This window comes from Glycine max, chromosome 14 (genome assembly GCF_000004515.6).
Source record: "Glycine max cultivar Williams 82 chromosome 14, Glycine_max_v4.0, whole genome shotgun sequence".
Lineage (NCBI taxonomy): Eukaryota > Viridiplantae > Streptophyta > Magnoliopsida > Fabales > Fabaceae > Glycine > Glycine max.
Window position 1 is genome coordinate 17,697,184 of NC_038250.2, and position 144,179 is coordinate 17,841,362.

The 144,179-nt window shown below is 37.8% G+C and overlaps 1 protein-coding gene across 4 annotated transcripts; it reads right to left on the reverse strand.

Annotated features, from left to right (window-relative positions):
- Positions 1 to 12,181: 12,181 nt before the first annotated feature.
- LOC100779257 (protein TIC236, chloroplastic-like) lies at positions 12,182 to 112,451 on the reverse strand. Of its 4 annotated transcripts, XM_006596060.4 has the most exons (23): positions 110,233 to 112,447; positions 108,927 to 109,125; positions 108,769 to 108,828; positions 101,025 to 101,129; positions 99,206 to 99,346; positions 88,612 to 88,674; positions 86,515 to 86,745; positions 86,333 to 86,416; positions 78,088 to 78,245; positions 69,180 to 69,702; positions 68,146 to 68,316; positions 67,940 to 67,999; positions 60,392 to 60,514; positions 33,731 to 34,003; positions 32,323 to 32,388; positions 32,048 to 32,179; positions 31,141 to 31,962; positions 30,781 to 31,061; positions 30,341 to 30,600; positions 14,775 to 15,022; positions 14,444 to 14,635; positions 13,335 to 13,607; positions 12,182 to 12,641 (listed from the first exon to the last, which is right to left on the reverse strand). In XM_006596060.4, exons 1-23 carry the CDS (start codon positions 112,182 to 112,184, stop codon positions 12,495 to 12,497), a joined length of 6,564 nt encoding a protein of 2,187 aa, XP_006596123.1. In that variant the 5' UTR covers positions 112,185 to 112,447; the 3' UTR covers positions 12,182 to 12,494. The 4 variants fall into 4 exon arrangements, with proteins under 4 accessions (XP_006596123.1, XP_040865035.1, XP_040865037.1 ...); XM_041009101.1 differs by lacking the exon at positions 67,940 to 67,999; XM_041009103.1 differs by lacking the exons at positions 69,180 to 69,702; positions 78,088 to 78,245.
- Between the last annotated feature and the right edge of the window lie 31,728 nt (positions 112,452 to 144,179).

Consider the following 144,179-nt stretch of genomic DNA (forward strand, 5'->3'; position numbering starts at 1 on the left):
GAATTGAAAATCGGTGTTTGACAGCGTGTTGGTGAAGAGCTTGCTAAAAATGTTGGAAGGGTTGAAACAATGTCAGTTTCGGAGAATTGTTGCAAGTCATTTTGTTTCTTCTTACCCATTTTGTTAATTGGATTGGGGTGAAGGAATTGGAAATCAATGTTTGATTTTAATCATGTTCGAACCTAGCCACAATTTCTATGATACTCACGCACCCGACAAAAGATTCCTTCCCTAAAATCAACTTGGAATCGTAAATGCTTCCACTGTTAGCACTTTCATTGACGCCCAAACAAACCCTAGTTGCAAATTTAGAAAGGAACTCCTCAATGGTGCTAACCATTTCCCTTGCGTGTTGCCACGTGGCATCAAAGGTGATGAGAACGAGGCTGGAGGAGGGGCCTAGGGAGGAGATGTGGAGAGCGGAGGCGGAGGTGGATGAAGAGAAGAGGAAGAAGGCCTATAGAAAGCAATTGAGGAGGGGGGATAGGCCGTTGCGGAGGTGGTTGGCGGTGAGAGAGGAGGTGCAAAGGAGGGACTTGTGAAGAGCCTTGTGGGGGTGTTGGATGATGAGGATTTGGGTGGTGGTTTGGATTGGAGGAAGTGGAAGTGTGTGGCAGAGACAAATGCGATTGGGACGGTCGCAGTTGGAGCAGATGAAGCAACGCTGGTGAAAAGGCTCCTCCAATGAAAGGAAGTCTTCTTCTGCTACTTCCGCCTCCATCCAATGCTATGCAGGCAGTACAATACTACTACATACACAGTTGCTCATGGCGATCCAAGTTGATTCTTGGTTGAGGTGATGGATTTGAAAGCGGGATATAGGAGAACTAAACAACCTTCCATTCTTCGACAACATGTTCGACCTTGCTTTCTCCTTCTCAATGTTTGATTTATCTATTGTTTACTTTAATTGATTCTAGTGGCTTTTAACTGGCAAAAAAATTAAATTTGATTTTGAAAAAAATGTTGGCGGTTTTTGAGCCGCTACAAATCGCATCATCAAATATTTAGGAAACACGTCATCACTTAACTAGCGACATAGATTTAAAACAAAAATTTTCAAATATCAAGGAGTAGATGCGAAGAAAAAATTTATTAGGGATCAAACACAAAATTGAGTATATATTAGGAATCAAAAACATATTTAAGCGTATAATAAATAAGATTTTTTTAATATAATCTCTCAATAATGTAGTTTCTTTGTTTCTTTTGTTTATTAATTGAAAATTGACATAGAATAATAATAGGATAAACCTTACATGGAGTTTTATAAGTATTTTTGGTGTTACTCTTGAATTATAATTAGAGTTTCACTTCAATAATACCTATTTACATTTAGTAAAAAACTTTATTTGATAGATTACCAAAGTAAAATTTCAATTTTGATTGAATAACAAGATCAAAAGCACTTATATGAAATTGTTTATAAATTTTGTCCATGATAATATTTATATGTGGAAGGCTATTGTTTAACTATTTTAATGCAAGTTAACTTTCAATATTTAAGGTCTTATATTAAACACAAGATGATATTTTGTTATCTATAAAATCAAACTCGAATATTAAGAGATTTATAATAATTCACACACATTATTTAAGTAACTGAGTTAGACCCTCTTAATACACATGACGATATTGAAAGATTGCGAACTAATTTATTAAAGACTAAAATATATTTTTGATCTCTAATAAATACTTGAGTTTTGTGCTTGCTTCCTGATAAAAATTTTCTTTGCATGAGTTCCTAATAAGAACAATAATTTTTATTTTTGACCCTTAAGACTTTCTTTAGTCCTTGATAAATTATCTAATTTTGTGTATGCTCCTTAATAATTTTTTTCATTTGTTATTAGTTTTTTTCCAAAGGGACTATGAACTAATAGTAGATGATTTTTGTTATCAGGAAACAAACACAAAATTCACTAATTTATTGTGATAAAAAATTGCCAAAGACCAAAAACAAAATTTATTTTACCAGGGAGCAAAAACAAATAATTTTTTTTATTAAGGAACAAAATAAAATTCAAGTATTTATAAGGAATCACAAGTCTATTTTAGCTTTTATTAAATTAGAAATGTTTGATAAACTTAGTTTTTAAAATGATTAATAAATGCAAATTGACATAGTATACTTTATATGATTTATTTATTTAGGTTCTACTTTTGTTTTGCAAATAAATAAAAACATAATTTTAGATAATGATATTTTCAAATATTTATATTTTTAATTTTATAATTTTCAAATTATTATTGGCTCTTTAAAAGTTAAATATTTGACTAAAAATTAAAAAATAAGAAAGTATTAAATTAGTTAGATATAAAATGTAAAAAAATTGATTATAGTGCGAATCATTGTGGTTCGAGAAGCTCAAGAAGTACGACACATGGAAGGCAAAGGCAGCGATGCGAGTGTTGATAAGAAGCTCAAAAATGACTATAGTGTGTTATTTGTTAATTTACTGGATTTATATCATTTATAGGTGAAAATAGTAATTAAGGCATAAAATTTAATTAAATTGAATTTATGCGATTTTTTTGTTGCAAGATCCAATTTGTAGAAACTTAGATTATCAAACAAACAATCAAATATTTTACTAAATTATATGAGAACGAAATCAAATCTATCATAGATATTGATATTGTTAAGTCATAAGACTAATTATGTCTCGCAAATATTTTGATTAATGCAAATAAATATTGGGTTTTAAAGATCGTGTCTTATAACAAAACAAATGGAAGTTTTGTTGTTTTTGTGTCCGATCTTATAAACGATAAACAAATAGATATTGAGTTTGTGCATTTCCGATCACGATTAATTTTTTGGAAAAAAATGCTCACGACTAATGCTCCTGATATTTTGATTGTCATTGTAGAGAATGTTCTTATTCTTTACAGGATATGTCAAGGAACAAAGAAAGAAGTCAATTGAAAAGCTAGCTACTCCATAAAAAGGCGTGTCAAAAGTAAGTTGTAGTGTACTTGATTACACAATAATGACTTGACCTATGATGTTTTGACAAGTGATATAAGTAGGGTATCAAGATGTTTTGACAAATTGGTGACATACATTAAATGTTAAAATTAATACATGAACGGATACTTGACCCCCAAATAAAGAAGTAGACCGAAGAGAATGACATTTATAGACAACGCTTACTTCTTGAAGAAGGCTATAAAATAATTTGGTTTTGAAGTGCTCAAGTTAGAGAACACAACACACAATATTTCATACAAGTATTAAAACTTTTTGTGAATCATTATAAGTAAGAATTTGATATCTTAAAACACTTTGTAAATCCTGAGTATTGATTGTAGGCTTAAATTATTGTATTTGTCTCTAAAACGACACCTAATCAGTGTGCACTTGAATCTTAAAAAAATTACTTTGATTTGTTGAAGCTAGAAGTACTTTGCTGCAAAGAATAGTTAGGGTGATTATTTTGAAGAAGTTAGTGTTAAACTACTAGGGTAGAGCTAGAAATGACTTGGGGACATAATACTTTTATCTTTATGTAAGTTAGTGAAACTTTATGAATTTGTTACAAACACGATGTAATCTCAATATTTGAGACAATCCAATATAAAAATGTGTTTTTATTTCTTTTTGTATTTGATCTTATTTAACACTGAATCCTAATTTTTTTACCTCTGACATTCTGCAACACATCGTATTGAGTCAAACTAGTAATAGGGTTGCACAAAAAAGAAATCAGAATGTCAAGGACTCTTATTAGGGTTATTCTTCATGCACCATTCAAATTTCTTCTACATCCAACAATTGAAGTGAAATTTCCAAATTGTCATTCAGTTAAAACTCAAATACACCATCCCTCATCACACACCATTCATTGTTGGACTCCTCCTTCCCTGCTGCATCACGACTGTCTCCCCTCCGATGATCTTCACCATTTTGTGGTTGCTCAATCACATTCAACAAATCATCTTCTTTTCCCTCCGTTCATCGCAACAAATCATCTTCTTTCCCATGTCGCCGTGAGTACCTTAACTCTGTGTGTTTTTTTTTACAGCATTATACCCATACGGATTGACGTATGGTACATGCAAAATGAGAATCCGTATGTTTGTTAATTTTAAATATTTTATTTATTTAATAAATAATATATTTAATAAAATTTTTTATTTAAAAATCAATGTATAATTTTTTTTACTTAATTATTTTATAAATAACTATTTTAATACTTTTGTATATTCAAAATAGTTATTTATAAAATAATTAAATAAAAAAATTCCAAACTTTTATAATGTATTTATTTTAAAATTTATTTAAACAAAAATAGGTAATATTGCATAAGAAAAATGTTTTTATTAATATATTTGTATCAATACTATTACATTTATACTATTAAATATTTATATAAATAGTGATTTGAAGTATAAAAAATATAAAATGAATTTCTTCATTCATTTATAAATATATAAAATTATTAAATAGTTATCAATAAAATATTTAAAATAAAATTGTTGTTTGATTTTGATGATATATTTTAGTTTGCTAGATTAATCATTTAAAGATAATTTAAATTTTATTTATTACATTTGTTAAAATATACTACATTTAATAATACAATAGGGTTTTAGAAGATTTATTAATTAGTTTCTTTAGTTAGTTTTTGAGTAATAGAATGAAAACATTTTTGTTATGAAATATGAAACTCAACTATTATTTGAACGATGACTTTAATTGCTATTACTGTTTAAATTTTTAGATTATGGTTAGAACCAAATGATTGTGTTAGGTTTAGGCAGTAGACAAGACGCAAAAGATGAGATTCAACAATGTAAAGGGGCATATGATCGCCTAGCTTGACCACGAGATATTTATCGTAGCAAATGAGACGCTAGACAATGGATTTTGGCAGGTTGGGCATATTTATTGCATCTTATAGGTTGCACACTATTTACTAACAAGAGTGTCACATATATCAGTGTGGTATTCTTGGACACATTTTGTGACCTTAATCAATATGGGGGATTTTCATAGGGAGCGATTGCACTAGTCCATATGTATGACAATTTGAATGTTGCATCCAAGCATACCCCAAAACATCTTGCAGGATATATCACTCTCTTGCACGTAATTATATTAATTTTTATCATTGTTATTTGTTTTAAACTTTATATGCACTATTGATTAGGATTGTTATTGGTATTTTTTAATATGTGTAGTCTTGGACCTAGGAGCATTTCCCTACAAATTGCAAATATTATCGCTGATGAGGATTACCATGAGAGGAAACGACGTGCTTGTCGTTGGAAGTGTGGGAAGGCAATACTAGTGACGACCTATCGTAAGTGCTTGGATAGGCTGACGCCAGATGCTTTTTTGTTGGATTTCAAAGAATTTGAGCTCATTTCACTATTTTCTGGACATATCAGATGAGGTTTGTCTTTTGTTAAACACCAACTAGAGAGGGTATTACGACAATTTGGTTATGTCCAACCGATTCCTTCATCCCCTACTACTCTATCTCTATCCACATAGGAGATTGACGATAAATGGCTTCAATTTTCTCAATACCTTGCACCGGTTAGTGTGCAACAGACTACATGGAGTGGTTTTATAAGATATCTCACCCACTTATGAGTCTGCCACAACTTGGGGAGCCTCCTAGACATCAACCCATGGTGCATGATGATACATATATTATAGTAGATCCACTTGTGTTGCCCGTTCACACAACAACTATGCCACAACCACCTGCACTTGCAGCTATTGATGCAAATATGCCTCAACATGCAATGGTATAATTCGACTAATATAATATTTTATTACATGCTTCCAATATTTATAATTGATGTTGTTGTCAATGTCGTAGGCTGCTTACCAAAAGATGGCAAAAAGCTTGGAACACATGATAAATATGAGGATAGTTACTATTGGAACTGATGCATACACTTTGACTGAGCACTATTTAGGATTAGCCATGTGTGTCACTTAGCAAGGAAATGTTTACGTTCGCTCAAGACGAAGGAGGGATACATAGGACAAAGATGGTGATGGACGATGATCGTGATAGTTGGGATTGATTGAGTACTGTTTAATATTTGTATACAATATGATTGAGCATTGTTTAATATTTGTATTATTTGATTGACTATGTATATGACTATGGTTAACATTTGCGTTTATTTTTGTATTTGACTATTATGTTCAATCGAAAGCAAACATTGTGTTCATTACGCAAATATGATTAGAAAGTGTTACATGCATTATCCATGACATTACTATTATGTAAGTTACAAATATTGTCCAAACAATAACAAAATGTTCGATCTTCTCCTAAATCAACATGTTGTGTGGTCAACCTCGTGTAATTAGTATACTGGTGCATTCGATTAATATAAAGAGTAGGCCACTATTTTGCTTGATAATGACAATGTGTTGACCATAACAAAGCTATTGGCGACATGAGACAACCATCTCTTAGAAATACTTATTACAATGACAAGTACACATTTAAATGTTCATAAGACATGTTATAATACAAAAATTGATGAACGTCGTTATCATTGCTGTACTTGAATAAAATGATTGTCATACATATGACCAATACGTATATGCGATGAACAAACTATCTCTCGGTGGTTGACTTCTAAGAGGGAAAAACGTCATGCTTTGTTGGAGAGAAAGAGAAACAAGGATGACATTTTACCTTGATGCAATCACATAACCCATATCGGTAATATTCATTCACTTATCCATGGTTACCTGCACGTAACAATTTTAATTAGTATTATTAAAAAAATATTTATCCATGAATACGTCACAAAAAAATTATATACCATGGAGAATCCATCAACAAGTAGGGATCACTTTAACTGCCCATATCTGGCTATGCCACCAAGCAAGTCTATATAATCATTAGACCATTGCCCAAGTTATTTCAGCAAATGATTACGAACCAAATACCATGAATCTTCACTTATACCTAATAAGGCAACAATTACACGATATCCATAATTATCATCAGCTTTGACATCGACAATGTTTTTAATGAAATCTTGAATGCATGAATGAAATTGATCCGACATTGGCATCTTCCTCTTTGATTTTGTTTGTTCAAATGATTATGCAAAACGTTTCAGTGTGGATGAATTATTTTTCACCGAATGTAATGCATCCACATACTCATAGTAAGACAGATCACGCTTCGTTGATCTTTCTTGTTTGATAATCTTTTTCTTTTGAGCACCTTTTGTTTTGACCTTTTCAGGAGGAGCACACATTGAATTTAGATCAAGGGTAGATAGTTTTCTAAAGTTTATTCTTTAGATTCACTTTGCCACATAAATCAAACTCTTCAAATCGCTTGGATATGACTTCCATCTCTTTGTTTATGTAGACTCTGGGCTCAGATAAACCTTGGTCTGAAAAACTTAGCCTCTGCCAAAATATATGGACTGTGTCAAGTGGTATGCTACCAACAATATATCTAGCTAGTTCACATGCACATGAGAGACCATAAGTAGTTCTCATAATACATCCACAAGAGAACTGTCAATGCCAACATAATTCACTGGCTCAAATTCAGCAGCAATCTGGTTTAACGCATGCCTTGATACCATGCCAATTAGTCTTTTGTACAATGTAACTTTAAAACATGTTCGACCACATGTGTGCTTGTCTCAAAAGATGTCTTAATTTCAGTGTGTTGTAGAGTGATCATGTTGTTCATGGCTTCCCAAACACTATATGGGTCTTCAAGGCTATTTTGCAGTAGTCTCTTTGTGACACCCTCTACCCCTCACATATATACTAATAAGGAATAAAAAATTCAAATATTAATTAAAAGTATTTTTAAAACATTTTTTTTTGTCTTTCAAAGGGGAAAAAGATTCACATTCATTTTCTTTTACATCATATTCAAACTTGTCCAAATAAATAATAAAGTATTCTCGACTCAACAAGGTCGTCTAAGCTTCATACAATTAATATAGAACTTATATCCTAATGTCACATCCTATCAGAGCATTGTGTTCCCGTGTCCTCTAGCATGAGATTCTTCATAGTCATCCACCTATTTTCTGCTCCCCCGAACACAAGTTCAAGATCATCACAGGATCCAAACACAACAACACACAGGGAGTGAGTTATCACATTCCTAGCTAATAGAGAAACAAGACAATTAAATATACATATTATATAAATGAGATACCACTTGCTTAAACATAGCTCACGTAACTTCACCACTTCGTCATTCAAAATTCACTTTTCAATCATCAATCACATTACACAAGAATCTCACACTCCGATCAAGATATAATAACGCATCAATTAGCAAGCATATGCAACAGTTATGCTAAGAATCAATCCTATATGCAATGTGGTACCATGTCAGTGAAAAACCACCATGGGGTGCTTAGGAGTACATAACAAGACACACCACACCATGGGTTTGTCAGGTCACTCTCACTAAGTAAGATCATAGGGAGACCAGTCAGGGTCACGATGTTTTGCGAGAATGCTCCAACCATATGAGATCAGCATATGCTTAAAGGAGTACTCAAACCCGGTGACCCCCAAGGCCTACACTCCGAAGAGTCCGTCAGGGCCTCTCCCTCCTGATTCAGGTCCAACCCCTAAAATAATTTTTGCATGCAGGCACTGCTCATGAATTATACAATACCCATGACCTTACACTCATGTTTTAAACACGTTCAACACAATTGCGCTACGATTTAACACTGGTTCCTAAATAGGAAACCTACATTTTCTCTTTAACACTGCGCATCAACGCTTTTCTCAATATAACACTGGTCGGGTTATTGTACAATTCATAGCTTACAACACAAGTAATTTCACATCAAGTGTTAACTACACACTTATTCACAACTAAAACTCATTCACAATTTCACATCTCATAGTGTCACAATCCACCATCACATGTTTTCACGTATCTCACAAATTAACACATGTTCAACTTTACACTTATACTCAATCTCAATAACAATATTATAATCTCAAAGCAACATGTTATTCCACAATTCATCACATACTCACAATTTGAATCATCATTTCATATCCTCAATATAACAATTTATACAAAAGACTATCACAACATGAGGACTAAAACCCCTCAAATAATACTGCACACTTATATCAAAATCATAGGTCGAAATATATAAATATCAAGAGCACAATTTATCAAACAATTTTCATTAGGACATCAATATTTTATTTATAATCATAAAGGAAAAATTGCAATTTAATAAACATCCCAAAATAAAACCCCAATTTAATCCTCTAAGGATCCATACACATGTTCTCACTAACCCCCAATTGTGAATAACTCATCCCTTACCTCTAAGCGGACTCACGTGTCTTCCGACAGCGATAGCAGCATCTCTAGCGGTTCCCTAAGATTCCTTCAGTTTCTCCTCCGACTGCTCCGATAGAGTTCCCAAACGTCAGAGAAACGTAGAAGGGATTGAAGCCTCCATTTGGACTATCTTCATGCGATTCCTTTTTCTCTCTCCACGAACATCATCTCGCAAATCCCAACGGTCAAAGCATGCGCAATTGAATTTCGAACAACATATCCAAATTTCACAACAATCCAACGATTAACGAAAACAGGATTGTAGTTTTACCAAGACAGCTCTGGGTTTCTGTGGGAAAGAAAAAGGCTACAATGCGAAGGGTATTTCTCTCAGTTCAGACATGATATCGAAATTCCCAACGGTGAGAATTCTCGGAATTGGGTTATGAACGTGGTGCTCAAATTTCATGACGATCCAACGGTGAATGAGTTCGAGATCGTCGATTTTCTGAGACAGGTTTGGTGGGCTGCGGGAAAAAAGAAAGGATTTTGAGAGGAGAAGGGAAAAAACGAAAATGAGGGAAAGAAGAGACAACGTCAGTGTGAAAACTGACCTAACACTATTTATAGCTAGGTTTACTCTATTTATTTATTTATTTATTATTTTATAAAAATAAACTCTATTTTATTCTCTATCAAACAAATAAATAAAATACCCTTTTTATTTTCTCCCAAATTATTATTTTAATTAATAATTATATCTCCTTATTTATTTATTTATTTATAAAATCTCATCATTTTTTTAAAACTCTATTTATTTATAAATAAAAATTATTTTTCAAAATTAACGTACGAAAAATGAGATGTTACACTCTTTAAGGCCCAATGTGAAGACTCTTGCATTTGAAAAACAAACAATTATTTTTTATCCATTAATGTGTTTTTATTAAAACCAATATACACTTACAATTTTCATATCTATTACTTGTGTTTCCTAGATGCATCACCTTATTTATTCATGCTTTAAGAAATCTTTGTTTGTGGGGAATAAACCATGTTTGTTTCACGTAGTCAACAAACATTGGCTAAGGTGAGCAGGTAATTTCAAACTTCATAAGGTAGTCATCATACTCTATCTCAGTAAGACAGTCCACAGACTCCCTCAAGCTTCCATCACATTGTCTCATGTATTTTTTTGACCCACAAGAGTTTAACATTTTGCTTTCACATTCTTATCAATGTGAAACAGACACAACAAGTTAGTTATCTCGGGAAACACAATTTTCACTGCATTCATCAATGTTAAATCTCTAGCAGTAACAATAACTCGAGAGATTGCATCATGTCTCATAAAAATACCTCTAAACTATTCAAGAGCCTAGATAACATTGTTTATATCTTCTCCTTTCAAATAGACAAATGCAGCTAAAAATGTCATCCTAGGTGTCACACTAACAATGTCAAACTAACGACAAATAATGAAATTTCATACATATAGCATATACAGATTGACGTATAATAATTCATACCTCTCTCTATATATAATAATAATAATTTATCTCTTAATAAAATATATGAATTCTTATCACTTTTACTTAATTATAATTATTTATAAATAAATCTATTTATTTTAAGAAAACTTCAATGTTAAAATTTATTTTAAAATCTTCTACACTAGACAAAAACATCTATGTAGATATATCAATAAATATATTTTTTAACATATACTATGATACAATTTTATTATTTTTTACTACATATACTAATATATTGCATTGAAACGGATAAGCGTGTATATAATAATTTATATCTAAATTTTCATATTTTATATACTTGAATATAACTAAAATTTTAAAAAATACATTAATTTTTTTTAATTTATACGAATTTTCAATCCGTATCATCTATAAAACTACAAGTGATAATACTTGCATAGATTGATACAATGCGTACATACTGTCAAACAAATAATTAGGTGCCTTGCTTACAGTTACTACACCCGAAAAAACTCGTGTGGACAAAACCCCAAGAGTCAATTACGATTTTGTTTCGTTTGGATTCTTAAGAAAATTTTAAAGTGGAAATTGAAGTTGGAACAAAATTCAGGTTGCTTTTTTTTTTTTTTTTGTAGCCATCACTTCTGGTTCCCCAATGACCCATTTTGGCAGGTAGTGATAGTTAGCCAAAATGTGAGATTGGGTGCACCATATTTTCTCGAATTGGATCTTTGTGAAACAACGTACAAGATCCTCGTCAAGGCTTGCCGGAGTTTGTAAGCAGTGAAAAGGGGATTAGGAGTGTTTGTCGGTGCCGGACGTTGTATTAGTCGCTGATTTTGACAGTGACGAACAAGGTGAAGACAACATTGGGACTCAAAGTGGCATGTGAAGTGAAGATATTAGAAGCGGAGTGCACGTGTACATAAAAAAAAACTTCGTACCCCATTGCCCAGAGGCTCTTCGCTATGCGAAGGTATGTGGGAGGGATATTGTACGCAGCCTTACCCTTGCATATGCAAAGAGGCTGTTTCCGGATTCGAACCCATGACCAACAAGTCACCAAGGCACCAAGTGCACGTGTACATAAGTGAAAGCAAAATTAATTTTATTTTAATTTTACACATGTCATCCTATCATTGGTAGTGTCTAAATATGCCTTGTTGGGTTCGTGTCTATAGAAGGACTTTCTCCTATACCCGTCTTTTCCCCAAGAATACAACAGATTATTGTGAAATTACAAGCAAATCAAAATTTAAAAGCAGTTATGACAAGAGTACCAAATCTAGCACCTATGAAGCAATCAAGACATTAAATTGGACAATTAAAGATGCACGTTACGATTTGATGGTTCTGATAGAGAAAAGCACTCCTCTTAACACATGCATGCAGCTTACCTTCATGTGCAATAAACAATCCTGCTATTATTTCTTTCATTAAAATTGAATTTATGTACAAAAGTATTGGCTGAGTTATTCATGAATTAAGCATCTATATATTAACAGGCTCAAAATGAGCAAAAAATAATATGCATCTACACTACTTTTTCACATTCAAAAAGCTTCCCAAAATTCCCGTTCCCTTTAAACATAATATGTAAGGGAAATTTGAAGTGGAATGTGTGCACTTGTTTTAGCAAGGCAAGCAAGAGTTGCAAGACCCATTTCCAGACTCCTATTAACTGAAAATGAAGTTGCACAAGTTAATTTGATGCAAGTCAATCCTGGGATGTGGCAGAATATTCAAAAAGAAGGCGTTTGGATGGAGCAGATTGTAGGAGCACTCGCAAACGACTTGTAAGCAGATAGCTCAATGTCCATTGCATTGCCATCTCGGACTCCTTCATTTGCCTAACGATTGTGGCCTGAAAGCCAAATAAGTTCTTTAGAATAAAGAAAGAAAATGATAGTAGAAACCTGCAGCTTTAACATTGGTCAGGTTCTCAGTGAAAAGTAGAGAAGTATTTAGAATTTCACTATACAAAAAAATAATACATGCTTGTATATGATGTAGCAACTAACAACTGCATGATCTATTTCTACTTTAGAATCTCTGCTTAATGGAAACAAAACATCTCATTAGTGAATGACAAAACAAAATCCACCGTCCAGAAAAAGAAAACTGATAAAGATCATATACCACAAGATTATATTTAGGGATTTTTACAAAAATTGTTACAAAAAAAGTATTTAAACTTAGGAATGAAGTGTGAATAAACCACTTGGTGTTAACAATCTTATTATTTGAGTAACCAACCACTTATTATTGAGTGGTTAATGAGTAACCAACTAATTATTCCTAAATTCCTAAACCAGACATTTTATTTTATTTTTTGTAATTTTCCATATCTAGCTATCATGATTAATAAAGAGTTGCCATCTGAAATCCATGCAATGGGTATCATCTGTTGCTCTAAATGTCATACCTATTCTTTTCCTTCTATTGATATCTGATACAGATTTTTAAATGATTGACACCAGAAGTCAACTGAAATTAATGGTAACATAGGTCATGCGAAGCAAAGGTTTGAAAGATTAATTAGTTTTATTATGATTACCTGAAGACGTTTCCCAAGCTGAACTTCAACTTCTGTACCAAAAGATATATTACTGGCAAGTGACTTGAGAGGATCTGCTGTAGGATCAACAGAAACTAAACTAGGAATCTGAGGTGCATACACTAGCCTCCACCTAGCCTGGCCAAACTCTCCCTTCCCTTCTATTCGTGGCATCAATTTTTCTAGAGTAGCAGTTGCAAGCTTTTCAAAAGCAAGCTGACCATTGTCTTTCAAAATGGACTCAGCCAATTGACTCTCAAATCTTTGGGCAGCCTGCATAGATAAAATCAATTAATAGAACCATTCTTCCTGAAAATCATATCACAAAGGCATTGATTTTCACAGATGAAACTATTCACACTAATAAATCTATTAAAATCCACATAACAGTCCTAGGCGCCAAGTGCTTAAGGACCTGATCCAATACTAATAGGATACAAACAGGGACATGAAATTTAAGATTTCAATTCTTCATGTTTTTGCCTGAGATGACTATAACTCAGATGAGAAATAGACTGTATATCCTCAAGTTAGTTCCTATATCACGAAATAACTTCAATAACTCCCACATTTACAAGATTACATTATGTTAGTAATTTCTATGAGATGAGTTAAATTGTTTTCTTGTCATTGAATGTATTTGCTTTATTGATTATTTACATTTTATATGTTAGAGAAATGTAAATTTGTAAATCCAAATAATAATAATAATAAAAAAGGCTACGATTTAATGTCAGAATTGAAGGCCAAGGATTCACCTACAACAGAAAGAGTAAGGATTCAATAGTGCAGGAGCTAGGAATCTGACACACTTCATAGGCATGATTAAAGCCATTTGAGGTGTAGGTCCTTCATGTTTTCAATCGAAGGTGAAAAGTTTGTGGTTCTCAATTTAAATGATTTCTTCATATTTTCCTCTATTATTTTTGTATAGATCAAAATTAAGCTAAATAACTTACACAAAATGTGTAATTGTTAAACATTACCATCCTATCTATAGGTACTTTATATGCGTCTGTTTCACAGTAACAGCATAGATTATGGGACTAAAAAAGTTGAATTTTGAGCTCCAAATTGGTCAAGCAAGATAACAAGAGCTTATGTTTTACCTCAGCAGGTGAAAGTGCATCCTGTTCCACAGAACGTGTTGAGGTCATCTCAAGTTTGCCCAGCCAATTGCTAGCTCTACCTTGAATTCTGAATTGCCACTCAGATCCAACCAAAGCTAAATCAAGCATTGGATCTAGTCCACACTCAGGCTCAAACTTTGCAATATTTAAATGTTCTCGTTTTAACCTCACCTGCATTTGAAATGGATTGTATCAACATCAACATGTGTCATGAAATACACAAGAAAAACCAAAAGAAAACCAACCTAGTAGAAACCGCACTACCACGGCACAATTTGCAAGAGTTGTAAAAATAAAATGTTACACATACCTGTGTTGCAACTAGATCAACTTCACCGTTCTCAAATGACAGTATGCCTCTAGGTTTTATCCATTTGGGATGGGCCTGACCATTTAACTCAAGCTCTCCACTTACACCAAAATTAAGAATCAAAGGATAAACTATCTTCAACTCTGGTCCAAGCACAAGCTTCAAATCATTGAGACGGATTTCAACATTTGGTTTAATCTGTATTTGCTCCATCTGCTTTTCAACCTGAGTTGACTTGTTAACTGGCACTGTTGGTTTTGTAGTAAAGAAAGATATCATAATATGTACTAACAACCTTTGTGAAAAATATAACAATGCATATAATTTAAAGATCAGTGAGTGTTTCTGTAAGTATGCAAATACATTGGATTGAACATTGTTCATATAACAATGTTTTACTGTAATGTTGTGTCTAAGTAGCCCGAACCTCATGCTATTTATAATATGGAAAAAGGAATCAATATTGATTACAAGATCAATCAATTACTGATTAATAGGTGTTATAGAGTAATATATGTTTTATGTGTTTTACATGTACCTTTGTGTTATTATTTTATATGTCTGTACTACTCTTTTCTCTTTTCACTTGCTGTAACTGTTTGATCAAGGGGTTGCAGTCTGCATCCTCTCATCTCATGTACTTGTTGACCTTTGGTCTTGTTATATATGTATGGGAAGTTTCAGCTGAGTGGAGGGACACTCAAGCTTTATTATCAAATCTGTTTCTGAACTTGGCATCAGAGCGGGTCGTTCCTGCTCAGCCTACTGTCCGCTGTCGCCCGTTGTCTCTGGCCACTGTCGCCGGTCACCACCATTTTTTCCGGTGATCGCTGGATTTGGTGCGTCTCACCAAGCATGGCCCAGCCCAGAAGGTTTTGAAGTCCAAAACCCTATAACACGCCCTCACCTGAATCGTTTCTCCGTGACTCAGCCAGGCGCATGCTTCTCATGCGCCGGTCTCCAGAATCGGAACTCAGGCACGACACCATGGTTAGGGTTGTTGGCCTCTTCCAGTCCAGTTTCAGTCTTCAGATCATCATTTCGTTGCTGTTTAAAAAGTGGGTCTGGTTTTCTGTGCTTGTATAGTAGTTGTTGGCTGTGAAGTTGGGTTTCAAGAACTCAGTTGTCTCTGTTTTCTTCAAATATGACTATTACAGGAACAAAATCTAAGCCAAGATTTTCTACTGAGGAATATCAAGAATATTTGAGGGTGAAATCCAGCAGCCAAGCTCAATTATGTTCAGTACCAAGTGTTTCAACAGCTTGTATTTCTCAATTATTGGACAGTCAAGGTCCATGGATAATCGATTCAGGTGCTTCAGATCATATTTCTGGCAATGCTTCTTTGTTTAGTTCTATGTCTTCCCCAAAGTTTCCTCGTCTCATAACCTTAGCCAATGGTGCTAAGGTAGCTTCTAAAGTTGTTGGTCAAATTTCATTGTCTCCTTCTCCAAACTTGGAATCTGTTGTCTTTGTTCCTAATTGTCCCTTTAATTTGATTCCTTTAAGTCAGTTAAGCAAGTCTTTAAATTGTTCTGTAACATTCTATGCCGATTTGTTTGTTACACAGGAACGTGGTACAGGTCAAACAATTGGAGTAGGACATGAATCAAGAGGACTCTACTACCTAGAAACCAATTCTTCTGTGTCCTGAAGAAACTCTTTGCTGAGGTTCCTGCTAGGTCTCAGTCTACAGGAACTACTTCTACACATGAGGTTTCATCTACTTCAGGGACTAATTCCACCAATGAAGTTTCATCTTCTGCAAGTAGTCCTGAACCAGCAGCAACTAGTCCTCTACCAGCATCTAATGATCATTAAACATCTCCACAACCAGAGGTATCTTCCAGTCCTGTGATATCTGCTCCAGCACTCCCTACTTCAGTGCAATCCATTGCAGAATCTCCTCCTTTGCTGGTCAGACCTGATAATACTCACTCAATGTGTACAAGAAAAAAAGCTGGTATTGTTAAACAAAGGCTGCAACCAACTTTGCTTCTCACTCATGTTGCACCTAAGTCCACCAAATCAGCTCTATCTAATCCTACATGGCATGCAGCTAAGAAGGCTGAATATGATGCTCTTCTTCTTAACAACACTTGGACACTAGTTGATCTCCTTTCCTCAAGGTCTACTATTGGTTGCAAGTAGGTCTTTAGGGTCAAGGAAAACCCTGATGGTACAGTCAGCAAATATAAAGCTAGGCTTGTTGCCAAAGGCTTTCATCAAAGGCTGGGTTATGATTACAATGAGACCTTCTCACCTGTAAGCAAACCAGTTACAGTCAGAATTCTTGACTCTTACTGTTACTAACAAATGGAAACTTCAGCAACTAGATGTCAACAATGCCTTTCTAAATGGCATTCTTGAAGAGGAAGTCTACATGACTCAACCTCCTGGATTTGAGGACTCTAACAAACATCTAGTTTGCAAACTAAACAAAGCCCCTAGGTTTGGTTTGAGAAACTCAGAAATACTCTTTTTACTTACAAGTTCAAATCCAGTTAGTGTGATCCTTGTTTGTTTGTATATTCAGACACTACTACTGTGGAGTATATGCTGGTCTATGTAGATGATATTATTATCAGAGGCAATAATCACACCTTTATCAAATCTCTGGTTTCTAAACTCAATTCTGAGTTTTCTCTCAAAGATTTGGGTGATCTTGACTATTTTCTGGGAATTGAAGTCAGCTCTCAACCTAATGGATCTCTTCTACTCACTCAGTCCAAGTACATTAGAGATTTATTGGCAAAGATTACTATGGATGAGGTTAATTCTATCTCTTCTCCTATGGTTGGTGGCTGCAAACTAACTCAAACAGAATATGAATCCTTTTCAGACCCCCCTCTTTATAGATCAGTTGTGGGTGCTCTGCAGTATGCTACAATAACAAGGCCAGAAATCAGTTTTTCTGTCAACAATGTCTGCCAGTTTGAGTAAACCCACTGAACAGCATTGGATACCTGTGAAGAGGATATTTCGGTATCTCAAAAGGGACTATCAATTTTGGACTAGCTATGCAGCCTAATTTTTCTGTCTCTCTCACTATTCTGTTCATGCCTATTGTGATGTTGACTGGGCATCAGATCCTGATGATAGAAGGTCCACATCAGGTGCACCAATCTTCGAAGGGCCCAATTTGGTCTCTTGGTGGTCCAAAAAGCAATCAGTAGTGGCTAGGTCCAAACACTGAAGCAGAATACTGAAATTTAGCCCAGACCACAGATGAAGTAACATGGATTCAATCTCTTTTGGCTGAGCTCAAAGTTCCTCATGCTCCTCCTGTTATTTTTTGTGACAACATGGGCACAATTGCCTTAGCTCACAATCCTATTATGCACTCAAGAACCAAACACATAGAACTGCACTCGTTTTTTGTTCGAGAGAAGGTTATTGGAAAACATATTCAAGTGGTTCATGTCCGTGCTGCTGATCAAAGAGCAGATATCCTCACTATAGCTCTCACACCCTCCAACTTCACTGCTTAAGATCCAAGCTCAGTGGTTGAAAGGATTTCTGCCAACCCCTCATGAGCTTGTGGGGGGTATTGGAGTATACTTACTCGACACTGTATTTTCTTTTTAGCTAAGTCAGTAAGTCTAACTATAGTTAGTAGGACTGCTGTTGGTTAGTTGTTAGTTAGGACAGCTGTCACTAACTAAGGTCAGTTGGCAGTTACATAACTGTAACTGTTATATAAACAGAATTGTAAACTGTCTTCAGTTGGGTTGAATTCCCCAATACAATTCTCTTTCTCCTTCTCTCTTCTCTCTAAATCTGTTAGTTTTATATGCACCTTTGTGTTATTATTTTATACGTCTGTACCACTCTTTTCTCTTTTCACTTGCTGTAACTGTTTGATCAGGGGGTTGCAGTCTGCACCCTCTCATCTCATGTACTTGTTGACCTTTGGTCTTATTATATATGTATGGGAAGTTTCAGCTGAGTGGTCAGACACTCAAGCTTTATTATCAAATCGGTTTCTGAACTATGAAAAATATTATTATATATGTATGGGAAGTTTCAGCTGAGTGGTCAGACACTCAAGCTTTATTATCAAATCGGTTTCTGAACTATAAAAAATAGAATATTCTAATAATAAATACAATATCAAGAATGATATCAAATCATATATTTCACAGTTCATAAGCCTGCAGCAAGGCTCACAATTACTAAGGTTTAACAAAGGAAGAATGTAGGGATCAGATCCTCGGGAATCATGATAACATAGGGGTGGGGAGTCCATTCTGATTACAGAGCATTCAGCACCAAATTATAAGCAAAAAATAGATCACAGGTTATTAGAGTATTCTTACTTATTAGAGTATGTACTTGTACGACTGTGAAAACAGTTTTGTAGAATGATTGTAAGGGCTGTTAGCAACCTCTCTAGTGTTAGATAGCAGATTATGTGTTTGTACGGGTTGTTAGCTTTGCTAACTGTACCTCACTAATATTAAGAAGTCAGAGTCTGTTAGTGTTAGTTTAGAAGAGTCAGAGATCTATATATATATCTCTATTGTAACAAACTCTAACTAACTTTTCAGATCACAATAATATCAGTTACATTTTTCTCTGGTTTTCTCTCTTTCTTTCTCTCAGTTTCTCGAATATTGTATCTAGAGCCATTTTTCGTAATCATCGTCCCTTCACAAGTTCCAGATCCATGCATCCATGGCTTCTACTCCTTCGAATTTCATTTCTCAGTTGTTCCCAAACTCTATCGCTGAGAAACTTGATGACTTAAACTATCTCCATTGGCGTCAACATGTAGAACCAGTTATCAAGTTGCACAAGTTGCAGCGTTTTGTCATCAATCCGATTGTTTTGCCTCGTTATCTCATGGAGGATGATCGAATTGCTGATCGCGTGAATCCTGAGTATGAAGCTTGGGAGGTTCAGGATCAAACGCTCCTTGTTTGGCTTCAATCTACTCTCTCGAAATCAGTTTTGTTGTGTGTTCTTGGCTCAAATCACTCCTATCAAGTTTGGGAGAAGTTCATGAGTACTTTAGTCTTCATACGAAGTCCCGTGCTCGACAGTTTCGCACTATGATGCGCGCGGTTACACTTGATGGAAAATCAATCAATGAGTATTTGCGTAAAATCAAAGGATATGTTGATGAACTCGCTGGCGTTGGAGTTCCTGTTCGTCACGAGGAGTATGTCGATGCACTTCTCGAAGGACTATAGTCAGATTAGCGCCGGTAATCTCTATAATTGAGAGTAAGAAGCGCACTCCATCCATGGCTGAGATCGAAACTCTATTCTATGGTCATGAAACTTGTCTTACTCGCTACAATAAAGATGCACAGGTGATAAGTTCTCTGTCCTTGAACTACACTAAAGGCTATTCGCACCAAAATTCTTATAAAATTGGTGATTCTAGTTGTTCCCAGAGTTCATATGGCCGTGGTGGTGGTCGCGATGGTTTTCTTAACCGAAATGCCGAACGTGGTGGTGGTTGATTTGTCAACTTTCAGTGTCAAATTTGTCTTAAAATGGACACACTACCAATGCTTGCCACTTTAGGTCCAATATGAGTTTTCAGTCCCATGAGTCACTCACCTTCTTTGCCACTTGTCTCCTTGTCAAGTTAGACTTAGTTGGCAGCCTATCTCTAAATAGTCTCCTTGCAAAAACTGCAACTTTGGATGGGATCTTTAGCTTCCATAATTCTTCAAATTCCTTCACTTGATTGCCTTTTGAAGCCTCCCCCCACATCTCATCATATGCACTTTTTGTCGAATATAGACCACTCAAGTCAGCTTTCCAAATCCACTCATCCCTTCTATTCCTGTGTATATGGCTGCCTTCCACATCGTTTAGGAAGCTAACAGCCATATCAAGCTCGCTGTCGAACAAATGCCTCCTTCATTTGAAGTTCCACTCCCAACCCATGTCCGTCTGCATTCCCATGTCCTTAATTCTGTGATTCTGCTGGCAAGAGTTAAGGTATAGCCTAGGGTATCTTGCTAACAAAGCTATCTCCCCATCAAGCCAGCTATCCTCCCAGAACTTGATTTTGTCACCACTTCCCACCTTCCATATTATTCCATCCCGAAGCACATTTTGGAGTGACGGATGATGAAGGGCTAATTTCAGGTCTCTCCACCATATTGAAGCATTATTGTCGCATGATGCTTCAGCAAGTCCCCTCCATCCCCCGTACTTTGAATCCAAAACCTTTGCCCATAACTCTCTAGGACGATGGAACAAATCCCACTTCCATTTGCAAAGCAGTGCCGAATTGAATTTGGTAATGTCCTTGATTCCCAAGCCACCCCTTTCTTTTGGAAGGCATACAGTCTCCCAATTGACCCAAGAAATCTTGTTGTGGTCAATTTCACCTCCCCAAAGGAACCTACGTTGTATGCACACCAGCTTATCCACCACCCTTCTAGGTACCCTGAAAAAAGAAAAGAAATAAATTGGAATAGAGGTTAGGACTGACTTTATAAGAGTGGCTCTTCCCCCAAACGATATGTGTCTCTGTTTCCACTTTGCTAGTTTCCTCTCACATTTATTGATGATTGGGTCCCACAGCTGACACTTCCTTGGATTTGCCCCAATGGGCATCCCCAAGTAAACAAAAGGGATGGACAGTAGGCTACAATGCAAGTAATTGGCTGCTGTTTGCTGCCACACCTCCGACACTCCAATTGCTCTGAATCTGCTTTTTGTAAAATTTATTTTGAGGCCTGACACCAATTCAAAAGTCCTCAAGATGGCTTTGATTACCCTGACATTCTCCATTGACGCTTCACCAAAAAATATGGTGTCATCTGCATACTGTAGGATGCTGATGTCCACTTTATCCCTCGCAACTGGAAAACCTTTATAAAGCCTCTTCTCAATGGCTACTCGCATCAGACCATTTATGCCTTCCGCAACAATATTAAATAAGAGGGATGCTAGTGGATCTCCTTGCCTGAGGCCCCGTTTAGGGGTGAACTCAGCTGAAGGACTCCCATTTACCAAAATCGAGACAGACGCAGATGATAAGCACCCCTCAATCCATCTGATCCATCTAGAACAAAATCTCATCCTTCTCATCATGTATGTTAAGAAATTCCAAGAGACTGAATCGTATACCTTCTCATAATCCACTTTGAAAACGATGCATGGTTTTTCCTTTCTCTTAGCTTCCTCCACCACCTCATTTGCTATTACGACACCATGTAAAAGATGCCGACCTCCAATGAAAGCAGATTGTCTTCCATCTATAATGTGTGCCATCACCTTCTTCAGCCTATTGGCCAAGAGCTTACTGACGATCTTGTATATACATCCTATTAAGGAAATGGGTTGGCAGTCTGATAGCCCTTGTGGATCATCCACCTTAGGGATTAATGCAATGAATGATGCATTAGATCCCTTCGGGAAAACTCCATTTATGAAGAACTCGTCAAGGAAGCGAAGAATATCTGGCTTGATGGTTTCCCAAAACCTCTCGATGAACTTAAAGTTAATGCCGTCTAGACCTGGGCTTTTTTCACTCCCACAGTCCCACACAACATTTTTTATCTCCACCTCCTGAAATCTTCCTATCAACATGTCATTCTGATGCTGATTGCTTGTCTGAAACTGAATTCCATCAAGTGATGGTCTATGAAGCTCACTTTCCTGGAATCTTTGTAGAAAGAACTCTCTAACTGCCTCATTCACCTTTTGAGGTTCATCAACCCAAATGCCATCAATCATGATTCCTTTCAGCAAAGAATTCCTACGCGACGCATTCATCACCAGGTGAAAATACCTTGAATTACAATCTCCCTCTCTAATCCATCTGGATTTGGACTTTTGCCTTAATAATGACTCATGTGATTGGACAGCCAGCCACAATGCTTCCTGTAACTGCTTCTTGGATGTCACCTCCTGTAGGGATAATTGTCTATCCGTTGTCTCCTCTTCTAATTTGTTAAGCTCTTCCTGAATCTGCTTGACCTTCTTACAAGTGTCCCTAAATTGCTCCTTGTTCCAAACCTTCAACCTGCTTTTGAGTCGTTTTATATTTTCTTTGAGTACGTAACCCCCCACCCACTTAGGTGCATGGAGGACCAATATTCGCACACAATTCTAGAGAAAGATCTGTCAAGCATCCAGCAATCGAGGATCTTGAATGGTTTGGGTCCCCAATCTATTGGATCTAAGCATGAATGGGCAGTGGTCCAAGAAATTCCTGTCTAAGGTAACCTGGGTGGTTGCAGGCCATTTGCTAACCCAATCATGTGATACTAAGAATTTATCAAGCTTACTTTTAGCTGATCCATTCGGTCTGTACCAAGTAAACTTTCTTCCCACCCATGTTGCATCTTCCACCTCCATTTCATCAATCCAATCATTGAATTCCTTTATACTATTATCCCACTCCCCTCGGTGACAATTACCAAGCCTCTCCGATGGGTTTCTCACATTATTGAAATCACCGAATATGCACCAATAACCCCCATTGTGTGAAGATTTCAGCTGTTTGATGTTGTCCCATAGAACTCTCTTGTTCTGGATATCACACGGTGAATAGACGATGACAATATGCACTTGTTGATCCTCCTTAAGCCATTGACCATTCAGCAAAATGAAACCTGAGCCTATGACTTTACTTTGTAGTTTGAAAGCTCTTTCACTCCGCAAACATAATATCCCTCCAGCCGTATTGGATGCGGGCTGCATTTCCCACCGTACATTATTGTCCCCCCACAAAGCTCGGCACGAGCTCTTGTCAATGATCTCCTTCTTTGTTTCCTGAATGCAAAGCATATCAATTTATTCTTTCTAGACCATTCTCCTAATTGCAGCCCATTTTACTCCCCTCCCTAATCCCCTTACATTGTAAGAAATGATATTCATGGAGTATGGCTTCTTGTACCCAATCTCTCTACCTCCTTCATATCCCTTTCCTCCATATCCTTGATTTTATTGATTACGGTCTCCTGTTCTAAATCACATACTGCCCCCAACTTTGTAGCCATGTTCCAGAGATCTACTGCCTCCTGCAGCTGAACATTCGCAGCTTCTTCACCCTCCAAATCATGTGGAACTTGTGCACCTTGCTGTTGAGTTATTGGCTCCCTGGATGTTGCCGGCCCGCTATAGGGGTAGGCATTTTTATCCTTGTCGGCACATTGTGCCTTTTGTGTAGCCCAGTGATTATGACTTGATGCTGACACCTGATGATCCTCACTAGACCCGCCCATAGGCATTTGCCTTTTGCACCTCCTCATACGGGAATATACCTTCCAATTGTTACTTGATACAACGAGTATCTTGTTTGGGCTGGTGTTACGAATGTGATTTGTTTTAGTAGGGGTGTGGATAGTAGAATCCAGCCCACTAAACCCCCCTTCAACTTCCAGCTGGCACTAACGTGCCACAGGATCAAAATAAGACTGTGCATCTACCACCTTCCCTTCCCATTTCAACATTTCCTTCTTTGTGCAACAAGACATCCTTCTCAGGTTGCTCATCATTTCCGCTGTGCTCCCTCTCCTTCATTTTGTTCATTTTCAAATTTTGCTTGCTGTTGTCAATCTCTGGTCCCGAGCACACCACGTGGCCATCATCCTTCTCTGTGCAAATGCCCGTTCTGCTGCTTGTCGGCATACTCGACATTACCCGCTGGTCAGAATGGTTACCCGACGGATCATCGTGCCCAACTAATCGATGGGTAATTCAGCGAGCCCAGCTTCGTTGTTCCCATTTCCGAACTCGAGTGACGGACGTCGTAGTTTCGATGTGTTGCGCGACGCTTGACTGCGTTGCTTGACATCGTCTCCGGATGATGCGACTGGCGAGGCTGACCGTAGAGTTGAGGTAGCTCTCGTCAAAGTCGATTTCCTTCGACGACCATATGGCCCTCCTTCACCAGCAAATGCAGCTTTCAAAACCTCGATTGATTTCCTCCACAACCTACACCTTGTATGTTTCTCCCCCTATGTCTACGCATACAGTGTGATGAATGGCTGGACTCCACGGGGTGCGAATGAGCACCCTTGCTCTATCCACCTTTCTAGACTCTTCTACATCATTGTCTACATCCACCACATCCCCCATTGCCGCCACGATCTGCTGGAAATATTTCTTCTCCCATGCTATAAGTGGAATGCCCCAGCATTGGACCCAGGTTAGCCTCTACCTCTTGCATCATTCTTTCAGCCCTGTCATCTGAGAGCCCAAGTAATAACACCATGTCGTCCCCCAGGTACTTCGGAGTTATGTCTGCTCCGAAGTCCCACAGAGGGTCTTCTTCGAGTTTGTCAAACCATATCAAGTTCTTCATGCGCCCTACCCAAGCTTCGCTAAACCATTTCTTGTCATTCAAAGGAATGTCAATGGTTAGCGACGAGTGTGATGCAGGACGATTGTGATTCTCATTAACTATTCCCTTCGCTTGGCCGCCGGTGTGCTTGTCTCGAGCCACCACTTCTGCATACGATATCAAACTGTTGAGTCCATTATGTTGTCCCCAATGTCGTGCGGTGTGCTGCCGTTTAACATCATGCCTAGTTGGTTCAGGTAATGCCATTTCCATCCTTGTCGTATCTCTCCCATATTTGGGGATGTTAACGTACAATTTTAGACCTCCAATAACAATCTGGTCCAACTGTCTAGCTAGCTTATGCACGTCACTCACAGCTCTAAATCTAGCAAACCCAAATCTTCTTCCGTTTCTGTTTTTTTGCTTGGAGATGAAAATCTCCCTCACATGACCCCATTTCTTAAATTGGTGCCAAAGGTCCAGTTCCGTTACATGTTCAGAAAATCTCGTGAAGTAAAAGGACGCTATACATTCTTGTCTCGCCAGTTTACTCGCTTGTAGCCATGTTGTTTACCCTCCTTGTTTTCGGCGTGTGTCAATCGCAGATCCTTGTGGAAACCCACTCTGTCTCTCAGTTTTTCTCACTCTATTCCTAACACTCTCCCACCCACTGTTTCTCTCTCTAGTTTACGACCTCCAGGCTTCATTGGACTACATATAAAAAACTTCGTACCCCATTGCCCAGAGGCTCTTCGCTATGCGAAGGTATGGGGGAGGGATGTTGTACGCAGCCTTACCCTTGCATATACAAAGAGGCTGTTTCCGGATTCGAACCCATGACCAACAAGTCACCAAGGCACAACTTTACCGCTGCACCAGGGCTCGCCCTCATTGGACTACATATGCTGGTTATAAATATTGTGTCTCTTTTATTGATGCTTTTTCCAGGTAAACCTGGATATTTCCTATAAAGTCTAAGGCTGAAACTATTTCTGTTTTTCAAGCCTGTCTATGGTTGAACTGCAACTTAACACTAAAATCAAGAGTATTGAATCTGATTTTTTTTTTGGGGGTGGGGGGGGGGGGGGTGGTGAATACAAACCTTTCTCTAAACCTCTTATGGCATCTTTCACAAATTAATATGTCCCCGCACTCATCACCAAAATGGCATGGTTGAAAGAAAATACAAACATATAGTTGACTTGGACCTTACATTGTTGCATCATGATTTTATACCTTTACAATTTTGGGATTATTCTTTTACAACAACTGTCTATCTGATTAACAGAATTCCCACTGCTTCCCTCAACTTTGTCATTCCTTTTGTTACACTTTTTAATAAGGATCCTGATTATCATTTTCTTAAAACCTTTGACTGTGCTTGTTTTTCCTTGCTGAGACCTTACCATACACACTAACTAAATTTTCGATCTTAGGAATGTTTATTTTTGGGGTGTTCCTCTTCCCACAAAGGTTACAAATGTCCTCATCAGGCAGAATCTACATTTCCAAAGATGTTTTGTTTAATGAATTAAGGTTTCCCTCTTCTTCTATAAGTATATGTCAATGTATAACTGCAAAAACAGTTTTGTATTTTGTCTGTAAGGGCTATTAGCCTTTGCTAACAGCACCCATTCTATACTGAATATCTACTGTAAGGGCTGTTAGCTTTTGCTAACAACACCCATTTCGTGTTAGTAATTCAAGGAGTACAAGGGCTTTTCTAACTGCACCTCAATAGGATCAGTTAGTTAGCTTTCTGTTAGAGTTAGTTATAGTTAGTTCTGTTGTATAAAGGTTTATAAATACCTGGCTTGTAACTATCTCTAACTTGGTTTTTCAGATAATAAAATCAGCTTTGTTCTTCTCCTTTTTCTTCTCTGTTTCCCTCTTAGTTTATCGAAAATCTTCTAACCCCATTAAGAATCTTGATTCCTAATTCAGCCTTAATCCCAACCTATCTCCACCTTCTGTTACTCCTACCCCTCAATCCTCTCAACTGTCTCCCTCTCATTCTCCTTCTGTACCTCTTGTTCCCTCTAGTTTTTTCCTTATTCCAACTCATTCCCCCACAACCTCTATTTCTGTGCTTCACCCATCCACTTCCTCTGAACCTATCTTTATGCAACCCCTCAAATTTCAGAGTCCACTACCTCTAATGCATCTAGTTCAGAGTCAGTTTCAGCACCTAATTCTATACCAGTTAATACACACCCTATGCAAACAAGGTCCAAATCTGGAATTCACAATCCTAGACTACATCCTTCTTTATTTCTTACCCATTCTGAGCCAAAACTGTGAAACAAGCTCTGGAAAATGTAGATTGGCTTGCTGCTATGCAGCAAGAGTATGATGCTTTGCTGAAAAACAAAACTTGGGACTTAGTTCCCTTACCTCCTAATAGACAGGCCATTGGGTGTAAGTGGGTTTTCAGGATAAAGGAAAATGTTGATGGTTCCATCAACAGGTTCAGAGCAAGGTTGGTAGCCAAGCGGTTTCATCAAATTCATGGATTTGATTTTCATGAGACATTTTCTCCTGTGGTCAAGTCTGTTACCATTTGAATTGTTCTCACCCTTGCTCTCACATGGGTGGAAATTGTTTCAGCTTGGTGTGAACAATGCTTTTCTAAATGGACTTCTTGAAGAATCAGTTTTTATGATACAACCCCTTGGTTTTGAAGTTGCAGATAGGTCTCTAGTTTGCAAGCTCAACAAAGCTCTCTATGGCTTGAAACAGGCTCCAAGACAATGGTTTGACAGGCTGAAATCTACTCTGTTGCAGTTTGGATTTGTTGGGAGCAAGTGTGATTCTTCCCTTTTCATCTAATGATAACAAATGCATATTGTCTACCTTTTAGTCTATGTGGATGATATCATCATCACAGGTAGCTTTGCTTCTCTAATTCAGCAGCTCACAAACAAACTACACACTGCATTCTCTCTCAAGCAACTTGGTCATTTGGATTATTTTTTGGGTTTGGAGATCAAGTATATATCCAATAACTCCATATTGATGACTCAGTAAATATATTTGTGATTTACTTCACAAAACTCACATGGCTGAAGCTCATTCTATTTCTTCTCCTATGGTCTCTAATTGCAAGTTATCTCGACATGGTGCTGATATCATTCATGATCCAACTCTATACAAGTCTGTAGTTGGTGCCTTACAATGTTACCCTTACTAGACCCGAATGCAGCTTTGTTGTCAATAAAGTTTGTTAATTTATGGCTGCATCTCTAGGGCACTTTGTTTCAAGGCCTACTCCTTCAGCCTACTTCTATAACAAAGCCCTTGGTTCTTTGTGTGTTCTGTGATGCTGACTGGGCATCCAATGTGGATGATAGGCGCTATGTTTCTTGGTCCAAATTTAATATCTTGGTGGTGTCGCAAACAAAATGTCACTGTCAGGTCCAGTACTGAAGCTGAGTATCACAGTTTAGCTCAAACTTCCACGGAGTTAACTTAGATTCATGCTCTTCTAACAGAGTTACAAGTTCCATTTACTATTCCTGTAATCTTTTGTGATAACCAGTGTGCTGTGTCTATTGCTCACAATTGTGTTTCATAGTTGTACAAAACACATGGAAATTGATGTCTTCTCCGTAAGAGAAAAGATTCTGGCCAAGCAGCTTTCCATTGTGCATATTCCAACTCTGGATCAGTGGGCAGATGTACTGACAAAGTTTCTTTCTGCAACAAGATTTGAAGTTCTCAGAGACAAACTCAATGTGAAGAGTGTTTCTTCTGAAAACTCTTCCCCTTGAGTTTGAGGGGGGTATTAGAGTATGTACTTGTACAACTGTGAAAAAAAATTTGTAGAATGATTGTAAGGGTCATTAGCTTTTGCTAACAACACCTCTCTAGTGTTAGATAGCAGATTATGTGCTTTGTACGGGCTGTTAGCTTTGCTAATTGTACCTCACTGGTATTAAGAAGTCAAAGTCTGTTAGTGTTAGTTTAGAAGAGTTAGAGATCTATATATATCTCTGTTATAACAAACTCTTACAAACTTTTCAGATCACAATAATATTAGTTACATTTTTCTTTGGTTTTCTCTCTTTCTTTCTCTCCGTTTCTTGAATATTACTCCACTAAGTGTATTGGCTTTTTACTTAGTGTAAGTTATCAACAAGTTGTCAATTAACTAACACTAAGTAATACCAAGTAAACTAATAGACTTTGTAAGAATTATTTATTATTGTGTGTTGTTGTATCAGACCACACGAAATACCTTAATTTTATAATGAAGGAGGTTTACAAAATAAGGAAACTAAATGAGTAATAAGGGAAATAATCTCATACTAAATGCTATAATTAAAACATATCAAATCATATTTTTCACACTCCCCCTCAAATTGGAGCATGTCATATGAACCAAACTTGTTACAAATGCAATAAACCCAACAAAAACGAAAATAAAGACGGTTCCAGTAGTGTGGTTGCACTGAAAAACCTCGATGGCAGCCAACGAAGGCCCGTAGTTGCGACGAAAGGAGGCAGTTCCAATGTGATGCTCACCGGAGATGCATCACGCGCCATGTGTGTGAACCTCTCTCGTTGGAAAAGGGCCCTGCGTGGGGCCATTGTGGCGATGTGTAGAGTTGGCTGCGACTGTGGACGGCACGGTGTTCTTGAAAGGTCATTGAAGCAAACCGACAAGAGGGCGGTGAACTGGCTTCCAAACAGGCCCAATAGTGGGCGTGGGTACTGTTCACCTGGAAAGAAAGTTGCACATAGGTGTGTGTGCGAGGGACATTGGTGAGTGCCATTGCGGTAGTGGATGCTGAAAGAGGGTTGGTAGAGGACATGAAACACAGTGAAACAAGCCCAAACAGAACCTAAACGTGAGCAAAACGAAAGCCAAACAGTATGAAAAACAGCCAAACAGGGGGCTAGTGAGGTTCGCTAGAGATGGAGGGGGCTGGGGTTGGTCTCGCAGACAAGTGAGTGTCACCGGAGAAGTGACGGTGGTCGACAGTGGCCGGAAAAGGAGAAAGGTTCATCAGAAAGCAGAAGCAAGTCGTCAGGATAAGTGCAATGACCATAAAGGTCCATTGAGAAAAGTAGGTCCTTGGTGGGGGACAATTTTTGTAATTCCCTCAACCTTGTTCTGATACCATGTAAGAATTATTTATTGTTGTGTTGTTGTATCAGACCACACAAAATACTTGTATTTATAACGAAGGAGGTTTACAAAATAAGGAAACTAAATAATAAGTAATAAGGGGAGTAATCCCATACTAAACTGCTATAATTAAAACATATCAAATCATATATTTCACAGGCATGTAAAGTAATACCAGAGCCAAAGGATTGAGACACTTTTTCCCTTAAAGATGCAAATTCTGAGTTGAGAAATCTTGAAACATATCTCGAAGCAAACATGCGACTAACACCAGCAGTAGGAAGCACAGCCTGATTTGATGGAAATCTATTAGAAGCAGGAGTACCACCTCTCTCATGTGGCAAATATGCTTCTCCCTGACTTATTTTGATATTCCCAGATATGTTTGGTTGTAATATCGAACCAGTTATTTGCAACTGAGAATCAACCTGACCACTGACAAAAGTAGAACATCTGCTTTAATAGAGACTATAACGAGGTGGGGGGGAGGGGGGGCTGTTGGAAGATGTAGTTCCAAAAATAATTAATATTTATGAATTAGTGGTCACATCGGCCACATTACATCCATTAATAAAATGTTTAACTTATGAAATCTGCAGAAGTTATAAAAGCAACCTTAATACTTTTTGTGCCCGTACTTCCAGAACTTCACACTTCAATTCAATCTTGTCATCTGGGGCTGCTTCACTAGTTCTGAGTGGCAGATTCCCTTTTACAAGAAGCTTTCCTTTTCTGCTTACCCTACTCTCCAGTGAGGTGATGCATAACCTGTTTGATTGCACGTGAACATTTCCACCAAAGTTGGTTAGTGGTTTTCGGAGCACTGGTGAAGAAATAGATGCCCTGTGGAAAGATGCGTGTCCATTAAGTACTGGTTGATCAACTGTACCTCTCACCTATTAAGTCAAGCCATATGACAAAATTCAGAGAAGTATATATCAAATATGTGAGACAAATTATATTCATTTCACACACCTCAAGCTTCAAATCTGCGTTGCCATGAAGCCAATTTGCATGAGGAGACAAAGCCGTAACCAATGTCATTCCCCCATCTTTTATATCAGCATCAATCCTGACTTCTCCAACATCTAAAATTTGCCAATTTAAACCTTTAAGGCTTTCTGCTAACTGAGTATTCCAACCTTCTTCATTTCTATCTCTAGAAACTTTTTTGTCGCTGGCATCATCGACGGTCCCTCTATTCTTCTCCTTGACCCAATCAGGAACCCAAGTAACTTGACTCTTATCTAATTCTACATCTTCCTGTAATGTGTTATTTTGCACAAACGCAACAGGAATGCTACCTTGAATGAGTACATGACCATTTTGGGTTATAGGTTCAAATTTTGCATTGAATAGAAAACGACTGGTTGAGGTTAGAGAAGCAACAACTTCGGCTCTTCCAAGATCAACACCACCAATGGAACCATCCAGGAGCCTTACTTGCACATCACATTCTGGTTTTGCTAAACTTCCTCTAAGATCTCCTTCCATATGCAATATACCCTTAATGGGTGCCAACAACTGTCGCAGAGAATGGACAACATCCATTGCTGTAGATTCAATGATCTGAACTACAGTTGGGACCAGACTAACAGGAAAATTTAATACCGCAAAATGGAGGTTGGTTTTAGGCCCTAGCAATGTTCCATCTGCATGGATGGTGGCATTATCCTTCTGGATAAAAATTCTCTCCAGGTGCATACCGTCATCATTACTATAAGCACCAACTGCCAACACATGCTGAGTTTTGTAGTCTCCCCACTCCCAGTCCTCCCCATGAAAGTCAAATTCTGCCTGAAATTAACAGAATAAGAAAATCAATATTCAAAATTAAATTATTCATGCAACTCCCAAGAATACAAAACACTGAACATTTTACCAGCGTGTCTCCATTTCCCCCACCACTAGCATCAAGAGATCCATGCCAGTGACCTTTGAGTTCAGATAAACCAGGCAGACTTAAATCGTCAAGAACAACATCATTTGATGGAGCATGAAGCCCCCTCACTGTCTACAAGTTGTGCATATCATTGACAATTGCCACAAAAAAAAACTTATCAATGCATTTTATTGGGCTAATTAATATTATCAATACAAAATAATTCCAAAGACACTAGGGGACAAACATATTAGGTATTGCTCCTTTGACAATACCTCAAGCAATTGTTGAAGGCTTTCAGTATATAATCCTACTGACTGCAAACTTTGCATGAAGAAATCCTGCACACAGATGGTGTAGCAACATGCATAAGTTTTCCTTAAGAAAATAAGTATAAAGATGAATACGGGTTTGGGTGAAAGATACAGTAAAAAAAGTAGATTACATTTTCTTATTAAAAAGAATTCTCTACACACAACTTGATGTCAGAACAATGTAGCTCCAAGGCTCAAGATTACTAAGTGTATGTAAGGAGAGGCAACAGGTGCGGTGAACTGGGTCAGTTTTAGGGTAGAGAGAGAGAGGTACCTTCCAACCTGACAGCAGAGCATTGGGGTGGGGCGATTTGTTGTATGGAGCCAAAGGAGGGTTGTAGAAGGTAGGCTGAAATTAGGTTCGGAGAGATACCACCATTGTCGTCCTTATAAGAATTGGGTAGTCCTTACCTTATATGCCGGTTTTGTAGGATCAAGTTAGAACCTAAGCCCAAATTCTAATAGTAGCCCAAGTTTAAGACTGTATAGGCTCTGATACTAATGAAATGGATCAGACCTAACTCCTAAAAGCTAATCTGAGAGGAGGATTGGCCAGGTCTTGTAAGGAGTATTCTTATTCTGGCCATATTCCTAGGCAACAGGAGATATCTTAACAGGGTCATTTGGTGCATTGTAACTTGGGAGAACCAGTACCAGGCATGGGTTAGATCACAAATCCAAAACAGAAGCCCTCAAGGTAATGCAATGACTTTGAGCAACTGCATTGAACAACTCAGGGCACAAATGGAGAAGGTGAGGCCATATTTAAAGAGGTGATGTCAAGGGACGCCAGCAGCAAGACCCACCACCATGTGCAATCATAACAATGATACATGGGATTGGGATGAGAGGCAAAAACTTTGGGATGTCAAGGACATGTATGTGGCCTTTGTGGCTTGGTCTTTGGTGAATGACCAAGTAAATGGAGGTGATTAACATTGGCCAGAGGCAGTTATCTACTGGAAACTGATGTAGCCAAGAGGTCAACATGCAGTTGACATTAAAAGTCACCAGCAGGCAGTGGTGCATGGTTTTGGTTTTCCTCTCCATGTTCTGGATAATATGTTGAGAGAAAATAAACAAGCATGTGGTAAACTGTATGTCCAATCGACATCATGAATTTGAATGTTACATAATGAACATAATAAATACAAAGATACAATTTCCTAAATTACTATATTTGCATGATAAAAATATAATAATAAAAATACATCATATACTCACACTGAACCTAGATATATGATATACATTTCTATCAGCTAGAAAAATTAAGGCATTACCAAAGCATACTAATCAATTATGCAAGTTAAGATGGTTAACTATTATTTTATGTAACCTCCCAAGACATAAATAATGATAGTGATACAACCTTAGATCTTGACCGAACAGCTGGATCCATACTTCGAGAAAGAAGCCGAGCAAGGGGAAGCATCTCAGCAACCTCTGCTCTACGAACTTCAAGTTTCATTCTCCACCTGCCCATTGAGGATATAGCATTACCAATATGACCAGACATAAGCCTTTTTATAAGGCCACCTTCTTTGTCAACAGGATTACGATCTCTGGTGCCAGGCAACACATATTCACCTTGAAGTTCATAACAACTGTAGTTTTGTTGCAAAACCGTTTTTTCAATAGTGATCTGAACAATAGTGCACCAACTGGGGATCAGTATTAGACAAAAAGAATCATTAACAGCTCCAAGAAAATTGGATTCAATAAGATGATGCTCTTTGCATTCCAAGGTAACAGAAAAAGAATCTTCAATAGCCTACTAGCAATCAACATAAGGTCCATTAAGAAATCAAACTTGGTAAAATTGACTCCTTTGGCAGCTTTTTACAGATGTTAAGTTTTATCAATTCAATTGTTGCATTGGAAGTTCTCATGAAGTAGATCACGTTTACAAATTACATATAATTTAAATATTAATTGATACTTCATCACATCACTTTATTTTAATGTATAATATTTTAATTAAAAGCTAAGTAAATTTCTACTATTAGATTACAAATCTACAAATGTCTGAATTATATGAATTTGGAATACATGAGCATCAGGATAATATAATATGGTTCAACGATTGGATTGGTTAAATTTAATATCTATAAAATGTTACCAGAGGTGTCATTCTATCAACTTTGACACCCATTTTGAATTGATCTTGTCACACCATGCACGCACAGGCGTGTTGTGTGCGTGAACTTCATGCCCTAGGGCCCTATACGGGGTTGCGTGTGGCAGGTTTTTGAGTTGGCTACGCACGTGGATGGCGTGACAATCTTCGGAAGGGTCGTCAGAAAAGCTTCACTGGAAAGAGACGAAGCACAATGGTGCGGTTGCTAGACTGTGGGTCAGCCAAATAGCAGCAAAACAAAATCAAACAAGTTTGCCGGAGAAGAGCAAGGCGGGGAGGTCGCCAGAGAGGGGGTCGCGTGGAAACAACGTCACGTGCGAGAGTGTCACACCGGCGAGATGGAAGCCCAATGGACAGTGTAAGCACTTCCGCAACGTGCATGTTAATGTTCACGCAAAAGGAACGTTGTGGTGAAAAGAGGAAAAATCGCCAGAAAGAGGGACAATTAGTAGAGAGGTCCACCGGAGACAGTAGATCCCCGATGTAGAATGAATTTCGTTATTCTTCTGTCAAGAATAACCCAAGCTCCAATACCATATAATAGTGTTGTACTGTTGTAAGTCATGTGTCAATGTAGATCACACCTCATGCTATTTATAATATGGAAAAGGAAATTAGTATTTATTACAAGATCAATCAATTAATGATTAATAGGAAATAGAATATTCTATAATAAATACAATATCAGGAATAATATCAGGAGTAGAGGGCAACTTTAAATGCTTGGCTAACCGAGCCTGGATAATACTGTTAGTGCTGCCATTATCCACCATAACAGAAAAAGGAACAACAGCAGTAGAGGGCAACTTTAAATGCTTGGCTAACCGAGCCTGGATAATACTGTTAGTGCTGCCATTATCAACCAGAACTTGTATAGGGAAACCCGCAATTGACCCTTGGAACTTGGGGGTGTTAGGTTGACTTGTCATGGCATGATGAGATAGTTGGAAATGTACAGGTTGTTCCTCAGTGTCAGGGGTTGGTTTAGCAACTAACATAAAAAGCTCATTTGCTATATCAGGTGTGAGCTCACAATCATCCTTAATGAATAACAAGAGACGTAGAGCTGCACACTTGTGGCCTGCAACGAACTTCTCATCACAGCAATAGCATAGGCCTTGCATATGCCTTGCCTGCAACTGGACCACGGTCACGTGTTTCATAGGAAGGTGGAGGTTGGCTGAGAACCAGTAAAGGCCAAAACAGACACTGAAGTCATAACCGAGTTGGATGGGGAATGAAAGATTTTAGGCCTGGAGTCCTTTTTTTTTTTATCAGCAAATATAATATATGTGTATATTGAAGTACCAGAGGTACAAAGAGTACATAATTGTGATAGTTCATACAATTGGTTCCGGATATCAGACTTAATACAGTCTCGATAGGAACCAAAAGCTGGCTACATACAAGAGTCTATATCTACTGTTATCCTATGGCTGCTATTCTCGGCTAATACACAAAACCAGCTCTAAGATTACTTGACCATTGGTTAAAATGGTTGTAAAATCTTTCTCCAAACTTCTAAGCCATGTCTAGAGTAAGAATGCTGCATCATCCAACAATTTATTGCCATTGAAGGTTTCATTGGAAAACAGTATTTTGTTCCTCTGCTGCCATATGAGTCATGTCAAAGCCAACCATCAGCATTGCCACCTATTGACCCTTATTCCACTAGCCAGACCAGTTACATGTTGAAAGAAATGTTCCTTGGAATTTGCGGGAAAGCACCTTGGATATTCACCCAAGACAAGGATTCCCACCATATAGGAAGGATTTTGCTGCAGTGGATAAATAAGTGGGCTGCATCCTCCTCCATGCTTCTGCAGAATGGACAGCACATATCATTGATCTCAACTTGTCGCCTTTGCAAGTTTGTTTTTGTTGGCAATCTATCTCTAAGTAATCTCCATGCGAAAACTAAAATTTTGCTTGGGATCTTTATTTTCCATAACTCCTCAAAACATCCATCATGATTCCCCTCTAATGTTTTCCCCTTAACATATTATAAACACTTTGTGCCGAGTATTGCCCACTTGGATCTGCCTTCCACACCCAATCATCTCTTCTATGTGGCTACATTATCTTGCTTTCAACATCTCTTAGGAAGCTATCAGCCATGACAATCTAACTGTCGGAAAGTGACCTCCTCCATATGAAATCCCACTCCCACCCTGTGTTCTTGTGAGCTCTCATCTGCCGGATGACCTGATTTTGCTGACAGGAAATGAGATATAATCTAGGATATTTTGCTAATAATGTTTCCTCCCCAGTAACCCAGCTATCCTCCCAAAACTTGATTCTATCACCACACCCAACCCTCCACAACGTTCCATTTTGAAGAGCCAAGCCCTATTGCGAATGATGAAAAGCCATTTTTAAGTCCCTCCACCATATTGATTCATTGGTGTCTCGAGATGTTATATCCAAGCTCCTCCAGCCATCATATTTTGACTCCAACACCCTATCCCATAATTCTCCTTGATGCTTAAATAGATTCCATTTCCATTTGTCAAGCAATGCAAGATTGAAAGTCTTAATGTCCTTGAGGCCCAATCCCCCTTTTTCTTTTGGGAGACATATTGTCTCCCGCTTGATCCCGACAATCTTGTTTTGCTCAGATCCGCCACCCCATAGGAATCTGCGTAGTAAACTCACCAGCTTGTCTGCCACTCTATTAGGGACCCTGAAAAAAGAAAAGAAATAAATGAGAATCGATGTTAACACTGACTGAATAAGGGTCACTCACCCCCCAAAAGAAATGTGTCTTTGCTTCCACTTTGCTAATTGTCTCTCACATTTGTCAATGATAGGATCCCACAATTGACATCGCCTCGGATTTTCCCTGATGGGTATGCCCAGGTAAATGAAAGAAAAGGCCAGCAAACTACAATTCAAGTAATTGGCTGCAACTTGCTTCCACCGGTCTGACACTCCAATTGCTCCAAAACAGCTTTTTGCAAAGTTAATTTTGAGGCCTAATACGAGTTTGAAGGTCCTTAGGATAACTTTGATTGCCTTGACATTCTCCATTGATGCCTCGCCAAAGAATATTGAGTCATCCGCATATTGTAGGATGCTTACTCTCACATTGTTTGAGCCCACTGGGAATCCTCTGAACAAATTTTTCTCCACAGCTTTTCTCATCAATCCTCTTTGTGGAATGAACTCAGCCGAGGGGCTTCCATTCACTAGTATCGAAGGAGACACAGATCTTAAACATCCCTCAATCCATTTGATCTATTTGGGGCTAAAATCTGTCCTTCTCAGCATGTATAACAAGAAATCCCATGAGACTGAATCATATGCCTTCTCATAGTCTACTTTAAACACAAGGCATGTTGAAGGTAAAGGTATTTGTGCTGTTCATACCCCTTATAACTTGCGGTCAACAGGAGAGGATCCCCTGGATAATATCCATGAGTCTCCTATTGGAGTCAAACAAGGGTCAAAGGTAGGGGATAATGCAACCCGTGCGGGAATTCACTTGAATCAGACTTTGGGCCTGGGAGACTTTAGCCCAAAGGCTATGGGAAGCAAATTACCCTCAACCATTAAGGTCTACGTTAGAAGAAAGGCTTTTACTCCAACAAATTACCTGGGCCAGGGCAATAATAACCCAAATGAGCAAAGGAATGAGGCTCAATTACGTAAGAAGGATACACTTGAATTTGGAAGTCACACTCTTTTTCCAGAATCAAAAGAAATGAGCCCAGAGAAGGCTTGCTTGGCTCATAGCCCTGTATCCAGCAGTAGCTTCAACAAGGGCATTTTCGACAATGAGAAGACACTGCATAGAGAGATTATTAGGGACCTGGGAGTGTCCTTTGCTGAGAACACCACTACTGAAGAAAATAACAATGCCTCTACAGATTTTAACAGTGTTATAATCTCTACATCAGCAGGAGTGATGGGTATGAAATCCATGGAGCCATGAATATTCTGTCATTCAACTCTAGAGGCTTGGGAAGTGGGGTCAAAAGGTCAGCTATTAGGAAGCTAACCTTGGCTCATAATGTTGATATTCTTTGTATCCAGGAAACCAAAAAGGCGGCTATTGATAAGAAATTATGCCAATATCTTTGGGGGGATGATAATGTTTCATGGGAGTTTGCTCCTTCTAATAATGCAGCAGGAGGACTTCTTTGTATCTGGAATGATGAAGCTTTTATGGTGGATAGAAGGGTAGTAGGCAGAGGATTCATTTTGCTGGAAGGTACATGGACTAAAGACAATAAGAAGGTGTATATCACCAATGTCTATGCCCCATGTGATCTTCAAGGAAGAAGAGACCAGTGGGAAGAGCTTAAACATCTTAAAGCTCTTTATCATGATGGCCCTTGGTGTTTATTGGGTGATTTTAATTCTATAAGACATCAGCAAGAGAGATTGAGCTCATCCCAATCTGTGGGGAGCTCCAATAATATCTGAGTTTAATTCGTGGATAGCTGACATGGATGTTGAGGAGGTGAGGTCTGTTGGGAGATGCTTTACTTGGTGTAGACCCAATGGAACAGTTATGAGCAAACTGGACAGGTTCCTTCTGTCAGATGAATGGCTGTCTCTTTGGCCAGATACTACACAGTTTGTGTTAGATAGAGACTTTTCTGACCATTGTCCCATCCTTTTGAGATCCAGAATCATGGATTGGGGGCCCAAACCTCTCAAGGTCATGGACTGGTTGTTGAAGGATAAAGGTTTTCAGAATATGGTGATTCACAGCTGGGGAAATTATCACCCTAGTGGATGGGGTGGCTATGTTCTTAAGCAGAAATTAAAGCTTCTCAAGCAAGATATAAGACAATGGAGTTTGCAGCATGGGTCAGTCACAGTTAGAAAGATAAATGATCTTAAAAAGCAGTTAAATGACATGGAGGCAGGTAGTAATGCTTCAACTATATCCCAAGATGAAGTTCAGCTTAGGAAATCCTTGCAGGAACAGCTGTGGAGTGCAGCTCTTGCCTATGAATCCATGCTTAGGCAAAAATCCAGAGTGAAGTGGATAAGAGAAGGGGACAGAAACTCATCCTATTTCCACAGAATCATCAATCGTAGAAGGAGGGTAAATGCTTTTCAAGGTCTATGCATTGATGGGGGGCGGATTCATGAGCCCAATAATGTCAAGTCTGCAGTTTTTCAGCACTTCAAAGAAAGATTTTCAGAACAAAATCAGTGCAGACCAACTCTGGATGGGATTCAGTTTAATTCTCTTGATCAAGGGCAGAGGGAAAGCCTTGTTGCTAGATTCTCGGAGGGGAAATCAAGTCTGCAGTTTGGGCTTGTGATGGTGATAAAAGCCCAGGCCCGGATGGGCTAAACTTCAACTTTATTAAAAAGTTTTGGGATATTTTAAAACCTGATTTTATCAGATTTATGGATGAGTTCTTCATAAATGGCTCTTTCCCCAAAGGAAGCAATGCATCCTTCATAGCCCTTATCCCCAAGGCCAATAACCCACAATCTCTCAATGATTATTGACCCATTTCTCTTATAGGGTGTGTTTATAAAATAGTATCTAAAGTCCTTGCTAATAGACTGGCCCTAGTTTTGCCACACATTATTGATGAAAGGCAAACTGCATTTCTCAAAGGAAGGCATATTCTCCATGGTGTGATGATTGCTAATGAAGTCTTAGCTGAAGCCAAATGTAACAATAACCCTTGCATGATTTTCAAAGTTGATTTTGAAAAAGCCTATGACTCGGTATCTTGGGGATTTTTAAACTACATGATGAAGAGGATGGGATTCTGTGATAGATGGAGAAAGTGGATCTATGGATGCTTGTCTAGTGCAACTATATCAATCTTGATAAATGGCAGCCCTACTAGAGAGTTTGTACCTAAGAGGGGGCTAAGGCAAGGCGACCCTCTTGCACCTTTCCTCTTTGACATAATAGCCGAGGGCCTTACTGGTTTGATGAGGACAGCTGTTTCTAAAAATATCTTCAGCAGTTATCAAGTAGGGAGGCAAAAGGAAGAGATCAACATACTGCAATATGCAGACGATACCTTGTTTTTTGGAGCCGCGACTACAGCAAATGTTCGAGCTATGAAGTCTATCCTCAGAATTTTTGAGCTGGCTTCAGGGCTCAAGATCAATTATGCTAAAAGCAAATTTGGGTGCTTGGGTAAATCTGTGAGTTGGTGTAGGGAAGCAGCTAATTACCTTAACTGTGGCCAGTTGGGTTTTCCTTTTTCCTATCTTGGAATTCCAGTGGGTTCGTCCTCTAAAAGCTGGAATGTTTGGCAACCTCTTATTAGCAAGTTTGAATCTAAATTGGCTAAGTGGAAGCAGAGATGTTTATCTATGGGGGGCAGGATATCCCTTATCAATTCTGTCCTATCAGCCATGCCTATTTATCTGTTGTCTTTCTTTAAAATTCCCAAAAAAAGTGGTCCAAAAAGTAGTATCTATCCAGAGGAATTTCCTATGGGGAGGGGTTGTTGCGGCAGCCAGGATTGCATGGGTAAATTGGGACACTGTGTGTCTTCCCAAGAGCAAAGGAGGGCTAGGGATTAGAGACCTAACCAAATTCAATGAAGCCTTACTTGGTAAATGGGGCTGGGAATTGGCAAACAACCACAATCAGCTTTGGGCTAGAGTCTTGCTATCTAAATATGGAGGGTGGAATACCCTATGTTCTGGTAGGGACAGTGCTCATTTCTCTCAATGGTGGAAGGACTTGAGGTCTGTTTTTCACTAACATCACAGCAATAGCCTCATTAACAATTTCAGATGGAAGGTGGGTGATGGGTCAAGACTCAAGTTTTGGAAAGATAAGTGGAGGGAGGGTGACTTAAGCCTAAAGGATAAATACCCAAGCTTGTACAACGTTAGTACTCAGCAGAACCATTTAATCAACTCAATGGGTATCTTAGTGGATAATAGATGGGAGTGGAAGTTTCAATGGAGGAGAAACCTTTTTGACCATGAAGTTGATATGGCAGCAGCTTTTATGGCAGACATTGCTGAGTTTCAAATTCAACCAGCAAGCAGGGACCTTCTGCTATGGGGGCTTGATACTGGTGGACCATATTCCACAAAGGCAGCTTATAGCTTCTTGAAGGATGGTGACAGCCAGGTTACTGAAGATAGTGACTTCAAGACAATCTGGAATCTCAAAATTCCACCTAGAGCAAGTGCTTTTTCTTGGAGATTACTCAAGAACCAAATCCCTACCAAGGCTAACTTAAGGAGGAGACATGTGGAGCTGCTTTCCTATAACTGCCCGCTGTGCGATGAGGAGGAGGAAACAGCTGATCATATCCTGTACTCATGTATAAAAACTAGGACTCTTTGGTGGGAGACTATGAGTTGGGTCAATAGAGTGGGTCCTTTTTCCACTGAGCCTAGAGATCATTTTAAGCAATTCTCCCTATGGAGTGGAAAAAGTTCGGTGGATCATAGATGGCAAGTCCTGTGGGTAGCTCTATCCATGACTATTTGGAAGCATAGAAACTCTATGGTTTTTAATAACCAGAATTTCTGCTCTGAAAAAGTCATGGACGAAGCTTTATTTCACACTTGGTCTTGGTTAAATGGCATGGAGAAAAGTTCCCATATCCATTTTAACCAATGGTCTACTAGGCTAAAGGCAGAAATGTCCTAGGATGTGTGAGGATAGGGCTGTTATCTTATGTGATTCTTTTTGTAGCTGGGGTTTGACAGATTTTACCTTTGTAATTCTTAACCTTCAGTACATCTAGTACTGAAGTGTATATTAATACAATCATATTTTTGCAGTGCAAAAAAAAAAAGGCATGATTTTTGACTCCTTTTAGCCTCTTCGATCACCTCATTTGCAATTAATACACTGTTCAACAGATGTCGGCCCCCTATGAATGCAGATTGAGTTTCATCTATTATGAGTGACATCACCTTCTTCATTCTATTAGCTAGCAGCTTGGACAATATCTTGTACATACAACCTATTAATGAAATAGGTCTGTAGTCATTTAGGAGTTGTGGATCAGCCACCTTAAGAATTAGGGCTATAAAAGATGCATTATAACCCCTTGGAAAACTTCCATTGACATGAAATTCGTCTAGATACCAAATGACATCAGGTTTGACTGTTTGCCAGAATTTCTTGATGAACTTGAAGTTTAGTCCATCTAGATCTGGACTTTTCTCACTCCCACAGCCCCATATAGCCTGTTTTACTTCATCCTCCTGAAAGCGTCCCAACAAAATATCATTTGTAGTTGGTCAATGGTCTAAAAACAGATTCAATCCAACCAGGGTCTATGATGATCAGGTTCTTGAAATTTTTGCAAGAAGAACAATCTGATTTCCTCTTTCACTCTTGCCGGTTCGTCAATCCAGGTTCCATCAATCATCACTCCTTTCAGAGAGTTGTTTCTGCGATTAGCATTCATCATCAAGTGAAAGTACCGTGAGTTGCAATCACCTTCTTTGAGGCCTTAATCTTAGATTCCACCAGCTTTGTAAGGCCAATGGCTTGAGCAATCGAGGTTGGTTGATGGACAGCCAACTCGCGACAAATATATGGAAGAAGCTCAGAAAGGAAAAAGTTCAGTATGCTTTCAGCAGGAAGCCTGAGAGCGTACTTACAAATCCTCTCAAATTGGAATTAATAATCTGAAATGGACCCATATTGTCTAAAAGCTCAAATTGCTCAATCTAATGGTTTTTATATAAAGACGGTCCAAAACGAAGCTCCAAGGCCCAAGTAAAGGAAACCTAATCGGAGAATTGTAGGTTTTGGAACATCCACTTAAATCAACTCAAAGCATCACCCTTCATATAGAAAGCAACGAGAGGTAATAGTTGGTCATAAGGCACTTGATGAATAGTAAAAAATTGCGATATGTTTAGTTCTCTCGTGAAATACAGGATAAGAAGCGATGTGAAGAGCAGTCTGATTATCACAATACAACTTCATCTGCTGAACACCAATTCAAAAGTAACAAGAGCCATAGTTCTATATTCTGCTTCTGCACTTGATGGGACAACAACACTCTCTTTCTTGCTTTTCCAAGAGACAGTATTTCCTCCAAAAGATACATAGTATCCAGTGGTGGATCACCTGTCTATGGGACAACCTGCCCAATCAACATTATAGTACCCACAAATTTGGGTATTTCCATTATCCTTATACAATAATCCCTGTCCTAGAGTCTTTTTAATGTATCTAAGAATGCAAATTACAACATTCTAGTGGCCAATGTGAGAATCCTGCATAAATTGACTGACAACTCCGACTACAAATGATAGAAAAGGCCTTGTAATTTTCAGATAAATGAGTTTCCCAACCAACCTTCTATACCTCTTTGGATCTGGAAAAGGTTCACCTTTTTTTTATCAGCAAAAATAAGTATGTATACTATATTAAATAGTAAAACAGTACAAGTTGTGCTGATATATGTACAGCTCAGCCATACTAGTCAATACATCAAACTATGGTGTCCTAATATGGATCAGCTGAAGTACATATTAAAGTACCAGAGTCCAGTAACTAATAATACAGCTGAGAACCCAACAACAACAAAAGATTAGTTAGCATCACCCTCCCCCATACAAAAAACCATTCTTAATGTTGTTGGACCAATAATGGAAAGATATATTGAAGTTTCTCTCGAAATTTTTTAGCCACAGCCAGCAAAAACATAGTGTTTGTTCCAAGAATTTCTGTCCATCAAATGCTTCGCCTGAAAAGACCAATTTGTTACTTTGATACTACAAACAGCAGGTGAGAGAAGCCCACAGCGTATGCAACCTTTCTGATTTGGATCCATAGGACTATCAATAGGCCTACAATTAGTCATACCTATCTCCTCCAAAATGTCCAGATCAAATTTTCTTTGTGAAATAACAACACCCTCCTTTGATTGAGCCACTTCAATACCAAGGAAATACTTTAGGAAGCCAAGGTCATTGATCTGAAAATGACTAAATAAGTGCTGCTTAGTTTGGAAAATTTTGGCAGCATCATTTCCTATAATAACAATGTAATCAACATAGACAATTAGATAAACACACTTCTCGGGAGAAGGATGACTATAAAAAACAGAGTGATTTGCTTCACTTCCCTTCATTCCAAAATTCTGAACAATATGACTACATTTCCCAAACCAAGCACATGGTGACTATTTGAGCAGGGTGAGCTGAGGGGGGACAGCATAAGTGAGCGAATGTGTGTAAGCCCAGTCAAACATGATTGTTCTAGGCGGGGCGGGCCACCCACCTTCGAATGGTGTTGGTCCTACGGACCGTGAATGGATTCGCCTCTGGCCTCTGGGCACGTCGGAATCGCATGAGTTCACCGGGGTGGAGCACAGTCTGCCAAAATCGGCATAGGTTAGGTGCTATTGATGGAACATGGTAAGCCTATCTTTCTCCATATGGAAGTGCTGCGGGCACATAGAGATGTGGGTAGAGGAAGTCTCAAAAAGCGAAGGCCGAGCTGTAGGTCACGTGACCTGCACCCATAGAGAGATCGACGCAATTTACACACCAAACCATACTCCCCTTTAGCAACAAAACCAGAAGGTTGCTCCATATAGATTTCTTCCTCTAAATCACCATGAAGAAAGGCATTTTTTATGTCTAATTGATAAAGAGGCCAATGACAAATAGCTGCCATAGCTAGAAAGAGATGAATAGTTGTGATCTTGACCACAGGAGAGAAGGTGTCACAGTAATCAAGGTCATAAATCTGAGTATAGCCTTTGGCAACCAATCGACCCTTAAGTCGATCAACCTCACCATTAGGCTCAACTTTAACAGCATAAACCCACCAGCAGCCAAGTATCTTCTTCCCAGGAAGAAGAGGAACTAATTCACATGTGCTACTGTTCTCAAGAGCCTACATTTCAACAATCATGACTTGTTGCCAACCAGGATGATCAAGTGACTCTTGAACATTTTTAGGAATAATAATAGAAGACAAGGAAGAAACGAAGGAGAAATATGAAGGAGATATGCGATGATAACTCAAAAAATTGTAAATAGGGTGAGAATTTTGAGTAGATCAAATACATTTCCTAATACCAATGGGCCAATCAGAACTTGGTTCACTAGGATGTGATGTAGAGGAAGGATCCGTCATATGGAAAGCTGATGGCCAAGGAAATGGATCAGGAGAACCAGTAGACATTGAACAACTAGCTCCCTGTATCCTGCATGGAGAAGAAAGAGAGACACTCAGCTAAACTAGGGATAAAGATTACAAAATATCTGAAACCAAGTACATTTGAAATGAATCAGGTCTTTCTTTCATTAGATAAACCCAAGTACATCGAGAGTATTCATCGATAAACATTATAAAATATCTGAAACCAAAAGATGTTACTCAGCTCGGTCACCAAATATCTGAATGAACAATATAGAAAACTGAGTTACATCTTTTTTCAAATTGTCTAGGGAAAGAGGATCTAACATGCTTGCCTAATTGGCACGACTCACATTCAAACATCTAAAGTTGCTTGAGACTAGGAACCATGATCTTCAATTTTGCCAAACTAGGGTGACCTAAACGGTCATGCAAAAGTTTTGGAGAAGAGGCAGCAAAACAGGACACAAATGAGTTGGCTCTGAGATACTAAAGGACTTGTTATTGGAAAAAAAACTCAAGTTCCACATCGGCTAAAAATAAAGCCAAGTTAGAGTATATAAGTGAGGGACAACCCTCACTCCTTGAGCTAGCTTTTGAGATTATGTTAGGCTCAAACTCACATTCTAAAAATCTAAGATGGTATCAAAGTATATCCAAGATTAATCCAAAGAATCACCCACCATTGTTACCCACACACCAAGCCCAAGAAGTGTTGGGCGTGAGGGGGTGTATTAGAAAAAACCCAAGTCTCACATTGACTAAAAATAAAGGGTCACCCTCACCCCTTGAACTAACTTTTGGAATTGAGTTAAGCCCAAACTCACATTTTAAGAATCTAAGACTCGTGATGTAATTGATTACCAGTAGGCAGTATGGTCATGTAATCAATTACTAAGACCTATAATCGATTACCATTCGTCCTCCTCTATAAATAACGCGTTTTTCAGAAGCTCTTGCGCAACCCTCAACGTTTTACAGCACACCTAAAACTTCGTACCCCATTGCCCAGAGGCTCTTCGCTATGCGAAGGTATGGGGGAGGGATGTTGTACGCAGCCTTACCCTTGCATATGCAAAGAGGCTGTTTCCGGATTCGAACCCATGACCAACAAGTCACCAAGGCACAACTTTACCGCCGCACCAGGGCTCGCCCTCGTGTTTTACAGCACACCTGCATTCCCAAATCTTCCAAACACCATAATTCACTCATTTCTTCACCAGATCGACTCCCACAACTTCCAATCCTCTTCTTTTTCGATTCTCTATTGATTCCACCGATTGAAATTCTCAAAAACAAAACAGCATGGCAGAATCGTCCAAGAAACGAAAGGGATCTTCCTCCTCCGCTGCGGCAACAAGAACTCAACGTCGCAGAGCCACCGAAGCACCCTCGGCACCAATTCCACCCTCCTTGTCATCTTCAACATTATTCTCTTCTGACGAACAGCGTCACCGGTACTCCTCTCCTTTTCATCTCGACAAATTCTTGATCCTAAGTATCTTGATTTAGAGTTCTTTGATGGTGAAACATTTGACTGTTTTCAAGTGTTTCAAAACTCCAGATTAATTTATTTCATGTCTTTAAAACTTCCCCACTATCCTGAACTAGTTCATGTCTTTTATTCAAATTTAAAAATTCTGGGTAGTTCCTTAATCTCTGAAGTTCATGGTATTAAAATGCATATTGATGAGTCTGTCTTTTTTGAGTTAACACAATTGTCCAGTCAACGTGTACCTTTTGAGGGCACCATTGTTGATGACTAGAAATTTGATTTTTCAAGTCATGATGCCCGCCGAATGGTCTGCACTGACCAGGCGGAAATGACCGGCAGATTGCTTGCCGGTTCATTGACTTTCGAATGTCACATCATGCATTATCTTATTGTGCATATTTTTCTTTCCCGGTCATCTAATCTTGCTCAGGTCTCTGAGGAGGACCTGATAGTCATGTGGGCGTTCTTAACTGGTCGTCAGCTCGACTGAGCCCATCTTGTAAGGTATCGCATGCATAAGGTGTAACATCCCAATTTTCGTAAACTAGATTAAAAATGATAGTTATTTATAAATAAATAGAATTTAAAAAAAAATGATGAGATTTTATAAATAAATAAATAAGGAGATATAATTATTAATTAAAATAATGATTTGAGAGAAAATAAAAAAGATATTTTTTTATTTGTTTGATAGAGAATAAAATAAAGTTTGTTTTTATACAAAAATAAATAATAAATAAATAAATAGAGTAAATAATAGGTCGTAAATGCCCCTAGCTATAAATAGCAACATGCTAGGTCAGTTTTCAGACTGACTCCTTAGCCTCCTCTGCCTCACAATTTCATTTTTTCTCTCTTCTCCCAAAACCCTCTCTTTTTCCCGCAGGCCACCTAACCTGTCTCAGAAAAATGATGATCTCGGACTCATTCACCGTTGGATCGTCGTGAAATTTGAGCACCACGTTTGCAACCCAATTCCGAGTATTCTCACCATTGGGAATTTCGATATTATGTCTGAGCTAAGAGAAATACCCCTCGCATTGTAGCAATTTTCTTTCCCGCAGAAACTCAGAGCTGTCTCGGTAAAACTACGATCCCGGTTTCGTTAACCGTTGGATTTTCATGAAATTTGGATATGTTGTTAGAAATTCAATTTCGCACGCTTTGACCGTTGGGATTTGCAAGATAATATTTGTGGAGGGAGAAAAATAAATCGCATGATGACAGTACAAGTGGAGGCTTCAATCCCTTCTCTATCTTTTTGACGTTTGGGAACTCTATCGGAGCAGTTAGAGGAAAAAAATTGGAGGAATCTCAGGAAACCACTAGAGATGCTGCTATCGCTGGCTGAAGACACGTGAGCCCGATTAGAGGTAAGGGATGAGTTATTCACAATTGGGAATTAGTGAGAACATGTGTAGGGATCCTTAGAGATATCAATTGGAATGAGTTTCGGGGTGTTTTTGCAATTTTCATTTTATCCTTATAATTATTACAGTGAATTATATATGTTTGACAGATCAATTTTTGTGAAATTGATATGTTATTGTGTTGAGCGTGAACCCTATAAATCGAGCATTTTTCAAATTAACATGAATTGATGAAATAAAGTAAGGAGAAATTTAGAGTGAGATATTTTGTATTTCCCTTCTTCTTGCATTTTAGGTTTTTTATATATAATTTAAAAATTAATATCATAATTGAAATAAACCAAAGTGTTCACATAATTATTTACAATTTGTGCATTGAAGCTTACTTTGAAATTTGTGATTCAATATGATGTATGCTAGTTTATATATATAGAAGTAGTTATTTATATTAATAATTTATGTAAATAATATTGTAGAGTGTTATAGTATGATTCTAAAAATTATTAAGTGTTGGAGTTTGAGAATATTATGGTTAAATTTGATGAACATGTGTATGTTGTACCTTATGAATATCATTAGGAATGTTAGGAGATGGTTGATGTAATGTTATGAGATGTTAACATGAGGGCATGATGTTTGATTGTGAATAAGTGGATGTGTTTAACACTTGATGTTACATTAATTATATTGTGAGCTATGAATTATACAATAACCCGACCAGTGTTTATGCGCAGTGTTAAAGAGAAAGTGTAGGTTCCTAGTTAGGAACCAGTGTTAAATTGTAGTGCAATTATGTTAAACATGTTTGAAACATGAGTGTGAGGTCGTGGTATTGTATAATTCATGAGCAGTGCTTATAAATGAAATATGTGATGAATTGTGGAGTAATATGTTGCCTTGAGATTATAATATTGTTATTGAGATTGAATAAAAGTGTAAAGTAGAACAAGTGTTGAATTGTGAGATACGTGAAAATATGTGATGGTGGATTGTGACATTATGAGATGTGAAATTGTGAATGAGTTTTGATTGTGAATAAGTGTGTGATTAACTCTTGATGTGACATTATTTGTGTTGTAAGCTGTGAATTGTACAATAACCTGACCAGTGTTATCTTGAGAAAAGTTTAAATGCGCAGCATTAAAGATAAAGTGTAGATTTCCTATTTAGGAACCAGTGTTAAAGAGAAAGTGTAGGTTTCCTATTTAGGAACCAGTGTTAAATTGTAGCGCAATATGTTGTACGTGTTTAAAACACGAGTGTGAGGTCGTGGGTATTGTATAATTCACGAGCAGTGTCTGTGTGCTAAAATGATTTTAGGGATTGGACCTGAATCAGGAGGAAGAGGCCCTGACGGACTCTTCGGAGTGTAGGCCTTGGGGGTCACCGAGTTTGAGTGCTCCTTTAAGCCTATGTTGATCCCATATGGTTGGAGCATTCTCGCAAAACATCGTGACCCTGACTGGTCTCCCTATGATCTTACTTAGTGAGAGTGACCTGACAAACCCATTGTGTGATGTGTCTTGTTATGTACTCCTAAGCGCCCCAGGGTGGTTTTTCACTGACATGGTACCACATTGCATATAGGCTTGAGTCTTAGCATAACTGTCTCATGCGCTTGCTAATTGTTCATTATGAAATTGATGTGTTATTATGTCTTGATCGGAGTGTGTGATTCTTGTGTATTGTGATTGAAGATTGAAAGGTTTGATTGATGATTAAAAAGTGAATTTTGAATTACAACATGATGAAATAATGTGAGATATGCTAAGCAAATTGTATTTGGCTACTATATGTTGTTTTGTTTCTCTCTAGTAGTTAGAAATGTAATAACTCACTCCCGATTTGTTGTTGTGTTTGGATCCTGTGATGATCTTGAACCTTGTGTTCGGGGGAGCAGATGGCTAGGTGAAGTGCTTAAAGAAACCTTGTGCTGAAGGACGTCGGGACACAATGCTCTGATAGGATGTGACAGTGGGACATAAATTTTATATTAATTGCATAATGTTAGTCTATTTTATTTTATCTCACTGATTTAACAAAATATTTTTGCAAATTTTGACGGCCTTGTTTCGAGCCGAATCTATTTTTTTATAAGTTTTAATTGATAATAGTGAAGTGAATGTGGACCTTTTACCCGTGTGAATTTGGTTACCGATATTTTTTATATATTTTATTTACTTATATGTCGGGGTAGAGGGTGTCACATAAGACATTGCGGTCCAATGCTCCTCTGCCCTATCCTCAGTGGGTCACTTTATTTCTTCGTCATTTCAATGTTCCTCTTGAGTCTGAACCCTTTATTCAAGTGAAACATTCCTACGCTATTGGTGTTGGCGTGGTCACCTCTTTTGGCTACTGTCGAGACAAAGATGGTCAATGGTTGAAGAAAGATGCACAACCACAGCAAGAAGAATGCACTCCCTCACCTCTGCCTCAGAGGGATGACTCATCTGCACTCATGCATGAAGTTCTCTCAGAATTACGTGGTCTTTGCACCTATGTTGGTGAGCGCTTCGATTCCTTAGATAGTCGCCTCAATGCCATCGATGCTCGTTTTGCTGGGATGGACAATCGCATCACGCAACTTGAAGACGACATGAGCTTCATCCGACGATTCTTTGATCCTCTTGCAGATTCGTAGATTTTCATTACTTATGTTTTATTTTCTGCATTTCCGTAGTCATTTTCTAGCCTTGTATTTTGGCTTTGTTGATTACGACTCCTGTATTTGCTTCTTTATGTTTGGTTGTTTGTTTAGTTGTTTTTCAGACCGTTATGTTTGAATGCTTATGACTTGTGTTCATTCTATCCTTTGATCATGGTTGTGGATGACTTGTGTTCTCATTTCCACGCACTTTGGCCTTTTGATGTTGCCAAAGGGGAAGAAAACGGGTTTAGAAATCAAGAGATAAATTTCAGAAAAATTAGGCATAATCTCCAAAAGAAAGGGGGAGTATGGGATGAGTGAACGTTCTATCAAACTTGTATATACTGTCTTGATTTCAGGAGTTGTCATCATCAAAAAGGGAGAGATTGTAGAAGCAAGACTACAAGAGATTTTGATGATGCCAACAGTCAAGTGTTCTTCATGGATAATTCAAGTGACCTTCAAGAAATCCAAAATACAAGTTACTTCTATAAGTTAGATTTGAAAGCACAAAGGTTTGGCCAAGAGGATTTTCTTTCAAAACCTTTTATTTTAAAGATTTCTCTCTGGTAATCGATTACCAGAAGATGTAATCGATTATCAGTGGCCAATGTGCCTTCTGAAAAAAAGCTTTTAAATGTTTTAAATGCTTTAGAAAGTATGTAATCGATTACACATGGCTTATAATCAATTACCAGTGGTTTGGAACGTTTTAAAACAGCCATAAGAAATTTGAATTTAAATTTCAAAGTTGTGTAATCGATTACAGAAAGTTGGTAATCGATTACCAGTGTTTAAAAATTCAAATTTTAAATGTGAAGAGTCATAACTCTTCAGAAATAACTGTGTAATCAATTACACCATTATGGTAATTGATTACCAGTGAGGATTTTCGAAAAATATTCCCAAGAGTCACAGCTTTTCATTTGAATTTTGAAAGGCTATCAAAGACCTATAAATTAGTGACTTGGGAACGAAATTGGTAGAGTTTTGCTTGGCCAAAATGTTTTATCCTGTCAAAAGATGATGAGAGTTTTTCATTGTCCAACATGTCTTATCCTCTCAAAAGATTAAGAGAGTTTTTGATTGCCCAAAAATTTTTATCCTCTCAAATGATTAAGAGAGTTTGTCACTGAATTCAAAGTTCTTATCCTCTCAAAGACAAATCATCTTATTTTCAAAAATTCCTTGACAAACACTTGTGACATTCAATAAGGAATTGAGTGACAAGAGACTGAGAGTCTCTTGTTGTAAGGCATCTGAACACAAAGGAAGGGATGTCCTTGTGTGTTTCAAAAGGTGTAAAGGATTTGCGAGATAGTGGAACTCCCAAGAGGGTTTCTTGGGGACTGGACGTAGGCAACGGACTTTGCCGAACCAGTATAAAAACTATGTTTGCATTCTCTCTTCCCTCAAACTTTTTTATTTATTGATGCTTATTATTTCTATTCAGTAAGTTTAATTTGAATTATTATTTAGGAATTCATTTTAAAAGGAATCTTGGGACTTGGGTTAAAATTTGTATAGAAATTTTAATTGGGGAATAGTTTGTAAAATCTTAATTCAATCCCCCTTCTTAAAATTTCTGAGACCACTTGTCCAACAGTAAGTAGCCAACTTTGGTTCCAATCGAGACTGTATTAAGTCTGATCCATGGAACCAATAGTATGGAATATTACAAATTGTAACCTTTTTTTGTATTTTTGCTCAGCAAAAATAGATATTTTATATATATCTGAGAAGTACCAGTGGTACTAAATATACATAATGAGAGTTATGTAGCCAGCTGGTTCCATTGGTTGTTACAAGGAACCGAGCTAGATTCACACTTACATATTACAAAAGTCCAGCCCCTACTATCTCATCCTAGGTACAAAAACCTACTCTTAAATTAGTGGACCATTGATTAAAGTGTAGTACAAAATCTTTCTCCATAGATTTGATCCATGTCCAAATTAGGAGTACTGCATAATCCAACACTTTGCTTCCATTGAAGGTTTTATTTTGGAAAACTATCTTATTTCTTTGTTGCCAAATGGTCCATGTTAAAGCAACCCACCAACATTTCCATCTTGTGGACTTTATTACACCAACATTCCCATTTTCATGCTACAGAAAATGATCCCTAGGATTTTGCAGGAGTGCTGTCACCAGTGTTATCAAATGGCGGCAACGGCGGCGCTATGACGGTTTTACGTGGCAGAAATTTGAAAAAACGCTACCGAATAGTGGTGGCGTGGCGGGTTTACAATGGCGGTCGCCATAGCCATGACGGTCATGGCAGTATTGCGGAAATAGTGAGTTTTTTTGTTTTTTTGCGCAGTAGGAGTTGGGCTGACCGGACCCAACCCTACCCGTTATGTTATTCAAAAGCACAGCGGGGAAACGCAGCATGCGACCAGGAGTGACACCCTGCACCCAGCAGCGACGACCCCACGGCCCACACGCACGACCCAGCAACGACTAGCACCGGCACACAACCCCATGACGGGGACGAGCACTAGCAGAGGACCCCGCGACGGCGACGAGCACTGACAGACGACCCCGCGAAGGCGACGCCGCACCAACCCCGCACCCTCACGAAAACGAACGTCGCAGCGCAGCTTCAGTGTGGTGTGCTTTTTTTTTTATCTTTTTTTGGTGTTTGACACCGTTTTTTATGTCTATAGCTTTTTTTTCGTTTTTCTATTTGACACCCTCTTTTTATTTTTGACAATCCCATTTTTATTTTTTTTCTCTATTTGACACCACATTTTTTTTCCGTTCAGTCCTCTTTTAAATGGCTGAACCATCCGCCATGATATCCGCCATTTTCCACTACACCATCCGCCATATTTTTATGGCAGATTTTTGGCTTTCCACCATGAACCGCCATCCGCCATTAACAACATTGGCTGTCACTATGTTAATCCAAGACAATGACTCCCACCATAAAGGTAGGATTTTGCTGCAATTGAAGAATAAGTGAGCAGCCTCCTCCTCATTATTACTGCAGAATGGACACAGCGTGTCATTTACCACCACCTGTCTCCTTCCGAGGTTTAGCTTTGTTGGTAGTCTATCCCTGATTAGTCTCCATGCAAACACTGATGATTTAGCTGGAATTTTAAGTTTCCATAGCTCCTCAAAAACAGTATCCTGATTTTCCCCATTGATTCTCCCCATAACAGATCCTACGCACTTTTTGTTGAGTAGTATCCACTTGGGTCGGGTTTTCAAACCCAAGTATCTTCTCTTTGTGGGTGGATTTCTTTCTGTGCTATCTCCCCAAGAAAGCCATCAGCCATTGCAATTTCACTGTCAAATAAAGGTCTCCTCCAGTTGAACTTCCATTCCCATTCGGCGCTTATGTTGCTCCCCATCTGCATAATGATTTGCTGTTGTTGGCATGAAATCCTGATACAGTCTTGGATATTTTACCATTAATGGTGTATCATTGCCTATCCAGCAGTCCTCCCAAAACCGAAACTTGTCACCACGTCCCACCCTCCATGTTGTTTCTTTTTTAAGTGCATTGTTCAGCTGCTGTTGGTGAGTTATGAGCAGGTCCTTCCACCATGAGGATTCATGGCTACCTCTTGTTCCTTCTTCCAATGTCCTCCATCCACCATATTTAGAGTCTAATATCCTAGCCCACGATTCCCCGTGCTGATGAAAAAGGTCCTGTCGCCATTTCCCTAATAGTGCTGTATTGAAGGTCTTGAGATCTTTTATGCCGAGGCCACCTTTGTCTTTTGGTAGACATTGTTTTCTATTTGACTCATGCAATCTTCCTTTGCTCCGCTCCCCCGCCCTATAGAAATCTTCGTTGAATGGTTACCAGCTTATCAATTATTTTTGTGGGTACCCTGAAAAAAGAGAAAAAGTAAATGGGAATTTTTGTTAGGACTGCATTAATAAGAGTCACTCTCCCCCCGAAGGATATGTGTCTTTGTTTCCATCCGGCTAGTTTTCTCTCGCATTTTCTAATTATAGGATCCCAAAACTCGCTACGTCTTGGGTTAGCCCCAATGGGGATACCAGATACAAGAATGGCATGGACAACATACTACAATTAAAGTATTCAGCCACCTCCTTCCACCATTGATCCGATTTCCCGATTGCCCCAAAATAACTTTTTGCGAAATTGATCTTTAAGCCTGATGCAAGTTCAAAGCTTCTCAACATGGACTTAATTGTCTTCACATTTTGTATTATAGCTTCATCAAAAAATATGGTGTCATCAGCGTATTGTAAGATGTTGACTGGCTCTTTGTTTTTTCCCACGAGGAAACTGCTAAATAAGCTCTTATCAATGCTTCTCTCATTAAACCGGTTAGGCCTTCTGAAACAATATTGAATAGTAAAGGCGTTAGGTGGTCGCCTTGTCTAAGGCCTCTTTGTGGAATGAATTTATTTGTGGGGCTGCCATTTACCAATACAGAAACCGAGGCTGAGCTAAGACAACCCTCAATCCAACAAATCCACTTGGGGCAGAAGCCTAATCTCCTCAGCATATATGATAGGAAACCCCACGAGACGGAGTTGTATGCTCTTTCATAGTCTACTTTGAACACCAAGCATGGCTTATGACGCCTCTTTGCTTCCTCCACCGCTTCGATGGCTATCAATACACTGTGCAACAAGTGTCTTCCGCCTATGAATGCGGACTGTCTTGCATCTATTATCTCTGGCATCACCTTCTTCAATGTGTTTGCTAGAAGCTTGGGCACAATCTTATAAACACATCCTATTAGTGAAATAGGTCTATATTCATTAAGGTTTTGTGGATCTTTCACCTTAGGGATTAGGGCAATAAAGGATGCATTACTGCCCCTTGGGAAGATCCCATTTGCATAGAATTCATCTAGGAACCGGCTGATATCTGGCTTTAATTGCTTCCAAAACTGTTTAATGAATTTGAAATTTAAACCATCCGGTCCTATACTTTTTTCACTTCCACAATCCCATACAGCCGCCCTTATTTCGTCCTCATGAAATCTCTCCACCAACATGTCGTTTTGCAGCTGTCCAATGCCATGAAATCTGATTCCATTAAGACCTGGTCTGCACTACTCAGGTTCACTGAACCTATTCATGAAGAACCTACGGACCTCCTCTTTCACTCTTATCGGATCTTCTACCCATGAGCCCTCAATAAATACTCCTTTGACTGCATTATTTCTACGGTTAGAGTTCATCAACAAATGGAAGTAGTGTGAATTACAATCCCCTTCTCTAATCCATCTTGCTCTCACCTTCTATCTCAATAATGACTCATGTGATTGGACTACTAACCATAATTCTTCCTGTATCTTTTTGCGTGTCATCAGTTCATAGGAGGACAACAGTCTATTGGTGCTAGATCGACCTCAATCCTTTTTATTTTTTCTTTGAGTGCAAAGCCCCCCAGCCCCTTGGTTGTGTATTTGTCCAACACTTGTTGACTATCTTCTCAAATGACTTCTCTTTCAACCAACAGTTAAGAACCCTGAAAGGTTTTGGCCCCCAATCAATATTTTTGGCTCTAAGCAGGATGGGACAGTGATCTGAAAAATTTATGTCCAAGATGAACTGGGTGCATCTTGGTCATTTATTAAGCCATTCGTGGGAAACAAAGAATTTGTCTAATTTACTCTTGGCAGCCCCGTTTGGTCTGAATCACGAGAATTTTCTCCCCACACTTGGTATCTCTTCTACTTCTATGTCAGCTATCCAGTCATTGAATTCACTGATAGTATTGACATCCCCTCCCCTCTGAGACACACCCACTCTTTCAGATGGATGTTTGATGCTGTTGAAGTCTCCTAGTAAACACCACAGTCTAGCAGGACTAACATTTTTCAGCTGCCTGACGGAGTCCCATAAAGCACGCTTACTCTAGATGTCACATGGAGCATATATATTTACTATAAAGACTCTCTTATTCTCCTGAATCCACATTCCTTCCAAAAGGCTGAAACATCTTCCATTAACCCTCCGTTCCACTTTAAAAGCTTGTTCATTCCATAGGCACAGTAATCCTCCAGCTGTATTTATTACAGGCTGTATTTCCCAACTAACTTCCGGATCTCCCCACAGAGTCTAGCACATGGTCTTGTCGATTTGCTCCTTCTTAGTTTCCAGAATGCATAGCATATCTACTTGGTGTTTCTTGACCAACCTCCTGATTGCTGCCCATTTCACCTCCCTCCCTAGCCCTCTAACATTATAGGATACAATATTCATGAGAGAATATTTTTGTTTCCCAGTGCCTCTGGCTCCTTCCTGTCTCTGTTCTCCATTACTCTGATTTTATTAATGATTGTAGCTTGGTCTGTGTCACATGTCACCCCCATATTTTTTGCCAGCTCCCATTGGGATGTTGCCTCTTGAAGCTAGTCTGTGCTGATTCCGTCGGTGTTTGTTGAAGTCACCACAAGTTTATTTTGTATTCCATGTTGTAAGGCTCCTCTGTCCATGGGAGATTTTTGTCCTTTGGAGCCTGTAAATGCTGAATCCGAATCCACTAAGGGTTGCTGTTGATTAAATGTTTTAACAGCGCCCATTAAATGTTGATTTCCATTTTGTTGGGGCTCCTGCTTACTGCACCCGCTGTTCCATGAATAAGCCTTCCCCGCGCTTCCATTATCAGCTTTGTGAACTAGTGGACTGTCACAATTATTTTGTGATGTGGTAGCAGTGGTGTGATTAGTAAGGCCCAACTTAATGATGGGCCCATTTTCAGGAACTGGTATGTCACGTGCCTCTTTTAAAGGCATTTGTGACCCGTTGAGATTTTCATGGTCAACTCCCCTTTGACCGTGGGCAGGGTCATCACCACCTTCCTTTTCAAAGCACCTTAAGCACCTAAATGATATAGGTGACATGTCTCTCCTCCCCTGAACTTTCTTATTTAGTGCTTTATGCATACTACCTTCACCGAAGTGTACCATTGGCTCTATCATAGGCTGCAGAACAGGGTTCTATGCTTTTCCCATTTTTGTATCTGACCGCGCGCGTGTTTCGACAATGGGGAAGTGTGTCCAGCTACCGCGGTCGTTACCCGTTGGGTCCTCTATGTCTCGAGGACTGTTGGCTAAAAGCGCGAGCTGCTAGGTCTCGACGTCGCCTGTACGGTCGCCGGCTAGGCTGTTGGGCGAGTGGTGGAGATCAGGGTTTCCATCGTCTTTGCGTTCGGTGTGCCGCTATCACTGTCATCAGAGTCGATCTCTTCCAACAACCCGTGGCACTCCAACAGAGAGTGCGCTTTCCGCATTACTCCAGTTTTCTCCAACAATGTGTACTTTGTGCATCTCCCCTCTGATGTGAACTGCAACCGTGTGTTGGAATAGCGGTCTCCATAGAGTCCTAATAAGAACTCTGGCCCTATCTAGCCTTCGCAGCTCTTTGACGTCGTCGTCGACCTCTATCAAGTCCCCTATTGCTGCCACGATTTTCCGAATATGCCCAACATCCCACGCTTCTAGGGGGATGCCCCAACATTGAGCCCATACCAATTTGTATTCCGGTCTCATGGTTGGATTCTACTTCTCTAACAAATGGAACGGAGATGTGTCATGTTTGGTTTCTTTAGTGATGAGCTCTTCCGCTTTGGTATCCGAGAGACCAAGGAGAAGTATCATGTCATCCCCAATGTATTTCGGCACGACGTTTGTTCCTATCTCCCAGGGATGTTCGTCTTTGACTCTTTCGAATATCCCCGGTTTCTTTAGACGGTCCATGCATTTGTGTACCATTTCCTCTCCCCCGTCGGGATCTCAAGCTGGACCGATGAGTATAATCCATCAGGTCTGAGAGTTGTAGGCTGTGGGTGCCTCCGTTGTCCGACGTCCGTTTTGGTGGTTGACACCGCTTTCGCATGTCATGGAAGCAGCCCTGTGATGCTTTATCGTTTGTCCCGAAGCTTCCACTTCAGTGTTATAACCATCCGCTTGGGTCCTGGGTTTGACATTATGCTCTTCATGCCTCTCCTTTCCTCTCCCGTACTTTGGGACATTGACGTACATCTTGAGGCCACCGACTATGATATTATTAAGCTGTCTTTCTAATCTGCGTTGTCGGACACCCTTTGAACCTTACGAATCATATCTCTGCCCCTTTGTTCCTATGTTGGAGATGAAGATCTCCCTCACATCCCCCCATTTCTTGAACTTGGCCCAAGATCCTTCTCTGTTGTGTGTTCGGGAAACTTGTGAAGTAGAAGTTGTGATGTCATCCTCTCCCTCCATTTGCATGGTGATACCTTTGAGTTGTCCAGGCCTGGTATTGACGTAGTTTGTTTGGGATCCTCTCTCGTTCTCTCCCCTTCTCTCTGTCTTCCTCTCCTCTGGTCACAATGGTCCACTCCTCTCCCTCTCTCTCTCTCTCTCTCTCTCTCTCTACGCTCTTTCACTCTCTCTCATCTCTTTTCCCATTATAGAAATTGTAACCTTTGTACCTCTGGTACTTAGATATATATATAAATTATCTTTGCTGATTAAAAAAAAAAAAGCACACTGCGCCTGTTATCCACTGTGATAACATGAGCACTGTATCTCTTGCTCACAATCCTGCTCTCCTACTCTCCATGCTAGGACAAACACATGGAACTTGATTTGTTCTTTGTCAGAGAGAAATTGCTCAGCAAGCTGCTGCAGGTGGTTTATGTTCCAGCCCTCAACCAATACGCTGATAACCTCACCAAGGCTCTTTCTCCTACTAACTTTAAATTATACAAAACCAAGCTCACAGTGTGTGATTACTCTGCTTCTGCTAAGAATCACCCACCATGAGCTTGCGGGGAAGTATTAGAGTATACTTAGCTGTCAGTGAGCTGCCAGTTAGTTGCAGTTACCAACTCTGGTTGGTTAGTAACTGTTAGAGTTAGTTTACAGTTAGTCACTCTATATATAGAGATGACTCAACTCATTGTAACTGTCTTATCAATTTCTGATCAATGAGAAACTACTTTCAGATTCTCTCATACTTAACAAATTTTAACACTCAGAAATACATTGCCTATACACAAACATCAATCAGATAATCAACCGAGCACCCGAATTTTTTTTTATTAAAAGGATATTGCTATACATCTATTAGACTATTACTGACCATCACCAAGTGCAAACATAAAAATATACTACTTTAGATTTAACATTGCAAGTCATATTTTAAACTACAAAAAGAACATAAACTTACAGAATTAAACTAATGAACACTATACCTCATTCATAATAAACTCTGGACAGGCTAATAGACAATTTCAGTTTAACCAGGTAGCAATAAGTAAACTAACGGGTAACAAATTCAGGTGCAAACATATAAGAGGATTGTCTTATGCACTCACAACATCTCCACTCCACCTAGCTGCCACATCTAGGGCTTCGCCGAGCACGCCACTGAATTTTGGCTTAAGTACAGACAGGACTCCATGTCCTCTTCTTTTTTGAAGATTAAGCTGGATTTCTGCCTGAAAGCAAAGAAGCATCCAGTTGAAAAACACCACATATAACTTGACCATTATTAAATAATGCCTCAAACAGGCTATAATTAAGGTAGGACTGAAAAAATAAAGAAAACAGTAATAGAGGAACAAAATATGAGGGAAAGTTGATTGCATTGTCAAATTTGCACATTAGAGTTTTCTACTCAATTCTATTATACTTCTCCATCTCTTTTCTAAATGTATATTAATTGGCCATCTTCTAAGTTTCTGAAGTTGTTGGTTCGAAAATGGCATTATTGTCTTACCACATTTTAGTCATAAAGGGCTTTTAGATGAAGAAGAAATCAGAGATATTATTAATCAATAACTACTCCTTGGACTTCTCCTAATAGCTTAAAAATTTGGAATGGTAGGGGATTGACATTTCATTATTGTTAGTTTGCTACTAAACAATTGGATCATCTAAAGATCCTTGGTTTCACTTAACTGATTAATTACTGAAGCCACTATCAGATTCTGAGCCAATTAATTTTCACTTTCTACACAGAAAGTGGAGGAACAACTACACCATTGGTGATTTTCGAAGAGCATAAATGTAGCTGATACACCTACATTTTCAAGTCATCAATTTTCAAATTTTTGGAACAATTAAGATTTATAGGAGTATACTTACTAGGTTTACTTGTCATTTTGTTTCAACTAACCTGTAAAGGCTAAACAGTTAGTAGTTAGTCTATAGTTAGTTAATCTGTTAAGATAACTGACTAAGGTTAGTTGACAGTTACAGTTGTGTAACTGTCTAAATATGCTGAGGTGTAACTGTTTTCTCCTTGGGTTGAATACAATCATCATCTTCACCTCACTTTAGATTTCTGCAATTTCTTAGATTCTCTACAACTCTTTTTAGATTTGTTTATGGTATCACAGAGCTAGTGTTCAATCCTTAGCTTTTCTTCATGGCTTCTGCTTCTAACAACCCTCCTCTTCCTCCGCCCCCACCAGAGACCACTGAAGTTCTGGTGCATAATGCGACTCTGGTTAGCACAATACCGGTGAATGTAGATGCTGCTACACCGGTCGCCGCCACTTCTTCCATCACAACAGCAAAAGATTTCTCATTTGATCTCAGAAAAACTTACAAACTCCAACTATTTGTTATGGTGTCAATAGGTTGAGCCTGTGATCAAAGGCCATCGTCTTCACTATCTCCTCACAAATCCACAAATTCCTCCATGATATGCTTCTTTGGCGGATCACGATACTGGAAATGTCTCTTCCGAGTTTCTGCTTTGGGAACAACAGGATCGACTTCTTTTATCGTGGCTTTAATCCACGATTTCAAGTGAAGTTCTCCCTCGTGTCATCGGCTGTAAGTCTATCATTCTTGCGAAGAAGAAGCAGCTTCGTAACAATCTCTGTAACATTTCATTGGATAATCGTTTGGTCTCTGAATATCTCCTTCGAATTCAAACTTTCATCTATTTGCTTTCTTCGATTGGAGATTTTGTTCCAGCGACTGAATATGTGGATATCATTCTTGATGGACTGCCAGATAAGTTTGAGTCTTTGGTCACGCTCATAAGTTGTAGATTTGAACCTCTCACGGTTGATGGTCGTGGCTATGGTGATGGCCGTTGTGGTGGTAGGTTCTCTAACATTCAATGTCAAATCAGTCATAAATATGGACATGAGGCTTCCTAATGTTATTATACGCATGATGATAACTATGTCCCTACACAACCAATGAACCTATCCAAATCAGAATCAGTATCCCAACTCCAACCAAAATTCCAATCAACAGTGGTATTCTAACCAGCACCCAAACCAATACCAAAATCAGTATCAAAACCAGTATCCTACTAATCAACATTAAAACCAATATCCCACTCAATCTTCCAATTCATATCCTAATCAGCCTCCATATCAGAATGCTCCACCTCAATACAACAATCCACCACCACAAGCTCATCTGACTAGTGCTCAGTCCTCTTCTTCACAAAATTGGTATCCAGATTCAGGTGCATCTAACCATGTTACCAATGTCTCTCAGAATATTCAACCAACTACACCCTTTGAAGGACCAGATCAAATTATTATTGTGAATGGTCAGGGGTTAAACATCAACTCCTCAAGTGTAACTTCCTTTAAATTTCCTCTTCGCTCTCATATTCCTCTTGTTCTTAATAACCTGTTATTTGTTCCTTCTATAACCAAAAACTTGATGAGATCCTGTAGTTGTCATGTTTTCCCTTGTTACAAGATTCCACTCCTACAGAGGATGACAAAGACCCTGAACCAGCATCATCACCAGTTCAACATAAGGAGGACAGATGCTTTGGGAACCAGTACCAGCGAAGGAAAAAACCCGACCTAGTCCAACAGCAACTTCAATCATCCGAACTGGAGATAAGAACCCATACTCTTGAGGACACCTTAGATGCCTCTTGTGAATCTAACCTAGATGATTTGCCAATTGCCTTAAGAAAAAGAAAAAGATCTTGTGCCAATATCCTATATCCTATATCCCAATTTGTGTCTACTAAAAATCTTTCTCTACAGCACCATAGTTTTATTTCAGCTATTGATTCTATCAAAATCCCTGCATCAATACAAGAAGCCTTGAAGGATGAGAACTGGGTATGAGCCATGAATGAAGAAATGGGTGCATTGGAAAGAAATGAGAGGGGAGATTGTAGAGAGACTAAAAGACAAAAAGACAATGGGTTATAAGTGGATGTATACCGTTAAATATCAGGCTAATGGCACATTGGACCGATATAAGGCAAGGTTGGTTGCAAAGGGATACACCCAAACCTATGGAATCAATTATGAGGAGACATTCGCTCCAATGGAAAAAATGAATACAGTTAGGATCATCATCTCCTTAACAGCGCACTTTAGTTGGGAGATGCTTCAATTTGATGTTAAAATTGCCTTCTTACATGGAAGCTTGGAAGAAGTGTGCATGGAGATTCCACCTGGATATGGAGCACTAATGGAGAAAATAAAGTTTGCAAACTAAAAATGGCCCTATATGGTTTCAAGCAGTCTCCTCGGGCTTGGTTTGGTAGGTTCGCTCAAGCTATGGTATCTTTGGGGTACAAGCAAAGCCAAGGTGACCATACTCCCTTTATAAAACACTCCCAAGACGGTAAACTTACTTTGCTCTTGGTCTATGTCGATGATATAATTATTGCAGGCGATGATGAGCTTGAAAAATAAACCTTGAGGGAGAGGTTAGCTGCCCAATTTGAGATGAAGGATCTCGGGAAGCTAAAGTACTTCCTCGAGATAGAAGTTGCATACTCTAGGCAATTCATTTCGCAGAGAAAATATATACTTGATCTCCTCAAAGAAGTTGGCAAGTTGGACTGTAAAACCACTGGAGCGCCCATAAAGCAAAATCACAGGATTGGAAATGATGAAGAAAGCCCAAAGGTAGAGAAGACATAGTATCAGAGACTTGTGGGAAAACTTATCTACTTATCCCACACCAAGCCTGATATAGCCTATGCAGTTAGTGTGGTTAGTCAATTCATGCATGACCCAAGAGAGAAATTTGCAGGCAGTAAATAGGATCATTCAGTACTTAAAGCTTCTCCAGGAAAGGGGTTGTTGTTTAAAAAGGAGAAAAAATTATCCATGAAAGTATATACTGATGCTGACTATGCAAGATCAATTGTTGATAGGAGATCTACTACAGGATACTGCATGTTCTTGGGTGGAAATTTAGAAACGCGGAGGAGTAAAAAGCAAAATGTGGTTGCAAGATCAAGTGCAGAAGCAGAATTCAGAGCTATGGCTCAAGGTGTTTGTGAGTTGTTATGGATGAAGATCATAGTTGATGACCTCAAAATAAAATATGAAGCTCCTATGGGATTGGTTTGTGATAATAAGTCCACCATCAGCATTGCACACAATCCAACTCAACATGATCGAACAAAGCACATAGAGATTGATCGACATTTCATTAAGGAGAAATTGGACAGTGGTCTTATAGCCACCAAATACTTCCCTTCAAAGCTTCAGTTGGCAGATATGTTCACCAAGGGACTTCCCACGGAGCAGCTTCAAGACCTTACTTGCAAGCTGGGAATGATAGATATACATTCACCAGCTTGAGGGGTAGTGTTGTTATACATTCCATAATAAGCACAAATTTTATTTCTTTCCTTAATTAGGTTGCTCGCAGCTTATAAATAAGTCTTGAATTCACTCTTTGAAAGACAGAATTACAATAATATTCAGATTATTATCTTTCAAGTGGACCCGAACATATTCCCCAAACGGCATTTGTATCTACAAGGGCTATAACATGACTCCTCTACCAGGTGTATCATGTGTTCTGCCCCATTGATCATTGCCACCACCGTGTGTTGTATCATAGGTCATCGTAGAGTTTTGATTAGCACCCTTGCTCTATCTAGCCTTCGTAGTTCTTCCACGTCGTCATCCACCTCCACCACTTCCCCTATGGTTGCCGCAATCTTCAAAATGTTGTCTATGTCCCATGCATGTAGTAGTATTCCCCAGCATAGGACCCATACTAGCCTATACCCGATTCGCAAGCCCGGGTTCCACTTTTCTAGCGAATGGAATAGAGACATTACGTTATCCTCGTCGACATTATATATTTCCTCCGCTCCACTATCGTTGAGGCCCACCAAGAGGACCATGTCATCCCCAAGGTACTTTGTCTTCAACTCCTGTCATGCTTCCCAGATGAACTCGTCTTCTAATTTGTCGAAAGCAGACGAGTTCCTCAGCCCCCCAAACCAGGTGGTACTGAAGCGTTTCAGCTGTTCCGTGGGTATGTTTAGCTACAGTGACGAGTGGGATGTTGTTGATGTCTGATGCTTGTGCCCCTGAAACTCTCTGCTCCCCACACTTCTACCCCCTGTCACCACTACGTTCATATACGACCTGGGCATTTGGTTCACCATTCCTACATCCTCTGTGCTGAGTATCGCGTCGTTTCTGGTGTGTTCCTGACCGTCCACACTGTTTTTCTCTTGTTCGTGCCCTCCTTACATTGCACCTCTGAGTTAGATTTCATATTTGTTATCCTCTACCTTCCATGCTTCAGGATGTTAAGGTGAAATTTAAGGCCGCCAATGACCAAGTCGGCTAGCTGTTGGTCAAGGAGCTTCACATCCTGGACTCCTTTGAAATGAACAAAACCATACCGCCGGCCATTTCTGTTACATTGCCTTGCAATGAAAACTTCTCACACCTCTCCATTTCTTGAACTTCAATCACATATCCTTTTCCCCCATTTCCTCTGGGAATTGTGTGAAGTAGAAGGATTGAATGCCTGTTGCATCCCTCTCGTTAGTGATTTTCACATCCCTTTGCCTTACCACTTCGTTCTACTCTACTCATAGGTTGTACCATTTCCCATCTGTTTGTGACTTGGTCCCTTTCCCACCCACGCTCTATTACATTCTCTCAATCTCTCTTTATACCCCATTCTGCCTCTCCTCACTCTCACCCACTCTCTCTCTAACTTTCTCTCTCATCTCTCTGTATCGAGACATTGTTCTCTTTATGAATGATTTCAAGAAAGGAAGGAGATTTACTAATCTTATTATTATAATACAAATTAATTTTGCTGATAAAAAAAATGGCATTCTTGAAGAAGAGATTTACATGACTCAACCTCTTGGCTTTGAAAACAGCAACAAGCAACTTGTGTGCAAACTGCACAAAGGAATCTATGGCTTAAAACAAGCTCCTAGAGCTTGGTTGACAAACTTAAAGCTACTCTTCTTCAATACCAGTTCAGGTTAAGCAAGTCTAATCCTTCATTATTCATTTACACTGAATCCAGCACTGCGATTTATGTGTTGATGTATGTTGATGACTTTATTGTCACAGGCAACAATCCTACTTTGATTAAATCCTTGGTTACCAAACTCAATTCTGAGTTTTCTCTTAAGGATTTAGGAAATCTAGACCATTTTTTGGGTATTGAAGTAAGACCTCAGCCTAATAGTGCTCTCATTCTAACCCAATCCAAGTATATAAGAGACCTGTTGACTAAGACCAAGATGGATGAAGCTAACTCCATCTCTTCTCCAATGGTTGGTGGCTGCAAGTTAACTAATTCAGGCTGACTCCTTTTCTGATCCCACCTTGTACAGATCTGTTGTGGGTGCTTTGCAGTATGCTACCATCACTCAACCTGAAATTAGTTTTTCTGTCAACAAGGTCTCAATTTATGTCTGATCCTACTGAACAACACTGGGCAGCAGTAAAGAGAATTCTCAGATACTTAACAGGCACTATTAATTTTGGACTCAGCTTTCTTCCTTCATCTACTGGACCTCCATTTTCTTTACATGCTTATTGTGGTGCTGATTGGGCTTCTGATCCAGATGACAGAAGATCCACGTCAGGAGCAGGATTTTTTCTTTGGCTCCAATTTAGTCTCTGGGTGGTCTAAAAAGCAATCTGCGGTTGCTAGGTCCAGCACAGAAGCTGAATATTGTAGTCTTCCATGGCTAAGGCAGAAGTCACATGGATCCAATCTCTTTTGTCTGAGCTTCATATTCCTTATGCAACTCCTATTATTTTTTGTGACAATATGAGCACAGTAGCTCTTGCTCACAATCCTGTGATGCACTCTCACACCAAACATATGGATCTGGATCTATTATTTCATTGCCAAGCATCTTCAAGTTGTTTATGTCCCAGCTGTTAATCAAAGAGCTGATATTCTTACAAATGCTCTCACTCCTTTTAATTTTACTACATATAGGTGCAAGCTCAAAGTGGTTGAAAAGCATTCTGCCAACCCCTCAAGAGCTTGCAGGCGGGTATAGGAGTATACTTACTCGGTTTACTTGTCTTTTTGTCTCAACTAATCTGTAAAGGCTAAACTACAATTAGTAGTTAGTCTATAGTTAGTTACTTAATCTGTTAGGATAACTGACTAAGGTTAGATGACAGTTACAGTTGCGTAGCTGTCTATATATACTGAGGTGTAAGTGTTTTCATCTTGGGTTGAATACAATCATCGACTTCACCTCACTTTAGATTGTCAATTTCTTAGATTCTCTGCAACTCTTTTTAGTTTCATTTAAGATTGTCAATCTTAAACCAAAACAAATAATTGATATGATTAACTAACTTATTCCCAATTTATGAAGAATTAACCAAAGTTGAAAATATTGGACAATCCTTGTTCATAGAACGGTAAATGATTAACCAAACAATAACTAAAATCACTAACCAAATGTCATATTTTGATTATCTTATTCTCTTATTGGAATTTGTTTGTTAGGACCTCCTAAATTGGAATCAAGGGTCAAATGTAAAGATAGATTGCTCAGAGATATTCTCCCTGATATAATTGGACCATCTTCATAATGATCCAGATATGTGCAAGAGAGTACAGAAAAGACGGTAGGGAAAAATGATTTCACACAGGCTAATATAATGCCTTACTCTCTGTACAGTTCCCCTGAGAGAAGCGAGCTCCAATTCATCAAGTGGAAAATGCCGTACCTAAAAGGAAGCTCCACCCAAACATGGAGAAAGAAAGATTTCAATAGCAACTTTTTGGTTTCATTACCAAGTGACCTAAATCATGCAAGCAGAGAAGCAAACAGATCTAGATTCAAATAGTGCTCCTAAAATTTAAATATAGTGACCTCCAAGTTAGCAGAATGAAATGGTTGAAAACAAATGTTAGCCCTCAATTGCCCTTTCTTAAGGGAAATAGACAACAGTTTCCCACTTTGCAGACCATCTTCGTTACAGGGCTGTAGTGGCCCAACAAACTCCACTGCAAGACTTTCATCAGTTCTACCAGAGGCATCCAACTGTATTTCAAAAATTAAAAAAAAAAAAAAGTTACAACTTACAAATATATATATTAAATGGAGCCAGATAATCTGAAACTGACACAAAAACACAGCAAAAACTTGACGACATAAGCATGGCTAGTTGGTTATACAATATAAGACTGGGGGAGGATTCTACTTGTTTAGGATTGAACTATATATATATTGTACAAAGGAGCATTCTGACCATATAAGAAGATCAACAAGTGGATTTATCAACTAAATAAACTAAAACTCAAGATATCAATTGTCAGCAAATGTCTCAAAGGGAAGCATGGTCCATAAATACGGAAAGCAGTATGCCCAGTTAGCCACATTCTACAACAGACAAACGAAATCAAATTTAAGAGGAGTTTGACCCTGGCTACAAAGAAATGCTAGCTATTAGCTGCTTAACATAAGCACCAAGAATGAAAATACTGTATCAAAAGTTTTATGTGGACCATAAATTCAGCCTAGAACCACAGATTTTACCCATCATATATGACCAAAATTTAGAGATATCACATAATAGTATAGGGGAAATTAGAAAAATGATTTCTTGGAATAGAAAAAATAAACTGTTCAGGGGGTCAACTGAGCCAAAAAGTGATTGTTCAAAATCTATTTTGAACAAAGCCACCAATTAAGTGGTTTATTATTATTGAACGATGAATGTTTTATTAAGAATTCATTTTTTGTGATTTTTCCAATATTAAATTCAAACATCTTCAGTGGAAACCATGTCCATGAATGATGATACTACAATGTGATGTGATATGGCTAGGCAGTAAGGTAAACTTCAACAAATCCATAATATCTTGTAATGTAACATTTTTTTGAGAGATAATTTTACGCATCACCTTAATACGTCCAGGAGAAAGTCTCAACAACCCAGACAACTGAGGTGCAAGCATCAGTTGATTCAGTTTGAGACCAGAGATTGAAACCTCGCCAAAGAGACTATCTGCAATTCCTTTCTCCAACATTTGCACATGCTGCCTGGTCATCTCAAAATTCTGTTCGCTAATAATGCCATTAGGTTTTAAAACCTTTCCCTGAAACTTGATCCTTCCAGATGCTTTCAAAAGCAAAGGCCTCAGGGAATCCATCGCGTATGCAGAAACCAAACTGAAGAATTCAAACCCACGCATACGTAAATCCAACTCAACTCCATCAATAGTAAACGGAATGGCTCTCGCAATATTATAATCTTTTGTTTTATGATGAAAATCATCAGGATAAGATGTTTGAACTCTCATATACAGATCAAATGCAGCTGAAGCAGAATTCACAGTAATATAATCATGTGAGATTATGATATCTCCTCGAGCATCATTAAAAGACCCTTCTGCTATAGGGGCAGTCCATTTTATATCAAACCTTCTGCAATAAATTTTATTGAAAAAATGTTAGAAATAAAACATGTATCAAGAATAGAATTGGCACCAAGTGCTCTTAATGGTTAGTAGAGTATACTTACTCCACTAAATCTTTTTATTTAGTGTCTACCATTATCTGTTGTTTGTAAGCTGTCAGGGTGAGTTGTCAGTTTAACTGACAGTGAGCTGTCAGTTAGTTACAGTTCTAACTATAGTAAGTTAGTAACTGATAGGGTTAGTTAACAGTTAGTCACTCTATGTAGAGATGACACTATCCTTTTGTAACTGTCTAATCATTTTCTGATCAATGACAAATCTGATTCTATCAAATTTTATGGTATCAAAGACCATCAATAAATGTTACATAATATCTGTAACCAATGCTGAACACAATGGGAGAAGGACCCCACAAATCAGTATAGATAAGTTCAAAAGGAGTGGAATAGACACTAAGAGAAGGGGAGGAGGGAAGTCTATTGGATTTACCAATGCAACAATGTGAACAAAAGTCAGAACCTGTTTTATTAATATTTTTTTTATCAGCAAAAGTATGTATGTACTATACATATATAAATCAGTACAAGTAGTACTAATATCTATACATCCCAATGTGCATGTTATCTATGTAAGGTTATGGTATGGAAATATGCTATAGATATTAGAATACCATAACCCCCATCCCTGGGCACACTGGAATATCCCTTACAAAAAGTATCTATGGCCTAATCCCTCCCCTGTACAAGAATCCAGATTTAATATTACTAGCCTAAAAGTGGACTACCGTTTACAAGGACCGAGACAGATGTGGATTTTAGACACTCCTCTATCCAATGTATCCATCTGGAGCAGAAACCCATACGCCTAAGCATATATAGCAGGAAATCCCAAGACACCGAATCATACGCCTTCTCATAATCAACCTTGAACACAATACATGGCTTGTTTTTCCTTTTGGCTTCATCAACCACCTCATTTGCGGTTACCACACTGTGCAGCATATGTCTTCCCTCTATAAATGCTGATTGGCTTTCATCAATAAGGTTATGCAGAACCTTTTTCAGTCTGTTAGCGAGAATCTTAGCCACTATTTTATACATGCAACCAATCAATGAAATGGGTCTATAATCTTTCAACATGAGTGGGTCTGCCACTTTGGGAATGAGAGCAATGAAGGATGCATTGGAACCCTTTGGGAAGATTCCATTTACAAAAAATTCATAAATCAGGTTGAAAGACGTGCCAAAATTGCTTAATAAATTTGAAATTCAATCCGTCTGGGCCTGGACTTTCCTCACTCCCGCAACTCCAAACTACCTTTTTCACCTCATCTTCCTGAAATCGACCCACTAGCATATCATTTTGGAGGCTGTGTATAGTCTTGAAGGTACTCCCATCCAATCTAGGTCTTGCAAAGTCAGGTTCTTGAAAACACTTCAAGAAAAACCCCCTAACTGCCTCTTTAACTATTGTCAGCTCCTCAGTCCACGACCCATTAATCATCATTCCCTTCAGACAATTTTTTCTGCGGCTCGAATTAATCAACAAGTGGAAGTATCTGGAATTACAACACCCTTTCTAATCCACCTGGATCTCGCTTTCTGTCTTAGTAAGGATTCATGCGATTGAGCTGCCACCCATAACTCTTCCTGAAGCTTCTTTCTAGACACTACTTCTTGAGGCTCTAGAGGTCTATCAATGGTGTCCTCGTCCAATTTGTTTAAGTCTTCCTCTATCTTCTTATACTTATTGAGCGTGTCACCAAAATGATCTCGGTTCCAATTCTTGATGTTAGCTTTGAGTCTTTTAATTTTCTCCTTTAGTATAAATCCTCCCCAACCACTTTGCTGATTGGAAGACCAGCTTTGATGAACGATCTCCCTGAAGGATGAATCTGTGAGCCAACAATCAAGGATCCTAAAAGGTTTAGGTCCCCAATCGACGCATTTGGATCTAAGTAATAAAGGGCAATGATCAGAAAAATTCCTGTCTAGCGTGTATTGGGCGGTCCCCGACCATTTAGAAAACCATTCAGGGGATAACAAGAATCTATCAAGCTTGCTTTTGGCTGTACCATTTGGTCTGAACCATGTAAATTTTCTGCCTACCCATGGTGCTTCCTCTACCTCCAACTCCGCAATCCAATCATTGAACTCCCTAGAGGTACCGTCTTCCACAGCTCTGTGGCATACACCCATTCTCTCTGTTGGCTGCCTAATGCTATTGAAATCACCTACTATGCACCAAAGACCCCCAGATGTGGGGCTTTTCAGCTGCTTAAAACTATCCCACAACAATCTTTTATTCTGAATATCGCAGGGCGAGTAAATGTTGACAATGTGAACTCGCACGGCCTCTTGAAGCCACATTCCTATCAGCAGTATAAATCCATTCCCAATGACCTTCCTCTCTAGCACAAAAGATTTCTCACTCTAAATGCATAAGATACCACCTGCTGTATTCAATGAGGGTTGTGCTTCCCAACTGACTTCAGTGTCCCCCCATAAAGCTTGACATATAGACCTGTCAATTGTCTCCTTCTTTGTTTCCTGGATACACAGCATATCTATGTGTTGTGTGTTGACCATCCTTCTAATTGCTGGCCACTTGACCCCCTTCCCTAAACCTCTTACATTGTAGGAGATGATATTCATGGGGTTGTCCTCCTGTTCCCCAGTCTCTCGGCCTCTTTGGTGTCTCTATCTTCCATTTCCATTAGCTTCGGCACATACCCCTTTTGCATAGACCCAGAAGTCACACCTAAATCCATTGCCATGTTCCAGATATGCTCTGCCTCTTTAGACGGATTGTGAGCTGAGATTTCTTCCTCAGTTGCTGGTGATGCTATTGTGGCCTCGAGAGGTTTCTTCTTTCGCCAAGTTTTCCTCGAGTAAAAGCTGAATGAGTTATGTGGGGTCAGATGATTTCGCAGTGGGCTACCAAGGTATGGGGCTAGTAATTTGCTGGGGGTGTGGGTAGCAGACACCAGCCCAGTATTATCCACTGTCTTCGGGTCACTTAAAGTGGAGGTTTGATGTGGTAGAGGCGTTTCTGTGGTCAAGGCATTAGGTTTGACTGCACGTGATTGGACTTGGTTATTATCGCACCACTATTTTAGTGTATGATGCATGCTGGAAACATTTGGGTCCGTAATTCCCTTCATTAAGGTCTCAAGATGTTGGGCTGGTAGTGTGGTGGGGGTGTAGATAGCAGAAAATGGCCCAACCTTATCACTCCTCTGCTGGTCATGTGGGTTATTTAAAATAAGGATCTCCTTTCCCTTGGAGACAACGGTCTCCTGCACACAGCACTTCCCTCTTTCGGGCAAGGGGCTATGCCTCCCGACAGGGGTGCGCATCCCCGCGAGCTGGTTATCTCCATTTTCATGCAAGGTCCACTATCGGGCCTGTGGGTCAGGTGGCGTGTACATCACGGGTCCTGTGGAGTATCGTCTGGGCTAGAGATTCTGACTTGGTCCTAGACAAACGCAAAGTCCCTTTGGGTACAAGCTTTACCCGTTGGATAATGTTTGTTTTCAATACCGCCAAGTAAAAGCGTATAGCCGCCGATGTCCGATGAACGGCGCTCGCTGTTCGTGGTCATGCCTCTCGGCGTCGAGCCCTCGTTGTCGACTATAGGCGCTGGGGCCGCCGCCGCTACCTGCAAGTTAGTGATGTCCGATGACAGGCGCGCGCTGTTTGTGGTCTTCCCTCCCAGCATCGAGCCCACACTGTTGACTGTGGGAACTAGAACCGTCGCCGCTACCTGTAAGGCAGGTGAGGTTTGCAACGACGACGCTGTGACTGACTGCGGCGAGGCCATGTCACTCCTCCGAGAACACTTCCTCTGATGAACTAGCCTCTCTTCCACGCCTGCAATAGGGTGGGTCTGCTAAGCTTGCGCTTTCCTCGATGATGTGCACATTGAGGATCTCCCCTTGCATGTGTACGCTGACTGTATGGTTGATTAGGGGGCTCCAAGGTGTTTTTATCAACACCCGTGCCACGTCCAGCTGCCGAAGATTCTCTACGTCGTCTTCAACATCCATCATCTCGCCTATACCTGCCATAATCTTCTTGATGTGTTGAGTATCCCACATCGTTAGTGGAATCCCCCAACACCGTACCCAGGTTAACCTGTGCCCTGGACGCATCCTCGGATTCCACTTCTCCATTGAGTAGAAAATGGATTCTTGTCCTTCAATCTGTCCTTCAATCTGTGAGTCCAAGAAGCAAGACCATGTCGTCTCCGATGTACTTTGACGATGTGGTAGCGGCTATTTCCCACGGGAGTTCTTCTTCGACTCTGTCATGCAATGCCACGTTTTTCAATCTCCCCACCCATGCTTCCTTAAGCCACTTCTGCCCTGTTGCCGGTATATTGAGATGCACCGTGGATCGCGACTTGTAGTAGATACCATCATCCCTGGTAAATCTGCCCCTTTGTGCCATTGTGGAGAGGTTTCTCGTCACAGCTTCCACATATGATCCGCCCTTCACTCCCGCATTCACTTCTGGCTTCATTCTCAGGTACCTACCTCTGTACTCCTCCTCCTGTTGCTCTCCCATTTCTCTTCCCTGAGCTGCTTGGCATGGCATTCCCAGCTTGCTTCTATCGAATTTGGGGATGTTAACGTACATCTTTAACCCCCCAAGGATGATGTTGTCCAGCTTCCTCTCCAGAAAGTGTACATCCTCTACTCCTTTAAATCTTGCAAAGCCATATCTTCTGCCATTTTTGTTTCTCCTTTTCGAAATGAAAACCTCCCTCATATCGCCCAGCTTTTTGAAGAGATACCACAGGTCTGTCTCTGTGACGTTATTGGCAAAGCGGTTCAAATCTAGAATGCCAAGTAGCAAAAGAAATATAACTATTACAAACTTTGTTTACAACAAAAGCATCATTAACTCTATTTGCAGAATTTGAAGAAGATGCTCTGAAGAAAGGTTCTGAAACATTAGATGTAATGGTATTGACAGTGAACTGAGACTCGAGTTGCTATCTAGATGACTGAAGCAGATTAGGGAATTGGTAAAGGCCATCAGCACCAACCAACCCTTGAAGAAGGACCTCTTTAGAGACCTAAGATTTGACCAAGCAAAACTGAGAATGAAACCCAAAAAACAGAGTTATCTTGATAGTCATCAAGTTTTCGGTTATAGAAGGAACAAATAACAGGTTATTAAGAACAAGAGGAATTTGAGAGTTAAAATGAGATTTAAAGGAGGTTACACCTGAGAAATTGATGTTTAACCCCTGACCATTAACAATAGTAATTTGATCTGGTCCTTCAAAGGGTGTGGTCGATTGAATATTCTGAGAAACATTTGTGACATGGTGTGATGCGCCTGAATCTGGATACCAATTTTGTGAAGAAGAGGACTGAGCACTAGTTAGATGAGCTTGTGGTGGTGGATTGTTGTATTGAGGTGAAGCATTCTGATATGGAGGCTGATTAGGATATGAATTGGAAGATTGAGTGGGATATTCGTTTGAATATTGATTAGTAGGATACTGGTTTGGATACTGATTTTGGTATTGGTTTGGGTGCTGGTTAGAATAACACTATCGATTGGGATATTGGTTTGAGTTGGAGTACTGATTCTGATTTGGGAAAGGTCATTGGTTTAGTGGATATATTTATCATCATGCCTGTAATAGCAATAGGAAGCCTCATGTCCATATTTATGACAGATTTGGCACTGAATAGAGAATCTACCACCACGACCCCCACGGCCATCGCCTTAGCTGCGACCACCACCGTGAGAGAAATTGCGGCCACCTCCATGGCCATTGTTGAGGAAACGATTACCTCCATTGTTGTTATTGTAGGTCAAGTCATTGTTCTGAGCAACATTGTGTTGAGCTTGAGCAACAATGGCTTGTGGTTTTGGAGTAGTGTTGGAAAACACCTGCTACAAAGAATTGGGGGTAAAATTAGGTTTAGAAGCTTCAGTGAGATTGATGGAAGCAATTGATTTCTTGCAAGACTTTTCAATGCGAGTCTCATGAGCAAGAAAAAGAGTTTTAACTTCATCAATCATGAGAGGCTCAAACCTATAACTAGTAAGTGTAACCAACAACTCAAATTCATCCGGTAGTCCATCAAGAACGATGTCAACATGTTCATTAGCTGGAACAAATTCTACAATAGATGAAAGGGAATCGATCAAGGTCTGAACTCGAAGAAAATATTCAGAAATTCAACAATTATCCAGCAAAAGATTACGAAGATCATTACAAAGCTGCTTCTTCACACGAATTATAGATTGAAAGTAGGAATGAAATTTATCCCAGAGATGCCAGGAGGACTCACAACCGATGAGCCGAGGAAGAACTTCGCTAGAAATCGTGGATTAAAGCCATGGTAGCAAGAGTTGATCATGTTGTTCCCAAAGTAGAAACTCAGAAGAGATGTTTTCGGCATCGTGGTCAGCCAAAGATGCATATCGCAGTGGAATTTGTGGATTTGTGATGAGATAGTGAAGGCGATGTCCTTTGATCACAGGCTCAACCTGTTGACACCATAGCAAATAGTAGGAATTTGTGAGTTTTTTCGAGACCGAGTGCGAGAAATCTTTCGCGGCTATGGTGGAAAATGTGGCAGCGACCGGCATAGCAGCGTCAGCATTCATCGAAATCGTGTTCACCAGAGTCGCATGATTCATCAGAACTGCATTGTTCACCGGCAGTGGCAGAGGAGGAGGATTGTTAGAAGCAGAAGCCATGAAGAAAAAAGTAAGGACTTCAGTCCGACTTGCATGTGTAAGGCATGCGGTCAATGTTCATTCTGAGCCAGGATCGAACTCTCCATGAGATTCCTAGTTGCATTACTTATAGCTTCCTTGTTTGTAGACAAAGCTGATTCGGAATTATCCTCCATTCCAAGGCAAAACTTGTATCCAGGCACTTCATATTTGACCGGAGTTAGCTCCTAGAAATATAGCCCCCCCCCCCGTATAATCCCATGAGCCTCTTATCCATTCTCAATTATTATTTGATCACAGCATACAACTAGAAAAACTTACATTGGGTTTAGGGATAATCAAGCTCGAACTGATAACTTCCACCACATCAAGGTGACACTCTACCGTTGAGTTATATCCCTTGCCTCCATGGAGAAAAACTAGCTCTATGATACCATAAAAGAATCTAAGAGAAAAAGAATATCAGAAACCTAAAGTGAGGTGAAATTGTTGATTGTATGCAACCCAAAGAGAAACTGAGTACAATATAGTTTATATAGCACTTACATAACCATAACTGTCAACTAACTTGAGTTAGTTAGTGACAGCTGCCAAACAGCTGTCCTAACTAACTGCCTAACTAATGTTAACCAACTATAGTTAGACTAACAACATGACTAAAAGAAAAGAAAGAGTTACACTGAGTAAGTATACTCCTATACAAGGGAACTCTTTTATGGGGATTGCATCTAAGACCAGCTTCGGCTCCTTTCTCCATCACAGCCTTTTGTGATGCTGATTGGGCTGCTGCTGACCCAAATGATAGAAGATCCACATCAGGTGCTTGTGTCTTCTTTGGACCAAATCTGATCTCCTGGTGGTCCAAAAAGCAGTCAGTGGTAGCTCGTTCAAGTACTGAGGCTGAATACAGGAGTCTTGCCTTGGTTACTGCTGAAGTATCCTGGCTTCAATCTCTTCTTTCTGAGCTATGTTGTTCCTGTTATTCATTGGGACAACATGAGCACTGTGTCTCTTGCTCACAACCATGTTCTTCATGCAAGAACCAAACACATGGAACTTGATCTGTTCTTTGTTCGGGAAAAAGTTCTTAGCAAGTTGCTGAAAGAGGTCTATGTCCCAGCTCTTGACCAATATACTGACTCGCCAAAGCCCTCTCTCCTACAAACTTTGAATTGTACAGAACCAAGCTCACAGTGTGCGATTCTTCTGCTTTTGGTAAGAATCCATCACCGTGAGATTGTGGGGGAGTATTAGTGTATACTTACTCCACTAAGTCTTTTTAGTTAGTGTCTACTGTTATCTGTTGTTTGTAAGCTGTCAGTTACTTACAGTTTCAACTATAGTTAGTTAGTAACAGATAGGGTTAGTTAACAGTTAGTCACTCTATATATAGAGATGACACTATCATTTTGTAACTGTATAATCATTTTCTGATCAATGAGAAATTAGATTCTATCAAACACTATTATTAACCTAAACTCCATGAACAAAGAGGCTGTTTCTGGTTTCCACAACTTGATCTCAAGGCAAAAACCAAAAACCATACTACTGCCACAAGGCCCACCCTCCCAAGAAGACGTCATCAGTTATCACATGAAAGAAACAATAAAGCTAATGCTTAGTCAATGAAAACTAATCACCAAAAACTGGAGAAAATATTAAAACTGGAGAAAGGTTCATCTTACGGTCTTAAAAGAGATCCTGAAAGTTTTGTTTCTCCATTTAGTACCCCTAATTTAAGTGGCATCTGTTGATAAGAACTTGGTATATAACGAAGCACAATGTTATCGATGGCCAAACTTCCAGAAAAATTCACATCTATTGATGTCTCATCCTCTTCACCCTAAGAACAAAATAGGTATACATTAGTAAGGGTAGGGGACAGAAATTCTATAGGCATGGTTTATTTAATAGGAACACATTCACACGCTAATTTTTAGCCAAATGAATGAACCTCCAAATTTCCAGATTAGTGTGATGAAATACCAATACTTTCATTTGCGTCAAGTATCCATATTTTATACCGATACTCTTAGATACATCACCGATATGTATCTGTGAAGTATCCAAGCCTTTAAAAAAGTTATGAAAATCTAATATAGCTACATGAGACAAAAACACATAATATGGAAGAACAGAAGCATTGTCCCCTGATAAACCAAAAATGGAAACTCCTTTTTATGGATGATCTCAAAAATGGGATAAAATTGATACTATTCTTGTCTTAAGAGAATAGGAAGTGATTTATAATGACAATAATTTGTAATTTTTATTTTGTTTTCAGTAATGTCTAAGAACTATTTTTCTGTTTGGTTTTTGGTCCCTGCCGTTAAGTTTTTCCATTATTTGATGATGTGGCAATTGATTTGTGACAGATTTTTTTTTCTGACGTTTAAAAATATTTATCTACTTCTCAACAGAGCCTTCTCATCTGTGACTCAGGATGAAGTGTTTAAAGCAATATGGAAATTAAAAATCCCAAGTAAAGCCTCAGTCTTTGCTTGGAGATTAATTCGGGATAGATTGCCTACAAGGAATAATTTATTTCTAGGGGTGGAAATCAATGATGCTAGCTGCCATTTTGCAAAAGTCATGAGGATGATGCATCTCATTTATTTTTCAGTTGTGATAAAGTCTTGCCGTTGTGGTGGGAGTTGATGTTGTGGATAAATACTGTGGGGGCATTTTCAGAAACTCCGAAAAACCATTTCCTTCAATTTTCTAATTGTAATTCTGATGGTTTTAGGGGTCAACGATGGCAGAGTTGGTGGATTGCACTCACTTGGTGTACTTGGCATCATAGGAATAGGATTGTATTCCTAAATGAAAGCTTTAATGCACATAAATTGATGGAGGATGCATTATTCTTCTGCTGAACCTGGTTTAAAAACCTGGAAAGAGGATTTGATATCCCATTTCACTCGTGGTCTAGCAGTATTAGGGATGTTTTTGTACTCAGGGGGGAATAGTATATAAAATGTACAGTTTTGAGGATGGGTGATTACCTAGCTAATAGCCAGATCTTTGGTTCTCTAATACTTATTCTGTATATTGTATTAGCTAACCATAGGTCTCCTCTATATTTTTTGGAGAAGCAAATATGGAAAATGTGAGAGCTTTAAAGGCTATTTTGAGGGCTTTTGAGTTAATCTCAGGCCTAAAGATTAATTATGCTAAGAGTTGCTTTGGAGCTTTCGGGGTTTCAGATCAGTGGAAGAGTGATACTGCTAAGTATTTAAACTGCAGCCTGCTAACTATTCCTTTTACATATCTTGGCATACCTATAGGGGCTAATCCGAGGCGAACACAAATGTGGAACTACATTGTCCATAAGTATGAGAGGAAATTGGCAAAATGGAAACAAAGATACATCTCATGGGGAGGGAGAGTGACATTAATTAAGGCTGCACTAACATCAATCCCAATTTATTTCTTGTCTTTTTTCAGGATTCCAAAAACAGTGGTGGAAAGGCTAAAAAGGATACAACGCAGATTTTCGTGGGGTGGAGGACTAGAGCAGAATAGGATTGCATGGATTAAATGGGACCAAGTGTGTTTGCCAAAGGAAAAAGGTGGGTTGGGGATTAAAGATATTGATACCTTTAACCTTGCCTTACTAGGCAAATGGGAATGGAATCTGATGCAAGAGAAGGGAGAGATATGGTCCAGAGTGTTGGAGTCAAAATATGGGGGGTGGAGTCGTCTCTATGAAGCAGGAAGGGTAGGACATCAATCTGTGTGGTGGAAGGATTTAAAACAAATAGTAAATTCTGCACATCACGGAGACCTAGTTCACAGCAAAATGAGGTGGAAGGTTGTAGGTGGGGATAAGGTCAGGTTTTGGGAAGATAAATGGAGTCAGCAACAGCAACCTTTAGCAGAGAGGTATCCTAGACTGTATCAAATATCGACACAGCAGAACCAAACCATTAGACAGATGGGACAGCACCTGCATTCAGGATGGGAGTGGCACTTTCTGTGGAGAAGATCGCTATTTGAAAATGAAATCGAGTCAGCCATCAATTTCCTAAGGGAGATCGAAGGTATATACATTCAGCAGCAAGGATCAGATCAATGGGAATGGTTAGGTGATCAATCAAGGAATTATTCCACACGCAGCGATTATAATCTGGTTTTGGAAGCTTCTACAGGAGGTCAGCAAGAGGAATGGTGTAAGGAATTATGGAAGATTAAAATTCCTAGCAAAATAACGGTATTTGCTTGGCGGTTAATAAGGGACAGACTACCAACAAGGATGAATCTGCATAGGAGACAAGTACAGCTTCAGGATTTACGTTGTCCTTTTTGCAGAGAAGCTGAAGAGGAGGCATCTCACTTATTCTTCCATTGCATCTTCATCCAACCAATTTGGTGGGAATCGATGTCTTGGTTGAATTTAAAAAGTGTCTTTCCTCTTGGGCCTAAACAAAATTTTCTACAGCATATTTTCATTCAGGCAGAAGGGTTAAGGATTAAGAGATGGAGATACTGGTGGTTGGCGGTAACTTGGGCCATCTGGAAATTAAGAAACAGAATTATGTTCTCAAATGCAGAATTTGATGCTAACAGATTGTTTGATGAAGCTGTTTTCTTGACCTGAACTTGGCTTAGACATTTTGAGAAACATTTCTCAATCCATCTAAACCAATGGTCAAGCAATATTAGCCAAGGTTTTCTTATGTAATGGGTGTTACAATTAGAACAAAATACATGTTCTCCTAATATCTAGAATACCTCAGTTTGGTGTCTAGATATGAGGATGTATATCCCTATGTACTAGTACCTCTGGTACTTTTTGATCATATATATATGATTTTTTTTTTATCAGCCAAAAATATAATATATTCATTAATAAGTACCAGAGGTACTAAATCGATACATATTTGTGTAAGTACGAATCATAGTTGGTTCTCTAACAAGCCTTGATATTAAATAAGCTGAAAGAAAACTACATGGGATAATAGTGCAAAGCTGTATCCTATTTCCCTATGTTGGTGTCCGAAGAAAACAATCTTTGATATTTGAAGACCATTGATTAAAATGAGATGTGAAATTCTTTTCTAAGTTTCTGAGCCATGTCCATAGCAAAAACACTGCTTCATCCATTATATAATGCGCATTGAAAACAGCATTGGAGAAGATGATGCTATTTCTATGCTTCCAAATTGTATAAGTCAGTGCTAACCACCACGACTGCCATCTGTGCGCGTGCACTCCGTCATATACTCCGTAGAAATGCTGGATAAAATGATGTCCCGGTTGATGCGGGAATACCCCCACCAGATTCACCCACGATGCCACTTCCCACCATAAAGGGATAATTTTGCTGCATTGAAAGAATAAATGACTTGCATTCTCTTCCGCCGATCTGCAAAAAGGACACAAGTATTCCTGCAATTCAACCCTTTTTTTCTTCAAATTACCTCTGGTTGGCAATCTGTCCTTTAGTAACCTCCAAGCGAAAATAGTCACTTTCGATGGTACCCTAAGCTTCCACAATTCCTTATATCCGCCATCCTGTCCCTCTCGTTGATATATTTATGATATATTTAGTTTTGCTGATCAAAAAAAAAAAACCATAGGTCTCCTCTCGTTGATGCTAGGATGTTTGTAAATCAGTACCACTTGTACTACTTTCATTAATATATATAATATACCTACTTTTGCCGATCAAAAAAAAAATTTAAATGTGTTGAACCATTTCTAGCGGTTAAAAACCACCAAAAAATGCTTCCGAACCACCACCATCAAGTGCACCAACCTGAACCTCAATCTTCTGCAGCAGTACAATTCTCCCTTTGCAGTACCTTCTACTCTGGTACTTTGTTTATCAAGTTTAACTTCAGTCTTCACCAACACCAGCAATAACCATACACCCACTCCCACATAAGCCAGTAGATTAATTTATTTTTTTTTTTTGGAGTTCTTGGAGTTAAAGACATTACAGCTTTTAACAAAGCTCTTTTAATCAAATGGAAATGGATGATGTTTCACTATCCAGATCAATTGTGGAACAGAATTTTAACTTCCAAATATGGGGGATGGAGAGGTTTAGAAGAGGGGCCCACAAGGAACAATTTTCTTGCTGGTGGTCTGATTTAAGGTCTACAATTAATCACAGCAGTATGGCAGATGTGTCCAGCCAATTCATTTGGAAGCTGGGTAGGGGCGATCAAATTCTCTTTTGGGAGGACTCTTGGGTGGAAAGAGGGATTAGGTTAAAAGATAAGTTCCCGGAATTATACCATCTCTCATCTCAGAAATTTCACACAGTGGCAACTATGGGAACCTTCTGTGAATCTGGGTGGGAATGGAGCTTTTCTTGGAGGCGAAATCTGTTTGATAGTGAAATGGGAAGAGCCTCTGAGTTTATTGATCAAACTGCTGCAATTAGGCCTTCTACAGCTTTGAAAGATTCTTGGTTATGGGGAGCTGACTCAAAAGGAATTTTCTCCACTAATTCTGCCTACCTTTATATTAAAGATGATCATCTTAATGAAGATCAATGTCTTGGTTTCCAGCACTTATGGAACATCAAAATCCCTCCTAGAGCCCTAGTATTTGCTTGGAGGCTTCTATGGGACAGATTGCCCACTAAGGATAATCTACTTAGGAGGAATGTCACTATTGATAATGACCTGTGCCCTTTTTGTCAGAACAAAGCTGAATCTGCCTCCCACCTATTCTTCTTGTGTCCTAAAGTTATGCCTCTATGGTGGGAATTCAGCTCATGGGTAAAGGAACCTAGAGTGCTTCATTGGAGACCTTTGGATAATTTCATCCAGCATTTCTCTACGGCAGGACTGAAAGACAACAACAGAAAGTGGAAAATCTGGTGGATAGCAGCTACAACATCAATATGGAATCTTAGAAACGACATTATCTTCAACAATCAGCCTTTTGTCATCTCTAAATTGGTGGATAATACAATTTTCCTCTCTTGGTCCTGGATGAGGGGGTGGGAAAAGGATTTTCATGTTCCTTTTCACCAATGGTCCTCAGCTATGGCAGTAGCTTTTAAGTAATGTTTGTCTTGTTGGGATGGGTTGTTTGGTTTTTGTTGGGTTGGTAGCTTCTGTTTATTGCGGTTTGTTTCAGGAGGCTCTACTTCCTGTGGTTTGTTATAGTACCTCTGGTACTTTGTATCTTCTATCTTTAAATTAATATATTATATTTTTGGCCGTTCAAAAAAAAAAAAAAAAGCCAATAGATTAATTAATAAAGAAAAATCTAATATTTTACTATCCACTCAATCTCATGGATAACAACAATCAAATACAGCATCCAACTTAAACTACTTCCTCACAACTAGACACCCATATATTAGTAATAATAATTTTTTTGCTATATGGTCATACTAAACTTTGTGATTGCTTCAAATAAGCGAGAAGGAACACTCACAATTCCAACAACATAGTCCAGCACCATAACCACACATAAAGAAAAATATAGCAGAGTCAAATCTTTTTTTTTTTTGGTCAGCAAAAGTAGTTATATTTAAATAAAAGTACCAGAGGTACTAAAGATACAGTATAGTTCTAGATAGACTACTGGATACAATGATAGGCTGGCTACCGGCTGATAGGATCCAGAGTGGTCATCTACAGATATAGATACATTATCCCTCGGGTTGTTTTCCTTCCTAATTACAAAAACCATCTATTAGAATGATAGACCACTGGTTAAAATGCATAGAAAAATCTTTCTCCATAGCTCTGAGCCATGTCCAGAGCAGAAACACTGCATCCTCCATCAGCTTGCTTCCATTGAATGGTTCATTCAAGAAGATGACCTTATTCCTTTGCTTCCAAATGGACCAAGTTAGGGCTATCCACCAGCTCTTCCATCTATTATACCTCTTCAATCCAGGTATCCCATTTACATGCTGCATAAAGTGTTGCCTTGGATTTATAGGATGCACCCCCAAGGTTCGAACCCAAGACTAGGATTCCCACCATAAAGGTTGTGTTGTACTGCAGTCAAAAAATATGTGGGATGCATCCTCCTCCTTATTTCTGTAGAAAGGGCACAAGCTGTCTTCCAACTCTACTTGTCTTCTTCGCAGGTTAGAGTTAGACTTAGTCGGTAAACGATCTCTAATTAGCCTCCAAGCAAAGATTGATGCCTTAGCTGGGATCTTTAACTTCCATAGATCCTGAAATGCTCCATCCTGATTTTCATCCTCTAAATCTCCCTGCAGCAGTTTATATGCACTCCTTGTAGAGTAATGACCATTAGGATCATGTTCCCATAACCAGCAGTCAGCTACTTGTTGCTGGATTACAACCTGAGAGATCTCCCTCATGAATTCGATTGCAGAGTCAACACCTTAAACCTTGCACTACTAGGCAAATGGAAGTGGAATTTACTCCAACACCAAGGAGAGTTATGGGCTAGAGTCTTGGAGTCAAAATACGGAGGATGGCGGAATTTGGACGTAGAAGGTAGAGCATCCCATGAGTCAATATGGTGGAAGGATTTAAAATCAGCTGTTAGTCATTCACATCAGGGACGGATACTTCAAAGTGGATTGAAATGGAAGGTTGGTTGCAGAGATAGAATCAAATTTTGGGAGGACACATGGCTCAATGATGAAGAAACATTGGCAGCACGTTTCCCTAGGCTATACTTGATATCCTGCCAGCAGAATCAGCTCCTACAACAAATGGGAACCCACAAGGAGACTGGGTGGGAGTGGAACTTCAGTTGGAGAAGGCCACTGTTTGACAATGAGATTGACTCGGCTGTCAATTTCCTTAGAGCAGTGGAGGGACAGAGGATTCAGCAAATGGGTACTGATGTATGGGAGTGGAAAGAAGACCCATCTGGTATATATTCGACTCAAAGCGCTTACAACTTGATATGGGAGGAATCAGCAGAGGGAAGCCAGACAAAGTGTTTTAAGGAGTTGTGGAAAATAAAGATACCACCCAAGGTTGCGGTGTTTGCCTGGAGGTTACTTTGGGACAGACTGCCTACAAGAAAAAATCTACAGAGGCGACATGTGCAGATTCACGATTCGTCTTGCCCTTTCTGCAGCAGTCAGCAGGAAGATGCAGCACACTTATTCATCCATTGCAGCAGAATCCAAACCTATTTGGTGGGAATGCATGTCATGGCTGAATATTCAAGGTGCCTTCCCGCAAACTCCACAGCAACATTTCATTCAACACTCATGTGTTTTTTCTGAAGGCATAAGGATCAAAAGATGGCAGTTATGGTGGCTGGCCTTAACATGGACTATATGGCAGCTTAGAAATAAAATAATGTTCTCAAATGAAAGTTTTAATGGCAACAAACTGTTTGAAGATGCAATTTTCCTACTTTGGACGTGGCTAAGGGGCTTTGAGAAAGATTTCACAATACACTTTAATCAATGGTCAAGTAACATTAGATATGGTTTCCTTTATCAGCAGAGGACAGAACAAATACAATAGCAGTAGGGGTAGTTTCTAAATTGTAGCCATAGTTTGGTTCCTTCTCAGACTATGTTCAGTCTGTTTTCAGGCACCATTCGTATGAGCTTTCCTATTTCTGTACTTTAGTACCTCTGGTACTCCTTTATATATATATATATATATATATTACTTTTGCTGATCAAAAAAAAAAAAAATTGTACCTGATACATGCATCATACCTTTCTATGAGTAATTATCACTTCTTTGTGTCATATACAAGACTTTTAAAGCTGATGAAGAGGATTAAATTACTATTCTTAGAAAACTAATGGAAAATTTTGATGAAAAGATTCTCCCCTCCACCCCGAAAAGTAAAGGTAAAAAAATGAGTGTATATATGGTGGTTCCATCATACATGACAATGCTAATGCTTCCAAATAGTTCAAGGTCCACAATATGTAAAAGAAAATCGGAACAATGGCTTAACCAAACAATAAAAGAGAAAAAGCCTTTCTAACAGGCAGCTGTATACCTCTGGGCATATCCATGCATTCCCAGCCCCACGAATTTCACCTCCATCTACAAGGCATGCCCTAATTCCATATAAATCAGCAACCTACAATATGCAAAGTAAGTATTACCATAGTATAATCTTTTAAAATGAGTAATTACTCCAAAGCAACCAATGCTAAAGTATTATCGCTGTCAACTTACACAGTTATCAGTGTTGAAAGTGAAATTAGCAGATACATATGAAAATGGAACACGATCAAATGCTGCCAGTGCTCCAGCTTCCTTACTCGTAGCAAGTGCTTCAGATGCTGCAGATGCAGTGGTCTCAGTTTGTAAATAAGAGAATGTCCTAGAAACCATTCCAGTGCCAACAAATACAGGAGTATCCAGTGGGCCTTGACAATTAAATAGAGCAGTTACTGATCCAGCTAGCTGTAATCAACAATTACGAGAAAAAATAAATAAATAAATAATAAATAAGAGAGAGAGAGAGAGAGAGAGAGAGAGAAATAAAGGAAAGTTAAAATCGATCTAAGGAGTTTGTGACATGACTTACAATTTTTGAAAATCTACATTTCAACTATTATTAAAGTCACAAACAACTAGGTATGTTTGTAGTGTTTTTTATCAAAGTTTGCTTATCAGCTACACCAATCAGTTACATGGAACTGCATTTACAAAATGTAATTCATACTTTGGGAAAAAAGTAATGATCATAATATAAAGAATCTTCCAAATGTGTAATAGTTAAGCAAGCACAAAATTGGTTCTTCCGATTTTAAATTTAAAAGTTGCAAGAATACACACACTTCATTGGTATCGCAAATTTTGAAGCCCACCACGCCATGGACCACCATTTGAAGCCCGCCATGCCACCGCCATAATCCATATCATTGTGGTTTGTTGGAAAATTGCCACCACCATCCACAATGGCGCTGCTACGGCCGCTATTTGACAACACTGACTACGGGTGATGAAATTTTCATGCATGGAGGTATGCAACTGACATATTAAAAACATTTCACATGTTGGGTTGTAATTCTTCCCAAACACCAGTTGATTGTGGTATAAAGTTAGAGAAGGAAGGAAGTGACAAGGCAATTTATGCAACCTTGTACAAAGAAATTGGTGGTTCATTGAGATTTCTGTGTAGCAGGAGGCCTGACATAGCTTATGAAGTGTGGCCAATTAGTAGATTTATGAATCATCCAAGGCTTTCTCATTTACTTACAGCTAAGAGGATACTAAGATATGTGAAGGGCTCTTTGGACTATAGATTGTTGTTTTCAAACCATGGCAGAAATGCTATTGATGAAAGTGACAGAAAGAGTACAGCAGGTTATGTGTTCATGATGTGTGGAGCACCTATTTCAAGGTGATTTAAGGAGTCAGTGGTGGCATTGTTCTCATGTGAGGCTGAATACATTGCAGCCTAAATGAGAGCCTGTCAAGCCTTGTGGCTTAAGAACTTGATGTCAGAAATGAAGATTAAAAGAGAAGAGCCTATGAAGATGCTAATAGACAAGATTCCACTTCCTAAAAGATCTAAAGGGAAGCTAGAGTTGAAATACTGCAGTACTAATGAACAGGTAGCTGATATTTAAGAAAGCCTCTTAAGGCTGACTAATTCAAGTTGATTAGAGACAGGATAGGGGTGCAGTCTATTGTGGGATCTCCATCAATTACAAAATGAGAGAAATCATTGAAAATGTCACTGATAGAATACAACTTGGGTGGTTAAAATGAAGAAAGGCATCAGAAGTCATTTGTGACTGCAAAATACCAAAAATTCTCAAAGGGAAGTTTTATCATATTTCTATATGACCAACTATAATCAATGGTACATAATGACAGGATACATAAATGGGATTAGAAGTGAAAATGTTAAGATGCATGTGTGGCAACTCAATAGAGGACAGGATACATAATGACCGTATACGAACATATAAAGAGATATTGGTGTGACACCAAGGAAAGGATAATGAAAAATTGGGTAAGATGATTTGGACATATGCAAAGAAAACCACTGGAGACGTTTATGAGGAGTATAGATATTTAGCCTCCCAATGACATCATGTGATCCATGTAGCCGATCTCACCTAGGGGGATAAGTTGTTGGGTTTTAAATTATTAGTTAATATAGATAGAGCTTTATTTTAAGAAAGTAACCCTAGTCTATATACCATAATGTGTACAATTTCAAATTATTTAAAAATAATATCTGAATTTACTCAATCAATTATAGCATATTTGAACTTTAAAGTACTTAAATTAATGCACTGGAGTAACGAAATGTACCGGGAAGAGAAGAGGTTTCATCTTAAAAGTTCTCATCAAAGCATTCACTTCAACACCAGGAACCTGTAAATTTGATGATACAAAATATTAAACAGATGAAAAGAATCCCAACTATCTACCACAAAATTGAATAAGGTATGAATATACTTAAGTTTAAGATATTTTTGAGAATGATGCTTAAGTGGGTTAGTACTCACTAAACCTATATATATATATATATATATATATATATATATATATATATATATATATTTTTGGAAGGCGAAATATATATTATATTATTGATTTAGATAAAACAGTACAAGTGGTACTGAACAAAGGAAATACAAAGCACCTCTGGTGCTGCCTCCCAAAATAACCCAAACTAACCCATCAAGAGAACATCACCACATAGGTTAACCAAAGGACTCCGATATGTTAGAGGACCAATGGTTGAAACTAATGTTGAAGCCTTTCTCTCTAGCTTTTAGCCAAGACCAAGCTGTAAACATAGCCTCCTCCATGACTTTAGAGTAATCAAAATGCTTTCCTTGAAAGATCAAGGTATTCCTATGGTGCCATATGGTACTAGTTAGAGCCACCCACCACCCACACCATCTGCTTTGGTTTATATTAACTCCAAATCCTTCACAAAATTGAGCTAAATGGCTTGCTGGGGAAGCTGGAAGAGGTCCTACAGCCCTGACCCATCCCATGGATTCCCACCATAGGGGCATTATCCTTTTGCAATTAAAAAAGAGGTGACCCACTTCCTCCTGCTCTTGACCACAGAGAGGGCACCCTTCATCTTGGAGAAGCACATTTCTTCTTAGCAGATTACCCTTAGTGGGTAACCTATCCTTAAGAAGCCTCCAAGTGAAGACTGCTGCTCTTGGAGGGACTTTCAACTTCCAAATTAATTTGAAAATGCTGACATCCGAACCTGAGGCATTGTTGTTCAGCATTAATCTATAGGCTGACTTGGTGGAGTACACACCACTAGATTCAGCTTTCCACTTCATAGTGTCCTGCAAGTATCTCTGGATAGGAATAGAATTAATTTCCTCCATAAAGTTGACTGCCAAATCATTTTCATGGTCAAATAAATTCCTCCTCCATTTGAAATCCCATCTCCAGCTATCTTCATAGAAGGTCCCCATCTTTGAAATGATACTATGCTGCTGTCTGCTAATCATATAGAGTGGATTATACTTCTGCTGCAGAGTGAATTCTTCCCCTAACCAGTTGTCTGTCCAGAAGTGTATTCTGTCACCCCCACCAACACTCCATGCCATGTTTTGATGAAAAATGCTGTGATCAGGCTGATGATAAATCTTCCTCAGATCCCTCCACCAATATGAGCTTCCCCTCTTATCTCTGCCCAGCTGGAACTGATTCCAACCTCCATATTTGGAGTTTATGATTCTAACCCATAACTGCTGCTGGTCAGTAGCTAATGCCCAAATCCATTTGCCCAGCAAAGCTTCATTGAATTTAGGAATATCTTTAATCCCCAAACCTCCTTCCTCCCTAGGTAGGCAAACAACCTCCCATTTTACCCAAGGGATTTTCTTGTAGTCCTTATCTCCCCCCCACAAAAAATTTCTTTGCAGTGCTACCAATCTATGAGCTACCTTTTGGGGGATCTTGAAGAAGGATAGAAGATATATTGGTAAAGCATTAAGAACCGAATTGATTAGGGTCACCCTTCCTGCCATGGATAAATTTTTCTGCGCCCACTTAGATAATGTGGATTCACATTTAGTGATCAAAGGCTCCCACACAACCCTGCTTGAGGGTTTAGCCCCAACAGGAATACCTAAATAACAGAAGGGGATTTCCAATTGTCTACAATTCAGGGTTTGAGCAGCCTGACTTATCCAATTGACCCTACCTCCTATAATCCCAAACTGACTCTTAGCATAGTTAATCTTCAGACCTGAAGCCAATTCAAAACCTCTGAGCATAGCTTTCAAAACTAAGACATTCTCCCAAACAGCTTCACCCACAAAGACTGTGTCATCTGCATATTGTAAAATATTAATGGGTTCCTTTGTCTTCCCAACCATGTAACTTTTGTATAAGTTTTTCTGAACTGCTTCCCTCATCAATCCTGTGATGCCTTCTCCAACTATATTGAAAAGTAAGGGGGCTAAAGGATCCCCTTGCCTCAAGCCTCTAGTAGGAGCAAACTCCTTTGTAGGGCTGCCATTAACAAGAATGGAGATGGTTGCTGAATTGAGGCAGGTTGAAATCCAGTGTCTCCATTTGGGACAGAATCTCATTCTTTGCAGCATGTAGTCCAAGAAACCCCATGAGACTGAGTCGTAGGCCTTTTCAAAATCCACCTTGAAAACCATAACTGGCTTTTTGCTTCTACAAGCTTCCTCAATCACCTCATTGAGAATTACAATGCCATGAAGGATGTGCCTGTCTTTGATGAAGGCTGTTTGTCTCTCATCAATAAGGTCAGATATAACATTCCTCAGTCTATTTGCTAATAACTTAGCTATCACCTTGTACATACACCCAATCAAGGAGATTGATCTGTAATCATCAAAGGTCTGAGGGTGTTTAACTTTGGGAATTAGGGCCAAGAAGGAAGCATTACTGCCTCTAGGGAAGCAGCCATGCACATGAAATTCATCTATAAATCTTCTAAAGTCAGTTTTCAGGACTCCCCAAAATTCTTTAATGAAATTGAAGTTGAAACCATCGGGTCCAGGGCATTTGTCCCCACCACAACTCCACACTGCTTCTTTGATCTCATGATCCAAGAAAGGGGCAATCAATTCCTCCCTCTGCCTTTGGTTAATTGAAGAGAAATGAACTCCATCAAGGGTGGGTCTGCGGATATGCTGTTCAGTGAATCTGCTGAGGAAAAACTTCACAGCTTCATTCTTAACTTCACTGGGGTTCTGAATCCATTCACCATGAATGAGAATTCCATGAATATATATATATATATATATATATATATATATATATATATATATATATATATATATATATATATATATATTTTGATCAGCGAAAATATAATATATTGATATCAGTACCAGAGGTACTAAAAATATACAAAGTTAGTGCCATACTCATGGTTCCAAAATAAAACTAATGTAGTTTGAAGAGGAACCATAGAATGGCTACAAAAAAGAATCTAAGATCTGCTACAGCTCCTACTGTGAGCCACTAAAACCTAGAACAGAAAACCCTCTCTGATGTGAGTCGACCATTGATTAAAATGAAGTTTGAAATCTTTGTCCAAATTTGTGAGCCATGTCCACGCTAAAAACACTGCATCGTCAACAAGCTTGCTACCATTAAAAGAGTCGTTGGAGAAAATAATTTTGTTTCTCATCTTCCATATAGACCACACAACAGCCATCCACCAAGTTTGCCACCTACCTCTTCTTATACCTTCCACTTGCACAAAAGAGTGCTGAAGAAAATGCTGAGATGGATTGGAAGGGAACACACTAGTGATATTCAACCATGATATAGTCTCCCACCAAATAGGCCGAATCTTTGTGCAGTGGAAAAATAGGTGGGAAACCTCCTCCTCCATTCCTCCACATAAAGGACATGATGCATCCAAGATCTGCACTTGTCTTCTTTGCAGATTACTTTTTGTTGGCAATCTGTCTTGAAATAGCCTCCATGCGAATATAGCTATTTTACTTGGAATCTTCAGTTTCCATAATTCCACAAAGGCTTGGTCCTTACTAGCAGCTGATCCCCCTTCCCATAACATGTGATATGCAGAATGAGCTGAGTAGATACCTGAAGGGTGTCCAGTCCAAACCCAACCATCTTCACCTTGCTGCTGGATTATCTTACCTTCTACCTCTCCAAGGAAATTGACAGCCAATTCTACTTCACTATCAAACAGATTTCTCCTCCAAGTAAAATGCCACTCCCACCCATGATCTTTGTGTTGACCCTTCTGACTTATATTGTGATGTTGCTGCAGTGAAATGAGGTAAAGTCTGGGGTACTTTTCTGCTAGTGATACATCCTGGCTTATCCATCTATCCTCCCAAAAATTAATTCTATGACCAGCACCAACCTTCCAGCTGAAACCTTCTTGAATGCTCCTTCCTTGGTATGTTTGACAAACAACCCTTTTTAAGTCCCTCCACCATATTGACTGGCTGGCAACCCTATCCCCTTCCTCCAATCCCCTCCACCCTCCATATTTAGACTCCACTACTTTAATCCAAAGCTCCTGATGATGATTTAAGAGATGCCACTTCCATTTTCCTAACAAGGCAATATTAAAAGCTTTGACATCCTTAATACCAAGCCCTCTTCTTTCTTTTGGTAAGCAAACTTTCTCCCAGCTTATCCAAGCAATCTTCTTTTGATCAAGCCCACCTCCGCAAAGGAATCTCCGCTGGATCTTTACTAATTTGGCGACCACTGATTGAGGTATCCTGAAAAAAGAAAAGAAATATATAGGAATGGATGTTAGTACAGATTGAATCAGTGTCACTCTCCCCCCGAATGAGATATGCCTTTGCTTCCATTTTGAGAGTTTTCTCTCACATTTGTGAATGATAGAGTCCCACATCCTACCCCGCCTCGGATTAGCCCCAATGGGAATACCCAGGTAAACAAAAGGAAAAGTCATCAAGCTACAGTTCAAATACTTGGCCGCGAGTTGCTTCCATTGAGTTGATACTCCAAAAGCACCAAAGGAACTCTTAGCAAAATTAATTTTCAATCCTGATACCAACTCAAAAGACCTTAGCATAACCTTTATTGCTTCGACATTCTCCATACAAGCTTCACCAAAAAAGATGGTGTCATCCGCATATTGCAAGATGCTGATAGGCACATTGTTAGCACCAACCAAATAGCCTTTGTACAGGTTTTCCTCCACAGCCTTCCTCATCAACCCATTCAAACCTTCTTCAGCAATATTAAAAAGAAAGGGTGCTAATGGATCCCCTTGCCGAAGGCCCCTTTGGGTCTGTAGTCGGACTTCCATTCACCAAAACAGAAATAGAAGCGGATTTAACACATCCTTCGATCCACTTGACCCATTGCGGACTAAAACCTGTTCTCTTCAACATATAGAACAAAAAACTCCAAGAAACCGAATCATAAGCCTTTTCAAAATCAACTTCGAACACAAGGCATGATCGATTGCTTCTCTTAGCTTCATCAATTACCTCATTCGCTATAATTACACTAAGAAGAAGCTGTCTCCCTTCAATGAATGCAGATTGGGACTCATTAATGATAGAGGGCATCACCTTCTTCAATCTCTTAGCCAATAATTTAGCGACTATCTTATACATGCACCCAATAAGGGATATGGGTCTGTAATCGTTTAGAATTTGGGGATCAGACACCTTTGGGATTAACGCTAAGAAAGACGCGTTTGAACCCCTAGGGAACACTCCATTTGCATGAAACTCATCCAAAAAGCGAAGCACATCAGGCTTGATAAGCTCCCAGAATTGCTTTATAAATTTGAAGTTGAATCAATCCGGCCCTGGGCTTCTTTGACTCCCACAATCCCAAATTGCTTCCTTAATTTCCTCCTCCTGAAAGGGGGCCACCAGCATATTGCTTTGGTGTTGACTGATAGTCTGAAATGGGATACCATCCAAAGTAGGTCTGCTGAAATCTGATTCTTGAAATCTTTGAGAGAAAAAATTCCTAACTTCCTCCTTCACCTTCTGCGGCTCATCACACCATGCCCCATCAATTCTGACCCCTTTAATATAATTATTCCAGCGGTGAGCATTCATCAAGATGTGAAAGTAACGTGAATTACAATCACCCTCCTTAATCCACCAAGTCCTTGCTTTCTGCCGCAGCAACGATTCATGAGCATTTGCTGCTGCCCATAGAGCTTCTTGCAAGTTCTTTCTCGTAATATCCTCTTGGGAAGATAGCTGCCTCTGACTTGAATTTTCCTCCAGCTTATTTAGTTCAGATTCAATCATTTTAATTTTTTTGAACGTGTCACCATACTCTTCCTTGTTCCATCTCTTCACCCTCAGCTTTAGATTCTTAAATTTTTCCTTGAGCACAAAACCTCCCCAGCCTGGTTGCAATTGAGAATTCCAACATTGGTGAACTATTTTCTTAAAGGAAACATCCGAGAGCCAACAATCCAAAACCCTAAATGGTTGAGGGCCCCAATCAATAGCCTTTGATCGAAGAAGAATTGGGCAATGATCTGAAAAGTTCCTAGGAAGTGTAATTTGGACACTTCCAGGCCATCTATTCAGCCATTCTGGGAAACCAAGCACCTATCCAATCTACTCCTAGAAGCACCATTTGGTCTGATCCAAGTAAATTTCCTGCCCAGCCAAGGAACCTCAAGCAAATCCAATTCGTGAATCCAATCATTGAATTCGTTAATACTGCTGTCAATAAAACTCCTTTGGCTGCTACCAAATCTTTCTTCAGGGTCTCTAATTGAGTTGAAGTCACCCAATATACACCATAACACCCCTGTTGCTGCTTGCCTCCCATAATGATCTCTTACCATGAATGTCACATGGTGAGTAAATCGTTATGATGTTGATCTGTTGTGCATCTCTAATCAATTCCCCTTCCAAAAAAATAAAACCATTACCAATAACTTTCCTCTGAAGTCTGAAAGATTTTTCACACCACATACACAAAATATCCCCTGCTGAATTAATAGCAGGCTGCATCTCCCATGACACCTCTGCATCCCCCCAAATCGCCTGACACATTGCTTTATCTATGAACTCTTTCTTCGTTTCTTGAAGACAGATCATATCTGGACCCTCCGAATTTCTTAACCTCCTTATTGCTGCCCACTTGATACCCCTCCCCAGCCCCCTTACATTATATGAAAAAATATTCATTAAACCTTGTGCTGACACCCCTCTTCTCTGCCTCTAGTCTATCTCTTTCTTCCATCTTCATAAGTTGATCAATGATTACTTGCTGCTCCTCCATTTCTGAGACTCCCAGTTGCCTTGCCTTGCACCATATGTTCAGTGCCTCTTGATGTTGCTGATTATGGGGCTCTGGATATATATATATATATATGGAAAGAGATTGAGCAACCTTTTACATGAGAGATAGATAACACAACAAAAATATACTATATCCTAGAAACAACAAGACAACTTATACAAAAGCTGTACAGCAAATATCAAAACAGTTTTCTTCTTAACACTCCCCCTCAAGCTGGAGCATATAGATCATATACACCAAGCTTGGAACAAATAAAATGAATCCTAGGCCCTCTCAAAGACTTTGTCAAGATGTCTGCCAGTTGACAAATTCAGTACCAATTTCCTTGGACAGCAACTTCTCTCAAACAAAAAGGCAGTCAATTTCTATATGTTTAATTCTCTCATGAAACAATGGATTAGAGGCAATGTGGAGAGCTGCCTGATTGTCACATTATAGCCTCATTTGCTGGATTTCACAAAACTTTAACTCTTGGAGAAGTTGTTTGATCCATATAAGCTCACAAGTGGCTAAAGCCATCGCCCTACATTCAGCTTCAGCACTACACCGAGCAACTGTTTCTTGCTCTTCCAAAAGATGAAATTTCCACCAATACATACACTGTATCCAGTGGTGGAGCGTCTATTTATAGGAGAACTTACCCAATCAGCATCACAATATCCACAAATTTGAGTATCTCCTCTATCTTCATACTTCAACCCTTGTCCTGGAGACTTTTTGAGGTATCTAAGAATTCGAATTTGTTAGATATCAATGAATGAATAATGAAGAAATACTGTATTAGAATTTAGGAACCAAGGAAAAACAGAGCTGACGCTCCTTACACAGGTCCAGATCATAAGCTCCCGAGAGAAAAGAGTATTTTCTCTCTCTAACAACAAAAAATATCTCCCCCCAATTATTCCCTTCTTTCCCTGTATAACTTCCTGCCACTACTAACCAACTTGACAGCTCAGCATCCCCTTATTCCTCACCCTTTCTAATTGCCTTTTTCTAGCGGACATACACCTTCCAGCCTTTGGACTTTGAATCCAAGCCCATATCATGGTCCAGGCCCACATCTTGGTTCAGAACTCTATCGCTTCCCACTCCTGAAAGAACAGTCTTGTCCTCAAGGCTGAAGTGAGGAAACTGACTGCGTAAATTGGGTTCATCCTCCCAAGTAGCACTCTCCATAGGCATTACTTTCCATTGCAACAAAAACTGATTGACTTGGAAGCTATTCTTCATAATGATTCTATTAGCCAAAACCTTTTCTGGTTCAACAATATCAGCATGTTCCTCTTCCAGGTCAGCTGGCAATATGGCTTCTGTAGTATATTCCCCAATAGCCTTCTTCAGCTGCAACACATGAAACACCGGGTGAACCTTAGAGGATGGAGGCAATTGTAACTTGTAGGCCACCTCACCCAACTTCCCCAGCACCTGAAAAGGGCCATAAAATCTCGGAGCAAGCTTTTGGTTAGTTCGTCACACCACTGACTGTTGCCTATGTGGTCGTAACTTAAGAAAAACACGATCCCCAATGTTTAAATTCTGCATTTTTCTCCTTTTATCAGCATATCTCTTCATCTGTTCCTGAGCCTTAGCTAAATTGTACTTCAATTGCAACAAAGCTTCATCTCTATCCTGTAATTCTTGAGCCACAGCCTCTACCTTCATTTCAACATGAATGAATTGTATTACTGAACGCGGCTTCTTTCCATTCACCACCTCAAATGGTGTCATGCCAATAGAAATATGGCAGGTGGTATTGTACCAGAATTAAGCCCAAGGTAACCAATCTAACCAACTGCGAGGTTGCTCAGAAATAAAACATCGCAAATATGTTTCCGAGCACCTATTGATGAGCTCAGTTTGCCTGTCAGTTTCCGGATGATAAGTAGAGGACATTTTCCGCACGGTCCCCTGCAACCTGAATAGTTCACGCCAGAAAACACTTACAAACAATGGATCTCTATCACTGATAATTTAGTTTGGAATACCATGAAGCTTAACTACTTCCCAGACAAACACAACAGCGACACTCTTTGCTGTGTAAGGGTGCTTGAGTGAAATAAAATGCATATATTTGGACAAACAATCCACCACCACCAGTATAACCTCAATGCACATATTTAGACACTTTTATGAAGTAGAGTGTCTCTCTGTAAACTGAACCCTGGTCTACTGCTTGAATCAGACTTCAAAGTTCAAATCAACGATTATTTTCGGTAGAGTCTGGTCTGCTAATATTTCCCATTGAAGCTCATCCCCTTGCAGCCAAATTTTTTTTTTTTTGGTCAGCAAAGATATATATATATATATATCCAAGTACCAGAGGTACAATGATTACATAGAGATCCAGTCAATTGGTTCCATAAATCAGACTAACAACAGTCTCGATGGGAACCAAAAGCTGGGTAGTAACAGTGTGATATAGCTACCAGTAACCTATGGCTTCTACCCTCGGCTAATAAACAAAAGCAGCTCTAAGATTAGATGACCAGTGATTATAATGAATTACAAAATCTTTCTCGAAATTTCTAAGCCATGTCCAAAGTAAGAATGTGGCGTCCTCCATCGATTCATTGCCATTGAAAGTGTCATTAGAGAAAATGATCTTGTTCCTCAGCATGATAAGGCATCTGCAGCCTTGTTCTCTGGATCTGGCTTATAGACCACTTCAAAATGATAGCCTTAAAAGCTTCAAAATCCAGCATTGCTGGTCACAACTAGCCACCCTCTGTTGAAGTAAGCTTTTGAGGCTACTCTGGTCTGTGAAAACTGTAAAAGTTCTGCCAATAAGATAATGCCTCCAATGCTGTATTGACAACACCAAAGCCATGAGCTCTTTTTCATAAACTGATTTAGCTGAGTTGTAATTAGCTAATGCCATACTAAAATAGGCAATAGGCCTTCCCCCTTGCATTAACACAGCGCCAACTCCTTTCCCAGAAGCATCACACTCAATAGACTGTTAGATTTATATGTTTTCTTGTATTTATTAGCTGATAGAAATCAGTGATTGTATTCCCTAATAATCAGTAATTGATTAATCATGTAATCAATTACTAATTCTATTTCTCTATTATAAATAAACATCAGATGTGGTCATCTAACACACAACATTACAGTAAAATAATTTTATATGGTATCAGAGCAGGTTATTCTTGACAGAGGAATAAAAAAAACGTGTTCCACCAGGGACCTATTGTCCCCGATGGACCTTTATGCTTGTCGCCCGTTTTCCGGCAACCTGTTTTCACATTCCAGTGGACATTTCTGCTCATTGCCCTTCCTCTGATGGCCCTTTCTCCTTTTCCGGCGACTTTCCCAGCTGCCACTGCAGTCGTAACTCTAACAACTTTTCCGGCAAACGACCACCGGATCAGGTGTGTCTTGGGTTGATCTGTCCAGATCCAGTCACCGCTCCTCAAACGAACAAAAAAACTCTTGCAATCATTTGGAAATAAAACTAGTACAATCACAGATTACAGGAGAATTTTGCAATCATCAGTGAAATTATTGTCTACTTCAAGGGAGGACTTCCAGAAAACTGGAGACCAAATTATCTGAATGAACTCTTAAACAAAGTAGAAATTATATTTTACCAAGCTACCATGTGTGTGTGTGCACGTGCATGAGATAAAGAGAAAAGTACCTGACACATAAGATGAAACTCTCCTTCTTCTGGATGAATGCCAAAGTCTCCTGATGCTTCTAAAGGAACACTACCAAACCAGCCACTTGCATTGTGTAAAAATATTCTTTGACCACGAAAACATAAACTCGCTGATATGTTCTTTAACAAAATACAAAAAACAGAACAAAAAGGGAGAAACCAAATTTCAGTTTCATGGCATGAAAAAATATTTGGTTCAGATACATATCTACATGCCTAAGTACTACACATGTGTGATAAAAGATTCAGAATTCGTCAACAGTTATGCCTATGCAGTCCATACCAGTAGAAGAAGTATGTTTTTGTTAAGAAGATAAATACAAAGATGAGGAGAAAAGGTCCTTAAAAGTGAGAATACAAACAAAGAAAACAGAAAACATCAGTGAGCAAAGCTACCCAGAGTGCCTTATGAATTATGATATCTGTAAGGGAATCCCTTCTATAAAGACTGAGCTTTACACCAATTCAAAGTCAAAAACTCAAAAAAGAAAGGGAAAAAAAATTACAAAGGTTGCAAACCTGAAACAAAAAACAGACGTAAAACAGAACCCTGTGTGAGTGTTTTTTTTTGCACAGCAAAAATAATTATATCAATAATAGGTCAGTATTAGATGTACTGACAATAACAATTAGATACATAGGCAAAACCAGCCAAACCCATCTACTATATATACCAGCACAGTAGCTGGGTACCCAGCAGTCAAACAACCCTACGACATTTCTTGGAAGACTGAACCAAGTACACTAAGTACAATTTTATAACAACTTGGGGGAAGAAAAAGAAATCAAAATAAGATTGGCCAAACATTACTCCAGCCATACCAACTCTGCAGAAAGCCCATCTGCAAATCACAGAGGAATGTTTCTCATATTGAAAATACAATTCCATTTTTTTCTAACTTATGAAACAAGCAAATATTGTCTTCCACTTAACAATCCTGGAACTAGATCCTGGTTTCTTGTTACAAGCAACAACGAAGTCAGCCAAGTTTTGAGACACAAAAACCATAGAACATTATATAGAGATCATAAAGCATGTACACACAAGTTTGGTACCATGTCCACATGCTGGACATGTTTCCAACACTTGATGACACATTTGCATACATGTTCAATTTATAAATAATTTTTTCAGCTACAACATGGCTTCAACTCAGCTTTATTAAATTATATCATTGAAACCTTTTGCCAATTGTCTCCTCAGATCAATATCTTGCCTCAGAAAAGTAGTGCAAGGAATTTTATTTTTTAACAGAACAAGAACCAAGTAAGAAAAGTTACTGTTTAATTTTTTTAAAAAAATGAAATTATAAAAGAGAACCCCATTAAGAACAATTGATAAATTAAACCTTTCATACTAAAAGGTGTAAGGATGGCCCCCTCAAAACCTTTAATATTTTTTGGCCAATGAATGCACCGTTATGAAACAAGAAAGGACAATTATTCAAACAAAAGTTGCCACTTTCCTTCCTAGCTTTACACAAATCCTTATCTTACACACGGTGAAGAGAAAAGGTATTAATTTTAGTGCTGCAATTGCACTTAATCAATAAATAGCCCTTTCAATATGTGATGTGATTCATTATTTCAGGATGGTACTAAATGTACATAAGTCCATCACTCAGGTTTCACACTGAAACAAAGCATATGTTGGGTGAACAATATATAATGCAACGAGCGTGCAACAGTTGAGTTACCTTTCAAAAGACACCAAGCCTAGTCATATTAAAGAAGGAATACCTAATATATGGAAAAGGAAACGTCAAGTGTCATAAGAGGAGAGCATAGGAAGTCATACAGAAAAAGATGATGGAGCATCCAACAGTTGGAAATCCAACCCTGTCACGTCAAGTTGTCCATGAAAATTTGGAAAAGTCTCCCCCTTTGACATGCACAAGTGAACCTAAACATAGGGTAACAAATATTACACCGGGAAATATAAATGACAGAATGCTCCACAACACAACCTGAGCCAAAAAAAATGTAGGACTTGTGTACCAATGAAATACTACCTCCGTTCCTATTTATAAGAAACAAATAACTAATTTGTCAAGACCAATAAAAATGGTTAAGTTATTTATTTTTAATTAATGATATCATAACTTTCAATTTTATTCCAAAAATACCCATTGAATTAATTGGTTTAAGTGGTGGTTGTATTTAATGACACTACTCATTTTTCAAGGGATAACTTTTTCCACCAATGAGTATGACTCTCATTAATAGACTTTACAATAAACAAGGGTATAGAAGGAAATTAACAATTAATGCACTTAAAAGTGATCGCATGTTTCTTATATTTAGGAACAAAAAAATGTTTCCATTTATTTCTTATATATAGGAATGGAGGTAGTAACATACTAGTTCATCAAGTAATATACTATAAAATTAATCACTTGAATCTATAAAAAAAAAAGGTAGAAAAGGAGCTTCTATTGATGTATCCAAACTAATATGCATAAATGGATATATGAAGATAATCAGACTACTAGAGTGACGGTCTGGGATAATGGAACTCCAGTTGGGTTCAACCATGTCAGATAATAATTCCAAGCAAAAGCTAAGGAAGGTATCTTCCAGAATTTAATGTGACCTATTCAAACCAGTGTTTTTTTTTTTTTTTTGAACGGCCAAAGATAATATTATATATATGATAATAATAGTACCAGAGGTACTACAAGGAAGATATGATACAGTATCTCCTAAAAGACAAGAACATAAACAGCAAATGAAAGGCCAACAAAATGAACAGTGCCCAACCCTACAAATCGCAGACTAGGAAAAAGACAAAGACATATTTGAAGACCATTGGTGGAAAGGAACATTGAAGTCCTTTTCCCACCCCCGCAGCCATGACCAAGTGAGAAATATCGAGTTATCCACCAATTTGGAAATGACGAAAGGCTGATTATTAAAAATCATGTCATTTCTGAGGTTCCAAATGGATCTTGTAGCTGCTATCCACCAGACCTTCCTCCTTCTATTGGAGTTCCTCGAGGCAGCCAAGGAGCAATGCTGAAGAAAGTTCTCCATAGGATTGCTGTGCAGAGCTCTAACTTCCTTGACCCAGGAATAAAATTCCCACCACAAAGGCATTATTTTATGACAAGAGAAAAAAAGGTGGGATGCAGATTCAACTTGACTTTGGCAGAAGGGGCAGAGGTCATTTTGAAGGACAATCTGCCTCCTAATAAGGTTTTCCTTAGATGGAAGCCTATCCCAGAGAAGTCTCCAAGCAAAAGCTAGGGCTGTAGGGGGAATTTTGATTTCCCATAGCTGACGAAAGCCAGTAATAGGCTGGGAAGGTAACTGGTCAGCTTTGATACAATTATAAGCAGAGTTTGTAGAAAAAATCCCACTTGGCTCAGCTCCCCACACCCAAGAATCCCTCAAAGCTGCATTAGTGTTTATTACTGCAGTTTGGTCAATAAAAGCTGAAACACCCCCCAGTTCGCTGTCAAAAAGACATCTTCTCCAAGAAAATTGCCACTCCCAACCATGTTCTCCAAAGATCCCCATGCTTGCCACTGTCTTTAATTTTTGGGATGTTACCTGATATAAATCTGGGTATTTATCTTTAAGAGCAATTCCTTCTCCCACCCAAGAGTCTTCCCAAAAAAGGATTTGATCACCACTGCCCAAATTCCAGCGAAAATGCTTATTGACAGCAGCCATGCTGCTGTGCTGAGTAACAGATCTTAAATCAGACCACCAAGAGGAAAAAATCTGCTTAGGAGGTCCCTCTCCCAAGCCTCTCCAACCCCTGTATTTTGAAGTAAGAATTCTGCTCCATAGATGATCTTGCTGCTGAAACATCAACCACTTCCGCTTGATAAGGAGAGCTCTATTAAAAGCCTTGATATCTTTGACACCCAACCCTCCCTTTTCTTTAGGAGCACACACTTGATTCCAAGCAACCCAAGCTATCTTTTTTCCTTCTAAGTTTCCACCCCAAAGAAATTGTCTTTGAATAGCAGTGAGCCTCTTAATGATTGCTGTAGGGGCCCTAAAAAAGGACATATAGAACAAAGGCAAAGCTGTCAAGGCAGCATTAATTAAAGTAATTCTGCCAGCCATAGATAGACTTCTCTGGTTCCATTTGTTCAGTTTGGCCTCAAATTTTCTGATTAGAGGCTCCCACACCACCTTCCTTCTAGGGTTAACACCTATAGGCATCCCTAGGTATATAAATGGGAACTGCAGAGGACCACAATTCAAGATATCTGCTGCAAGAGTACACCACTCCTCAGATTGGCCAATTGCACCAAATTGGCTCTTAGCAAAATTAATTCTAAGGCCAGAAACCAACTCAAAGCTTCTGAGAATAGCCTTAATAGCTGAAACATTATCCAAAGTAGGTTCCCCAAAGAATATGGTATCATCCAGTGTACCCGATTGAATTCAACAAATTTTACTTGGTTTTAGACATTGTTCTGACAGAAGAAGAACTGCACTGATTTTTGTTAGAAGAAAGGTGTGTAATCAGAAATAGGGCCAACAGAGTGGTCACCAACTCCCCCAGGGCAAGTCTCCAACTTCGGACACGGACTCAACATCTGCAGGTAATGGAAAGCATCCTAATGAAAACAGTACAGACAAGGCAGCAAACTCTAAGGGAACCTCCGAAAATACCAGAGAAGAGGCATCATCCCAATGGGAGTTAGCAAAAATATTGGGGGTGAACAGCAACTCAGACCACGCAAATATCATCAACAAGATAGGTGAAATGGAGAATAGAGACAGAAAGGAGGCTGAGGGACTGGGAAACAAATACATATCATCATGAATATAATATCCTACAATGTAAGAGGAATTGGGGGGGGTTAAACGGGCTGCAATAAGGAGGCTGGGCAAGAAACACAAAGCAGACATGTTATGCATTCAAGAAACCAAGAGGGAGCACATTGATAAGGACATGTGTCAGGCCTTGTGGGGTAACCAGAATGTGGGTTGGGAATTCCTGCCATCAATAAACTCAGCTGGAGGTTTATTGTGTGTTTGGAATGAGCAGGTATTTAAAACAGTACGAAGAGAAAGGGGAAGAGGATACATCCTATTGGAAGGAGTCTGGACCATGAAAAATCAAAAAACATATATAGTAAACATTTACTCACCGTGTGACAACCGACATAAGCGGGAACTATGGGAATCACTCAAGCAGTTGAGACAACAAGACCCTGAAGGACTGTGGTGTTTCCTGGGTGATTTCAACAGTATCAGACACCATTCTGAAAGAGAGGGTGTGTCTCATAGGGGAAGGCAAGCAAATAGCATCAATGAGTTCAATGAATGGATAGCTGACATAGAGTTTGAAGAAATACCTTCTGTGGGAAGACAACTCACATGGTTTAAGCCAAACGAGACTACAAAGAGCAAACTAGACAGGTTCCTTGTATCCCTCAACTGGCTACTCAAATGGCCAAGTTGCACCAGTGTCACCTTGGATAGAAATTTTTCAAACCATTGTCCAATTCTACTAGGGGCTAAATCCTTTTTTTTTTTTTTTGCTCAGCAAAAATAGATAATATATATTGATAGAGTACCAGAGGTACTAAATTACAAGGTACTGGGTTGCCCAGTGCAGTGGTTCAACAGCAAACTAAAATGGAGTCTGGATTGGAACCATAACCGAGCTACCCCAGCCAAGGGCAGAACTACAGTTAGTCTTGTAGGGACCCTGCTATATAAGTTACATGAATTCAAAGCCCCTCCCACCTAGTTACTAAACGCTTCCTTGATGTTAGAGGACCATTGATTGAAGTGAATTGCAAAGTCCTTCTCCATGACTTTAATCCACGTCCACAGTAATAGGACTGCCTCTTCAATCAGTTTACTTCCATCAAGCGTGTCATTATGGAATATTATTCTATTTCTATGCTTCCAAATTGTGGATGTCATAGCTATCCGCCAACAGCGTCATCTTATTTGTTTCTTTCCTTCCACAAACCCGAGTACATGCTGTAGATAATGATCCCTTGGATTCTGTGGTAGAGCTGTAACTAGGTTGACCCAAGATAGAGACTCCCACCATAGAGGCTGGATTTTGCTACAACTGAAGAATAAATGAGCAGCCTCCTCCATAACACCTCCACAGAATGGGCACATCAGATCATTGACCGTTACTTGGCGCCTGCTAAGATTCATCTTTGTCGGGAGTCTATCCCTAATTAGTCTCCATGCAAACACCAGTGATTTGGTAGGGATTTTGAGCTTCCATAGATCCACAAAATCTGAACTCTGGTATGCTCCCATTTGTTCTCCCCGAATCAATTCATATCCACTTCTTGTCATGTAGTATCCACCTTGATCACGCTTCCAAATCCATTTATCCTCCATGTGTGGCTGAATCTGTTGCTGTGATAATTCCTCAAGGAAATTGTCTGCCATTTGAATTTTGCAGTCAAATAGGGGCCTCCTCCAAGCTAGCTTCCATTCCCAACCACTGCAGGTATTATTCCCCATGTTTATGATGCTGTCCTTTTGTTGGCATGAGTTTTGATACAACCTGGGGTATTTCTCCCTTAGTGGAGTAGCATTTTCTGTCCAAGGGTCTTCCCAAAATGTGAATTTCTCCCCACTCCCCACCTTCCATTTTGTTTCCCTTTTGATTAATTGAGTCTGCTGTTGCTGCTAAATTAATATCAGATCCTTCCACCAGATTGATTGCATTCTTGCTGTCGTGCCTTCTTCCAATTCCCTCCAGCCCCCATATTTTGATATTAGAATTTTTGCCCAGTGCTCCTGCTGCTTGTGAAATAAATTCCAATGCCATTTTCCCAACAAAGCTGAATTGAAAGTCCTTCTTTATCCTTTGGATTGCAGACTGTTTTCCAATTAACCCAAGCAATCTTTCTCTGATCCACACCTCCTCCCCATAGAAATTGCCTCTGAATTGCTTCCAATCTGGATATTACTCTTGAAGGTACCCTGAAAAAGGAAAAAAAGTAGATAGGGATTGCTGTTAGGGCTGCATTTATGAGTGTCACTCTCCCCCCAAATGAGATATGTCGGTGTTTCCAAGAAGCTAATTTTCTCTCGAATTTTCTGACTATAGGATCCCAAAGAGCACTACATCTTGGATTATCCCCAATGGGGATACCCAAGTATGCAAAAGGAAAGGACAGAACTCCACAATTCAGGTATCTAGCTGCCTCCATCTGCCACTGCTCATTCTTCCCAATTGCCCCAACGCTGCTTTTTGCGAAATTTATTTTTAACCCAGATACCAGCTCAAAGCTTCTCAGGATGGACTTTATTATCTTCACATTTTGCCATGTAGCTTCACCAAAGAATATGGTGTCGTCTGCATACTGAAGGTTTAAGGCAAGGTGACCCACTAGCGCCTCTCCTATTCAATATAGTAGCTGAAGGTTTAACTAGATTGATGAGAGAAGCAGTAGATAAGAGTCTATTCAGCAGCTTCCTCTTGGGGAAAAATCATACACCAGTCAACATATTATAGTACGCAGATGATACCATATTTTTTGGGGAGGCAACAATGCAGAATGTGAAGACAATTAAGTCCATATTGAGAAGTTTTGAACTTGTATCTGGACTAAACATAAATTTTGCAAAAAACAGTTTTGGGGCAATCGGGAAGTGTGAGCAATGATGTATTGAGGCGGTGGATTACCTTAATTATAGAATCTTGTCCTTGCCTTTCACATACCTGGGTATCCCCGTTGGGGATAACCAAAGACATAGTGAACTCTGGGATCCTTTAATCAGAAAGTGTGAGAGAAAACTAGCCACTTGGAAACACAAACACATATCCTTTGGGGGGAGGATGACTCTCATAAATGCAGTCCTAAAAGCAATTCCTATTTATTTTTTCTCTTTTTTCAGGGTGCCTTCAAAAATAATAGTTAAACTGGAAGCCATTCAGAGAAGATTTCTATGGGGAGGAGGATCAGAGCATAGGAAGATTGCGTGGGTCAATTGGAAGACAGTATGTCAACCAAAAGACAAAGGTGGCCTTGGAATTAAAGACATCAAGATATTTAATTCAACTTTGATGGGGAAATGGCGTTGGGATCTCTTTCACAAGCAGGAGGAGCCATGGGCAAAAGTAATCAACTAAAAGTACGGCGGATGGAGGGCACCGGAGGAAGGCATAAGCGGAAATCATGAATCCACATGGTGGAAGGATCTGGTTTCACTTCAGCATCAGCAACAGAACCTAGTAATCAAAAGGAAAACCACTTGGAAGGTGGGTGGAGGTGAAAAGTTTAGATTCTGGGAGGATCCTTGGACTGATAATGGTATGCCACTGATGGAGAAATACCCAAGGTTGTATCACATCTCAAGCCAACAAAAGACAATCATTATGCAAATAGGGAGCAACAACACTGGATGGGAATGGAAGCTCACCTGGAGGAGGGATCTCTTTGACTCTGAAGTAGAAATGGCGGATACTTTTATTGGGGAAATATCACAGCAGAAAGTACAGCCTCATAGGGAAGATATCTGGATATGGAAGCATGATCAAAGCGGGAGTTATTCAACAAAAAGTGGGTATGACCTAATAAGGAGAGAGCTAACGGGGGCAAACCATGATTCTGACTTCGTGGACCTATGGAAGCTAAAAATCTCAACTAAAGCAGCTATGTTTGCATGGAGGTTAATCAGAGATAAACTACCAACAAGGATGAACCTTAGAAGACGACAGGTGTTGGTAAATGACTCAGTGTGCCCACTATGTGGACTTCAGGAAGAGGAGGCTGCTCATTTATTTTTCAGCTGCAGCAAGTCCCTACTTCTATGGTGGGAGTCTTTGTCCTGGGTTAACCTAGCAATAGCACTGCCACAAAACCCTAGGGACCACTACATGCAGCATACAACCAGGACAGCGGAAGGAAAGAAGCTTACAAGATGGAAATGCCGGTGGATTGCTCTGACATGGACAATCTGGAATCACAGATATAAAATAGTATTCCAAAATCACACATTTGATGGAAGTAAATTATTGGATGAAGCAACTCTCTTACTCTGGACGTGGGTCAAATCCATGGAGAAGGACTTTGCCATACACTTCAACCAATGGTCCTCTAACATAAAGGAAGCATTCAGTAACTAGGAGGGGAGGGGTGATGTTGTAATTCTGAATTTTCAGATGCATTAGTTTGGTTCCGTGTATACACTTGAACCAGCTATATATTTACCCCTATATCTGTAACTCTAGTACCTCTGGTACTATTCCTTATTAATGATATATATATATATATATATATATATATATATATATATATATATATATATATTTTTGCTGAGCAAAAAAAAAAACAACCAATTACTCACACTGCCCAGGTCAGTTTGGTTCTTAACTAAAATTGTTCCAGTCTGAAAGCAAATCCTAGGTTTATAGAACCACTAAAAAGTAAAAACCAGTCACAAGTACTATACTTACAAAATACATACAAGTAAAAGCAGTGTCTATTATTTAACATTATATGTATGAAATATAGTTTTAACTCAAACAAGAAAATTCTTCCTGAAGTATCAAATAGAATAGAAAGGTAAATGAACTTAAGCTAGAAAAAAACCTCGCCACTAGCCCTCCCTTTAGACCATGTAATTGGAATTTCAAGGATCCTTTCAAACAGCTGCACAAAACTCAAGCCAGACAAACTACATAAGCAATCTGTAGAACTTAAATGGCAAAGCAGAAAATATTGGAACTTTAAACTACTATATATGTTACCGGGACAAAAAGATTATCAATTTTTAAATTAGCATGCCAATTCTGCTCAATAGTGTCAACAAAAACATTGGCAGACAACCAGCCTCCGTCTTCAGATATAATATCTGATCTCCAAGAATTACAATTTCCACTCAGATCCACATGTATGCGACTATAGTGGTTTTGGAACTTTACATTTCCGTTGACATTCTCCATTTCCCTGAAAGCAAGAGCAAAAGAACACTTTAATTCATGCAGACCATATTTTTTGGTGAAAAGGTCTTGTTTACAAAATAAAAGCATCATTTGTATTATGTACAAGTTTGAGATTATATAAGATTGTATAGAGATGTTATGGGATAAAGGCTGAAATTGGGTTAGAACATTTGATTAATTTCATTGCAATTATTTCCTGTTTATTAGCTGTGCATATTTAGGGTAATTAGGCTAAATATCTTGTAGAGAGAGATGGGAGACTCTCCAAAACAATTTTCTCACTCATATCCTGTGCTTTTATATCTGTTTTAAGTCTGATTCAAGAAAAGGCACTGCATCTCCTAAACAAGTTTATACTCTAATCTAAAACATTCTACTCAAAATATCAACATTTTCTCCTTTTATTCTACAAAACAAAGATTAAACACTATTCACAAAATATTCAAAAATTTAAAATTCTATATCAGTTCAGACTGTTCAGTGAGTCCAATTTAAGATACAAAAGTGACATAACTAGATGATATAATCTTTAATACCAACATGACAAGCTAAATTGGAAACATTTATAAAGTAAAAGCTAAACCACATCCAAGAAAAAATATTTTGCAGTTAAACTAACAGTATCCAGTTGCCATTTTTCAAGACTAAAAATGAGAAATAAGATAGTATTCAATAACATCGAGTAACCCAACTTATACCAGGGGCATCAATGTGGTCCTCCAACAAACACGAACTTCAATTTAATCTCTCAATGATGAAAAATGACATCAAAATTATCCCTTCTGTTTTATTCAAAAAATAAATATAAAAAAATCTTCTTTCAAATGACTGTTTACTCACTCTTTTAGAAACGGAAATAAAAAAAAATCAAGTTTCAAGGATACACAAAAGAAAGAAATGCTTTTTCATATTACAATTATGTCAAAGCTCAAGAAACCTCGTTGTTATGGCAGGATTTTGGCCTTCTGCCATCCACCATTGATAAAACTGAAGTATGTACATAATATTAATTAATATTGATTAAAATCATAAGGTCGTGAAGAGGTGTGTCCATCACTTCATCTATAGAGTGATTACAGATTCAATAGTAAATGACAAGACCAGCTCTCACCTAACTTCCTTGTCACCATATGCAAGTAGCATCAGTGTTGCGCCTCTGAAATGAACTGAATCCAGCGTAATAGGCAGAGTCTTCGTAATGCCTTCAGACTGCACAAAATCTACCCCATCAACATGTTCTGAAACAATATCTTCAACTTTCAGACCCACATCAGACTTCAACATTTCAATGGAACCAGAAAGAAAATGAGATATCAAATCTTCAATATTTTTTAAAAATGAGGTTAAGCCAAATTTCACGAGCAAGGGCACAAATGGATTTTGAAAATAAGTTGCCAACTGAGGCTTAGGCTTCAAAAACCCCAAATCTTCAGACGGCAAACCTCGTTGGCCCCCTGATGAATTGTCGTTATCATCAATTTGATTGTCAGCAACATATGGTACACACTCCTCATTTTTCACTGTACTACTATTTGGATTAGCAGGTTGTGCAACATCATCAGTAGATTGCAAATTTTCAATTTCACTCTCCCTTGTCTGTAAAGTTGGATCACAGACAAACTTTAAATAATCTGATTGACTGCTAACATTTTCATTTACTGAGGAGGACTGGAATCCCAGATCTCTGTATTGTGTTCCACTTTGGTTATCATCACTTCTATTTTCATCACCAACAATAACAGATATTGTATTTCGGTCAACCTCACTTTTCACCAAATGCATATCATGACTCATAAAACCATAACTTTCAGAAGATGAGGAAGGCTCCCCAAACTTCCATTGTGATTGATCACAAAAGTATGCATGAGCAGCTGACGCACTACGTTCAAACATTCTCTTTTTGATAGCACCACCAGATGGAAAGATGTTACTCCCAGTAGCCTTCCTCTTAAACTTGTGTTTCCTAGGCCCTGATATTACTCTAGACCAAAATCGAAGTCCTGTTCCAGGAAATCTTACTCCAAATGATTTTTCCAAAGCTGAGTGTTTTGTATCATAATTAACACCTTTGTCCATCAACCGATGATCGTGCTTCCCATCATTCATACAGAAAAAGGGCGCAGACTCACTTGACTCCAATGATCGAGTTTCAATCTCCTTCAAACCATCATCACCTTGGGATAGACCACAACTCCGCTCAGAAACAAAGTACCCTACCTCAGCAGCTTCCCTAGCTGCATCATCCCTTTCTCTTTCCCATTGAGCAAAGGCTTCCTCTCGTGCAAGCCTCCTGGTTCTCGTGCGATAATCTATCCCCTCTTCAGCCGAGCAGCTTCTCTCCCTGCCACCTTCATTGAAAGGTATTCCCAACCAAGTAAAGTCCTTCCTCTGCACCACCAAGAGACTTGGATGCGACAAAACTGCATCAATCACCAACTTCCCCCTCCTCAAGCTCACAAAGGGACGGAGGCGAAGCTTCACCGTGGGAGCCTCGCCACACGAAAACTCCTCCTTATGAGGCCCAAACGAGCACGACTCCAACGTGATGCTCAACAGCGAAATTTGCCGAACCTTGCCAAACACAAGGTCACGCTGAATGTGCTCACTGATTGCTGAACAAACAGAAGGCAACAAATTGGCCTCAATGAAACCCTTTGCTTTGTTCTGCCCATACCACACCAACATACATACCCCAGATATAACAGCAGTGTAAACAGAAGCCCTTATCAAAAGAAGCCCCTCTTTCCACAAAGGTATCAAATAACTAACCAATGCCTCGCTTCTAAAATAAGGATCCCTCGAACATTCTAACCGCGACCCACTTCTCAAAATCAGGTCTTTCCCCAATAACCCCACATTTTGCCCAGAAAAAGTTGAAAACCGTAACGCTTGGCTTACCAGACGACACCGTTTTGGGGACACGCAGCACGTGCAACTGCAGAGAACCTTCTGCGGCAACAACTGCCTCTTGTCCAAACGAAAAGGGCTCCTCTTGCTGGTGCCACTTTCCAAAGAACCATGCAGACTTGTCCCGAAAAACAAGGTGTGGTTTTTTAGACTCATGGTGGGGTCATTTCAGAAGAATCATTCTAAAAAAACACAAATTTCGACTCTCTGCATCATCATCAAAAGCGTTGGCTTTTGTTTGGGGGGGGGGGGGGGGGTGACGTGGCGTTGTGGAAGTGTGAAACTGTTCGAGAGACAACCTCGGAGGTGAAGAACGATGGGAGCGGTGGAGTCTGGTTTGTGTTGTGTTCTGCCAAACGGTTTCGATTGGGAGAGGGGTGGAAATTGTATGGTTGTGTTTCGCGGTGGAAAGGCTAAACATGAAAAAGGGATTTTACTTTTGGATTTTCTTACTACACCATAATATTTCTTCTATACTCAATAATTTTTTGAAAATTCTAAAGTTATCCTGGTTAATTTCTTCTACCTTTGTTGATTTTTTTTCATACACCATTCTTCTATTTTTTGGGTTGAGTTCTTCCTTTTATCTTGTGGATGATTTGGTAGAGGTAAATCATTGCAGTGGTTGTCGTTGTGGTGGGTGTTGCAATACAACGATAGAGAAGGCAAGTTTTTTTCGCCTGCAAGTTGGATATGTGTCGTAATAAATATACGAATTGTCAATCTGTATAACCTAAATATTTTTTAAAAAAATAATGTTTTTTTATAAATTCAGTTATATTTTTTATAATATTTGTGTAAATATTATTACATTAGCTAGTTTAAGTGTATAAAATTTGAAAACTTAGATATAAATTTCCAAATATATGTTTATCAATTTCAATGTAATATATTAGTATATACAATAAAAATATAATAAAATTATGTGGTAGTATATGTTAAAAAAACATATGTAAAAAAACATATTTTAGCGTTAGGGTTGATATGTTATAGTGTTTAGTTATTTTAGGGTTTAGGGTTTCTTATTTTAGGGGGTAGGGTTGGTATATTTTAGAAATTACTTTTATTTTGGGGTTAGTGTTGAGTTATGTTAGGGTTTAGTGTTTACTTATGTTAGGGTTTAGAGTTTAGGGTTTATGTATTTTAGGGTATAGGGTTTACTTATGTTAGGGTGTAGGGCTTAAGATTTTTAGGTTTTAGGGTTGATATATTAAGGGGTTATGGTTTACTTATTTTAAGGTTCAAGGTTTATGGTTTTAATGTTTAGTGTTTAGTTTTTTGTTTAGGTTTTAGGGTTAGGGTCGACTAATTTTAGGGTTTAGGGATGACTTATTTGAGGGTTTTGGGTTTAACATAATCCATTTAGCCGAAGAACATAATAGTCAAATGATACATAAATGCAAATTAAAGCCACGGTGATAATATACATAGTTAGTCAAATAATAAAAATAGTAAACACTGCTCAGTCATATTGCATACAAATATCCTATAGGACTTAGTCAATCCCAACTATTCTCATTTGTCCTTTGTATCCCTCTTTCATTTGGATCGCACATAAACATTTTGTTGGACAGTGACACCCCTAGTTAATCTTAGACAGTGCTCAGTCAGAGTGTATGCATCAGTTCTAGCAGTGATCATCCTCGTGTTGATCATGTGTTCCAAACTCTCTATTATCTTTTGGCAAGCATTCTACGACATTGACAACAAAGTATACAATAATTATTAGAAGCATGACACAAAAAATCACTAATAGTGAATTCAAAAATATATTATACAACTGCATGTCGAGGCACGTCTACATCGGCAGCTGTAGGTACAAGTGGTTGTGGCATAGTTGTTGTGTAGGCAGGCTCATGAGGAGGATTTGGTACAATAAATGTATCATCATGCACCACGAGAGGATGTCTAGGAGGGTCCCTAAGTTGTGTCATACTCATGAAGGGGTGAGATATCCTATAGAACCACTCCATGTAGTCTACTGCACACTAATCAAGAGTATAACATATCTATCCAACTAGTGCAAGGTATTCTGAAAACTAAAGTCATCTATCGTCAATCTCCTCTATAGATAAGGATGGAGCAGCAGGGAGTGGAGGAATGGTCTAAAAATAACCAAACTTTCACACTACCCCTCTCTAGCTGGTGTCTGACAATAGATGAACCCCATCTGATATATCCAGAAAATAATGAAATGAGCTCAAATTATCTGAATGCATTGTGGTCACCGTAAGATATCCATCACACAACATCTAGCGTCAATCTATCCAAGCGCTTACGATAAGTTGTCATTGGTAATGCCTTCCCAAACTTCCAATGACAAACACATGGTTTCCTCTCATGGTAATCCTCATCAGTAATAATGGAAGCAATTGTATGGAAATGTTCGTAAATCCAACACTGCACATATTAAAAAATACAAATAAAATTTCTAATCAATAGTACATATAAAGTATAAAATTAATAATTAAAGGTAAAAATAATTATAACTACCTATAACAGAGTGATATATCCTGCAAGATGTTTTGTTGTATGCTTGGACACAACATTCAAATTGTTTATTGTAGCTACATGTAGAGCTTGTAGGCCTTGGATCTTCTTCATCAATGTAGTCCTTTGCTTCTTGATGATCAAATGGCAGCGGAATAGAGAAGGAGGAAATGTGATTGGAGACGTCATTTCAAGGAGAAGATGAGTCAAGAACAAGCTCACCACCATAGGAAACCATGGATAAGAGCTCGAAAGTAGGAGAAGATGAATGAAGGGAGAGGGAGAGAAAGGAACAAATTTTTGAGAGAGAAAAGAGAGAGAATAAGGTATGAACTTTGAAGTCTAATTTTTCAAAAATCAAAGTTGCAAAATGCACATACAATGCCTCTATTTATAGCTTAAGTGTCACACAAAATTGGAGGAAAATTTGAATTTCTATTCAAATTTCACTTGAATTTGAATTTGTGGAGCCAAAATTTTACTAATTATGATTAATGAGTTTCAACTATGGTTCAGCCCACTAATTCAAGATCAAATCCAAGATTCTTCACTAAGTGTGCTTAGGTGTCATGAAACATGTAAAGCATGAAGAACATGTACAAATTGTGACTATATGATGTGGTAATAGGATATAGCAAGCAAATGCTCACCTCCCCCTTAGGCTGGTCAAAAGTTTAATTAGATTGGGCTTCTCCCAATTCAATTAAATTTCTCTCCTAACACACACATCAAATTATGCACTTAATGCATGTGAAATTACAAAACTACTCCTGATACAAAAACTAGTCTAGGTGCCTTAAAATACAAGGGCTGAAAAATCCTACATTACTAAGGTATCCTAAACTTGTGGGGTACCCTCCCTACACTATGGAGCCCTAAATACAAGGCCCAAAAAATAATGAAGCCCTACTATAATATGTACAAAGATAAGTGGACTCATACTTAGACCATGGGCACAAAATCTACCCTAAGGCTCATGAGAATCCTAGGGCCTTCTTCTGCATCCCTTGCTTAATCTTGCTAGAGTCTCCTAGCCATGGCTTTGGTGATGGGTCCCCTTCCTAATAGGATTGCATCATTATCATACATATGGACCAATGTAGCCGCTCCCCATGAATAACCTCAAGATTGGTTGAGGTCACAAAATGCGTCCATGAATACCACACTGATGTATATGACACTCTTGTTAGCAAAAAATGTGCAACCTACAAGATGCAATAAATATGCTCAAGTTGCTAAGGTGCACTATCTTGCATCACATTCGCTATGATAAATGTCTCACAGCCAGGCTAGGCGAACATATGCCCATTTGCATTGCTCAGTCTCATATTTTGCTTCTTGTGTACTGACTTCAAGCAACATAACTAACAAGTTCACAATTTTGTTTACATCAATAGCATCGAAGGTATGGAAGGCGCCTATAATGGGCAGATGTAATAAGGATGCCACATCATTGAGGGTTACAGTCATCTCTCCTATCGATATATGGAAACTACTAGTTTCCTTGTTCCAACTCTCCGCAAAAACAAATAAAAGTCCCATGTCACCTGTCTCTAACAAACATGTAATCAGAGAACTTAATCCTGTAGCAGCCACTATGCCTTCAATTTCAGGTGCATATCTTCCAAATTTCTCTACCTTCCTCCCATGTGAGGTCAACTTCAACTCAATATGTTTTTGCAAATAATTAAAATTAATTAGTTCAAATAAAATGATAAATAATTATTCAGATATGATATAATTAAACAAATAATTACTTCTCCTGCCCAAACTCTAGTTGCCACATGATTAGCATATGACATCAACACTGATGTCGCCTCGAAAACCATTTATATCAACACCTACATCATCCATAACTGGCTCCTAAAGTTGTTCATGAACCTCGTCAACTGCATGATCCACATGGTTAATGTCCTCAGCAACGATTGTAGTTGTCCATTGTCTACATGCAGATGTTGTCGGCCTTCGACACTGAGGGACTTCTTCCTCATCACCAGTAACTTGTCTACCTAAGCCTCTTCTTAAAAGTCTACCTAAAGCCCAACACAATCATCTAGTTCTAACCATAATCTACAAACTTGCACATTAATACCAAGTAATGTCATCGTTCAAATAATAGTTGATTTTCATATTTCAAAATAATTTTTTTTCATTCTATTACTCAAAAACTAACTAACAAATTAACTAAAAAATCTTCTAAAACCATATTGTATTATTAAATGTAGTATATTTTAACAAATGTAATAAAAAAATTTAAATTAACATTAAATGATTAATCTAGCAAACTAAAATGCATCATCAAAATCAAACTACAATTTTATTTTAAATATTTTATAAATTACAATTTAATCGTTCATAAATAAATATTTAATTAAACTAAATTTTTATAGATGAAATCACTAATTCTAGCAAACTAATGTGATCAAAATAAAAGTATTTTTTTTTTATTTCTAATAAATGACTACTTTATTATTTTATAAATAGATATTTTAATACTTTTAAATATTTATAAATGACAGAACATATTAATTTTTATATTTTTTAACTTTGAAACAATATTTATATAAATATTTAATAATATTAAATATTGAATATTTATACAAATATATTAATAAAAAAACATTTTTCTTTATACAATATTACATATTTTTGTTTAACTAAATTTTAAAATATAAAAATTATAAAAAATTTCAATTTTTGTTATTTAAATATTTTAAAATAACTATTTTAAATATATAAAATTATTAAATATTTATTTATAAAATAATTAAATAAAAAAAATTTATACATTCGTTTTTAAATAAAAAATTTATTAAATAAATTATTTATTTATTAAATTAAAATAAACAAAAATAATTTATTAAATTAAATAACTACGTAAAATAACAAAAATAGTTATTTTATAAAATAACTAAATAATAACAAAATTTAAACATTAAATTTTAAATATTTTTTTATTAAATAAATAATTTATTAAATATACAATATTTAAAATTATGAAAAATACAGATTAGGAATTTGTATGATCCAAATCCGTATGGTTTAAGGCTGTCAAAAATGAAGATGTATGGAAGGGGATACTCACGACGGGACATGTGATGGAATGGAAGAATACAAGTTGATTTCGACGGAAGGGAGGGATGGACTTGCGATGTAGTAAGGAGGGAAAGGAGGTGTCGATGGTGTTTGGTTTCATGGTGCAACAAGGAAGGGAAAGAGGTGTCAATGACATGAGTGATTGATGTGGGGAAGGATGGTGTATTTGATTTTTAACAGAAGGGTAATTTGATCTTTTCACTACACTCGTTAGGTGTAGAAGAAGTTATGTTAACTGTAGGAAGAAAATTCCTTTTACTTTTAGGAAAACAAACGAGTTGATCGTCCAAATTTCTCTCCCATCCCCACTTCCAATTCTAATTTTAATTTTTCGAAAGACCCTATATACCCCCAAATTTCTATGTTTATGTGCGATAAAATTAGCAAGAAAAGTTAATTGGTAAATGAAAATTGTTATGTTAGTTTATTAAAGATGAGTTCGTTTAAACTTAAAAAAATAATTGTGAAAAATTTATTTAAAAAAAATATTTTTTTAAGAAAGAGATCTTGCTTTTTAAAAAATTAGTTTTCTGTTTTTTTAAGTAAAAACAATTTAAACAAGCATACTAAAAGAGACAAAATTATTATTTTTAAAACAAATAAGTTTAAACTAATTGGTCCTGTGTCATGAATATTTGATAAAATTATATGTTGAAGTAGTTGAACAATGTAAAAAACAGAAATGGACATATTAATATGAAGGAGTCTATTGTTGCTCTTGAGCCTAAGGTACCTGTTTTTGAGCCATGGGCTATGTTAAGGACTTAAGGTTCTATGGGGGACCATATTGCCCCACAGTTGTGGATAGGATATGATTGATTTGGGTGAACCTAAAGTTGATTAATCACTTTATACCAGAAAAAGAAGTTGATTAATCATGGGAGTAGAACCATAGACATGGACAATGTTTAACTCCTAAAAAATCTCAATTTTGATGATAACAAAGGTATTAAAAATTGATGGACTAAAATTGTTTGATGATAACAAAGGTTCTCATTCAACTTTACAGGAACATTATAATCCAATTTTTTTTTGGTATTAAGTTATCTAACTTTAAAAATGTTTTGATCATATCATCCATGCGTCCAATTTTGTCTTATAATCTCTAATAATTGCTTTATTAAAGAACTATCTAGCACCCCAACGCAATATAATTGAACAATCGCCCAAAAGTTTATGAAAACTATGTCAATAAGATTGTAGGCAGATTATTTGCCATTATTTGTGCAGATTTATTGGCCCTTTAAACCAACATATCTTGTATGATTGTATAACTATAATTGTGTAATTATATCCTTAATTAATTAACCCAGTTGTAGGTTACCATATATAGTTTTTTAGCAAACTCCAAGGCTAGAAGTCAGATTGTATCATACTATATAAATGAGAATTCTCCAGAGGAGAGGACACGGTTTTCATCCTAATTTCTCTGAGTTTAACATGGTATCAATCTAGATTTTGATCCCAACCCAATTTTTTTTCTTTGTTGCACTCCCAGTCTTTGAGTTCCCAGTTACTGTTCACGTGTGATACTATTCACGATGTGGTAGTGTTCACGCGGTACTATTCACATCAAGGTTACTGTTCACGCAGTGCTATTCTTGTTTTCTCGAGTTTCTTGTTTTTTCTCCTTCTATGATTTTTTTCTCAGCATCATGTCTACTGAAAAATATGATGTCCTCTTTGTTCGTCTTAATGGAAAGAACTACTCCACCTGGACATTCCAGTTCTAGATCTTTGTCAAAGACAAGGAGCTTTGGGGTCATGTTGACAGAATTGATTCTGCTTCTAATAAAACTACACACAAGGAGGCACATGCCAAATGGGAGGTCAAAGATGCACAATTCATGACTTGGATCATAGGCTCTGTTGAACCTAATATCATCCTCAATCTTAGACCTTTCACCACTACAGTAAAGATGTGGGACTACCTAAAGAAAATTTATAACCAAAACAACACTACTCGCAGGTTCCAGCTTGAACATGAAATTGCCATTTTTCATCATGATAGTCTCTCAATTTCTGATTTTTATTCTCATTTCATGAATCTTGGGGTTGAATATACTGACATTGTCTATAAAGATTTGTCAACTGAAGGAAAAATTGCAGTCCAAAACGTTCATGAGACCACAAAACGAGATCAATTTCTTATGAAATTGAGATTTGATTTTGAGGGCATTTGAACCAACCTAATGAATAGAGCTATTGTCTCCTCCATGGATGAATGCCTAAATGAACTACTTCGTGAAGAAAAACGTCTCCTCACTCAGACAAACATGGAACAACATAAATCAGCATCCCTTCCTGTGGCATATGCAGTATAAGGCAAACCTCGAGGATGAGACATGAGTATTGTCCAATGTTTCTGCTGCAAAGGCCATGGACATTTTGCTTCCCATTGTCCTAAAAAGTTCTACAATTACTGGAAAAAAGAAGGTCATATCATAAAAGAATGTCAAATCAGACCACAACAGAGAAATGCAACAACCTTCACTGCAACTGATGGCTCTTCTACTACTCCTATTTATGGGGATTAGAATTTGCCTGCTCCTGTGCCAACTTTAACCCCTGAAATGGTTCAAGAAATGATTGTTTCAGCATTTTCTGCTTTGGGTCTTTTAGGTAAAGCTTCTTTACCCAGCTCTCCTTGGTATTTTGACTCTAGTGCATCCAATCATATGACCAACAATGTTGCTGCACTTACCAATGTCACAAATTACTCTGGTAATTTGCAAATACACACTGCAGATGGAAACAATTTACCTATCACAGCAATTGGTGATATTTTCTCATTTCTTACCAATGTTTACGTTTCCATTGATCTCACCAGTAACCTTATTTTAGTTGGTCAATTAGTTGATAATGATTGTAGAGTTGAATTCTCAAAATCTGGTTGTCTTGTGCAGGATCAACACTCAAGGAAGATAATCGCGAATGGGCCTAAAGTTGGACGTCTTTTTCCTCTTTATTCATCATCGTCACCATGTTTTTTGTTGCCTTTTATTTCTTGTGATTCTACAACTGGTAATTTCCAATTATGGCATAAGCGTCTTGGTCACCCAAATTCCAATGTACTTCACGAACTGATGAAATCCAAAGTTCATGGCAATAAAGATTCCCCATCTTTTAGTGTTTTTCAATTTGATTGCAATTATTATAAACTTGCTAAAAGTAAAATTCTACCATTTCCAGTTCATCAATCAAATGTAAATCAGCCTTTTGACATAATTCACAGTGATTTATGGGGAATTACATCTGTAATATCTCATACACATTACAGGTATTTTATCACTTTTATTGACGACTATAGTCGTTTTACACGGGTCTATTTTTTGCATTCTAAAGCCGAAGCATTCTATGCATTCAAATTCTTTCATGCCTATATTCAAACTTAGTTTTCATCAAAAATTAAAACTTTGCGCTCTAACAATGGGGGGGGGGGGAATATACATCTCATTTGTTTCAAGAGTTCTTACAGGAAAATGGTATATTATCTCAAAGCTCTTGTCCTTCCACACCCAAACAAAACGGGGTAGTTGATAGAAAAAACTATCATCTTCTTGATGTTGTTCGTACCTTAATGTTGGACTCCTTTGTGCCCTCCCATTTTTGTTGTGAAGCTCTTTCAATTGTTGTCCGTCTTATTAATCGGCTGTTTTCTCAAGTCTTAAACAATGAATCCCTTTTCTGAAGGTTATTTGGTAAGCCATCCAATTATTCCATTCTCTGCACCTTTGGTTGTGTCTGTTATGTTCATCTTCAATCACAAGAACACACTAAACTCACAACTCAATCTGTTAAATGTGTTTTTCTTGGTTACTCAGCCCATCAAAAAGGTTTTATATGCTATGATCCTCATTTACATAGGATTCGAGTTTCTAGAAATGTCATTTTTCAAGAAGATATATTTTTTTTAATACTAACCAAGACACTTACTCTTCTACATCGAGATTTGTTTTTCCATTGTTTTCTAACAGTTTTGCAAAAGAACGAGCTCGTCCTCCTTTCATGGTTTACCAAAGACGTCCAATTGTTCCACTAATTCAACCTTCAATCCCTCCAAGGCCCCCTCCCGATCATTTTCTGGTTGTTGATTCAACGCTTCAACTAGAACCAGTCCCTTTACGTCATAGTACTCGCGTTCGTAAACCACCGGAAAAGTATGGTTTTTCTTAACCTTTATCTTTGACAACAACTTTAGCATTTGTTCCTATTCCTTCTTCATATAAACAAGCAATGGAGCATAAATGTTGGCAGGATGCTATAGAAATTGAACTTCTTAAACTAAAGGAAAATCAAACATGTGACACTGTTCCATGTCCTCCATCAATTAAACCTCTTGGCAGTAAATTTGTATTCACTATAAAGATATGTTCAGATGGATCAATAGATCGATATAAGGCTATATTGGTTGTTCTTGGAAATAAACAACAATTTGGGCTAAACTATGAAGAGACCTTTGCACCAGTGGCTAAGATGACTACTGTGAGGACTATTATTTCCATTTTTGCATCTGAAACTTGGCAAATTCACCAGCTAGATGTCAAAAATGCCTTCTTTCATGGTGACCTCAAGGAAGAAGTTTACATCAAACTTCCTACTGGTATGTCCTCACCATTACCTAATATTGTTTGCTAGCTAAAGCATTCTTTGTATGGATTAAAATAGGCACTAAGAGTGTTGTTTTGAAAAGTTTAGCACAACACTACTTGGCTTTTCCTTCATCCAAAGTAGCTATGATCCATCTCTCTTCCTACAAAGGACCTCAAAAGGAATTGTGATCCTCCTTATTTATGTAGATGACATTATCGCCACTAGCTCAAATCAAGAGGCTATCACTACAATCAAACAATTGTTGCATACAACTTTCCACATGAAAGATCTTGGACAACTCACTTATTTCTTGGGATTATAAGTACAATTCCAACAAAAAGGAATCTTTGTCACTCAACATAAATATACTCAAGATCTAATTCAGCTAGTTGGTCTCACCACTGCAACTAAGGTTGACACTCCCATGGAAGTTAATGTCAAGTTAAGACGGGATGAAGGTGAACTCCTACAAGACCAAACTTTATATAGAAAGTTTGTTGGAAGTCTCATCTACCTAACCATCACAAGACCTGATATCTCTTTTGATGTCCATACAGTCAGCAAATTCATGCAAAATCCTAGACACTTGCATCTTACGGTAGTACAACGAATCATTAAATATTTGCTTGCCATTCCTGGTCGTGGTCTCTTCTTTCCTATAGATGCACCAATACAACTTCAAGCCTACAATGATGTTGACTGGGTTTCTCGACACAAGGAAGTCTACTACTGGTTGGTGTATGTTTTTAGGAGATGCCCCTATCTCATGGAAATACAAGAAACATGAATCGGTCTCTAAATCCACTATTAAAGTAGAATATCGGTCCATGTCTTTTGCATGCTCTAAGATTATTTGGTTACAGGGCCTTCTTTAAGAACTTGGTTATTCACAAGCAACACCAACTCCATTGTATACTAATAATACAAGTGCCATACAAATTGTAGCAAATCTTGTATACCATGAAAGAACAAACCACATAGAGGTCGATTGTCATTCAATCAGGGAAGCCTATGACCGCAGAATTATCACTCTGCCTTATGTCTCAACATCTGTTCAACTAGCCGACGTCCTCACCAAATCTTTGACACGTCAACGACATAATTTCCTAGTCAACAAATTGATGCTTGTAGATTCACCAACATCAATTTGAAGGGGGGTGTCAATAAGATTGATAGGCAGATTATTTGTCATTATTTGTGCAGATTTATTGGCCCTTTAAACCAGCATATCTTGTATGATTGTATATTTGTAATTGTGTAATTATATCCTTAATTACTTAGCCCAGCTGTAGGTTACCATATATAGTTTTTTTAGCAAACTTCAAGGCTAGAAATCATATTATATCATATTATTTAAATGAGAATTCTCCAGAGGAGAGGACACAGTTTTCATCCTAATTTTTCTGAGTTTAACAAAATAGAATCTATAATGTTGTTTAACTAATATCATGAGAGGAATTATTTGTCTTATTTATTAAGAAATGAAACTATGTAATGCTTCCTATCATATAAAAAACTAGTTTTTTGTTTCATGCCATGCAGGACTATACATAGAGTTTGAGTATCTTTTTATTTTATTTAATTGTAAAAATGAGCATAGACATCTATTAAAGAATATGAAAATTTTTAGTTGATTTTGTGTATTTATCTAAGGTTATAATTTCATTTTAATGGAATTGAATAATTGAGCAATATTTATTAAAAAAAATATTTGAAATATGAAAACCACAATAAAAATAATAAAGCAAGTGTAATATTTATAATAAAAATGAACTGCTAATTTAAACTATGTCATTCAATCAATGTGATTACTCAAGTGTGAAAATAAGCAAAACAATTGTTGATAAACCACTTTCTGAGAGGTATTTTGTATGCGTTTTTGTGTCTTTTGCATGCATTCCATTGGTAGAACTCACGTTTGACACTAGTTTTGTATTACAAAAACACAACTGCTCAATTGATTGAAAGAATTGGAAATTAAACAAAATTTTGAAGATTTAAAGACTTTACACTTGATCACGACCATGGTAATCAACACGGCCACAATAAGGTGATAACAACCCTCCAAAACAATGTCAATATCCAACAACGATCGTTGTCAAATCATAAGGGTTTTGGTCAACTAATGAGGCCCATGGGCAACCAAGAGGGGTCAAAACATGAGGGTCGTGGTCAATGTGACACCATCTACCCCGACATACATATACTTAAGAAAAACATTTAAAAATCCAAAATTTAATTAAATCAATTTTATTCAAATCACTTAAACAAATTCACGTGTGTAAAAGAGTCACATTCACTTCACTGTTACCAAATAAAACTTATTAAAAACATCTCCAACTCAAAACAAGGTCGTCTAAAACTCCAAAGAATGAACTAAAGACTCAACATGTGAACAAAATGATAAAAACTACATGTCTAGAACTTCATGCAATTAATACAAAATCCCATGTCCCAATGTCATATCCTATTAGAGCATTGTGTTCCATCGTCCTCTAGCATGATGTTCTGCATAGTCATCCACCTAACCATTTGCTCCCACGAACACAAAGTTCGAGATCATCACATGATCAAAATACAAACAACACACGGAGAGTGAGTTATTACATTCCTAACTAATAGAGATAAATAGGATAACATAGATATACATATCATATAAATGAAATACAACTTACTTTAACACAGCTCATGTTATTCCACCACTTATCACGTAACATCACATCTCAACACTACACGTCTCACACATTTTCACATCATTCAGGTACTCAAGGATCAAAACACAATATCACTCAATCAATCAATATCGATCAATACACATGTGTTATGCAACAAATATACTAAGACTCAATCTTGTATGCAATGTGATACTATGTCAGTGAAAAACCTCGTTGGACGTCCAATAGTACATGACAAGACAAACCACACACTAGTAAGTCAAGTCACTCTCACTAGGTAAAATCATAGGGAGACCAGTTAGGGTCACTCTGTTTTGCGAGAACACTCCAACCATATGAGATGAGCATAGGCTTCAAGGAACAGTCAGGGTCTTTCCCTCTTAATTTTGGTCCAACATAAAACATTTTACCTCTCAAAATAATTTTAACTTGTCACACCTCAAAGTGATTAAACTCGTCGGGTTCCCACAATGGATCCTATCACAATACTCATCGCGCATTAAGTCGCCGCCCTTAAAAGGTCTTACAGTCGTGTGATTGTATGGTTCATAGCTCACAACTCAATGCATACAACATCTCAATACACATGTTTTGTGATCTCACAATTCAACACATGCTCAATTTATCAGTTACACACAATCTCAATCACAATTTTGTGATCCCAATATAACAATTTATCACTCTAATCTAGTAAATCTTGTCCAAAACACAAATAAATTATACAAAAATATTTCTCACAACATGAGGAGTAAAACCCCTCAAAAAATTTCACATAATCATATCAAAATCAAAGGAATCAAAATTGTATGTTCAAAAACACAAAAAAAAAAAAACACCAAGAGCAATCAATTTTATCAACCGATTCGCATCAGGGCATCAATTGGCCCATCAAACACAACAATCTCATAATTATAATCATAAAGGAAGAATTATAATACAATAAACATCCCAAAATAAACCCCAAATTAGTCCTCTAAGGATCCCTACACATGTTCATTTTATTCCCAGTTGCGATAAACTCATTCCTTACCTCTAAGCGGGCTCACGTGTATAGTCCGGTAGTGATAGCGACATCTCTAGCGGTTCCCTAAGATTCCTCAAGCTTTTCCTCAGGTTCCTCTGCTAGGATTTCCAAGTGTTAAAGAGAAGGAGATGGGATTAAAGCCTTCATGTCACTGTCTCTATGCGAGGGACATTTCTCTCACCACAAATATTATTTCACAAATCCCAACGGTGGGGATGTGTGAAAATGAGTTTCGAACCTGGTGTTCGAATTTTATGATGATTCAGCAGTTAATGAATTTGGGACCGTTGTTTTATCGGGACAAGCTTGGGTGTATGTGGGAAAAAGAGTAGGTTTTGGAAAATGGGGAAGGGAAAATGAATTTTAGAGAAAAAAGAGAATAGAGACGTATCATAAATGTAAAAAATGATCTAATATGTCTCTATTTATAGCTAGGATACTCTTAGCCCATTATTTACTCTATTTCTCTTTATTTTATTATTTTATAAAAAGGAATTCTATTTGACTTTCTATCAAATGAATAAATAAAAATATCCTTTTATTTTCTAAGAACATATATTTATTTTATTTACCTTAAAACCATTATTTTAATTAATAAAATCATTTCTTCTTATTTATTTAATTACAAAAATCTCATTATTTTCCTAAAACTCTATTTATTTTTAAATAAAATCCTTTTTAATTTATTTTACAAAAAAATGGGATGTTATAGCCGACCAAGAGGGTCATAGTCGATCCATAATGGCCCAAGGCTTTAGCATCACATCCAACCACGATCGTAGTGTGTCTTTTCATGCAATTATCTTTTGGAAGCTATATATAGAGGTCTATGTCTTTGTTAAAAGAGATTCTAGAGTTTTATTTTTATATTTTTACAAATTTGTGAGAACCTTTAGGACTTTTGAGAGCTAAAGAGCATGGACAACACCGCTAGGATAGATCATGATCATCATTTTTACCTATTGGTATGTCTATGTTTACTCTTTATATGATTGCTAGTTTTGCTCTAATCATAAGTGGCTAGTCCCCTTAGTTCGGGGTTATGATGTAACTGTCTATTTGCACTTCTCCCCTTGTTCTTAATGAAATTCCTCATTATTTTATGTTAATTAATTTCCTTCCTTATTTTAATGTATATTTCGAATTGGTCATTCTAATGCTTAATCAATTGCATAACAGTGATCATCTGTATGTAATTGGTAGATATAGATAGAGAATATTTTATACCAAATTGCTTGATCAAATTGTTTGGAAAATCTCTAATAGATTAGTTAATCTTTAATTAATCATCCCTATAATTGATTTTATCCTTTTAACTTAAGTTTATAGATCCATGATCATTGAGGCATTTATTTAAGGCAAAGAGCATCTTCTGATCTTGATCACAAACTTTAGTTGATTTTGGGAATTGGTAATTAACTAGAGAAGGAATTTCATTAGGACTAGGATTGGGGGAAAATTGGTATTAATGAGTCATAACCCCTAGTCACTCTTATCAAAACTCAAAACCTTTCTTTATATTCATTTAATTGCTTTCTTATAAAAACCAAAACCACACAAATGTTTAAATCCTCTTTTTAATCATTTCTAATGTTAGTTTAATAAACTTAACTAATTAGGAATACAACTAGTTCTTTGGGTTCAATATCCGAACTTTCGAGTCTACTGTTACTACTGCGTAGGGTGCACTTGTCCTTGTGCGAGCCTAACATATTTTACGCATCGATTGTCAGAGTGTCATAATTTTTATTCGATTTTTTATCCAATTAATGCCACAAATCTATCTTAAATGTTATTGTCTTTATATAATGAAAATGAACTATTATTCAGTGTTCACTAAGAATATGTTTGAAAAATGCAAAATTACAATACGATTAATATATTAAGCGCAATATTTAACCCGTGTTATTCACCAAATGTGATTTGCCCAAGTATGAAAATATGCATAGACAATTCCCAAAGAATGTGACAAATTTTACTTAGAGTTTTATTTTTTGTATCCAACTAACACCACAAATTTTATCTTGAATTTTATTGTCTTTATCCACCCAATATGATTTGCTTAAGTGTAAAAATAAGTACAGACAATTGCCCGAGTGTGACAAAAAAAACCTCTCTTTATCAAAACTCAAAACCTCTCTGGATAAAAAAAGTGAGTATGTTTATTTGAAATATTTTGGTACACAAATCATCTCTAGATTGCTCTTAGTTCATCAATCAAGCATTATAGGTCATAACAAAATATTCAGCACAAGGGTCACTTTGCAAAATTATACTATATTCATCTCTCATCGGAAATTTATGATTTATACATGAAAACATAAACCCCAAATTTAAATAATAACAATCACTTAGAATGAGAGTTGAGTAGTGTGTTAATCAAAGATAATAACTTTTATGACGCTTATCACTGATTTAGACACACCCACACAAATATATAATGAGTCATCCACTAAAAAGAAAATAGGTTTTGATAAAGCCAAGTTTGATAATCTAGTAACTGAGTAAGATAGTTTTTTAAAACATTTTTTCAAGTAATTAATTGATATGAAAAGAATGCCAAAAAGTGCTAAGAGAATGCTTAATAAACCATTGAGGAGAAAAGTAAAAACACTTGGTTTATACGGGTTCACTCAAGCTGAACTTGTAGAAGCAAATGACTTTGATGTTTTGATGATGATCATGATGATTTGATGCAAATGATGCAAATGCGCTTTTCAAGTTTAAATTCAAGACAATGATTCAAGAATACAAGACACAAACATTAAGATGATCACTAGTACATTAGGAAGGAAATTCCTAATTGATATAGCGAAAGGTTTGGCCAAGTAATGCATGTTAAAAAGTGTTTTTCAAGAGATTTACTCTCTGGTAATCGATTACCAGAGGATGTAATCGATTACGAGTGACCAAAAATGATTTACAACAGCTACTAAATATTTGAATTCAAATTTTAGACTGTGTAATCGATTACACCATATTGGTAATCGATTACCAGCAGTTAATAAACGTTCTAATTCAAATTTTAAAAGTTGTAATCGATTACACAAATCCTGTAATCGATTACCAGAGGAGATTTTCAGAAAATAACTTCCAAGAGTCACATCTATTCAAATGGTTTATGAATGGCCATCAAAGGGCTATTTATATGTGACTTGGAAACACGAATTGTGAGAGAGTTTTCATTGCCCAAAAAGTTTTATCCTCTCAAAAGATTCAGAGAGTTTTTTTGAATTGAAATGTCTTATCCTCTCAAAGATTCCTTAGTCAAACACTTGCATATTCAATAAGGAATTGTGATTGATCTTCATTGTATAATCTATCTCTTTCAAGAGAGATTTTTTCTTCTCTTCTTCTTACTTCTGAAAAGGGATTAAGAGACCGAGGGTCTCTTGTTGTAAAAGAATTCTAAACACAAAGGAAGGATTGTCCTTGTGTGTTCAGAACTTGTAAAAGGATTTTACAAGAGAGTGAAAAATCTCAAGTGGGTTGCTTGAGGACTGGACGTAGGCACGGGAAGTGGCCGAACCAGTATAAATCAGTTTGCATTTCTCTCTTCCCTTAAACCTCTTTTATTTATTGCCATTTATCTTTTGTTTTAAAGAAGTTTATTCTGAATTGTCTTTTGAGTAATTCATGTTATGGGTGCATTGTTAATCTAAAAAGATAAAGCGAAATTTTAATTGGGGAATAGTTCTTGTTATCTTAATTCAACCCCCCCTTCTTAAGATAATTGAGGCCATTTGTCTAACAGAACTATGTCTAGTTCTCCTTTACACAACTGTAATGAGTTTTGTTAATCAAAACTTGATTACAAAACAAGTATTATATCCTGTCACTCTTGGCTATACTAGTATTCTTAAGATCACTTTTGGCACTATCTTAGACTCTCATTGAATCAAAGAAAACCCAAATATTATTTAACACTAAGTCACACTTGGCTTTCACAAACAATAGTTTGAATGAATACAAGTATTCAATAACACTCAACGAGCAAATAAACAATAAAGCTCAAATACAAGATAACTTTTCTTACCAAAGAATAAACAATGAAAGCTTAAATGAATTGTCCAATGATTTATGCAGAGTTTTGCTTTAGAGTTATTCTCGTTTTCTCGTATAATTTTGTCGACCTACTTTTTGGTTAGAGTTTGCCTTTTACAAACTTTAGTGAAGTATCCATTACAAAGTTGGTGTTGAATCTTTGAAATAATTTTTGTCTCACAATAAGAGATAAGACTAAGTGACATTCTCTGATTCAAGAAGAAATAAGCAAAAGTACAAAGAATTGCATGTGCTCCTTGTACTCGATGAAAGTGACCCTTGAGGAATATTCTATGTAGACCTTCTATTCTCTTCTATTTTTTCATTTTCTTAAATTCAAATGTTAACAATTTAAATAGAGGCAAACTGAAAATTCATGAGAGAGAATATGTGTACTCCTTTTTTTGGCTATCACGACCTTTTCAAACTGTGTCGATAATTTTGAAAGTATGTACAAGTCTTATACCAACTAGATGCAAGTATTAATAATACCCAATGTACAACACTCGTTAATATCATGAATGGACGATCTTGGATTTACCACGTTGGACGTTAGTTAATAATAAACTGAGCATTTTTTCTCTTCGAGTTGTAAACGATATATATATATATATATATATATATATACATACATATATATAATAGTTAAGTCCTTTAATAATGTTGATCTTGTCTACTTGTCATAAACTCATTAATTTATCAATAATTTATACTCATTGTTAATCATCAAAATCTAAGGTAGGTGTGAATGGTCATCTGAACCTAAATCAAATGTCTAATTTTATAATGTAATTTTAGTTTCATCACACAAGAACCCTAAAATTTCCAATATCAATTTTTCTGTAGTATGTCAGTGCATCAAAATATCAAACAACTTGTATGCTTCCTTCGTGACACCTAGCCACTTAATCAATCGATTTTCTAAAAATCCAAATTCATATTTGTGACTCCCAACATGAGATCCAACACCATCAACACATAAAAAGCATGAGAAAGAGAAGAAAATTCCTCATACCTTGGTGTTTCAAAAAAAGCAAAGAGAAAAGGCACTAACACTCTTGTTTCAACCCAACGAGTCTAGGCACATGTGAGAGATGATTGAGAGAAGAGAGTGAGAATTTAAAATTAGAAATTGGAAGAATAACTAAAAATCTAAAGCTTCCATTCAAGAATTTACCTCAAGCTCCCCAAAATCCCTTTCAATCCCTCAACCCTAGCCACCAAGAGGAAGAGATAAAATGAGTTCTTCCTCTTCCTTTCTCCATGCAAAATGGCACACACCCCTAGGCCTCCAGGGTTGTGTTGCCTTACATAGTGGGTCTTATTCCCACTTGGATTAAGATCCAATTAGGTTAGGTGCCCTAATTCACTAATTAAGCTTCATGACACTTAATCTTAGCTTAAACTCTATTTTAAATATTAATTCTAACACTAAGTCTTTTTATTTAATAAATCCTCTTTTAAATGAGTTTTGATTAGAGCTGTTAAAATGGTCTCAAACCCATGGGTCAACCCAATCCACCACGGGTCCAGGCTGGGCCAAGCCCAAAAAGGGAAAATTTTGTTGTTGGGTCTAAAACTTGACCCAACCCACTTATGACCCGACCCAACCGGATTGAACCCATTGTGGGCTAAGTTGGCCCACTTAACCCACCTAAAAAATAACCTATTAGTATTTCATAATATTTTCTAAGATTTTAAAGTGTTTCGTTAATTTAATTAGAAATAGAGTAAAACTCACCTAAAATACACTTTTAGTATTTTGTAATATTTGTTCAACATTATTTTATTTAGTATTTTATTCAAGATTATTTTTAAAAAATTTGTTATTATAGTTCTAGACTTCTAACTTGTAATAATATGTCTTGTTGTGGTGTGTGGATAATGAACATTTTAATTTAACTAATATTTTTCTTATTCTTCTAAAAAATTGATTTTTTTGTTGAACTTTTTTTAAAGAAAAGAAATATTTTTATTTTTTTAGGTGGGTTGGTGGACTAATCCATTTAACCCACAACTTGTGGTGGGTTGGGCGGAGCCATTTTTCCTGGAATCAACTTTAAGTGAGTCAAGTTGGATTGGTCCATTTAATAGGTGGATCGGGTTCAAAGAGTCGGGCCAGCCCATTTTGACAACTCTTGTTTTGAACATATTTACGAATATGTCGTTAATGAGTTGACCAAAGTCAATCTCTTCCCATTGACCCTATTGGTCTATGATTGACTTTTGTTGACTTTCTACAACCTCTACTAAAATGAGTTATTTTTCTCATTTTTTCCTATAATACGAATTTATTCTATCTCTAATAATTGAATTACTTGCTTACCAAGCTATCATTACTATTATTTCTAGTAGTAATATCACATGTGAAGACCTGGAGTGGAAGCAATATCAAATATGTGTGAATGTAGATGTGTAGTAATGATAGGATAAGATCCCTTACTTATTAATATTAGTATTGTGAGAATGAGGAACTTAGAGAGGAATTAATAATCTCATAAGACTTTAATGACTTGTTGATGTGATAGTTGTATGGTAGGAAGCACAAAGACATTGAGTACTTTGTGTGGTTTTATGAATAATGATGGTGCACTTGAACTGAAATTGTGTGTGATGAGACAAATGCTAATTGAAAGCATCACTCGATATGGTTGATGAATATTGTGACAACTTCTGGAACCTATCTTGTTACTACACGAGTGGGATATAAAGCATGTGTGGACATTGACTATGGAAGGACTTAATTCACAACATGAGACAAAAGATGACGGTGCACGATGATGCATGGAGATAGCATAACTTTTTGTGCATAGAGTTGTGATCTAAATGGTTTTTGTCCCATGGAGATGTGTCCTACGAGGGTGATGTGATGATAGTCTTTATGTTGTTAAGTTGGATGGGGAAGCCACCAATAAGAGCTTCGAGCTTAAGGAGCCTAGAGCCTATACCTTGGTAACCACGTCACTATACTAATCTTTGAACTCCGCCATAAATGTTCGTGAAGAGGAGTTATTCCTAAATGCAATCATAGTGAGGAGTGGCAGCAAAAGAGTGCCTAAACCTGTAAGTCAGTGGGTGGCAATAGTTGGTACTTGGGGTATGGAGGTGAGGACCAGGATGGTCCTTAGAGATAAAAAAAATGGCATTAAGTTGTGATACCTCAACGACGTTGGTTGGGGGACTCAACTAATGTTTAATCTTGTTAACACTGTTTTTTATATTTAAGAAAAAAGCGACTACGTTTTTTTAGTACTTGTTTACTTACCGATATTAATATAAACATACAACATCGGTTTTTACTAAAAACCGATGTTGTCTTCATATATTAACATCGGTAATCGATGTTGATATGAAGATATATTACTTTTTTTTATAATTCTTATTATATAACATCGGTTAATTAAACAACCGATATTGTAATTTTATATTAACATCGGTTTTGAAAAACCGATGTTAACGATATTACTTTCAACGTTGGTACTTTCAACATCAATTAATAACCGATGTTGAAATCCTATTTTTTAGTAGTTATAAACTAACTTTTAATTTTGATCATAAGTGATTATATGTTTCAAATTTATATTTCTAATTTCTCACAGTAAGAAGAGTCCTTACCTAACACTTCCATGTAGGTTATTTATGTAGTTTTTTTCTATGTTTTTTTTCTTTTTTGAAAATTCTTCTACAAAAAACCTCAAACAGTTTTTGTTACAATTTTGACAAAAAAAGTACGATTATTTTTTAAAATTCAATAAAAATTTCAAAGAAAAAAAATCACTTTTTATGTATTCTTACAAATTTTGTTTTGTTCCAAAAGACCTCCACAATTCTTATATGTATTTTTATATAAAAAAATGACAAATGAAATTTCATTTTTTTATTGAATATTTGCAAACAAAAGAATAAAAGTGAAAAGAAAAAAAAATTGGCAGTTTTTTCAAGCTTCGCCGCCATTATACTCAAGTGTGAGTCTCTTACACATGGTATGCTCCCCTTTAACTCATGTCAACAAGATATGTTGCTTGGCATCCACATTATTAAGAAGACTTTCAATTTCCATATATGGATCCACCACCAAAAACACTTTCAATATAAGGGATCTTCATGCATAACTCCACCAATTTTGTTATGCTTCAATACTCGTTTAAAACAATCACCAAGTCAAACTATCGACTCTAATACTACTTGTAGGGAATATGAGGGGAGTAAAACACAAAGGAGAAATCCATCAACGAGCCACAAGCACACCAAACAAGTGAACTTGACACCACATTCAACCCAAAACCTAATAAGATATTAGGTTTATGGGGTTTTCTCACTTTTATGTTGCTCACTTGCTTATTTTTATCCAATGCGGGTTTTACATTGACACTTGCGCTATAACATATGGGATAAGACGTAAATCTCTATCTCTAGGAAATTTTTAGTGAAGAAATATAATAAAAAAAAACTTGAAATTAGTAGTTAGGTCCCATATCTCAAAACTCTTAGTTGTATGCTAAAAGGAGAAGTGCTAATGTAATAGAATTATGAAAATTAGAAGGATTTCTATAAAAAAAATTGTAGTTTGCGACGATGATTATCTCCAGCATGACTGGGTCTGAAGCCCGCACCTGCAACTTGGAGTCTCGTTGTTCTGACTCCACCTTAAAACCTCGTCATCCATGCACGCGAAACACTTCTTCGTCGTTGATTCCTATTCCAAATTCTCCTTCGCTTTGTGAACCTCTTCCCTCACCGCCTTGTGTAACCTCTCCTTGCACCCTGTCACAACCTATATATATATATATAAATGATAATGAATTAATAAACTAGATCAAAGAAAATAAAATTAAAAAAATGGATTAGTATTTTTTTAATTTATAATTTACCATTTACATGTGAGCAATCGTGGCGTCAAAAACAATGAAGAAATGAAACCCTAATTTTTTATCATGAGATAAATTTTCTTGGCAAAATGATGGACAAACTGAAACGACATCTTGCACGTCCCTCCTCCTTCAACAAACGGACATTACCCCATATCTTGGACACTCCTCCACAACTGTTGGACTCTTCAAAGAATAATTGGTAACAACTTCAACTACCTTCAATTTGGAACTATGAACCGCGTTATCGCACTCCCTTGTCGGAGAAGCGCGCCTAACACGTTAGCTGTGGGACTAACACGTTAGAAGCTATGTATATTTCAAAGGCAAAGGGTCCAAACTCCGGTGTGTGGAAGGGCGTGAAGTGAGTTCAATGGGAGAAGAATTCTCGCATCAAGTTAAGGAATAAAGGGTGTATAAAGAGAAAGTTGAGCGTCGGGTGGAAACTAATTTCAAACACGGTTTAAAAAAAATCTTTGAATATTTGATTTTATTACGGGTTTTAGGACACTTGATTTTTAAGATGGTCGTTGAACACTCAATTTCTAAGACCATTTTTATAAAATCATTGTCATACCATTTTTTGGGAATTGTCTTAGAAGGTATATCGTAAAAAAATATTTTTTTAGTAGTAAAAATATTCAAAAAAAAAGACCATAAAAAACTATTCAAGTACAAAAAGTAATTTTTAGTGCTTTCAAACACCTTTTTTAAGTCTTTTTAAACCGAGTTAAGATGTAAAACTTATATAATTAGATTTATTTACATGAAAATTATAAAACTTGACTATTTTTTAACCATAAAACATCATAAATATTAAAAAATACAAAAGTCTCACCCATGAAGCATTATTATTACAATTAGTTACATTATATACTAAAAATTATAATAATTAATTATATTATTGAAATATAATAAATAAATATATTACTAATTATTATTTTTTTAGTATCATTAAAAAAATTTACAAAATAAAAATAATCAAAAAAAAAAAACGTTTAGAATTCCGGTGGGTCTAAAAAAGTAAAAATAAAAAAATCAAGGTGTGTGAATAATTTTGAGGCCTGAATTCACACTATTAATAATAAAGGAGAATAGCTATGTTTATAATTTGAGGGAAGGGATGGTTGAGTAGATAAAATTATTAAATGGTATGTGAATTTCAAAAATAAACTACTTACGAGAAAGTATTTATGTCGTTTGTTTTCCGTGTGACACAGAATTTTAATTTTGTTAAGAAAAACAATAAATTATAGTTTATATATATATATATATATATATATATATATATATATATATATATATATATATATATATATAAATTGGCTATTAATTCGTTTAATTGTTTTTAATCATTTCGATTAGTATCTATTGTGATATACAAGGATTCTTTTTAAAACTGAAAGAATAAGTTATTATTTTAAAGATTTTTGTCATAAAACAGTTACTCTGTAAACCAATTTTATATATTTATTTATAAAATTGTTTTAAAATAAAGGATTTCGGTTAAGATTATTTTAAGAATAGAAACTAAATTTAAATGATGAATATATATTTATATATAGATGTGAATATTTTCAGTTGATTATACAATTCAAATAAATCAATTTTTTTCATATAATATATCTTTATATTAAGAAGGGGAGGGAAGCTGTTTTTTTTTTACGTAACAGAAGAATAAGAAAACCAAGAATTCCTTGAAATTTTTAAAGTATAAACTATGAGTTTTAGCTAAATTATAATCTAAATAATATTAGGAAGAATAAAAATAATTTTTTTTATATAAATACTCATAATTTTACTGGACAATCCGGAGAATATAAATATTACTGTAACTTAGTATCTATTAACGAAGACACTTAAGAATATCTATTGACAAGGAGATAATTGAGTTTATGGAACATGTAGTGGTTGCATGAGAGATGGAGGATGGGAAGTTACAGCTTGGTACACTGCAAGATGAAGGCAGGGATCATTGGAAAGATCTAGATGGCAAAGGTATCGAGTTGTGAACATTCCAATGGTCAAAATAGCATCCTTGAGCCGTAATAAATCACGTAAACCGGCTTGATAACCCTGACACCTACTCAGCATCACCAAGATTGGTGTAGAGTATACCTTCGTATTCAGCTCTGATGGGTTAGAGCTTAAAGATTATGTTTCTCGAGAATGATATTGATAATAAAGAAATGAATATTAGTATATCGATTGAAAGTAGGTATATGGGATCCCAATCACTCCCCAAAATTCCTAATGGTTGAGGATAATCATCAAAGGAGATGATATGGATTTATATGTGTGACAAAGAAATTTGGATTGTTCCTTAAGAACTTAGATCTAACCCTAGAATCTCCATCGTATTTTACTAACAACATTTTGTTATTTATATTACAGGTTAGTCCTGCAAACTTATTGTGTAAATAATTGAGGTTATATATATTTTCACTCCTTTTTCCATGTGTTTTTCTTTATTTTATTTTATTTACGGATAGACGACGGACTTCCTCCACCCAGTGTGAACATCCACATTTTTTATAACCCTTATGAACAGTGGGTGTATGACGGGCACACAAGCCTTAACACATTTTATGGGTCTATCACCTTTATTATTTTGGCTCTGACTTGTAGTATTTGGCTTCCTATTATTAGTTTTACTTTATGGACAAATTTATAGACTGTTGCCCCAAATGCTTATGTTAAAGCTGTCATACCCTACTTTTGTTCGAGGACTATTGTTTGTTGATCTTTTGATCCTTGCCAGTCGACTTACGATATTGAACGCCAGTTATAGTGCGAAACAAATGATCATTCAATGTTTTGATCAAGAATGCAAAAAATACCCAAAGGGGAGGGCAGAAGGGTCATTTAAAGCTTTTTTCTGAACCCTGGCTCACCCAGGTTAGCCTCTGGCTCGCCTGAGCCCCCAAATAGCTTAGGGGTGAAGTAACCAGCTCGCCTAGGCGAGCCGCCATGACCCCTTTTGCTATCTTTTGTAATAAATAGGCGTGACGGAGGCTAAGTAAAGGGTTCCAAGGTCCAACATTGAGAGAAATCAGAGAGAAGAAGAAGAAAGAAGAGAAAAACGAGGCCGAGGCACTATCGAATTACGACCGTAATCAACTTCGACATCGTTCTTCGTTCGTCATCCGGTTAGTTTTTGTTTTAAGGATTTGAACATTATGTATGGACTCTTAGGGGTCCTCTTTATTGTTTTGTGCATCTTCATCTCCTTCTTCTATCATCAGTAATCTCATTTTCCTCTTGTAAAGTAAGTTTTAACCGATCAGTAGTGCCGCAAGTTATCTTTAAAAAAAATTGACGGTTAATTAGCAAAACCAAAATAAAACCAACTCATAAACTTCTTCATTTTCATCAAACATCACTTGGGGTCGTTTCAAGGTCCAACGCCTTAACGATTCTCTCCGCTTTTCAAAGTTTAAAACATCGTTTCAAGGTCCAACGCGTTAAACGACTTTTGTTCACAATTAAAATCAATCTTTCGAAAAACATAAAATCAATGTAACACACAAACTTTCAGACTTAAAGAACTACGTAGGTCTAAATTCTTCATTGCACCTGAGGATACGTAGGAGCAAGGGCAACACCTTTGTCGACCCCAAAAAAAATAATAAACATAAAAAGGGAAAATACATAATTTTGAAGTCATGTATTGCACACTCGATTAAAGGCTGCCGTCCTTTGTGATGAACACGTAGGGTGCTAATACCTTCCCCGCACGTAAACAACTCCCGAACCCTTATTTTCAAAACACGCAAACCTTCATTTTTTTTTGCTTTTCTAAAGTTTTTCTCAAAATAAACATTGGTGGCGACTCCACGCATTTTCTTCATGGAAGATGCACTTGTTATCGCGCCTTGCCCTCCTGCCAAATGGTAGGTTGCGACAATTGGCAACTCCACTGGGACTTGTTAGAGAGTTAGGCCATTCAATCAGTGTGCAATGTTTTTATCGTGACTTATTCTTTATTTATGCTCCCTTTTCCCTTTTGTCTTTTGTTTTGTCCATATTTGTATATAACCTTTGCTATGATGTTGTGTTTGGTGTGTGTCTGTCTATCTATTAAATTCATAGTTAGAAATATTTTTCTATGCGCACATGGCACCTACACCTCACACACACATTGAGATATTAGGCCCTATACTCGGTTCTATGTAAGCCATAAGGAGTAGAGGTCGATCTGTGGTCATGCTGGGTCTCTGACTCGCTTGATAACAGTGAAGCCTCATCTAGAGTTTTCCTCTTTTCATGATGCATTGTCGCTGATAGTCCCTATCGCCATAGTGTATTACCTAAGAGGATGATATCTCTAGAAGCCAATAAAGTTACATGAAATCACCCTTGGTAATTATCACTAGAAGTGGACTTTTGGATCCTTTCCATTAGATTCCTGAATTAGGGGCAGATAGTAAACCTACTTTGGCTCGTTCCTTGATTGCATCACGCATCTCTTCATGGCTTCATAATCGAAGTAGCATTCCTGCATTTATCATTTATCATATTCATGCATTGCATTTGCATAAGTCATTGCATTGTCATATATCCTCATTTAGCATGCTTTTGTTCTGCCAACTGCATACATTTTATTTTCATTGTACGCATGTTATGTTCACTCATGCATGATCCTTGCATTTTTCTCTGCAAAAAAAAAAAAAAGAACACAAAAAACATTGATTGATTGAGTTTCAAACCAAAAATAAGAAGTACAAACATCCATGTGGCCTCATTTTATCATTCTTAAAAGTTGCCTTTTTGAGAGAAAAGTGAGTTGTCAAGAACAAGATTCATTTGACTTAATCTGTTAATTGAAAATATTTTACATATTTCTCATCCTTGAAAATTCATTTTCGAGAACCTACATAGTTTCTTTCGTTTTTCCTTGCTACAGGGTCATGGCAAAAGACAACAATGGATACCTCAGAGCCCTACACTGGAGCAATGAGAGGCATTATGCATGAGCCTCAAGCAAACCTAGGGACAGATAAGAAGTTCTCACCCGGTAGGTCGAAAACCCAAAAGGGCGACCTAGGCAAAAATTAGGATAGTGAAAAATAAAAAGGAAAAAACAATCAGGGGCGTGTTATTAAGGTTTTGTCCCAAAATTTGAACTACAAAAGTATCTAATCAAGATTTGAAATGACACATTGATGCAATCCTACCCCGCAAGGACATTGGATAGAAGACTCCAAGTAGAATGGGCCAGAGATCCAAGGGAAGACCCTAGGGTTCTCATGAGCCTTAGGGTAGATTTTGAGCCCATGGGCTAAGTATCAACCCGCTTATCTTTGTAAATATTAGAATAGGTTTTTTCCTTCGTTTAGGCCTTGTATTTTGGTCATTCTAGTAGTATAGGATTTTAGCCTTGTATTTCGAGGCATTTTGAGTAGTCTTTGTAGTATGGACTTTTTTTGTATTTTCATGTATTTTGTCATGGGGGTGAGATTAGCTATTATAGGGGGTGTGTAGCTAAGTTCTAGCTTCTCATCTCAAGGTGAGCTTAGCTATTAGAGAGGTGTGTGTAGCTAAGCTCTAGCTTCTTTAGGAATCTTTTCAAGGAAGCTTCTCAAGGAGATGAGCTTAGTTATTAGAGGGGTGTGCGTATCTAAGCTCTAGCTTCTCAAGGAAGTTTTCTCAAAGAAGTTTCTCAAGGAAGTTTTCTCAAGAAAGCTTCTCAAGGAAGCTACCTAGTCTATAAATAGAAACATGTGTAACACTTGTTGTAACTTTGATGAATGAGAGTCTTGTGAGACACAACTCAAAGTTCAACTTCTCTCCCTTTTTCTTCCTTCAATTTCGTGCTCCCCCTCTCTCTTTTTCTCCCTCTTTCTTTTCCTCCATTGAAGCATCCTCTCCAAGCTTCTTATCCAAGGCTCATCTTGGTGGTGAAGCTCCTTCTTCCATGGCTTATTCCTTAGTGGATGGCGCCTCCTCTCACCTCTTCTCCTTTGTCTTCCACTGTATCTCCATGGTGGAAAATCACCATTAAAGGACCTCATTGAAGCTCAAAGATCCAGCCTCCATAGAAGCCCCACAAGCAAGCTTCCATCACACATGGTCGTGTTTCAACATCCCAAACACTAATCCCTTGCTAGCCCCCTCTAAGCCAAATCATATTTGCTTTCTAAAAGCAACACAAAAAAAAACAACTGAAACAAAATAGAAACCCTGAGTAGGAACCACCGCTAAAATGGCAGGAAGAGCAATGCAAACAACACATGCATGAAGTTGGGCAAATAAAAAAAAGAAGATAGAATCCGCCAAAGGTGAGTGAAGAAAAAAAAAGAGACAAAGATCTCCAAATCTTACAAGGAAGGCACAAAAGTGCAATAAGGATTAATGTAAAGACAAAATGAGTAGAGCCCAACCCAAGAGTTGAAAGGAACAAAAGTACAAGCAAGGCTCTCGAGGTTCTTACTCAATATAACCCTTAAACACTCTTTGGGCCTCTCTAATCCTTTCTTTCATAGCCCTCTTACCCCTGACCACGTTACAAGCCCAATAAAGCCCATGTGGATCAAGGAATGACTAAATTTGCTTTTAAGTTGGGATTCTAGAATGAAACCTGCACATGCTTGTGATTGTTGAAAAATATATGAAAAAAAGAGAATCCTCGAGGTTTCGCACTTGCACATTTGAGAAGAAAACTCATTCAACCAGGAGCTCATGGAAAAATACCCAAAGACAATTGTGATAGTAGGGTACATCGCTCATGTGGACTCCTTAAGATTCATTTTGAATCCAAGGGTGGCCTTCCTTGTATAAATTCTTTCGGGATCAGCACGTGTCATCAAGTTTTAGCGGGATCAACAGACCCATGGCATCACTCTATGACCTTAAATCAAGAAAGTTTTACTTGGTCACATACCCAAGCGTGACAATCTATTGCCATCCTTCAATGGGGCGCACAATCGATCCCGAAGCCTTATGTTTTCTTGTTGTGCAAAATAATTGAAGTTTTTAAAAAAAAAGGAAAGGGGAAAACCCTAGGATCAATATTTCGGTTGATTAATTAAATGTCGAACGACTGCATTGCCATCACTCCAAAATTTTCAAGTGACTAAATCAAACAAAACATAAACTCTGAAGGAGTCCCCAATGAGATTTGCAAAAGATAGGATGAGGTCTCATGAGTCTTCACATCTTTCAGAAAGAGACATTCAATTGGTGTTTTCCAAAAAAAACAGGAAAAAAAGAAGCGAAAAATCAAAATCTCAAAAATAGGAAAGAATGTCATGAGTGTTACACATTTTTCATGATTCAAAACCTTTTTGCATTTCAAGATGAAGATGTGGAAGCAATGACTTCCAAGATTATTTTGATGATGCCAAAGAATCAAGAGTTAAGCAAGTTCCAAAGAATTAGGCTTCAAGAATCAAGTCTCAAAGATTCAAGATTCAAGAACAGTCAAGATCAAGATTCAAGACTCAAGATTCAAGATTCAAGATTCAAGAGAAGAAATCGAGAAGCAACAGTCAAGACTTCACAAGGGAAGTATTTTTCAAAAATCCAAACATAGCACAATTTTGTTTTACAAAAGAATTTTCTCAAAAATTTTCTAAGTTACCAGAGTATTTACTCTCTGGTAATCGATTACCAGTTTCATGTAATCGAATACCAGTGACCAAATTTGATTTCAAAATGTTTTTAACTGATTTGCAACGTTCCAAAATATTTTTCAAATGGTGTAATCGATTACACTATATTGGTAATTGATTACCAATGTATTTGAATGTTGGAATTCAAATCCAATTGTGAATAGTCACAACTTTTCATAAAATGCATTGTGTAATCGATTACATGATTATGGTAATCGATTACCAGTGATAACTTTTGAATAAAAGGTCAAAATTTGTAACTCTTGACATGATTTTCTCAAGGTTATAACTCTTCTAATGGTTTTCTTGACCAGACATGAAGAGTCTATAAAAGTAAGACCTTGACTTGCATTCAATAAAACTTTTTTACAACTCTTTAACAATTTTTGAAAACTTCTAAGAATTCCTTTCTATTCATCTCCCTTCTTGTTCTTCCTTTGCCAAAAAGCTTTCTAAGTTTTGTTTTTCCAAACCTTGTTTTCTGCAAGTGAAAATTCTACAGAAAATAAAAGTGTGTTATCTTTTCTTCTCTTCTCCCTTTGCCAAAAGAATAGAAGGACTAATCGCCTGAATTCTTTTGTGTCTCCCTTCTCTCTTTCCAAGAGAATTCAAAGGACTAACCGCCTGAGAATTCTTTTGATTCTTCCCTTCCCCTTAAACAAAAGATTTAAAAGGACTAACCGCCTGAGATATCTTTTGTTTCCCCTTACAAAGATTCAAAGGACTAACCGCCTGAGAATTCTTTGTCCTAACGCATTGGAGGGTACATCCTTTGTGGTACAAGTAGAGAGTACATCTACTTGGGTTGTTATACTGAGAACAAGAGAAGGTACATCTCTTGTGGATTAGTTCAAGTGGAGGGTACATTCACTTGGTTGTTCAAAGAGAACAAGGGAGGGTACATCCCTTGTGGTCTTTGGCTTGTAAAGGATTTTACAAAGTTGAAAGAAATCTCAAGAGTCGTTGGTTGCTTGGGGACTGGATGTAGGCACGGGTTGTTGCCGAACCAGTATAAATCTTGTGTTTGTCTTCTTCTTCCCTACAATCTTTAATTTTTGTTGTGTACTTTTAATTGCCGCTTTTACTTTTGGTTAAGTTTCTGTTTCTGTTCTTTACTTTCTTAACTTTGTAGTAAAAGCCTAATTGAATCTAGTAACATTAAGAAGGATAAATTTTTTAATTAGTCAAGACACGTTCATAATTAATTCAACCCCCCATTCTTAATTATTTTGAGGCCACTTGATCCAACAGAAGATTGCATGCATCTGCATCCCAAACATCATGTTCATATTAGGCTATAAGTTTTCTCTTTATATCCCAAATTCCCAAATCTAATGTCCTATCTTTTGAGTTTAGGATGAGAGGCCCTCTCAAAGAGTCAACCTCTTGCTTTCTCATAAGGTTAAGCCATTTGGTACTAGTACCTATTGACTTCTTTCATAGGACTCAAAGTCCTCACTTTTATCTTTCATAGGACTCAAAGTAATCCTTTGTCTTGAATAAATCTTTGAGAAGCATGTGATTCATGTAATCCTTTGGCATCATCAAAACATTCAGCTTGATCCTTTGTCTACAATCTCCCCCTTTTTGATGATGACAATACCTGAAATCAAACCAAGCTATATACAAGATGATAGCACGTTCACACAACCCTTACTCCCCCTATCTTTTGGCATGTATGCCTAAGATAAATTTCTAATTGATAATTGATTTCTAACCCAAGTTCTCTCAAGTTCTCTCCCCCTTTG

Bases quoted from the DNA above. Each gene is read 5' to 3' on its own strand.
- LOC100779257 (XM_006596060.4), bottom strand. From the start codon at position 112,184: ATGAGTCTAAAAAACCACACCTTGTTTTTCGGGACAAGTCTGCATGGT. The intron at 99,347-101,024 runs GTATGACTTCCT...ATTTTGTTAAAG, and splicing joins ATGCTCCATCATCTTTTTCT to AACATATCAGCGAGTTTATG. The intron at 12,642-13,334 runs GTAATCATAATA...TTTGGCTTTCAG, and splicing joins AGCTTGGGAAACGTCTTCAG to GCCACAATCGTTAGGCAAAT.